Source organism: Periplaneta americana, chromosome 2, assembly GCF_040183065.1.
Source record: "Periplaneta americana isolate PAMFEO1 chromosome 2, P.americana_PAMFEO1_priV1, whole genome shotgun sequence".
In the NCBI taxonomy this organism is placed as follows: Eukaryota; Metazoa; Arthropoda; class Insecta; order Blattodea; family Blattidae; genus Periplaneta; species Periplaneta americana.
Genome location: NC_091118.1, coordinates 88,504,660 through 88,617,983, shown reverse-complemented (window position 1 = coordinate 88,617,983; position 113,324 = coordinate 88,504,660). Strand labels below are relative to the sequence as shown.

Genomic DNA, 113,324 nt, shown 5'->3' with positions numbered 1-113,324 from the left:
ACCTATTATGAAACGATTTGTCATGCTATAATATTTAATACATCATTGCTGTCATAGCAACCTCTTTCTTCGTAGACCACGATATCAAACTACCCATCATTACAAATCTGATGTTATTTTTTTATTAATTGTTTTATAATACTGTCGTACAAAAAAATAACGTTTATAATCAGTGCTGTAGTTTGAAACAAATTTAGGGGGTACTGCTGAAATCTCCTTGGTCAGACTAGATCCTATATGGACTCATACTGCATTCCTTTTCCAAAGTTACTTCTTCATCATGCAATCTCCTCTGCAGACCTCCTTCCAGATCGCAGCCACAATTGCATAAAAGGCAAGAAATTTAACTCTGACACTAGTGGCCCAACACTTTTTAGGAACAAAAGCCTAGAAACTCTTTTACTAAAATAATATTCCTTTTCTTAGTACTGGTACAGATATTGTTTGTTAGAGTACTGGTAATGCTCATTCACATTCTTTAGTTGAAATTGGAATAGAATCTATAATATGTAACTGGACTCTGAGATTCAGGCTGATGTGTAATGTTTTAGACAAAAAAAAAAAAAAAAAAAGACCAGCTGCCATATCCTAAGTCCCCTTCAGAAGACTTCAGTTGATTCCGTAAGAGCTTAGGTTTACACATGAAGGAATTTCTTGTGCACGACTCTGCTCTGTTTTTCCTTTGTTTTGTTTGTTTGTTACTTTTTCTGTCTGTGTATAGGTCAAGTGTTATGAATAATCTATAATGAAGATATATTCAAGGAGTAAATTAGGTGCAAAATAAACATCCTTACCCTAGTCGTGTGAACCAGGCGCCACCTGGTGTGGACTTACACAAATTCATGCTACAGGAGAATGGTCATTTTTTGTGTCTAAGACTAATATATCTATTATCAGACAGTACATCTCACTTGACGATTATGTGTCAGAGGAAGAATAATTATTCTTAGTATTCATATATCTGAAGTCTGATTAGTGTAATATATTACTAGTCAGCAATGTATGCAATGGAGCAGGAAAGGAATTGGCCACTCTACCTCATTATCTCCTGGCTTAGTTGCCTCATGAGTGATGCCTTTTTGGTGTCACTTATGAGGTTTAAACCTGTCTTCGAACAGTTGTCTAACAATAATAACAATGCGTAATAAACTACAAAGCTCTGGTGTTTTCATATTGATGTCAATACATATATTCCCTGAAGGCCTGAAAGTATTTTCTCTTGTTTTCAAGATGGAAATGTCCACACAAGTTTTTGATGCTTGTATCGCTACAGATTATCTGTTTGTATTTACAACAGCCAAATTTTTCAACATTCTCGTTTTTCTGCCTGTCTTCCATTTCTGTATCACTAATCTTAGATTGTAAATGTAGATTGTGTGAGATTGGAAATAAGCCTCTGCTTGAGATTTTCTGCCAGGCGTCTGTGAAATTGAAAGGGTACATTTCAACTGTCTTTGTGCTGCTGTGTAGCTCAATTCTTTGAAAATATTCTGTTTCTCCTCAGCATAAGATCCTGGCGAATGTACCATAGATTCGAAGATCCTAACAGTAAGCTTGATAGCTTCCTCAGCTTCTGGAATTGTTATATCTCTCCTTTGCAGAGGTATAGAAAAATCTCCCACACTGACTTTACTGTCCTGGTACTAAAGGCAGCCCATCTAATAGAAAATATCTTCCCAACTTTACTGAACTTTTCACTCAACTCAGTTGCAGTCTTGAAGTTGTATTTAATTTTTTGAGGACATACTGCATACAAAGTATAATTTATCAAAGAAAATATTAAAATGGTTCACGCCCTGTACTTCATTTCTTGTATCATAGATTACTAGTTCTAATTTATAATTAGCACGTCATACAATGAAATTGTGGAAAAGTTTCTGTAACTCAATGGCAACACCGTTTTTTGTTCTCAAATTAACTGATCCAAATCCAACCATATTTTTAAGAGAAACTTAATCAGAACCATAGAAAATCAGATTCTGTATTATAGCATCCTTGATCGAACTGCTAATTGTGTCCTAAGTTCAACTATGTCCCAAAAGAAAGAATGCACAAGTGTACTTTCTATCATTAAACATGACCAGTACAGAGGTTTATTGCTGATAGTTGTTGATTCGTCTACCATGACACTGAATTTAATATTGTTTGAAATTATATGATTGGTTATTCTAATTCTCATTTCTGTAGATATGAGCCAAGATATTAGTGCAGCTAAATTTTAAGTATAAAACTCTATATATGTCTAATCCATTTAACTGCTGCACTTTAATGTCTGCTGGAAAATCAGTACTTGGTCTACCAAATTTTCTACTTTTATATGCTGATCTAAATTTCAGTTGTTTTTTTCATACTGCACCACATTCATCTTGTCTACTCCAGTTTCTAAAGACTTCTTATTAGATAACTCTTAATCTATTCTGATATTGTATGAGTAGCAGGCCTAGTGCTTTTATGTCCATGTATCTTTATCCGCAGATCATTTTGCTGTTTTTCCTTAGTGTTTCCAAAACCTCTAATGTCACAATCGATCCACTCTTTGGCTAATTTTAAGCATTGCCTTGTGATGGACCTAAGCCAAGCTAACAAACTTGAACACACGTAGAACAGCCAAGTTTTTCCATTTCTTACAACCAACAAGCTGGTTTTCTTTCTTAAAATAAGCTAATCATACTGAGCTTCTGACCAACATTCTGGAAAATCTGTTGGTAGAACTTTCAAATTTTCACTTACTCTGTCAGACTCCAACGCAGCTTCTAAATAGCCAGCTATCCTCCAACTTGAAGTCTCGTTGTGTTCTGGGAAATTTTGTACATCCGACATGTCACTATCACTTTTTCATCGTGAACATCATGTTCTGTTTCTTTTCTTTTTGAAGTTCTCAACCAGTTAAGCAAACTTATGCATAAATGAAGACTTTAATTTCTACTATCAGAGTAGTTCAACATTTCCGACGTTCAACCACTACCTCAAAACTAAAGAGTCACGAACATAGGAAAAGTAATAATATATAGTATTGCTCCTCTACAAAACTCCTAGCATTACGCCTGAGCGAGTTTTAAAATTAGCGAATCACTACTGCAGAATTCTTGAGGCGCTACATCAAAGGCATCTTTGCAAGTTTCGAAATTAGTGAATCAGTGTAGCAGATTTCTTGAAGCGCCGTGCCATAAAATTAGTGTTAATTACTTGTAGAAATACCACGGCAGAATGCAAGCTTGAAATTAACAACGCACAACTACTCCTGAAGTACCAGCAAGGGCGTACGTACGCAAGGAAGGGGTTACCAAGTTTGAACCCCACCCTCTTAACTTAAAAAAATGACATATTTAGAATTGAGTATTTTTTATCCATAATCGTTTTCCCTTACCTTATTTTTCACTGTCAGAGTAACAAAATATACATCGACATAAGGCATAGTTCTCCTACTCCTTCTTCAATATATTCATCATGCCAGTTTCATTCTTCATCCTTGGTGAGTTCATGTTTCATTATTGTGTTTAATTAAATTTATTGTTTCCATGGGTTTTCCTGTTATATAAAGTAAAATATAATAATGACACAAGCATTTTCTTATTACCAGTATACAAAATTAAGCAGAAATTAAAATTTGTTAAAAATTGGATTTGCTGTGAAAAAAATAAGTTTCAAAGATTTTATAAGGATGTTCATGAATATGTTCTATTAGAACATTAGTATAATATTAATAAATATACTATAACATAATAATAATACACGAAATTTAAAATACCGGTAACGATAATGTAAATTGTAAACAATTTTAATAATAATCACCCTCCCTTGACAAAATTCTGCATACCAGTACACCAGTGAGTGCCAGATTTTTTTATAAAATAACTAATAACAAGCGTTTAAGCAAAGGATACGAGATACCAGTCGTTACTTTTATGCTAGATATTAAAATCAAAATGTTTTTCAAATAGCTAATATCTGCTCTCACATAAGCCCGCCATTGGTCCCTATCCTGAGCAAGATTAATCCAGTCTCTACAATCATATACTTACTGGCTTTTAAGGAACCTGGAGGTTCATTGCCGCACTCACATAAACCCGCCATTGGTCCCTATCCTGAGCAAGATGAATCCAGTCTCTACCATCATATCCCACCTCCCTCAAATCCATTTTTATATTATCTTCCCATCTACGTCTCGGCCTCCCCAAAGGTCTTTTCCCCTCTGGCCTCCCAACTAATATTCTATATGCATTTCTGGATTCGCCCATATGTGCTACATGCCCTGCCCATCTCAAACGTCTGGATTTAATGTTCCTAATTATGTCAGGTGAAGGATACAATGCGTGCAGCTCTGCATTGTGTAACTTTCTCCATTCTCCTGTAATGTCATCCCTCTTAGCCCCCACTACAATCATATCCCATCTCCATTTTAATATTATCCTCCCATCTACGTTTTGACCTCCCCAAAGGCCTTTTTCTCTCCGACCTCCCAACTAACACTCAATATGCATTTCTCGATTCACCCATACATACTACATGCCCTGCCCATCTCAAACGTCTGGATTTAATGTTCCTAATTATGTCAGTTGAAGAATACAATGTGTTCAGTTCTGCGTTGTGTAACTTTCTCCATTCTCCTGTAACTTAATCCCTCTTAGCCCCAAATATTTTCCTAAGCACCTTATTCTCAAACACCCTTAACCATTGTTCCTCTCTCAAAGTGAGAGTCCAAGTTTCACAACAAACATAACAACTGGTAACATTATATTTTCGAATCTATATTTTTTACCAGTACGGTAACAGCGAGTGTTTATTTTAGACGGTACAGTACATCAGCCCAACTATAGTATTGTTTATAATATTATACTGTAAAATTATTGTATTCGTCGAAATTAGGAAACCTGCTTAGCTCGTACCCTAAAAATTGACTCATGCCATAAAGTATAACATTATAAACTTGTCTCATAATATTGCTACGTTAATACTACAACTAGGTAACTGCACTTTTGCGTGAAAATGAATTATTTACATTTACAGAATGCTTGAGTTATGCTTTTTCATATGCTACAAGTAGATAAGTGAGATTTTGTTCTTATAATTTAGGTTGAAAAAAAAATATTATCAAAACAAATAACATTTGTAATGCTACAATTAGGTAGCTTCACGTATATACATACGAGCATCACAGCTATACCTGTTATTTTTTTAATGGTACATGACATTAGCGCTGCGAACAGAAAAACAACTGAATCTCACATAGCATGTAGGTCTGTTGCTATGGTAACAACAGTTGAGTTGCCAAAATTTCAGTTCCCATGTGGCGACAATTTATTGTGCACACAATGTTTGCATTGATATGTTTCGTCTTTCATTCTCTGTTGATTTTTATATCGTTTCTTTACTTTTGCGACAATTGTCAATTAATGTTCTAACATCAATTGCTAGCTCTCATCAACTGACAGTGTGGTAGTCCAAATTGGCAACATAGCGCTGTAGTTCCAAGCTAGACCGCTTAACTGTCATGTCCCATCTTAAAAAAAAAAACAGGTATAGGTATCTACAGTTGTCTAGTTGTAGCACATAACAAATGCAGCCTTTAAAGTAATAATATTAACAGTCCTGTGTATTCAAAGCATTATTACAACATTGTAAATTTTGGTGTTCTTTTGAGCATATCATGAGTGCAGATCAGATTTACTAAATGAGGACATTTGAAGAGTCCACTGCAAGAATGATGGATGTTATTTGGAATACATTTTGCAGGAGAAGCAACTGAAAGTTTGAAATGCTTAGCGCTCAAAGCTTAACTGTGATTTTCCGATCATTACTGGACAATGACTATCAGTGTTAATGCCATGTAACTCTGTATGTACACTTAGCGGCAAAAAGAATGGGCCGACTCTTGGTCGATAGAAATGCTAAGTTCTATCGCGCGGTTCACTCGTGTAAACATAACCCACTGCAAGGCATTGCTGTGGTGTCTCTTCATTGAAAGTTGTCCATCTATAATGTAGTAAACGTTACGAGCAGTGTGTGGCCCAGTGGTAAGAAGTCTGACATCCGTACCAGAGGTTGTGAGTTCGCCTCCCGGTATGGTAAAATTATTATTTTTTTTTTATTTTAACTTTTACTTAATTTATTAGTTTACATGTGAAATGGCATTTGTTAACAAACTTCGTTATGCCTGCCTTGTAAAAATATTATTGCCAATCACCTGTGGGCTATTAATAGGTGAGACCTGGCCTGTATAAACAAAAATACTTGTTTCACATCCTAAAAAACCAGACTCATATCAAACACAAATAAATAATTAAATTAAAAAAACAAACAATTTTTCAATATATTAACAAAACAAGGCCTGTGATGGGGACTAGTATCTCTTCCACAAACCACCTGCGTCAACAACTGCCCTCATTCTGCGCGATATGGTGTCCACAAGATTATGGAACAGGTCTAAATTCTTGGCCATCTCCTCCCACGCATCTAGAACTCTGTCTCACAATTCCTCAGGTGTCCAAATGGGTGGTTGTTCTGCCCAATTAGAGCGTAGGATCCTTTTGACTGCAGCCCACAAATTTTGAAACGGATTCACATCTGGTGAATTTGGAGGCCAGTCGACTGGGTCGACATCACGCCTACTTGTAAACTATCTTTGAATCTGGTTGGCGGTGTGTATGGGATGATTATCCTGCTGGAAGAAAAGTGTTCCTTCTGGATATCGTTTTCCGTTGTATTAACAGATAGCAGTATTGCTTGAAAAAGGAGGGAGGTTTATTATTTATTAGAGTTTGGGCATATTCTAAGTGATATCGCCACATAATTATAGCTTTGCGAGACACATATGATGGCAAATTTGTAATTAAAAAAAGAAGATTGGGGGAGATTCGAACCTCGAACTACTACTATCAACTTGTTCAATATACCAATGCCGTAACGACTTACGCTACTGTGACTAGTTAATATCAGTTCGGAATAATACGTGGTTTTCCTGTTCATATTCGCTCCAGTTGATTTTGTATTTATCAATTTTATTATTATTTCACTCTTCAAGGGCCCTGGTTATCTAGAATCAACCCGCCATTCAATTTTATTACATATTTTAGACTCTTAAACAAAATACAGCAAATTTAAATGGTCTAATATGTGTTATCTAGTGAACTACGGCTTTGTCGAGACGAGCATGCGCAATGTATGTCTCTGGAACTTAGAAATTGTCGGCCGGCCCATTCTTTTTGCAGCTAAGTGTACATTCTATATGTCTTAAACTATGCATTGACCGTCTTGGTTCATTTTCGACAAGAAAGTGATATCCATCATTCTTGCAGTGGACTCTTAATTTAAAAGCTGGAAGCAGTTTGAGGACAACTTGAACATTAGGAAGAAAGATGATAATGGAAATTCATTTAGGTGGCAGAACGTGTGTTGGTTACACTTCACAAAGATCAGACCATATTTGCATTCAGATTCAAGAAAACTATGATGAAGAATTTTGGTCCATGCACTCCGGAAGAAATAAGCGATGTCTCAATGATATCTGGACAAAATTAAAACCTCTATATAGAACCAGCATTCCAATTCCAAATGCTAAGTATGACGATTTGCTATCTCTTTTTAAAATGGATCCTGCTCGTGGAAAACGGTACATAAGGCACAGGACTGTGCCAGAAGAAGAAGAAGGAGCGGAATAAGTAGAAGATGATGATGATTTAAGATTATGAAGAGAAATTGGATACCTAAGAAGTAAAGTTAAATTTTTATGTTAGAAATTGTGATGTTTGTGTTAAGATGCATAGTTTGCAAAATTCATTAATAGAAATAATTGATTAAATGGCGACCTTACTCGTGTTAATTATGTAAGCATGTGCGGCTTACAACTGTTTTGGTGCTACTTGACACCATCCTCAGAGCCTTCTGTGTCTCGGTGTCATCTCAACAACAGGCAGTGATGTTGAGATGATGCTGAGACACAGAAGGCTCTGAGGATGGTGTCAAGTAGCACCAAAACAGCTGTAAGCCGCACATGCTTACATAATTAACACGAGTAAGGTCGCCATTCAATCAATTATTTATATTCAAGTGTTAAAAGTAGTGTACGAAAGATTCAAAATGGATTCATTAATAAAGTTATTAATTCATTTTTTTTATTTTCAATTTTTAAATGCATAATTAATTGAAGGGTTGAATGGATAAAGGTGTCTTACTACAAAAAGTAAGTTTTGAGTCATTGAAGAAAACTTCTAGCTTTGCATTAAGCAATAGAGCAATGCAATGTAACTCTATCATGTACACAGTATAACTGGTATTATTGAATAGATCTATGAAATCCGTTTCACAATAAAATTTTATATGTATACGTAACACTTTCAGTCAAGGAAAAATACTGTAACACAACACTTTCATACATTCTACCCATAAATTCCTTAATATGATTGCAGTTATCTACTAGATTACCGTATATAAATACAACTTTGTGCTAGAAGTACAGTAAGTATCTTACTTAGGCCCTAATTTTGACTTTATATTTGAGGAGCTCCGAAACAAAACCCGTTAAGTCCACAAATCATAAATTTTCAGAAAAGACGAAAAACTTCTACCGCTTAAACTTGTGCATAAAAAAATTAAAAGAAACCACTGTTGTAAAAAGGACTCTTTCTTGATAACAAAATGACTAGCATTGAAAATCAGTTGCATCTAAATTAGGAATAATGGCAACTTAAAAAAAAATTCGGATGGACTTAACTTGTTTTGTTCCATACAGGTGGACAAAACGGTTTTAGAAACGGAAGCTAACGAAATACAAGTATATACTTTAGGAAATCAAGTTTACTAAATCAAAATTAACTCGTACCAGTACATGTGACAGTGATTGTTAATGAATTAATGGTCCAAAATTTATTACTATTATGCTGTAGTCATGTTCACAAGCAAATCAAAACACAAACGAAATTGCTATATCATTCCAAAACCTTCTTCCTTATCAAGACAATCACATCTTTCATTTTCCTCTTCATTCCGTTCTTATAATCAACAATGTTTGCTTAAAACTGTAGTTTTGGCATGTTCCTCCATTCATCTCCAGATCCTTGTTTCAACAAACAGTCCACATCAGCCTTCTTTGCAGTTTTCACATAACCTGGGCAAACTGGCATGTTCAAGGGTTGAGTTATATCTTTCACATGACAACCTCTCTTTAACAATGATTTCGAACGTCTATGATGATCAAGTCGATATGACACATTCATTGCTACATTTACATTCGTTTTACCTGCCTTTATTTTCTTCATAAAACATATCGTTTTCATAGTACTGATCCCTTCCTCCTTATGAACTTTGGAGGTAAATGCATTGAAATCTTGAACTTTCTAATCTATCCCCAGAACGGAAACTTTGTCCACATTACGACAGAAATTGTGGTTGTCTTTAGGCATAAATATTTCAGAGTGCCTTCGCAATGCTTTTTCTATTATGTCAAACGCCCTACGTGTTGGGAGGATATGAATGGCCTCGACCAGGAAAATCATACATATGTCTTTCACAGATTAGGGTGATTTTTGTAGAATGCACCACTAAAGAGCATGTACAAGAATGGAATTTCGATTTTGACCTCCACACCTGTCTGGAACTAGCCTTTTAATGAAGACAGTTTCATCAAAATTCTGTCTGCTAAGAAAATTTGTAACAGCTGAAGCTTGCCTGATTTTCAGTTCAGCAATAAAAGTTAGGGGATTTGTTCTCAACATCTGTAATACAGAATACGTAGAATCTAATCTGTCTAATATAAAAGCCTCACTTATTGGTAGTTTCGGCCATGGCTGAACCTGTTGTAAATCGAAACAAAGTGTGTCAGAATTTTTTGGAATTTCTTTCAACATTTTGTAGAATTTCTTTGCTCTGATTTTGTGGACGATTAGTGCAGCACAAGTTTCTTCCTTTTTCTTACCGCTGACAGAGGATTACACTTCATGATGCATTCTTGCACAATATCTACATGTCGGTAGCAGGTGTACCAAACCCCAAGTTGAATTCAGTGGAAAAGATGTTGTAAAAGAACCACCACTTTACTTTCAAAGAGTCTGACACTGGAATTATAAATTTTGTGTAGTTTGCTTATACTGAGATTTGAAAGAAGGTACAATCTCTTACTTTTTCCAAGAGAGTAGTGGCTTTCGCATGCTTTCAAGTTTGATATAAATGTAATAACAGATTGTCTCTTTTTTTGAGACCGTTTTGACCTACGATTGTAACCCCATCTTTCCTTAGTGGACTTTCCAGCCAGTGTGTTGGATGATATTATGTTCAGTCAACATTGACCGATAACGAAGAGAGCTCAAAAGAATGAACAGATTGGTATCTCCTCATTATTGGCACCTCACCTCCTACCTATAATAATAATAATAATAATAATAATAATAATAATAATAGAAAAAATAATAAAATTTTTTAATCTGATTATAGTCGCTCTAACAACTTGGTTATATCTCGACATAACCAAGTGTAACATTGAATTGATTATCTTCAGGGTAATATCTTTGATGTGCTGTGGATTTTAGAAACTTAAAATCCACCACCTGGGCCAGGTTTGACCACGCAACCTTTGAGTTCATTGGCGAGTACGCTACCAACGTACTACCCAGGTCGGAAATAATATTTTTGAGATGCTTACAAATGCATAAATTATTATGTACGCTATCATGAACATGATTACCACATTCAAAAACCCTCTTACTATATATTTTACAACAAGACTGTTCAATTTTCTGAAATCGTGTTTTCGTTGATGTCGCCTCTTCATGGATTAAACAGACATTATGAAGCAAGAAGCCTGGCTTGTTCCACTTTGTGGTAATGTGCATAAACCCTTTTTCTTGGCTTTATAAAACTATATACGGGGATCGAACAGCATTGAAGCGCGCTTCCTTGTGACTACCGGGAGGTTCAAATTCCATGAGACCATGATCTGTATCATTATAATATCTAGAATAAAATGTATTGTGGAGTCTTATATCCATGACATTTTTTACGAACAATTTAACTCAGGACTACATTATTTTCATATGATTTACATTGAGATTTAATATTAAATATTGTACCTGGCTTCATATTCTGTTTTTCACATTGTCTCCATGATTAATTTCCTCTTCCTGGACCCTAGAGATCGCTCCAAGACAGACACTTCCCTCCATGGCACCTACTACTAGAGCACTACTGCGAGACTGACTTATTTTCTACGAATACAGTTTTATTCTCCTGCTTAAATTATTAAAAATGTGTAATTTATACACCAACAATGATGCCATTACAGTAACAATGACATGCCTCCAGCAGCAGATGCAGCTACAACAATGAACTAATAAAATTGATAATATTATGTGGCTGCAAAATAAACAGAAGTCTGAGACTGTTGACTTAACGGGGTTTGTTCCGACTGGAGCGGTGGACTCAATGGATTATGAAACAAACACTCGATTTCGACCGCAGTTTTAACAGGGATGCAACGGAGTGAGAACCGAATAGAGACTGTAGATCGATGTAGGGCATTTCGTAGAGTAAAAATCCGTTTCAAACTCAATTTTGATCGGAGGTGGACTTAACAGGTTTTGTTTCGGAGCTCCTCATTTTTGAAAACGTCAATTTTACAATAAGCACTCCATAAAAGTCCCAAATGTATCTAAACAATCAATCATAGATTTTGTAATTCTAAGGTAAATACTTCTAATTTCAAAATAAACATTCAACTCAGCTTCCTGTAAACTTATTAAATTTGCAGTTACCTAGTTGTAGTATTAAGGTAGCGATATAGTACTATTTAAGTAGCCTAATTACTATAAGTTTAGTATTTTTTACGCCTGTATTGCAAGTTCTGTTGCGAAATTTACCGTACTTTATGCTATATCTGTATCTAATGGGTTTATTTAATTTTATATTAGTCTATTTTCCTAACTGAAAGAAGAAAATCGGGATAATATGAAATATAACTGGTACTGGTACTAGTACCATTTAAGATCACTCAAGATCAATAACCATATTTGTTATTGTTTCCTAGCAACGGATCTGACGAGTGATAACTTGAACATTGATATTTTGTAAAAGTTAAACAAAGCAAGTGTTCTGATCACACACATAGGAGAAATATGAACTGTTTTTTTAAAGAATTAACCACATCATCATTATACTGTTAGTACTTTTTATAATAGCCTAATTTGTAAATGAAGAATAGGAACATGACATCAAACAGACTTCTGTTTGCTCAAAATAAATATCATCCAATCGTTAAAATATCTGATTGGTAAGTGAAATGTTATTCAATTCTTTGTTAAAATGAGTATGTACTGTATGTAAACATAAAGCAGCTGATTCTATTTTTACGATGATTGGGTTAATAATAATTTTGCCTATTCTTATGGAAAAGATAGCTACATACATATAGTCTCAAAAGCTTATGTAGAAATTCTTAAAACATAAAAATACGTATCGAAATTGTTGGTGTTACCTTTACTAAGAACTGTAAGTAAAACCTAGGTAAGTTATTAACATTTCCAAAAGGCTGAAATTTCTGCAACATTTTTTAAGTTATTCTGAAAATATATGTTGTGAAAACTTCGAAAATTCGCAAATTTCTGAGAATATATAGGTACCTACACAAAGAAAAATCTTTATAATTAAAATACTTACTTACAAATGGCTTTTAAGGAACCCAGAGGTTCATCGCTGCCCTCACATAAGCTGTCATCGGTCCTTATCCTGAGCAACATCCAGTCTCTACTCTACCATCATATCCCACCTCCCTCAAATCCATTTTAATATTATCCTCCCATCTTCGTCTCGGCCTCTCCACAGGTCTTCCAACTAACACTCTATAAGGATTTCTAGATTCACTCATACATACTACATGCCCTGCCCATCTCAAATACCTGGATTTAATATTCCTAATTATGTTAGGTGATTTATTTATTTATTTGGTTATTTAACGACGCTGCTAATGTTATAACTAACATTAGCATTAACTCTGTACACTTTCTAGTCTCTTCTTTTCTTCTGCAATGAGTTAATAGGGGCTGCAATAGCTTCTTCTTCCTACTGCTTCTCTAATCTAATAATTTTCCTTTTTTCCTCCAATATCTTTATTTCCTCTTGTACTTTTCGTTTTTCAGCTCTTCTTTTATCTTCTTCAGTCTCATTTCGTCAGAGAATTCCTTACATAGGTCAACCATCTTTTGTGTTATGGGGACCTTCTGTATAGATCCATATTATCTAATTGAATCATATACTTTCCTCTGTGAAACAATACTCCTTCATGTAGGTTTTCAACAAGAAGACTTTTATTAACTGAGAAACCACTCTCAACTGTTGCATTACCACGTGGAAATATTAGACATAATTTCACAATGTGCCATAGCTCTTGATATTTTTGACTGCCAAGAACTGAAGGGAAAAAGTTATCAAGTCGTTGAGATGTGTCTGGAAACTTTTCAAAGAACTCTCTGAACTTTTCTTCCAAAACAGAATATGTTTTGGTGCACATGGAAGAATACTGAACGTTGCTTTCTGTGCAACATCTTCTGTAACTCTGTTTTTATCATAGAGAATACCTAATAAAAGGTTAAATCTTACTTTTCGCTGATCTGGCTGTTTGAAAATAATAATTGTGTTCAAGAAGCACAACCCTTGAACAGGTTTATATTTTAAGCATCATCATTCAAGTATCTTTCCTGTCATTCTTCTTAATGTCTGCTGGCATTCCATTCTGAATTGAAGGATTTCAACTTCAGATGCAACCACCTCTCTAAGAAGTTTCTTAGTTTGAAATCCATTATCAACATTTCTTAATACACACAGATATTCTTCATCATTTAAATCAAGGCAAATAGCTTCTCAACTGTGGTAGGCATTGCATTTCGTTTTACAAATCATTCCATTACATTCTTGATCAGATTTTGTAAGTCTGAGAATAAATAAGAGCAACTGGATTTGAGGTTTGATATTTCCACAAGAAAAGCTCACATTTAGATGATAGTGTTTTAAAGAAGGAAAGTATTGTCCCTCAGTTAACCTTCACGGAATGATCATCCAATATTCATTTTTCACTGACTCTTAGTGAAATTCACAAAAATTCACTGGCTCACATTATAAAAACAAATTCCCTTACTTTCAACCTGACACTTCTATTCTCTCTTTATAATGTCTGAAAAGTCTGGTTCAGTGATAAAGAAATATTAACGGAGGGGGGAAAATTGTGCATAATATGAAAAGAATATGAAGATTTTTTATCAATATGAGGATTTTACCAAAACATTACGAAATATGGAAAACAATTTTGCATTAATTGCATTCTACAAATCGTTGAAGTGAAAATCCTTGTTCCCATACTAGTAGAACACGAAATTTCATATTTTCCCTATCATAATAATCATCATCATCATCATCATCATACTTAATCTTTTTCGTGTTTCTCTTGCAGGGACTTAGTTCGTCAGGCTGAGCCTAAGGACAATGATCCTTATGATCCAGAAGGCAGAAATTATTTTTTGTCCACTTATAATCGTATTGGTACATTGTATGATAAGATCCCCAAAAGTGAAACACATGATATGTTAGAACAGATATGGATGAAGCCGAATTATGAATCAATATATCCAAGAAAACCACTTGTCAATTTTATTTCTTATGACACAACAGAGTAAGTTATATAAACAAATAACAATAACCAAAATAACACAATTTTCTGAATTGTTCACGTTTTGTATATCTTATAGCACAGTTGTCAAAAAGATATGTTTCTCGCAGTTAAGAGATATTGTTTATAGGCCCAAAATACAGTGTTTTACCTCTGATTGAGGTTCTGGCTACATATATTATCAGGCAGTATATCTCACTTGACGATATGTGTCAGAGGAAGAACAATTGTTTGTATACATCTGAAGTCTGACTAGTGTAATATGTTACTGGTCAGTGATGTATGCAATGGAGGGGGAAATGAACTGGCCATACTACCTCATGATCTCCTGGCTTAGTTGCCTCATGAGTGATGCATTATTAGTGTCACGAGGTTCAAATTTGTCTTTGGACGGTTGACTGAACAACAATACAATGTCTTTGTAATGAGTTATATTTTTCTCAAACTATGTGATAATTCTTGTAGGTATGTATACTGCATGCATTTTATGGTGATTAAAAATATCCGAAACAAAATTATTTCATATTATATCAAACAGGAAAACGAATGATACTGAATGCAATTTAATTACAAATTAAATACATTTCTGTTTTTCGTCTAAAATATAAGGATCAACATGTATTCATACCACTGTAATAACTTTAATATATAATGAACAACATATAATTGTCATGGTACATATTAAGAGAAATAAAGGAAGGTTCACTGCACTTTTAGGACTGTGCATTTCACGATGCTCATTTTCGTGTAAAAGGTTATTAATAGATAATACATAAATATTTTTGAAGGTTAAAAAGAAAAGAACTTTCATTATTACCATTACACAGTTCGTGTGATAACACCTTACCAAAAAGCAAGCTCACACTGAAATGCAAGAAAACAAATAAATAAAGTAAATATCTAATACATACGTAAAGAAACAAAACAAACAAGCAAATAAACAAACAAATTGAAAAAAGAGGAGTGGAGGTAGGTACCTACGCTTTTTATGACTTAGATTGTTCACAGTAAAATGCTCAGCAAAGTCAGGCTTCAATTCTTGCCTGGCCCGATTTTAGCTTCTAATGGCTTTGAAAGCTAACAAATATTGTCTTCCATTATCTACCCAGAGAATATAATTGTATGTATATGTGTGTGTATATGTAACTTAAAAAGATTGGTCACAATTTCGTAAATGTGCACAGAATTTCGAGTAAATCACTAGGATTCTTGGAGTACCGTACTAGGTTACAAAGTAGAATATTGTCATGTTCTTCAAATAAATAGGCTACAGTATTTCCAGATCTAAATATCTGATTACATAACATGAATTAGGTATTGTCCATTCCTCAATAGTAAGCCTATAAATCTTCTGTTTAGTACTTACCATACAGTAACTGACTATAATACTGAACACAGGCAGAAAGAGAACAGTTTCCTTGTGGGGGGGGGGGGGGCAAAGCAAAACTGTAGAATCCTGATATAACGAGATTATGGGGAACATCATTTATATCCTCCCCCCATTATAGCTTGACCTTGGTACAATATATCGGAATATAATCATTTAATAAAGTACGGTAAAATTGTAACAAAATATACAGACAATTTTACTTTTTTTTTTTTTCCTCTTGTATGGAGGAGGATCTCTAAGGCTTACACTGCAGCCTGAGGCTTATTGTGCTTACCACTCTTATTCTGTGAATGATTGGGTAGCTGAAGGGCCGCACTCTTGTACAAGTACAGCACATCGCACCGTGAACTTAACACAGACTATTGTATGGATGATGATATGTGAATTAATGACGGCGAAATGAGTCTGAGGTTCAACACCAAAAATTACCCAGCAATTCTGTTTCAATTGGTTGAGGAAAAATCCCAACCAAGTATCTTGTCCCAACGAGGATCTGAACCTGGGCCCGCTTGTTTCATGGCCAGATGTGCTAACCATTACTCCACAGTGGTGGACCAATTTTACATTTACTTTATCTGTTTATTTAAAAAAGCAAGATATCATATGAAGTGTAAATTCTAATTGTTTTATTTAATCTCGTCTTTAAATTTACACATTATACCAGGATCACTTTTCTTTTTTCTGCATTGTTGTGCAGTATGTTATTCATATTTCTCCAAGTGGCTGCTTGAACACCTGCAGAGTTCTAACACAACAGTACAGGCTGTTACAAAAAAACATTACAGTGCTTCTATTCCTCAAATTAGGTATAGAAATTATTAAACATTCAGAAATTTAAAATAAATATTATAGTCCAGGCACATGGTCTGAAGACATTAATTCGTCAATTTAAGCACAGAAACTTAATCATAAACAAAAAGCAAGAAAAATCTTTTGAATTCAATATTTTCTAACGTTACTGGAGAGGAGAAAAAAAAAAAAAAAAAAAAAAGAGTCCGACCAAATTTGGGTGGGCAGTGCCCCCCCCCCCCAATAACTCCGCCTATGATACTGAAAACACACTTTGAATTCAATAATGATTGTACAGTACTGAAAGAATTAAACATTGCTTGTGTTAATAGAGATTCACTGTATACTAGATACCTTTGTAGAGTCAAAAGACTTTTACAGTCTGAAGCAAGATGTTGGCTTCTAGAGACATGTCTGCAAAGCAGGGAACTTCATAGGAAGAGCAACAGCTAATCAGTAATATTGTTAATTCAGATGTTTTACATATACCACAAATCCACTAATGTTCTTCATTTCTCAAGAAGCCATATTAACAAGATAACTGTTACTGATCTCATGTCGAAACTTCCCCTCACACTGAGCATACAGATTTCCACAACATATAGACAAATATAAATAATTAGCAGCCCATATTAGGGTGTGAAAACTTATTTGGAATGTTGTATTAACAACAGCACATACTTGGAGAAAGTAGTTGAAATGTCATCTGATATGAATGTCTATTCTGTCATATGACATGCAAGATGACATCATGAACTCAATGTGCTTCGCCAGCTGAGTGTGCACTATCTACTCACAGTTGGGACTATGCAATTTTTCCATAATAATTATTCAAGTTTTAATTTTAAAGGGAAGTTTCGACATGAGCTCATTAACAGTTCAGTTTTAAGGATTTTTATAGTTTCTTCTCCTTTATAAAAATAGCCTTTTTCATGTAATAAAGAAGTTCAAAATTAAATATAGCTTTATTCAAATTTCTTAAATATATAACCTTTTAATTAACATACACTTATATGTAAATTAAGATAGATGATTCTTAGAATAAACTACAGCACAAGTGCATGTTTGTACGGGTATAAAAATGGTTTAAATGTTCAGAGGAGAGTAGAGAGGCAGACTTCCCACTTTTTCATAGTTCTTCATTATTCTCTAGCTATTTCTTTTCAAAGAAAAACTCCAATATTGTGTGTTCTGAATTGCAGACAAGTAGATGCTCATAATTATGTTCCCGCAAATTTCGATGCTTACAAACCTCTACGCAAATGCACAGAAGTGTTTAGCCTACTAAAGCGATATATTTATTTTTCGAGTTACATTATTCTCAGCAGTTGAATGGATACAATGTTTGTCATTAGATCCGTGATTCATAATAACAATAACGATCCTTAGCATGGTTTCCCTTCAGAAGAGAAGTACAATCAGAGATCAGTGTTGCAGATGTAAAAGAACTTTTTTCTAAATGAGACGACTCAAACACAATTCACTGGCTGGTTTTTTGTCCACGTCGAAATATTGTACTAGTCACCATGTTAGTCTGGGTTAATGAATTTTATTTTAAGAATACCTCCACTTAGAATACATATAATTCTTAATACTGAACATATATGGAGACACTAACAACCAAATACAGCCCAACCAGTTTAATTGGCAATACAATGGATTTGAACATACAGTATTTCAACATAGAGACGTGTAAAAGGAAATCACATTGGTAACTCAAAAATAAAAAGTAAACTTATATTCATTCAATCCTATTATTTCTGTACAAGGGCTCCAGCTAGAGAAATCAATTTCGAAGAAGCAAATCTATCACAGTACCCAAAATTTTATGGCATCACAGACTATCGATCAACAATGCAACGTGATTATCAGCCAATAGACCCACAACCACTTAAACCTGTAAGTATACACAACAGAACTTCAAACAATTATTTTTTTCCAACAATGTATTTTTCGTTCAATCCATTGTACTGAAAAAGAGAGAAAGGAACCAGTATAGATGTACAGCACACTTTTCCTCTCATTCTCTTCTAGCCCCTATTTGCCCATTTTTCTTTGTTCCTCAACCAGGTGGTCTCAATTGGACACATTTTTTTTCCACCAACAAGCCTTACACAGTATGTCCATTAAATATAATGAAGCTACAATTATTGCCAAAAAAAATTAATTTACAAGTTTCATTACAAATTATAATTATAATTTCCCTTCTCCATCAAATTCTACACAATGTTAGCATTATTTAGACCCACAAAAGCACACCAAAGTTTTGCGACGAAACTTCAGTTGTTCAATCACAACAGTTTTCATGTTGCTATGTCACTAAAACATTCTCTTTATACGGGAAATAGCACTTTTGAGAAGATAAAAATTTGTAAGTTCAATTTGTGATCAAAAGACTTGCTAGATCACGCAGATCAATTGGAAACAAGAAGCTATTTCATTTTAAATTTTGGGTTCTTTTCCACGCAAGAGCAACATAATCATGTATCATTTCGAAACTAGTTTCTGACACTATATTCACATGTGCAGACATTCAGTCAGGCAATAATCCAACTCATTAAAAGAATATTCTAAATTTAAAACAAATTCAATCCAATAAGACTGTGCAATCTACATAAAAAAAAATCAATTCCCCAGTCTTTCTACAGAGAATCTCAGCAAAAATTGTCCAATGTAAGAGTACACTCATGGAAAGAAAACAATGACCAGCTTACAAATGTCTTCATGGCAGCCATACAGTACAGTTATACAGAAATTTTGCATCATATTATTTTTATGATTCTACTTACTGTTTTCCCTCCCACACCTTTAGAACGAATCTAACTCTGTTCTCCTGTTTCCAATTTAGGGAATGATATAATACATACAGAATTTTAACACCAATAAATTTTTTAGTTACCTGCGATGTTCACTGCACATACATGTGGAAAGGACATTGACAAGTGTGTGGTAGATTATTTCCGTAACATCCCTGGGTTTTGTTGTGAGGCGAGCAAGCGATCCTAGATAGTGAAGTGATCCTATAAAGGGAGGTGTGATGCGCCGGCCAAGATGTGCAGTGTTCAGTCATCAGTTTACGTCGTGAGACGAAGTCTATCTGTAATCCATTCTGTACCAGTTAAGCGTAAAAGATAGTGCTAAGTGGCACTTTTACTGCACTAAAGGAACCATTGGTGTGTGAAGAATATTAATAAATTAGCTTAGTTGACATATACAGTATTTATTTTTCAGTATTGATATATTAGTATAAATATGGTCGTGTGGAGTATTTTTTAAGAAAAATGGCACAAAATTTTCTAGAGAAGTTATCAAAGGGCAAACTAGGGAAGTTATTGCCAATGTCATAACATTTATAAAGAGAGAAGCTGAGAAAAATAAGTTTACTATAATAATAATAATAATAATATGGAGAAAGAACTAAGGTAGAGACTAGTGAAGTGCTTTGTGTGGAGTGTAGCATTGTATGGTGCAGAAACATGGACATTACAATGATATGAAGAGAAGCAACTAGAAGCATTTGAAATGTGAATATGGAGAAGAACGGAGCGTGTAAAGTGTACAGACAGAATAAGAAAGAAATCTGTGCTGGAAAGAGTGGATGAAGAAAGAATGATGCAGAAACTGATCAGAAAGAGGAAAAAGAATTGGCCGGGTTACTGGTTGAGAAGAAGCTGCCTTCTGAAGGATGGACTGGAAGGGATGGTAAATGGGAGAAGAGTTTGGGGCACAAGAAGATCTCAGATGATAGACGACATTAAGATATATGGATCATATGAGTAGACAAAGAGGAAGGCAGAAAATAGGAAAGACTGGAGAATGCTAGGTTTGTAGTGGAAGATCTGCCCTTGGACAGAACACTATGAACTAATAATAATAATAATAATAATAATAATAATAATAAAAGTTTCTTGCTAGAAAAGTATAAAAGAAAATTGCAAATATACAGAAATTCTAGCACTCCCTGAAAGATAGTAAACTCAGTGGCTTCAGATTAGATTTAGATTAGATTTATTTATTTAACTTGGTAGAGATAAGGCCGTCAGGCCTTCTCTGCCCCTCTACCAGGGGATTATAACTATAACATGAACAATAAGATTACAATTAATATTAAATTTACAATTACAATTACAATAAAAATTAAAGTACGACAAGAATACCTGATTAATGAAAGCTAGACATTTTATCATAGAAGTTAAGAACAAAGAATATTTTTGTATTTACTAAATTACAAATTAAACCTACAATAACAAAATTCTATAGTGATGAAATTACCGGATATTGAGATATTTTGTGGTAGATTAAAAGAACTATTTACAAGAAACCATGTCTGAACGAGTCTCAATTACTGACCAAGTGCCTAGTAAGTTTGCGTTTGAATTGAATTTTATTTCGACAGTCCCTGATGCTAGCAGGTAACGAATTCCAGAGTCTTGGCAGGGCTATTGTGAAAGAGGATGAGTATGAGGAGGTGCGATGGGATGGTATTGTTAGTATTGTTTCATGGCGAGAGCGTGTGTTCAGATTGTGGTGGGAAGAAAGGTAAGTGAAGCGAGACGACAGGTACGAAGGAATAGAAGAGTTCAAGATTTCGAAGAGAAAGAGAAGTGAATGTAAATTTCTTTTCTTATCTAGTTTAAGCCAACCTATTGCTTCCAGGGATGGGGTAATATGATCATATTTACGAACATTGCTTACAAAACGTACACACAAATTATGAGCACGTTGAAGTTTCATTTTGTTGTCGCTGGAAAGGTCAGTCAGTAAAATGTCAGCATAGTCAAAATGGGGAAATACAAGGGTCTGCACAAGGGACTTTTTTAAGCAAGAGGGAAGATGAACATTTATCCTTTTTAGCACATGAATAATAGAATATACTTTTCTGCAGGTTTCTGTGATTTGCATGTCCCAGTTGAGATTATTATCCATGTGAATGCCAAGATTTTTTACCGAAGAACTGAAAGGGATATGCACTGTACTTACTTTAACGGGGGAAATGTCGAGGTGCTTTACAGCGTTGGTTTGCTGTTTGTGTCCTAATATGATTGCTTGTGTCTTTCCAGGATTGATATTAAGATGGAATTTCTTTGTCCATGTCACAATCGAGTCAATGTCTTTGTTCAATTTATCTATAGCGTCATTTATTCGATCTAAGCGGGAAGAGATGTAGCATTGAAGGTCGTCAGCATACAAGTGATAGTTACAATGCCTTACATGAGATGTAATATCACTGACATATATCGTGAACAACAATGGTCCGAGTACCGAACCCTGTGGTATACCTGATGTTATGTTAAACCAGGAAGAGCTTCGATTCCCGGATACAACACATTGTTGTCTTTCCCGTAAGTAGGATTCGAACCAACTCACAGCAGTCTCTGACAAATGCAGATTTCTCAATTTATGGGTGAGCAGGTCGAAATTTACAGAGTTGAAAGCTTTGCTAAGGTCAAGAAGTGTTAGTATTGTTACTTTATTAGAGTCGATTGCTTCACGAATGTCTTCTGTCACTTTAAGTAGAGCAGTGCTTGTGTTGTGTCCAGCTCTGAAACCTGACTGATACTTGTCGAATAGTTTGTGTTCGTTCATGTAGTTAGTAATTTGTCTGTGTACGATTCTTTCCAGTGCTTTTGATATGGCTGGCAGGATACTGATTGGTCTATAGTCGTTCGGGTCGGTGGGAACTTTGACTTTTGGAAGAGGAAGAACGAAAGCTTGCTTCCATATTTTAGGGAAAGTTGAAGTGATTAAGGAACTATTGAATATGTGTGCAATTGTAGGTATTACTATGTCTTGTATTTTCTGTATGAGTAATATGCTAATGTTGTCTGGCCCTTGAGCTTTCGTCTTGATGCGTCGGATGGCTTTCATTACGTCAATAGGAGTGACGTCAGTAAAATAGAATTTGTCTCGAGTTGGGGGAGCTGAGTCAGGCAAAACTGTGTCTTGTTTCACTATTCCTAATAAAAAAAAAAAATACAACAACGTTGTGTCTGCAGAGTTTCTGTGCCCTCAATTAAGACAATAAAATTCGTTTTAATAAATGAAGACCTCGGGAGTAAATAGTGATGACCCTCAAAATTGAGATTGAGTTTTCTGGTTGTTAACAGCCTACAAGCCACATTATCTTTGATTTGGTTAAATAATTATGCAAATATGTTAACAAAAGATTGGATTATGCTGTTTGAAAAATATGGCAATCCTCTTGTGTTTGCAATAAAAATTAAAATATATGCAATTTGTATATGTGGGTTATCATTATTTACTCCCAAAGGTTCAATTATTTGTTACATTCAATAGGTAAAATGTATTTATATCAATTTAAATTTGTAAAGAACTAACATGTAGACAGGTATATAAGGTCACCATTATTATTTTGAAATATTTCAAAGAGCGCGCTGACTCTTCTTTGCGTAGCTACGACAAGGCCAGAATTGCTGGTAGGTTGAGCAGTGACTGATGAGTGTGGATGAGGGTGTGAAGGTGAACCGGGAGATCAGTGCGCCAGACACAAGACTCACACTCAACTTGTCCATAACAGCAGCCAGAGATGTTACGGAAATAATCTTGACTATGAAACAGAAATCACCATGTACGAGTCCTGCCGATTGCTAGATTAATTTTTTTTATTATTATAAGTTTCACGTGATTTGAATTCTATTCCACTATTGCTGTCATAATATTTTGTCTATATTGTGTCTTATTAGTGTAGTGATTTACGTTTCTAACAATTACGTACTTATTAAATATGCTACTCTCAGAACATCTGGTCAACAATGTTGATTGGTTATAAAAAATAAATATGTAACTGATATGATGTTAAAAATTTTATATCTCTGAATAGTAAATGAATTACAAAATATAAAACATATGGCTTTCTGTGGACTTGAATCCTTTCACGGCACAGAGATCGTCCCCAAACTCTCAGCACTCTGTTTAACCAACAGAGCTATTTCAGCATGTTGGGAAGTAGTATGGTATTCACATTTAGTTTTGCTTGATGGTGCACTCTTCGAAAGTCATTTGCTATATTACTCACCTGAAGTATTATTTGAAGTAATAGTTTTCTAATTAGTAATCACACATTATAAAATATTGGCTCTATTGCTTGCTTTGCACCATACATATGTTATAATGCAGAAACTAAAGTTGTAAGAGTACACAAATATGTGTGACATTTACTTTGCAACTGTACGACCTGGTAGCCTAATCGAATAACAATGTCAGTAATTTTTCCACAAGTGTACATGGGCCAACCTACACACAGTGGTCCCAAATGCGAACATAGCAGGGAAAAAATTATTTCCAACTTGAAACTGTAGAATAAAAACAAAAATATTCAAAATAGTGAAGTTCCATATTGATTTTTTTCTTTTAAGCCTATCAGTTATAATGACATAAAAATAAATTGCATGATACAGTTTATATCATACTTTAAATTTACGAACAAATGCAATACATCAAAAGACATTAATAAAATGAAACAAAAATGTTACTGGTTGGTGGTAGGCCTACACCAGAACTGGTATAGATATGGATGATAACAAATATATCATATCATATAATGCTACAGGAGCTAAAGAGCAGTATGTAATTTTGTTATCGTTCTACATTTGTCATTTGAAAATAATACTGTTTTCCCAATTTGGCAAGTGACTTTTGTCAATAGCAGTAAATCTAGTCATCACAAGCTCTTCAAAAGCACTAAGGCAGTCTGAGCAATCACGGAGTTACTTAGGCTCCTGTCCCTCAAGCACATGTAATACCATATTTACCCATGTAATACACGCACTTTATTTTTTAATTTTTATAACAAAAAAACTAGGGTGCATCTTTTATGCAAGGAAAACATTTAGTGGAGGGGGGGAGGGGGAACGCATATTAAAGGTGCACTAGCTCGAATGCTAAAATAATCGATAGAATACGTAATGATATATGGGCCACAACTAATTTATATCTTGACTGCATCGCACTTAAGATGATCAATAGTTAGTAACAGTTGTATAAACATATAACTTGTAATATTGAATACAGTGACAATAAGACAAGACACCTTATTGTTATTATTAACATAAGCCTTACCTCATTCACTGTCAGGTTCACCATCACTGCTATCATTTGTCACAGATTCACATTCCTCATCCTTGCATCTCATCAAATAGCACTTCAACTGTAACTTCAAGAAACTTTTTTTAAACTATTTCTGGAGTAATCATTTTCCACGCTCGTGTTAGCCAGTCACGTATCACTTTGATTGTTGGTCACCGCATCTTTCCTATTGGCATTATCTCATGACCACCGCCTGCCATCCACTCTGTGGATAGTTTCCTCATGTAATGTTTATACACACATCCAAAGGTTGACCACCAGGGATAAGGTTGACCACCAGGGATAAACAGCAATGTCAGTTTTTAACTCCGAATGAATTTTCTTTGTGTTGCCGCCTAAGTGACCTCAGAAACTGTCCCAAACGAGCAAAGCAGGTTGGCGAAGTAAAGCACCGGGATGATGTTGCCAAAGTGTCCACACCAATCTCGCACCAGATCTGGATCCATCCAGCCATCCCTTCATGTGGACTCTGACATGAATAGCCCTACATATTGGTAATTTAATTTTGGTCATAGTTTTTCTTTTGAAAATGACAAATGGTGGTAATTTCCTTTCATCTGCTGTTACTGTTAGCATCACTATGCAACACATTTTCTCATAACAGGTTGTGCAAATCAGCACACTACTTTCTCCCCTCTTAGCGATTGTTGTGTTGGTCAGTGTATCAAAAAGATCAGTGTCTGGTCCGCATTCTCCATTTGCGACAACAAATAATTCTTATTCTTTCTCATTTTTATCACAAATTTATGGAAATCTCAGATTTTCTATTCATAGTCTTGTGGCATCTGTTGACAAATTGAAGTGTGTCTTTTAAGAGAAAAGCCTTTCCTTCTCATTAAACGAAGGGCCCAACTTCTACTTGCTTTAAATTCACTAATGCCCATACTAGCTGCGATTTCACGTGCTTTGTAATACATCATTTCATGTAACACTCCGATTCCAATGTTCCTTAACTCCGTTACATATTCCAATATTTATTTTCAATTTCGGGATACTTCCCACACTTTGGATCACGAAATGATTTTCTTGATTTGTTAGGAGTTTTTAAGAGTGGTTCTGTTTCTTTCCTCCACTTATGCACATTACTCTTTGACAGGTAAATTATCGACCAGCGGCTTTGTTATTGTGTTCTCCTGTGTATTTGATAACTTTCAGCTTAAAACTCTCTGTATAACTTGAATATTTCGGTCGGTTCTTATCCATTGTCGAAACATAATTTTATCAACACAACTGATTACTGCAGATGTCCTAAGAATACTGAGTTATTAATTGGACAGTACCTATATTTTGCGCGTGTAAAAAAAGAACCAATCATGACTGCAGTGGTACCATGCATTATTGTTTAAAAACGTGAATTTAAACATAAGCAGTGCATCCAATCTTACGACTTTCGGTATTATTAAAACGATCTTTGTTTAAAATGAGATGCATCTATTATGCAGAGAATTTTTTTTTTAACGTGAAAAATTGAGGTGTATCCATTATGCGGGTAAATATGGTATATGACATATCTGATATTTATTGTCATCAGCATTACATATTAGTCATGGTGGACCTTCACGTTTCTGTTTTTAAGTCCACCATCACTATATAATTTTTAACTATCCTACTACTACTACTACTGTTTTACCAAAATAGCCCTTCTAATACTACAATCTCTTATAATGCTGTCCCTTCACTCTTCCAATTTCCTTAATCTTCACTCTCTCTACTCTTTTATTATACTACCATACAATTACTATATTACCTATTATTTCTATTACTTTCCTGGTCACATCATTTAAGTTTGTTCAATCCTATTCTAAGCTTCTTTCCAACTCATCATAATCCTGTCAAGTGCTCTGTAATATTTGAGATGACCTACGTGTTTCAAACCCTTCTTGAGGAGGAGTCAGTGCTCTCACTTCCACTTGCACATTTTCCTCTTGGAATGTCTTCCTAAATGGCCCAGACTCTATCTGTTGGTATCTGGTCAATCTAAGTAATCATGATCACAAAATTATGTTACAGGTCACACTTTCTGAGCAAAATCCACTGATGAATCGAATATGTTTATCTGAACTCAATGATGGAGCATCAACAAGAAGATTTGGTAGAAATAAATTCCTGGATGATGGTCTCTCCGATTTCTACAAAAACAGAGACCTAAGGCAATGGAGATATTCATCATATGACCCAATTGTGGGAAGATACACACTTGAAAACTGCTGAAATTTTAGAAATAAATCATTACATACTGAGAAATTCGTATTTAAATACACTAAAGAAAAACAAACCGGTTGTTCTTTATGGTTGTGGAACTTGGACTCTCACTTTGAGAGAGGAACAGAGGCTAAGGGTGCAAATCAAGATTTCAGATATAACTCCCTCGAAATTATTCAGAGGCTAAGGGTGTTTGAGAATAAGGTGCTTAGGAAAATATTTGGGGCTAAGAGGAATGAAGTTACAGGAGAATGGAGAAAATTACACAATGCAAAACAGTACACATTTGTATTCTTCACCTGACATAATTAGGAACATTATATCCAGACGTTTGAGATGAGCAGGGCATGTAGCACGTATGGGCAAATCAAGAAATGCATATAGTTCGGAGGTAGAAGTGAAAAAGACCTTTCGAGAGGCCGAGACGTAGATGGTAGGATAATATTAAAATAGATTTGAGGGAGATGGGATACGATTGTAGAGACTGGATTAATCTTGCTCAGAACAGGAACCAATGGCGGGCTTATGTAAGGGTGGCAATGAATCAGCGGGTTCCTTAAAAGCCATTAAGTAAGTAAGTAAAGAAAAATAAACTCAAGTAATGTAAATTGCAAACATCTCTATCAAAAACGTCTTGGAAATTATAGGTATCACACACAATATTTCAAAACTAAATCTTGCACCAAAATATACCACAATTACAATTTATGATTCTTATTTTATGATTAAGCTTTACCTCCCATAACAAAAGGTGTGGTGAACAATTTTTTACTACAAAAGAAATGGAGAACTGGTGAAAATTACACAAATGTAATTACTTACTATATCAGTAACAGACATTGTAGTATGGAGATACGGGGAGAAGAATATGCAAATACAATTACTTCACTAAGAAAAGAAAAACATGTTAATTAATCACTCAAGAGATGGATTGTTATATAAATGCATCAACAGGCCATAAGGCTTATACCAAAGAAGAATCAATCAATCTTCTTAATGTGTCCAGCTGTTTGCTGACAACATAAAGTCCACTATAGTCCACTGCAGTCTATTCAGTTGTTTTTCACGAGAAATGAGGGGTATTTTGATTGGTGTTCATTATAGATGCCTGTTGCTAGTAGCCAGAGTTGGGGTGTACACCAAAGAAGAATAAAAAGAAGTAAAAACAAACCGGTTGTTCTTTATGGTTGTGAAACTTGGACTCTCACTTTGAGAGAAGAACAGAGGCTAAGGGGTTTGAGAATAAGGTGCTTAGGGAAATATTTGGGGCTAAGAGGAATGAAGTTACAGGAGAATGGAGAAAGTTCCACAATGCAAAGAAGAATGAAAAGCAGTAAAGATGAGGAAGCGGAGGAGAAAGATACACTGATGACAAAGAGCTTTAAAATATAACAGTACCAAAATTTATTATATTCTGTGATTAATAACATACATACAAAGTATTCTTCATTGCAAATAGTTACGAAAAAACTGTCATACATGATGTCACATGATTATTACATTATTTACAAGAGACATTACAATCACAGCAGAATTGCATTGATAAACTCTAACAGTAACCATCCCATGTAGTATGTCCTTGTCAATAACCACCCTCAAACCAACTGCAGAATAGAAATGAAGTGAATATTTTGCCTAACCCCTGAGCATAAGTTAAATTTTTGTCTCAGCATTAGAAAAGTCATGAAAAAAGGAATATGTAAGACAAAAAATTTAATTTTGCGATAATACTGTTGCTTCTGCTCTCACTCAATGTGTTAATAAACAAAAGCATACAATTCACACTTTAGATCAATACACACAAATCAAAATGGGGCACAGGCAAAAATAATCCATACAGCACTTCAATGTAACATTTTGTTCCTAACAGCACCAAATACAATGTCCCACAAACTGTTATCATGGGTTTGATATTGCATCTAGCTTTGATTAACTCTGCATATACTCAACATATCCAAGAAAATCACATTCAACGACTATGGAACTTCTTTTCTGGTTGCTTAGCATGATCTAAAAGAAGATCACATGGTTTAAATGGTTCGCCATAATCCTTCTCAAATTCCAGCATCTTATTTGTCAAGGCACCTGCTCCATATACATCAACCCATCGGAAAGGGCCCCCTGTGAAAGGTGGGAAGCCCAAACCAAACACTGCGCCAACATCACCTTCAAGCTAGAAGAAGAAAACATTATTATAATGAAGATCAGTTTTTAGGTTAGGCCTATTAGAAATATTCTTGTAATTTTGAAATTAAAGAATTCTGAACAAAACAAAATTATTTCGATTCTAAAATTAAATCTCAGCCAAAAATTTGAAGGATACTTATAAGGATAAGCCAGAAAGTACAGATGTTTTATTACTTCATGACAGTGTGCCTGATGACGTGCAGTGGTACGGATGGGATATTACAAAGGATATCAGATTAGATGTAATAGCATTGTGGCCAAGTAGAGACCTCACATGCAGTGCATACAATAGTACAGTCGTGTTACTATTAAACACATTCCATGCTGATTCCTTTTCCTACGTGCATAACTGGTTTGTTTTGGAGCACTATCGAGTATTGCATATATAGGGTGAAAGTGAAATAAAGATTTTTCAGAGCGAATAGCTCATGTTGTACGTAACAAAAAAGTGTAATACCATATTGGTGAAAAGGTCATAGTTTTCTTAGAACAAAAAATGTTTTTTTCCCAAATGTTTAATACTATCTTATTTGGTAACTAATGCGAGTAGAATCGTGATTTTTGTCCATATTGATAGAAAATGTAATAAAGAATCATTTATCCCTCTGGAGTATTTATTTAGCATGCATGATTTTTGTGTAAATTTAATTTGAAACCACTAATTTCAAGCCACTGAATGATGCGAACAGCATGCAACATTGTAGCTAGAGAGGGAGGTGGGAGGTAGTTCACCTAGAGAGAAACCTGAGTTCATTGACCTCTTACATCAGTATTACGAGAAGAAATGAAGGGTGCAGAGCCATAGTGGGCCAAGTGCCATTTATTAAAAATGAAGAAAGCAAGGGCTAAAGTTAAGTGAATACCATAGTTTAATGAGGATTGACATGTCATTTAGTTTTAAAGAGTGTATACTTTATATTACTTGCCATATGTTTCCATTGAATTATGGTAATAACTTCATTTTAACCCTTGTTTTCTACAGTCTTAGTAAATCGCGCTTGGCCCACTATGGCTATGAAACCTTCAAATACGATGTTGCCAGACTGCTGAAACTTCCAACTTAATTTTCTAATTAACCTTGCATTAATTTAAACTAATTAACCATGCATTTAATCACAAAACGTAATATAGGTTTTCTATCCATTTAACTGTACCCTATCGGCCCTTTCGATGTGCACATTTATTTCACTTCCACCCTGTATTATGTGTGTAGTTTTTGTTTCTATAAATTATCTTATAATTCATTTTAGTAGTAGTCTTCCGATAAGTCTAAAGTAATAATTAAATTAATTTAATATATGTATTTCCGTTTAATGACTTATCTAATTGATTAGATAAGTAATTAGACGGAAATACATAAATCAAATTAACTGAATTCTTCAGTATACTTTATTTAGAAAGTTTTATTTCAGTATAATGTTTAATATTATATACACATACATTCCACTAATATAGAGTAAAGTCAGAGGTAAAATATTGCAATACTCACAATCCCATGAGATAGTGAATAATAAATAGGCCTCTATATATAATAGGAATCTATCAATTAATTGTCCCGCTCAAACCACCGAATGTTACTTATAAAATCGATAATCTTCTTGAACAATCCCACCATTCCATTTTACAACTTCCTTCCTATCATCCTGAGCTCAATTCTCTTGAAATTATTTAATGATTTGTGCAACTGTAAAAAATTTGGATGCAGCAAACAATGTCACATTCAAAATGGAAGACGTCATTTGGTTAACAAACCAAAAATTTGCATCTGTAACATCTAAAGACTGGCAGGAAGTTTGCAAAAATGTGAGAGAAATCTAATTAAATATGAGAAACAAAGGGGGTTTGTTAGATGTTGACCAAGAAAATATTGTGATCCATGTGAGTGATAATAGTTAGTGACAGTAGTGAAAGTGAGGATGAAGATTATGGAGGTGAAAGAAGAGCCAGTAGAGAGAGAAAAATAACATGCAGGTGAAATATACATGGATATTGTCGGAGTCTCCACTTTAGATTAATTTTCGTGCCAGTTAACCAGTGGACTCCATACAGCGTTATGCAGAATCCACAACAGCACGGCCCGAAAGTAACATTTTTATTATAATGCGAGTGTATTCCCTTCCCTCTTCGATGCATGGCTTAGTTGTGCATCTCCCCTCCAACAGCTGCCACTTCCCTCTTTCATCCATGCTGACTGTCATGACATAATAAAACAACTGTAATGTTCTGCCCTTTTTATCTGCCATCTATCCACAGTATGCGGAACCCGAATCATGCCAAGTGAAGGGGGTAGGCATTAGACACACACACATTCAATTACACACATAATGGACAAATACTTCAGGCTTATTATGGTATTTTTTAAGGACTTAAATGACATGTCACTGAGTAGATAACCATTCTGAGAGTGTATAGAAGAGAAGAGAGACATCAAGAAGAAATGCTTGATTCTGATGTAATGGATATGACATCAGATTACAACTTTTATGTATTTATTCACACTGCAAATGGGCAAACACCCAATGACCTATACGTGACTAAGGAAAAATTTTATTACTGGCATGTCACATAGTAACATTATTTACAGAGTCAGGTATTTATGTTTTTAACAATAACTACGTTTACCAAACCCACAACTTCAACAAAACAGATGATAATTATGATCAACTGGACAAGTCATTTTGGATTACATAATTTTATGCTAATGCTCTCTCCTTTTGCTTATACTCTCAAAAACCATACAATTTATATTTGAATTTCTTGCTCTCATTGATGTCTCTTGAAATTGCAGTTAAGCACGTCGTCCTCAGTGTACTTACCTACAGTTGGTTCAAATCTTTCTAAGGGATGTGTTTTTCAATAAAATAAATAATGGATCACTTTATTTGGAAAGGAAACATAGTTGAAGTTTATACGTCACACTAAAAAAGGAGTATCACAACATATGACTGGTTAATAAAAGGTAAAGTCATCCACATGACATGCCATGGAGGCACAAAGGGTGGCGCGAAGGTTAAAGCTCCCACCTGTACAGATACTCGGCATTAATATCAGTAGGAATGTCAGTCATATGTGCCAGAAATACTCATTTCTGTTACAGGCTCAGTAAACCCGAAAGGATTAGGTCAATGGAGAAAATCCATGACTTCAATGGGAATCAAACTCATGACCTTCCAGTCTGCAGTATTATACCTTAACTGTGATGCTGTAGTGCATCCCTATTATTAATTCCAAAGCAAAATTCTCAAGAACAGCCTGTGTGAGACATATCTCAGTTCCTACTCTGCCAATTAACTCTTGATAGTATCTCTTGGTATCGAAACATAGAATCAAAACTTAAATTTCTCTGCTAGTAATTATGTCGCCTATCATTCTACTGGTAAAGGTAAGAAATGTGTATTACAAGTGTTTCCATCTCAAATTTTCAAACTGTGTTATAGGAAATTTCACCTTACACTACAAACAAACTATTACGAGCTCTATCTGCAAGATATGACAACAATGACTTCTTTCATCAAAAATAAACTCTGGCTGGCCCCAGTTTAAATATCATGTTTCATAAACGCTGTATCAGTGAGAGTCAAATTCTTTCATGAAAGTGGGCAAACGGAACACAATTAAAGTGTTTTCCATATTTTTGTTGTTTTTGTCTAATGGCAACGAAACTGTTGATTTATATCATATTCCATTAGGGAACAATGTTGCTCGCATCTGTGGCACTCCAAAAGCTACAAGTGTATCTTGAGTGTTGCTAAATGAGCTGGTATGCCTCCTGAAGGCAATAAAACCAAACAGCATTTTACAGTGCTCTTCTGGAATGAAGGTGAAATGTCACAAAAGAAAAAAGTTATGTTTCAAAATCCACTGTTTTCTTATTATGCAAAAAAGCAAATCAATTTCCTATTCTTGTTGTTGCCACCTACTGATGGGAACATAATAAGCAATAACATTCATTCTTAACAATTTTCTATGTTACTGTGAAGTAACAGAACATTACTCTCTGGTTTTCTCCACAATACTGTATATCAGTACTTACTGGGTTGGCTAGAATGCCCTCCTGAAGACAGAGAATGGCCTCATTTACAAATCTTGTCACCATGCGAAGCTGTAGATCTTCCACAGCTTTTGAACCCTTAGGTTCCAGTCTATATTTAGAAAATATATCCAATGCTCCTGTATTCACATCACGGTTTTTACTAGAACCTTCATACAAAAAGCATCCTTTGGAAGATTTACGACCTGAAACAAAAAAACTTAAGACATTCTAATAATTTTGTATTTCTATGAAGAACCAAAAGTGCAGCACACAATAGCTTAATACAATTTCACTAATGTTTTCATATATCATGAACTTACTGGAGAAGTTGGTTTGTACATTAAACAGCACCAAAACACTGCACGATTCTTTTTACACATAATGCAAGAAGCAGATGTACAGAAAAGACTTACATATGCAATTGGATCACACAGTGTTTGCACAATGACTGAACATTCTCTAAGCATGCTCTGTTCAGTAAAATAAGCATTAGTATACATTCTAAATGGGCATGTTCATACCATAAATTATGCATGGTGCTTCTTCAATGACAACTCAAAATGAATACATAAATGCAACAATTCTGATGCTTCTAAAGTTATCTGGTTTTAATCTGCTAGACCAATGTTTCTCAACCACCGAGCTCTGGCATCAATTATACCGGGCCATAAGATATTCCTCTGGAATTTGTCAATTTACTGGTCTAAGCATTTTTAACGAATAAATATTTTAAAATGGAAATATTCTTAGGAGAACAATTTTTGTGAATGTGTCGAAAAGTACAGATCCTAAACTCTAAATTCTAAAATCTAACTGAAACATTTCTGTAGCATTTTTTAATGATCGGGATTTTTTAAGCTTAGAAATCTATTGGGTAAGAGAGTACCACTGTTTATGACCAGCCATAAAAATTTCCTGCAGGCCATTTACAACAATGGGCGGCAAATCCTCTTTTTTTTTTCAAAACTGAATGATAACTGGTCATAAAAATTGCCTGTAAGCTGATTACAATGGGCAGTGAATCCTCTGTTCTCGAAATTAAACGAAATAATTTGTGTTACAGATGTCAGTGATCAATTAATTAGCTTGGAAGCATAAACAATTTTTTTTTTTTTACTTAAATTGAAAATTAAGGTGGTCTATATCAGGTTCTCGGTACTGAATAGTCATCACGAATACTGTCTCTTTGCAAATTCTCATTGCAGTGTGTAAGTGCTTGTTTTAAAATCCGAGTATCATGATATTTTAGAAGTAAATAAATAAATGACAATAGCGTTCGTCCGTTCGTCGAATACTGCATAACCATCTGCACTTTCATCCCTACAAAATTCAACAAACACATGAAATTACGGAGCAAGGCTAGGTGAACCGACTTTGCTTTTATAGGGAATTCTTTAACCTGGTGAATGATAATCCAAATGTAGTGAACACATTAATCATGTCTGATGAAGCACACTTCTACTTCTGTGGATATGTCAACAAGTACAATTACCGATACTGGGCTCTCAATAATCCTCAAGAACTGCATGAACGAAAGGTGACATTCTGGTGCGGAATTTGTTTGGATGGCATCATTGGGCATTATTTTTTCGAGGATGAGGGAGGAGCAACAGTTATTTTCAACTCTGAGCATTACATGAATATGCTGAAAACACTTCTTCCGAATTTCGTTCGTGGTCATCATGAGTGGTGGTTCCAGCAAAATGGAGCAACAGCTCACATAGTTAGACTCTGTGGTCATTCTTAGAAGATTGTCACGCAAACGAAGAGTGACAGCGTGTCGCCAAGTTGACCGCCTTGGACTACGATGCACTGCTTCCAGAACCTGTCCCACATTTGCAGGTGTGCGAGCCAAACGAGGACGTTCTGGTGGCTTGGTATCCTTTATTGATGCCTCTGCTACACACAATATCAAGATATTGCGACTAGGTGCATGACGTGTATCAAACTGCAGTTGAAACCCACGCTGCATAGAAGTAACAGACTCTGTTTTGATGAACAACTCTATCGCAGCAATGCAGTGTTCCAATGTTCCATCTCAACTGAACTCCAAAATGTACACAACACAAGGACACCCATTACAGCAGCGACATTCAGCAGGTATGATTTGTATTGTTTTGCATAAACCATCAGGTGTTTTTGACGCACCCTATACAATGATCAATGTTATCAATTTTATAAGTTTTTGGTGGTCAGAAAGGGATAGTATGTCAATGAAAATTAGCTAGCATAAATTAATTATGTTTACTTGAGGAAACTACAACATGCTACAAAATTAAATTAATCCAGTAACTGATAATTAATTAGTTTGTCAACATGTCACACTGTTTTCGTACTAAAACTCTTTAAGTCTTAAGATCACATCACTCTTAATTATTAATGCTTATGTTAGTTAAATGTATGAACTTTAAACAAATTGGAAAGGTGTTTACGAGTAAATTTGTTGGGACTGGGCCCTCGCCTTGTAGAAGAGAATTTACAGAGCCGCAGTCCCTCAAAGGTTGAGGACCACTGTGCTAAACGACATGACTGGAGAATTGCTGGACAGCGCTGTAATGAGTTTCATTATAATTTACCACTCAATAAACTACTAAGAATGTGATTTCACCCAGATGGAGCCACTTCACATTAAACTGTGAGTTTGTCAGAAATTAAATGATGATGTTTTGGTATGTACTGGACTGGACAGTGTGGAGCTTGCTTAAAACCACAGACTTCTTTCAATGCAGACATGTATAACATCAGACAGAATCTTATTTTATAATTGAAAAGAAGAATCATACATGTTATACAGCAAATTCACCAACAATATCTTACAGCATGGCAGTGGAATGTCAGGATCAAATGAGATACTTCAGGTAAATGGGGTGCAAATTGAATACTTTTGGTAGAATATACAGACATTTTGGTTACATAGGGAACACTAAGTGTTTAAGACATAAAACAAGTCAAGTTTTGCTGAGAATAATGTAAAAATGTGTGTTACATTTAATCGAAAATGTAATTATTACTATTGTCATACTACACAAAATAATTTATTATACAGTAAAATTTCATGTATACGTTTTTATGGGGGTCTGAAGAAAAAAAACGTTTAACTGAAATAGCATTTAAATGCATCTGAAATTGCATTACTAATAATTAATAACATGTGATTATATAAAAAAAACAATTACAAACACACTTCCTCTTTCTTAAACTCATTGGAACTCAAAAACCAATCAGTAACCTTCTCATCATATCAGGTTGAGTCTACTGTCAAAATATTTTTAGTTTGGAGGGGTGTTAGGATAGTTGCATTCAATGCGGTCACAGCTTTGATCCTGGATTCTCATTGTTTAAAATGTTCCATTTCTTCACTCTGAACAAACTTCTCTCCTCTCTCTGTATTGATTCTCCCACTGGTGCACAACTGATTTACTGAAGCTAGTATGTATGGAGACAAGAATGGGCAGCTTCGAATTTCCAGGAATTTCAAAGCTGGCCACATCCTAACAATAAACACATATTGTACCATTTACTTGACTATAATATGCACTTTTTTTTTTTCTGGGGTGCATATTATATTCAAACTCAAACACTCAGACTCAAATAAATTAATATTAACATTCTATTTATGTTACAAGACATGGTGGGAAACAATTGAAGAAATGGCCACTGAGAGTTCGTGTTTTCTCGTCTTTTGCGCACTTTTCATTCGTAATTTCTCATCCATTTTTGACGATCAGTAATAAGAATATTTTTAATTACTAGAATAACTTAACATTTTTTCTTTTACTGTGAGACTTTATAAATACAATTCTCAACAATTGTGCGTCTTTATTTAAAGCAAAAGATTTACCAATAATTACTGACGAAAGAGTAGCATGATGTTAGTCATTGTCAATCAATGTTCTGACATCAACTCAGACCTGTTGACTGGAAGTTCCAATTTTAATACTGCATATGATGAATGTGTATAAGGGAGTGCCTTTATAACCTTCTTGATAATATAATTTTAATCTTGAGTGGTTTTTAGTACAGGTGCATATTATATTCGCCTGTTTTTCTTTTCTGGATTTTAGGATAAAATGGTGTACATATTATATTCGATGGCATAAATATAGTATTTTCATGGCAAACCTAATTTCGAGCAAAATTTAATTAGAACATATAAATGAAGTTTAGTACCCCTGGGGATTTAAAATACAATAATATAAGTGTGTAGGTGAGCTGCAAAGCAGTCATGTCCTGTTATAATACGAAACATCGCCACTGCTCCTTGTCTGCTACTTTTATCATAAATTGTCAGCAACTTTTGCGTCATACTGTATTACTTATACACACATACACACATGTACACACAGAGATGATGTTCAGACAACAAAATGTATTCCTACTGAAATTTCTATACAGAGGAGGTGTTGAACAAAATTAGAAGTTTCTTTTGTTTCATTTCACTATATGAACTGTGAATATACCCAGTGCATGGTTTGCCATTCTAAAATTGCAATGCTTTTACTAAACATTCTGGTATTCCATAATTGCGCCCTTCCATAACTAAGAAGCACAAGGGAGGACATAAGTGTGATTGACTTTCATTCTTGTATGTTATATTACATAACAATGTATACGACCTTCTGAATTTCATGTAGGAACAACAAAGAGGTCAAATGAGATTACGGTATCCTTGCCTAACAGAAGTTTGATGACGTTAAAACATACAGCAAGAGTCATGAACTGGGTGAATGGATAAAGAAGTGGATTGATGAATGGATGAACGCAAAACTAGGGACAAAGGTCAGTTATGACGACGGTGCTTTGACGAATGAGGTAGATAAGTTAAGGAGCGCATTGCTGAAAGATTGCATACTAACACTAGAGGGGGGGGGGGAATAAAAAAACATATAACTTTAGAAACTGGTGTACGGAAGGAATGAATTAATGATGTGGGATGACCAGAGCAGTGTAGGAAATAACAGTAATAGTGTTATGTTGTGGATAATGTACAATACGTAGGAATAATTTTTCATTCATTCACAGTTTTCTGCCCAATGGCAGGTGTTTCACTGCAAATCCTATTTTCTGTCTTCCTAGAATAAATATGTGGATAATGTGCAATATGTAGCAATAATTATTATATGAAGACGTAATAGTTAAAAAAAGTAGTTAATTAGGGTTATATGAATAAAAAATTAATAATGAAATATAAAGTTATGTTATAGTAACAAATGAAAAGAATGAAGTAAAGAAAAAAAGTGATAATAAGAGGAAACGAATGAGAACTTATTAGAATAAGAGTGAAATTGAAATGATAGGATAAAGAACTTGTATTGTATTCGAAAGAGTAGCAACTGAGAGAATGGAAGAATGAAAAGACAGGATAGAGGAATTAGATAAAATAAATGTTTAATTATTCTACTGGAGTGATTTATACGAAGAACTTTAGCAGTGAGACAGTAGAATAGTTAACAAATAAGGTTAGACAGAAAAAAATGTAGGCCAGTTGCTGCTAATGTAATGTACATAGTAATATTATTTCTAACTTAGGAATTTAAGTAAAATTAAATGATTAGGTATATAGAGTTATAATGTGTGACCAGAATACAGGGATATGATGGTCCACCATAATGTAATTGGACTGAAAACAAATATCAAATATTACATGACTATATCACATCCTAATAAAATGTAGGCTCAAAATTTGCAATTTTAAGACGAGAATTAGTACCATGATACAATGGAATGTATATAAATTATTAAATGCGAAGATTCTGCAACCCACAAGATACGAAGCTACTTCTTTTACAGTGAATAAGACTGCACTAACAAGAATTTGCTTCCAAAAATGAACATATTTTGACTTTTTTTTTAATATGCTGCTATGAAATATCCTTACCAAGATATCCTGCCTCAACCATTTCTTTCAGTATATTTGGATCACCTCCAGCAAATCGAGATCCAAATGCTTTGCCTAAGTCTGCAGCAATATGAGAGGCCACGTCAATACCAACTTCATCTGCCAGTGTGGCTGCACCAACTGGAAAGCCGAATGATTTTGTCATCTTGTCCAGTTCTTTGGGGTCAACACCCTCCTGCAAAAACAGTATTAAAATTTGGAAATTCATTCATTACTATTGAGACCCATTCCATTTAATATAATTATCATGCACCAAACAATACACAAAATAATGAAGAATCCCTTCTCATATTATATCTACCCTAGGATGTTCCAGGAAGAAAGGACAATATCCTAGGAGATCATGTATCATCATCATCATCATCATCATCATCATCATCATCATCATCATCATCATCATCATCATCATCATCATTATTTTCCTTCTAGCTTCCCAATACAGATACACCACATCTCCCTTTTGTTGTTTTGTGGGGTTCAGTTTGTTGCAAATTAGTAGATGTTTCTTGGTTATGACACTGTTTAGTTCGCCACACAGAAGATATGCTGGAGGTTGAAAAATCTTGCTTGATCTGGTGAAAATGATAAGCAAGGCCAGACATAAGGAGGAACAGACCAACTGATTCCTGACAATCTTTCCCTTTTCCATAGACTTCCTGGATGTTTTCCAATTTCTTTCTCTTCGTTGCATTCTCATCAAGTTGTAGCTACTGGTTTTTAAGGCTATTTTTATTCCTTGAGTCTTTCTTCTGGTTGTGCTATTTACAAAATATGGTTTCTGTGATCCTTTTTTGGCCAGTTCATCTAAAGAAACGTACCATTCATAATCTAATTACTTGTACACATTGTAATTAAATCTTTGAATATTTAATTTTAAGCAGAATTAAATTTTGCGCATATATGAAGAGATATATTGTGTGTCTAAAAGGTCACATACCAAGGAGGTTTGCTTTTATTTTCTAGGTGAAATAGTGCAACAGAAGACTAATCCTGACATCTGAACAACGTGTAGAGCTGGTATTTCTTTGTGGAGATCACCATATAACATCGCGAGATGCTACTGACGAATTTCATCACCAGCATCCTGATATTCCAAAGCCTTCTCATCAAACTGTGGACAGATTGTTGCATAAATTTAAGACAATGTACACGGTACTCAATGCCAAATGCAGTGGTCGACCGAAAACAGCCACCAATGAAGACTGTCAAGCTGATGTGACTGCCAAACTTACAGTAAGCCCTAACAGATCACTCCGCTAGATGGCTAGGCGAGCAGCATCAATCAGTAAAGATTCTGTACACTGAATTTTGAAGTCGGCACATATCTGCCCATACAAAATGCAGCATAGACACACAATGCGTGATAATGATCCTTCGAAGAGACTTCAGATCAGTCAACGAACACATAGAAATCCAAATTTTCTTCTACACGTCATATTCAACAATGAATATTTGCTCTTAGATGGTCATGCCCAGACACAGAATACAAGATACTGGGCCCCACAGAATCCACACTGGATGCATCCTTGCAATGATCCAGGTGCTCCAGGGATTATGGTATGGTGTGGTACCCTAACCAACACTATCGTTGGCCCGTATTTCTTTGATGCCCATGTAAACCAATACACCTTTGGCAAACTGTTTGATACTGTTGTAATAGAATTTTTACATGACCTGCCACTTAATTACCAACAAAGGATATGGTTTCAGCTTGATGGAACAACAACACATTATGTCCTGACGACTTGCCAAAAATTAAACAACATGTTTGGAGTATGTTGGATTGGACAAGATGGTCCTATCAGTTGGTCTCCACATTCCCCGGAATATTATACATTTGGATTTTTTATCTGGAGTTGCATGAAATAGAAGGTGTTTCAGAAAAAGCCCAAAACTCTGTATGTCTTAAAGGAAAGAATCACCAATACTATACATTCCACCAGCTACACTTTTAAGCGTGACACATGAAACTTTAGATCATGTAAGACATTGTCCTCGAGTGAATGGTGCACATTTTGAACATGAAAGATAATTCACTTGGCATGCAACTTTTGAGACACACGATATAAAACTTAAAAATATGCTCTTCAAAAAATCCTAACTGTATTTTTTCTTTATTGCTAGTATTTTGTGTACCACTCTTCGTGCTTGGTGTCTTGATTCACTTTCCTCTATCATCAATGTAGGATTTGCGTAATTTTATTTCATTACTATTACTATTCTTATTATTATTATTATTATTATTATTATTATTATTATTATTATTATTTCATAAATGTTGCAGCATTTGTACCAAAAAATCTCTGTTGTCAAGAAGGTCAATTTTTCTTCATGCACTTTAGTCGTGAAATTTCATTTGATCTGAAAATGAATAAAAGCATACTGAAAACAGTAAAAACATAAACATTAAATTTATCATGTTAAAAAATAAATCACTGTCAAAAATCTTAGCTTACAATTTTATTAGTTTACTTCTAATGTTTCATCATTGCCAATGTCTAAAATACTTAATAAAGTGCCAAACATTTTATTTAAATTTGTCTTCATTGTTCACTTGAACACTTGTACAAAAACTATAACACTTTCTTAAATTAAAACCTTAGAAGTGTTATAAAATGTTAAAAAATTGATATACTTTATATCTTTTGTCATTAAGATATATTACTTTTTTAACATTTTATAACACTTTTAAGGTTTTAATTTAAGAACGTTTTATAGTTTTACTAGTGGCTTGTGCGGCAAATGCTGCAGACTAAGTTCATTAGAAGTTTAAATAAAAATTTTCAGGTTTATTTTCCAGGCAGAATACCAGATATTTTCCATAATAATGAAATATACTCCACGAAAGATGTAACACTGAAAGTAACGTTATAACTCAATGAAGTGTAACCTCATTAAATTTTTTTTCTTTTTAAAAAACTTCCCTCTGAATTGATTTTATGCCAAATGCTTTTTCTTGAACATATCTATCTTCATTTCTTTGAGTTTCAATGCTAAAATGAAAGTAACAATGTCAAGACGATCTGCGGTTTTTTTTCATATGGGAGTAAAGTAGTAGCTATTTCAGGTCATTGCGGATTGTCGGAAAGAATACGACATTTTGGATAACAATAATGCTGGACATCATTTTGGCCATGTTAAAATGTTAGCATAATATGTTAAATCAATGACGTATTTATTGAAGCTTTTAGTAAAATATATCTGCAGTGCTTGGGAAAAGTGACATAAGTCAGTTTTTACAAACCTTTTTTGATAATTTATTGACAACTTACACTGGTTTATGTGGATTTGATTTTTTTCTGTATGAATTATTGTAATGGGAGGAATACCTATGTATTTTTTTCCAAGTGAACAGATGTTCCATAAGTTGTCAATAAATTATCAAAAAAGGTTTGTGGAAACTGACTTGTGTCACTTTTCCCGAGCACTACAGGTATGTAAAGCAGTTTCTCAGAAAATTATAGAAATGAAGATTTAATGTAAGATATCCTTACATTTACTTACATAACCGCAAAAAGTTTCACTTTCATATCAATAATAGTATTAATGTGTATGATTAATGACAAATACACTATGGAATTATATATAGTAATCTCAGACTTCGAGTGACATTTATTAGGACCATTTCGTAAATAAAATAAAAAATGTAAATAAAATATCCCTAAAATTAGCTCACAAAATGTTAAAAATTGTTAACCTATTCAGACACTGTGAAGTTGAAATAGATGAATATCGATTACTGCAATAAAGAAATTGGATTGATTTATTTATTTATTTATCAAAGCTTCCTCAAATTAGAGGCTGCCATTAGACAAAGCATACAAAACAATACAAGAACAAATAGAAGAAGAGAGCTAAAAGAGTAAGAAAAAAGGCAAACAAATACACAAACAAACAATGGCAGTTTACAGAAGAAAGAAAAAAAAATTCAAGTAAAGAATCAATGAAAGCTAAGAAGGAAAAAGAAAAATGATAATGGTGCGTCAATTTTTTCCATACTCTGAATTAGAGTCCATATACGTGGTTCCGTAAAAGTTGACTAATGCCAATTGCGAAAAGCAAAATACAGTTTAACAATGTTAATTACATATACTGCGCTTTCTTCTTCTTCATTATTATTATTATTATTATTATTATTATTATTATTATTATTATTATTATTAATTATAACAGAAATACATTTTCATTATCTGCTGAAATCATAATTTAATTTAAACATTTTATAATATAATTACAAGTAACGTGATTTAATACATTAATTAAATAAAGAATTGTTGAAAACGCAGTTATCAAATCTGAATGGCTACAATGGACATGGAATTAGAAAATGAAGATGTAGATGTGGAAGTAGGATTTCGCAATTTATTTAGTACCGGTATTTTGTTATATTATACACTACACCAAGAACTATGAACTATGTAATGTGTGTGTGTGGAGACAGATAGCAATGCTTATGTATTCACACTACAGCGAGAAATATGTTACTACCACGGTCGACTTTAGTAGAAGGTCGGAACGCTGAAATTTGGCAACATTTACATCAGGCATCGACCAACTCACATGGCATATGCGGTTTAATCTTTGTTTACACTTATTTAAGAGTATTTGCAATTTATGGTGAGTTTTTACGCGTGTTTCGCCTTTAAACCAATGAACCTGCAGAAGAAATAGTAACAATATATATATGATAGGTAAAAACATAATTTTAAAACAAATAAAACATGCAAAAAGCAATAACAAACATTCTTTAAGTCAAATCCTATGTATTATGCATATGTTTTCTGTTTTATTAATATAACATTATCTATTGGCTCGTTTTGCTTTACTATTCAATTTTTTTTCAGGAATGCATTAATTACAATGCCAGATAAATGTTGTGTTCCTAACTGCACTTCAAATTATCCGAGCAAAGGGGATTATGTTCCAGTATTCAGATTCCCAAATGAAGAGAAACTTCTCCAAGCATGGATAAGAAAAATACCACGCAAGCACTGGCAACCTTCAAAGTGGGCTGTAGTTTGCATACACCATTTTCATGAACAAGATGTAATAAAAGTGGAAAAATACAAGGATTCGTCAGGAGAGTGGAAAGAACGTCCTATAGATAGGTTGAAGTTAGTAACAGGAGCACTCCCTACAATTTTTCCTGATTTGCCAGCTTATTTGTCAACCCCAGAAACAAAGAAGCGGAGGGACCCTGAAGAACGAAGAGCCAGACAGACTGAAGCACGTGCTGAAAAAAGAAAGATTTTCTTGAAAAAGACATTATTAAGGACTTCTCTACGTTTACTGACAATGTTAGTGAAAAGTCACAGTTGCTAAAGGGTTGGTTTATTTATTATAATATTTATTACGTAATACTTTATCAATGCACTTTCGAAATCATGCCACAAATAATAGTTAGTGTTAAAATAAATAATGATATGAATTGTGAGCTATGTGTCAATCAGAACATAGTAGCTAGAAGTGAACTGTTTAACATATTAACAGGAAATATGAAACTCACCCGCTGGTCTCAGAACAAATTTTGAAGACATATGAGTCAGTTGAGAAAGACTGTGTAACTGCTCAAAGTGTCCAATCTGTGCTATCAGTTATTACGAACAAATTAAATTCACTTCTTTTGTTATTGGGAGAGTCCAGTGATATACAACCGAACATTGAAAGGCAAATTAAATTTGCAATTGAACATTTAAATTTAATTTGTAGCAAAGCTAAACATTATTCAACTGATTATATTTTATGGGCTTTTATGTTGTATATGCACTCTCCAAATTGTTATGCGGCAATCTGAGAAACATCTTGGATTGTTTTACCACATATGAAATATTTGCAACATTTGACTTCTTTGTTTTCAGTGTCGCCAAATTCAATGACTAACAATGAACATTTTCTCAAAAATGCCATAAAAAACTTGACAGAGAACGTTTAGTTAGTTTAACAAATTGATGAAATGCATATCAAACCACAGATTGATTATAAATCAGGGCAACTGTTTGATAACCAGCAAAATACTGAACCTAAAACTGTCCAGGCATTTTTTGTTTGTTCTCTATTTGGTAACTTCAGGGAAATTGTTGCTCTTTACCCAGTAAAGAATTTGACAGGCAAAGATTTATATGATATGATAAATGTTGTAATTGATTTATTAAGAAAGTGTGGGTGCCATATACTTTCTGTTGTTTCAGACAATCACAGAGTAAACAGAAATATGATGGCACTACTTCAGGGTTCAAATGAAGGGTATGTTTCAAATGATATTGATCCACCATATAAGACATTTTTTACATACGACTTTGTTCATATTTTTAAGACCATTCAAAACTGCTGGATCAATCAGAAAGATGCTTCTCAAACATTGATTTTTCCAGATTTTGAAGACACAGACACACTTTTGATTGCAAAATTTTCAGACCTTAAGCAACTGTATCACTACGGTAATAATGCCAGTCCTCTCTTGAAACCTGCTCATAAATTAAATCATAAATCTCTGTACCTAAGCAACTTAGAAAGACAGAAAGTTTCATTAGTTTGCAATATTTTCCAGGAGTGTACTTACAGTGCTTTAAACGCTGAATTTCAAAGTCAGTCTGGTATTGTGTCAAGTCCAGGTACTTGTCAGTTTGTATTGATAATACTGCAGTGGTGGACAATTGTAAACGTGAAATCCAAGCTGTTGGGTACTATGAAAGGAAATGAATTGGCGAATCCCTTTTATAGTGTTGGAGATGCCCGCCTTAAATTTTTAAGACAATTTTTGCAATGGTTGCAAAAATGGGAGTTCATTAGAGAAGGTGGCTTAACTCCTGATACTTTCAGGGCTTTGTTTCAGAGTACCTCTGTGTTAATTGAATTTATACAATACAGTTTGCAAACTCTTAATGTGGAATTTGTACTGCCAGAAAAGTTACAAACTGACAATCTCGAGCAACGCTTCAGTTGCTATAGGCAGTTATCAAGTGGTAACTACAATGTTTCCTTTGTACAGGTCTTAGAGGCAGAAAAAAAACTCAGAATGAATCTCTTTCAGGTATAAAATCAGCCAAGTATGGAATTCTAAAATGGTCCTCACAAACATTTGAAGCAGCAGAAAATATAGACCTGTGGATGTAGCTCCATTTTTTAGTGTCATCCAAGATCCCGATACTTTTACCTTTGAAGCTGATACCTCCAGCCTTTTGTACATATCCGGTTATGCCTCTTTCAAGGTATCTTCAAGGTTACAGTATCCACTTTGTATTGATTACTTGGTACGGAAAGAAACCAGCAATCAAGATATTTATTTTGACACTTTGAACCAAGGAGGACTTACTCTTCCTTCAGATTTTGTAATTTACATTGCAAAAATTGCATACTGTATTGTAAATGCATTGATTTCAAGGGATACAAATGAAGAACAATTTGTAAAATGTGTGTGGTAATGCTGGTTTTGTAAATGATGTATGCCCATGTGGTATGGAATATATTGAACTTGCTGACAAAATACTTTCAGTCATTACGAACATACTGTTAAATAATTATTCAAAGGCCAGGAATGATAACATATCTGCCAGTAAACCAATGTATGGTAAGAGAAAGTTACAGACATTTTAGAAAAGGATGTAAAAAGTGTGTGTGTGTCTAATGCTCAATATTTAACGGTGAAGTCATTCTCCTTCTTTCTTCCCAATATTTAGATGTAAGTTCCATAAAATTTTCCACAGATTCACAGATTTTTTTAGATATTCCATGTCCATGGCATCTTCTTTATTGCACAATAAACATTTAGCAGAGTCCAATAAGCTGATTCGATGTAGATGTTTTATAAGACAGTCGTGACCAGTAATCAGTCTGAACATAGCCACAGTAGATTTTCGTGGTATATCAGGAATGGATTTTAAATCTTGTAGTAAATTATTCCATCTTGAATTTTGATGTTCACTTGGAGAATTAGTGTGGTAATTGCTGGTAATTTTCCTTTTGATAACTCGTTTTATTGACTCATATGAAAAACTGTAGTTCTTTACGTTTTTTCTAGTTCCTTTCTTGGCCAACATATCAGATTTCTCATTACCATATATTCCACAATGCGTTGGGATTCAATGGAGAACTAAGATATTATTTAAATTTTGAATGTACCTTAACATACAATGGATTTCCTTAATTTTTCTTGATATAGCAAAAGTAGTTGTACTAACTGCCTGGATTGAAGCTTTCTTTGGAATCAGATAAGAGAACTATATTTTTGCATTTCTGTAACCAAGGAAAAAAAATTTTGGAGAGAGGCATAGATAACTTCAAGTTCATCATCAAAATTTTAAGTTACATTTGCAACATTTTTATAAAATGAAAAATATGGACAAGTAGCACCTGCTCCTTCATCTGGATTCATGAGTGAGTCATCTGTGTAAATATGTAACCAATCTTGTGTTAATAATGTAAAAAATGTAGGCCTAAATAAGGTAAAATGTAGGTATTACAGTCCTAGGAATTGTAGGCCTACAGTATCTGTTTGAGTTTTGCACATGATGTAATCGGATAATGTATGATGTAATTGGATATAGAAATTGGAAATAAGATTTTAAAAATGCTAATAATAAAGACATGACTTCTTGTAAGTTATTTATTGCAACTTTTCATAAATTTATATTAGCCTACTAAAGTCTGAAGAAGGTGGCCTAGTCTAACTGGATAAACCCATTAACTCTGGCTGGAAAGCAACATAGGCCTAGAATCTACATAAGGTAAAATGTATTTAATATACACGCTTATGACCTGAGTATGAGTTTAGTAAATAATATGAGATTTTTTTATAAACAATGCAAAACTGTAACCTGCGAAATGAGAAGAAAAAATTACACAGCATAACAGTTACGAACACTCGTATTAATATACAGCACATTTATTACGAGTTGACATTATTCTAAATTAAAAAAAAAAGATAAAAGGAAAACTTTAATTTGTTGAAAAAAAAAATATACATCTATAATTCGTAACATATTATATTTTAAGTGTTTGGTTTTAATGGTGAGTATGACAGCAGTATGACTGACAACAGCAGGTGACACATTGTTGCCAAGTTGAACCTTCCGACCTTCTACTATAGTCGACCGTGGTTACTACATATGTTGGAACAATCTGAGAATATTGAAAGAATCCAGTTTAAAATGTACGTTCAATTAAGATGCATGAAGATTTTATGTCTATATGATGTGCCGTTTTGAACATCGTCTTCACTGCATAAATATATTAATTAATATTAAATATCAATCTTGTATTCATTGCTTGAATGCGTAAAGTTGAACCATGTAGATGCACCTTAATGAATTCATGCTCATCGATTTTGATTGAGCAAAAGAACGACCATGTGATAAATCTAGCTGCAAAAATTATCGCGATGTATGACTGTGATCGGTTGGAATTCAAAATTTCATTACACTTCATTGCTCGAAAATGAAATGACGTCATATGAACGAAATAGCCTGTAATATTTCATTTTTGATGGTGATAATGTGAACAAACCTTGAGTTTTGTAGTTTTTAATAACGTATACACAGCTCTACTAAGAAAGTTACACAACAAACAATCAGATAATACAACCTTCGTAATAAGTTTTGAAGTTCTCAATAACCTATGTAAATGAAGATTGACGTACTGGCATAATGATGTCAAAGAATTTGTTGGAAATCCTGAAGGCATGGCCTCCTTGATAATATTTATTTTATTGTTTCGTTTTATTCTGAGAAGTTGTTAGTTCTCAAAACTGACGACAGATGGATTTTGGAAAATAGGAAAATTGACATTTCACTAAAAACTACTATTTTTCCGCAAATCTTTGGATGCCAAGCTTCAAAATGAGGGGTCACTGGTTAAAATCCGTTCAGCTGTTTTCCCGTAATTTTCATTACTTACTTGCTTACAAATGGCTTTTAAGGAACCCAGAGGTTCATTGCCACCCTTAAATAAGCCCGCCATTGATTCCTATCCTGAGCAAGATTAATCCAGTCCCTACCATCATATCCCACCTCCCTCAAATCCATTTTAATATTACCCTCCCATCTACGTCTCGGCCTCCCCAAAGGTCTTTTTCCCTCCGGCCTCCCAACTAACACTCTATATGCATTTCTGGATTTGCCCATACGTGCTACATGCCCTGACTATCTCAAATGTCTGGACTTAATGTTCCTAATTATGTCAGGTGCAGTTATGCGTTGAGTAACTTTCTCCATTCTCCTGTAACTTCATCCTTCTTAGCCCCAAATATTTTCCTGAGCACCTTATTCTCAAAGACCCTTAATCTCTGTTCCTCTCTCAATATGTGAGTCCAAGTTTCACAACCATACAGAACAACTGGTAATATAACTGTTTTATAAATTCTAACTTTCAGAGTTTTTGACAGCATACTAGATGATAAAAGCTTCTCAACCGAATAATAACAGGCATTTCCCATATTTATTCTGCACTTAATTTTCTCCCGAGTGTCATTTATATTTGCTACTGTTGCTCCAAGATATTTGAATTTTTCCACCTCTTCGAAGGACAAATCTCCAATTTTTTTATTTTCATTTCATACAATATTCTGGTCACGAGACATAACCGTCTTTCTGGGATTTATTTCCAAACCTACCGCTTTACTTGCTTCAAGTAGAATGTCCGTGTTTTCCCTGATCGTTTGTGGATTTTCTCTTAAAATGTTCACGTCATTCGCATAGACAAGAAGCTGATGTAACCCATTCAATTCCAATTTTCATTACCAGTTCAAATTATATATATAGATTTAAATGTTACATAACAGCAGATTATATTAGTTACACTAATTTAATGAATGTTCAAATAAAATGTAACGTTTATGCTGATATCAATTTAACCATATCTGTAATTAGATTTTTTAAATATGACATTTTAAGTATTTTTGGAAGTTTCAGTTAATATGTCCCTATAAGAGTAGCCCTTCAATCTGATCCTGATTCATCAAGATATATACAGACCTAAACAGTGTTGGTTAGTTTGTTGGGTGAATTCCAATACTATAAATTTGACAAAGTCACTGACTCTTCTCAACTGTTCGTAGGTTGATATCCATTTTTAATTTATGCACCTCGTACATTTACATCTGCAAGGGAAGTTATTAAGAGTTACATACCAAGATGGTGATGAAGAACTACAATGAACAGAGTCCTATTCATTATTGTTACATATATTTCAGAGAAATTTAACATAGAAGACTGCAGTAAGACTTTGCATCCACATTCCCATTCTTTCTTATCAGAGATCTTCACGATCATTATTGTGGGTGTCAGATGCTATCAACAGAGTTGAGAACACAGAATCCAATTAACCTAAAAAATTAATGTTGGTTGAGAGGAGGTAACCACTATGCCAGCAAAAGACATTTGAAATTCTGTTGTTAGGGTATATTCATAATTTGGTTCTATAAATGGACGGCTCAGAAGTCAATTAATGTAAGTCAGTAGTCATCAGCACAGTGCACCCCCAGGCTAGAGTCTCTTGCCCGTGAATGACATTGCACTAGGGTGCATCCATGGCTGCTGGCGGGTATGCTTCCTCTCTCTCCCTTCTGCACGACGGTGCATATTCAGATACACTTCTTACCCGTTACCCATTTCAGCGAGTGCTGACGATCACTGGTGTAGGTCATCAAACAGAGGAAAGGAAAAAATGAGGGTTATATTACATTGTTTATTTCAAAATCCCATTAAGATATAATAATTAACTAATCAGTTACCGTCGAGCAGGGTGACTGTGCCATTTGCGCATTTCATAAAAAAACGTGAGGAAGTAGACTTTAAAACCTTGTCACGGTCTTAAAGAATCCTTCCATACGTTTTTCGTGAATAGCACGGTCACCCCTCGCGACGGTATATATGTGTGATAATAACTGAAGTAACTTAATACATACTTACAAACATATCGGTTAATAAATATAACTATTAGAGGCAAAAACATACAAAATTACCTCTTATTGTTTTGTCCACTGAAATTTTTTCAAACATATTTCTGGCAAGCCTAATTTCAGGTTTTCTGATCACAACAGCAATCGGTATCATCACAGTGATCACTAACACTTCTCTGTTGGAACTCTGCGGAAGAATTGGTAGCCTCACTTCTGAGTGTATTGCAGTTCAAACTCGGTATAGAACAGTAAGAATGATACATAGGTGGTATGTATGGCAACAAGTCTTTTTCCTGTATTTCACAGGCCTAACAGCAATGTATAGTAGTTCCTCAGATATTGAATAGAGTTTTGCAAGTTTTCCTTTTTGCTTGCTTTGTGATGTTGATCACATGAAACTTGCTTTCCTTCTGCAATGTAATTTTAAAGGATATCTTTAGGTATAAGGTTCACCTCTGCAATGTATTAACCATTGAATTTTCGTCAAATTTACCGAATGTCCCTCAGTAGTGACCTTCATAAATTTGAAAGCCTTTCACTACAATACTTATAGAGCCTAGAATCACTAATTTGAATACTTCTTTGATGACTCATTTGTATGTAGGATATACTATTTGACTTAGAATCCTTAGAAGAATCTCTAATTTGGTGCTGTTTAATTTGATGTACATTGTACTAGACCACGAATGTATATATTTTGTTTTATATGATCTGCAAGGGCATGGAAAATTTTAGAAATTTTCCTCGTGCTTGGGAAAGTACATTCTGCGTGTACATTTACAATGTGTATACTGAACTCTTGTCCTGAACTTGTCTGCCCCTTGTATTATTATAACTTTCATCTACGAATCTCTTTGTAACCGTTCACATTTCTTTTCCAATTTTTGGAGTTCTAAACCTTTCTCTATCACGAGCCTTGTTTTCAGTGTTATCTATGTTTTCCACATTATTTTGAGTATCAATATACCCATAGGCCATTTGTTACCTTGTGAAACCTACCTGCACGTGAGGGGAAGCAGAAAGTGGACCGAGAAGCTTTCTTCCCTCACTAGGCTTCACTTTGTACCAAGCTAGCCAGTTCACTTATCCCCACCATAAGATTCTAACTATAAACTACGATGACTACGATGCACGTATGCATTTGGTTTCACGAGATAACAAATGACCTATACCTGAATTCTCATTATCACGGGTACCTCTGCCACATACTTCTGAATTGTCATTTACAGAATTATCTGAATTAAAAACAATGAAACTTAATGTTGTGATATTCCATTTGCTATTTTACTTTTTTTATTTATCAATTTATTGTCTTTCTTGTTGTTCTTCGTTTTGTTAATTTATTCTATATTTCCTATGTATTTGACATTCATATATGTCGTATCTTAGTTATTTTAAAAGTTGGGTGAATGAAATAAATACCAATAAAGCCTTCAAAACTAATTTGACTGTGTGTTAGTTCACTTGAAAGTTGGTTGAAGTTATAGATTACGATGGCTGCAGAAATATCTGAATCAAATACATGAGTCTCAGCATCAGAGTATAAAACTTTCTTGACGTACTATGAATGACAACTGAAATGTTATGTGATTTTTTTCAGAAGCATTAATATGTGCTGCTCTCTTACGGTTAAAAATCTTACAACTGACTTATTTAGATATTCTTCCGAAGAAATGTATCTTAAGGAATCCCTCAAGTCCAATATCTCAGAATTGAATATTTAGCAACTTACACTGATTGGCTTCTGAGCCATCCCAATGTTAGCCTACGTGACTTAAAGCATGAAAAACCTTTAACTTTAATACAATAAAAGCACTGTACCTGAAGAAGACGGATTGCCTCAGCAAGCATAGCAGAAAGAATTCGTGTCGTATAGAAACCAGGACCATCCTTCACTGTGATGACTACTTTTCCCTGCTTTAATCCCACATCAACTGCAGAAGCAGCTGTATCCTGTGTAGTCTTATCTGTCGTGATCACCTCGAGCAGCTGCATCTTATCCACAGGGGAAAAGTAGTGCATTCCTATCACCTACAAATACATATCAAAACTATAATAAGCACCAACTCTCAGTTAGCAACAATAACTGTAACAAGCACAAATAAAAGCTGGCATATTCGGTTGTAGCATCTCTTAATCTTGGTCAATATATCGCAGTTTCTCTGTTTCAAAGTTTTGCCATTGTAACAAGTATAGATCAGAATTTTAAGAAGAGTTATAAAAGTAAGAACATTATAATGCTCATAGTCGAGCAACTTTGAAAGTTCTTGTATTTCCTATTATAAGATCTAAACATCTAAATACCTAACTAAAGTGGATGCTGGGCTTCTAGCTGGACTCTGTGGAATGAAAGATCATCTATAAAATATTGAAGTGGTTCCCTTTTATTTTTATTATTGTAAGAAGTTAATGAATATTGTACAATTATAGTTAATCATATGACCCAATACAAAATATCATCTAATGTTCAGTTATCCTTACTGAAAAAGAGAAGCATTAATGAAAAATATATTGGTTTCAGTTATTAATACTCAGAACTAAGCAAATTAAAATTACAAAAACTAAAACACATATACAGCATAACTCCTCTTTTACATTTTTCAAGAAACCCAGGGAAAAGTGCTGTACAGTGAAGTAAAGTGTCAATTGGAGACGGCTAAATAGTATAAAATTATAGTAATCTACAGATTTAATAAAAGAAATTATCCACAGAATACTACTATGAATTATTCGAAATCATCCCTAAATTGAGGTTGACCATTGTGAACCAGAATTACAAACATGCAAATATAATGGCAATTGATAGGAGCAAAATAAGTTTTCGATTTGGACATTTAAAAAATGCGTGTTTACATATAAACGAGAATGTAGGATTTGAAGGGAGGGTTTCAGAATTTCCATCACAGTCTTCTGTATCTCATAAAAGGTAATATTAAGTGATTTAAGAACATTACATGTGAATACATCTCCTCACTCCAAACTCGTAGTAAGTCTGTAATACTCATATAACAAAGCAGGATGCCATTTTTTACACTGAGGGGCAGAAGGCAAGGTACATATTAACTCACTTGTCATTATTTATTTGTTGTGCCTGATTTACGTCTCGCTCAAAGCATACCATGGGGTCTAAGACCATCACTTTCTGAGTTCTTCTATTGATGGCAAATATACCCACCCTTATGAGAGTCATCTTCAGATACACACTGAATCTCCTCATGTACTTCCCATCCTCTGTTTCTTAGCTGTTTGGAAATTGCTGTATGGGCTTGATGGTGTCTGTTCTTATACAATAACTTCCCCTTCTTACAGAACCCCAGCACGTGGCCAAGTGTTTCAGTCTCACTGCAGTCAGGATAGCAATGATAATGGGTAGTACTGAAGGTTCTGCCAGGAACAGATCTCACTGCAGTGATGTTGTAAGACATCATGATGGCACTGATGTATTCCGAGAATGAAAGATACTTTTTAGAGATGACCCAAGATTTGATTTTATGTGGAAGCTGGCACTATGATTTGAAAGACCATTTTCTAAAAACTTCCCTGAGATGTTTTCTGGTAGTTTGAGGAGTGATGTTTGGAGCAATCTTCAAGCATTTAAGTGATGTTTTCTTCTCCTGTTCTAGATTTCTCATGTGATGTAGATATGTATCATTCACCTGTGCAAGTTGTCTACAGATGTGTGTATGTGTATCTAATGCTCTGGATTTAACAATGAAGTCATCATCCTTCTTGCTTCCCAATATTTAGGAATTGAGATTTATAGTTGAAATCCATGTCTACAGATGTAATAGTATTCACCACTGTCTACAGATGTAATAGTGTTGAATACTGGCTTCCCATTCAGTTTTCAGAATTACAAGATCTCTTATGTTCTTCGATGCTACAGTATGGCATTCAAAGTATCATTAGGAAGGGACATTATTTCCTTGATTCCAGTTCTGATGGTTTTATCAATATTAAAAAAAAAAAAAAAATTATCAGGAATTTGGCAGAGTGCAGCACATTGCAAAGGACTTTTTGGTCTTGATTCAAAAATATGCAACAGACGAGATTATTAAGATCACGTGACAAATTAGTTTATATCTAACCTTATTTCTTCAGAGTCAACAATCTGGTATTTGATGCTTTCTGATTTGTACTTCAAACTCTGAACAACAAATCTATGTAACGATGAAATTTTCCTGACAAGTTTCCTTCTTTAATTAGAATGCATTTACTTTTGTTGGGATTTATTTCTAGGCCTACTTATGCTAGCTTAGTCTCTGCCAGACTGATATGTTGAAATGATCTTTCATCCCTTGCAATTAAAGCCAAATCATCTGCAAAAGTAAATGCACTTATACAAGGCAGGTCAATGCTAACAGGATAACTGTACTGTTTACTGATATTATGATCTGTCAGATTTTGAAGTCATAATCTAATGCCAAACTGGACAATATATGTGAGAATGAAGAATCTTCGGGAACAACGTGCTTTACTTTGAATTTTTCAATTTAGCTGGCTAAAGAGCATTCTTTAACTAGAGATGCATTAATGTGTGTTCCTGACATGTTTACAAATCCTCTTTGTTTGAGTGTTTCTCAAACATAGTGTCATCATCACCATCAGCAGTAGAAAGCTATTCACAATGTTCCTAATGATGCAACTACCCTGCACTTGTGGGAACAGCATTACAATAATCATCTTCGCCATTACTGTCATCATCACCAAAATTGGCATTGTCATCCTGAAAATGGTTTTCAATTATTTCTGCAATGATTGTTCTTCCATATCTACAGATAAGGATTCTGGAAATGATGTCTCTGACTGAAGGTTTCTCTAGCATGTATATGTCAATGGAAAACTTGAAATTACACTAATGTAAATGTGGGGTATATAAACGTTAAGAAAATGTGAAAAATGAAGGCACCAAAAATAACTGTTAAATGGTAGGAAAGTGTAAATTGCAGGAACATAAAAGCAGGGTTTTACTGTATAATGAAAACAAATTTGGAGAGCTCATTTTACAAATCAGACTTGTTAAATGAAAGCATGGAACAAATTTGCTAATATAGTGTAAACATTTCACACTTTCATTCTCTTGGATATGATGGACAATATAGCCACAGAAAGCCTCATCCTTCAATAACTTATCCAAACTGACATAACATAAAATATATTGTTGAAAATTAAATTATCGATAATGTACTTTGACTTTTAAATTGCGAAGGTGTCTTTACATTTATATCGCAGAATTGTACAAGATTTTTAATTTCCAGTTCATCTCGCATTTATAGTGCACTTAAAAAAGTAACAAATAGTTAAATAAAAATAGCATTATTAAAAAATAAAATACATTAATTAACATACACAAAATACTATGCAGTACCGTCATTTCCCATAACTATGGTCCTGGAACACAACTATGGTCCACAATACAACTATTCAAAGAACATTGTAAAAGTAACATAGACCATTCATAGATAGCTGCAGTGACTTGACTTCAAACTACAGTACTGTAAAAATATAGATAAACAAGGCTACAGGATTATTTCTAGCAATACATTACTGCCCAAATATTGAAATAGCATTTTCAAGAACTGCTCACGATATGTAAATATTTTTGGATTTTTTTTGTTTTATTTTTCTACGGGTTTAACTGTTTGTTATTCTTTTCGTTTATTTTATTATACTTTATATCTCATTTTAATAATAAAAAAAAAAAAAAAAAAGAGATCTGTAGTTATACTGTTACTATTAAAGAGAAGAGATAATTTTATTATATTTGATGGCTAATGCTTGTTTTTTTTTCTTGTCCCGTAATTTTTAATGTTTATTTTAAGAGTTGAAAGTTGATGAATAGAGTTGTGTACAAAATTTGAATGGACCTTAGTTGTGTTCCAGTACCATAGTTATGGGAAATGATGGTACTGAAATTACATCATCAAGAACAGCTTTATAAGACTGCTGTTGCAGCAGCTTCAATAAACAGTGTACTCTGAAGGTATTTGAGACATTTCCATCTCTATTAATACCGTATTTATCCGCATAATAGATGCACTTTTTTTTTCTTCAATTTTTACAACAGAAAACCAGGGTACATCTTTTATGCGAGAAAAAAAAATGTATTAAAGGTGCGCCAGCTCGAATGCTTAAATAATCTATAGACTAATGATAAATGGGTCGAAACTAATTTACGTAACAATTGCGTCACACTTAAGACGATAGATAGTTAGCAGCAGTTGCATAAACAGATGATAACTCGTAACAATGAATACAGCGACAATAAGACAAAACACTTTATTGTTATTATGAACACTACCTCATTCACTGCCACTCTTCAAGAAACTTTTTTGAACTATTTCTGGAGTTATCATGTTCCATGCCCATGTTATCCACACACATATCACTTTGCTTCCTGTCGGCATTATATCATGACCACCATCTGCCATCCACTCTGTGTAGTTTCCTCATGTAATCCTTGAATGGTTTGTTTATACATACATCAAAAGGTTAAGGCACTGATGTGAGACCACCAGGGATAACAGTGATGTCAGTTTTTGACTCCGAAAGAATTTTCTTTGTGTTGTCACCTAAGTGACCTCGGAAACTGTCTCAAACGAGTAGAGCAAGTTGGTGGAATGAAGCACTAGGACGATGTTGCCATACTGTCTGCACCCAATCTTGCACCAGACCTGCATCCATCCATCCATCTATCCCTTCATGTAGACTCTGACATGAATAAGCCTAAATATTGGTAATTTAATTTTTTGCAGTTTTTCTTTTGAAAATTTATTTATTTATTTATGTCTATAACAGGGCAAAGCCCCAATTACAATAGACAGTACAGATATTCGTTTAAAAACATAGCATTGCATATAACATGAAAAAAGAGATGAAACAGATACAAAAGCAAGATACAAGTGTAAATACAAATTAAAATGGAAAATGAGAAAGAAAAAAAAGAACAGACAAATAGATACTACCTAAATAAAATACACAGATATAGATATAAATGAAAAATACAAAATAAAATAAATGAAAAATAGTTAAGTATAGATATCATAGCCAAAAACTTAAAATGTGGCTATAGTTGGCAAATTACAGAGTAACAAATAGCAATATTACAAACAGTGGTAATTTACTTCCACCTGCTGTTACTGTTAGCATCACTGTGCAACACATTTTCTCGTAACCGGTTGTGCATATCAGCACACTACTTTCTCCCCTCTTAGCAATTGTTGTGTTGGTCAGCATATCAAAAAAGATCGGTGTCTGGTCCGCATTCTCTATTTGCGACAACAAATAATTCTTATCCTTTCTCATCTTTATCACAAATTTATGGAAATCTCATATTTTCTGTTCATAATCTTGTGGCATCCATTGGCAAATTGATGTGTGTCTTCAAAGAGAAAGGCCTTTCCTTCTCATGAAACGAAGGGTTCAAACTCTACTTGCTCTAAATTCACCAATGCCAATATTAGCTGTGATTTCATGTGTTTTGTAATATATAATTTCATGTGACACTCCGATTCCATTGTTTCTTAACTCAGTTACATATTCCAGTAGTTTATTTTCAATTTCGGGATACTTTACATACTTTGGACCACAAAATGATTTTCTTGATTTGTTAGGGGTTTTTAATAGTAGTTCTTTTTGTTTCCGCCACTTACATTACACTCTGACACGGTAAATTCTCGACCAGCGGCTCTGTTACCGTGTTCTTCCGCGAATTTGGTAACCTTCAGCTTAAAACTTGCTGTATAACTTGAATATTTCGGTCGGTTCTTATCCATTGTCGAAACACAATTTTATCAACACAACTGATTACTGCAGATGTTCTAAGAATATTGTGTTACTAATTGGAGAGTACCTATATTTTGCAAGCGTAAAAAAAAGAACCAATTACGGTAGGATTGCAGTGGTACCATGCATTATTGTTTCAAAACTTGAATTTAAACATAAGCAGTGCATTCAATCTTACGACTTTCGAAATTATTAAAACGATCTTTATTTAAAATGAGATGCGTCTATTACATGGGGATTTTTTTTTTTTTTTAATTTTAACACGAAAAATTGGGGTGCGTTCATTACACGGGTAAATACGGTATATTAGTTGACTACACACTGCCTGCTCTATCTTGATTGTATAAATTGCTGAAATTTTGGGTTTCTGAGACTTTCTTCTACTTCTGGTTGCCAAACCTGTTTATATAATAGTTCTAGCAAATGAACATAGCTGTCATTTCATCTAATAAATTTAAATGAACATGAATAACGGTCTTCTTCAAAACACAAAAACAAAAGACGCATAAAAGAAAGAGAAGAACAAAGGAATAAAAAAGGAAGAATAACAGAAAGATAGGAAAGGAGTAACAGAGAGTGAGTAAAGGAGGAATAAAACAGCAGAAAGAAAAACAAATAAAGATGACAGAAAGGACAAAAAAAACGCGAAAGAGGAATAAAAGTTTAAGAGAAAGATAAAAAAAAAAAAAAAGGAGCAGGAGGTACATCAGAGAGAAGATACATGAAAAGATGGTTGAAAGGTTGGGTGAAAGGAGAAATTTAGTCTACATTTAAATAACGTAGAAATTTGTAATTAATATAACCATTACTTACTTTTTCAGGGTTTCTGCTACCTTTTGCAATCTCTGTTATGGGAAGTGCACTTGTATTCGTTGCAATAATACAGTGTGGAGGAGTACACTTCTCTATTTCAGCAATTACTTGATGCTTCACTTTCAGATCTTCAAAAACAGCTTCAATCACCAAATCAGCATTTTTAAAATTCTGGTAAGACAGAGATGTGTTCAAACTTGCAAGAAACCGATCCCTTTCACCTCTGTAACACAAGAGTAATGCGCTCACTTTTAAATGCTGACAATTTCGAGCAGCTTTATGTACAAATACATCTACTCGAAATATACTCTTTCTTCTTGTACTATTTTAGTTTTCATCTCGTCATAAATTCGAGAAACTGCTCAGAGGATCCATTTAGTCTATTACACAACTGAGTACCTGAACACTCTAGGGGTAAATGGCAGCAGCCAGAGCATGGTACTCACTACATAAAATCCTCCTAGTACCAGTACTGTAGTCAAGAAAGCATGGAAGCTCTATCTCCACCTCCCTGCCCTCAGGATGTCTCAATAGCATGTATACAGATGTCCTACCATATACTAGCTACATTAGTTACCATATTTACCTAAATATGAAACAGGTTTTTTTCTCTAATTTTTGCATCTAAAAAATAGGAAGGTCATCTTAAATTCACATAGTACGAAAAATAAGTTGCATCAATTTTTTTATGTTGTACAGTAAGTTACTGTACACTAAATAATGTCACAGGTGTACTCGTTTCTCTCGTGGTCCACTTCTTCTCAATGGTATCGAATTGCATGGTAATATGATATAGTTTTCTGTAAATAGAGTATTTCGATTGTTAGGCTCTACAGGTAATACAAATTTCATTTCATCAAAAGAATCTGTCTATTTTGCAGAACTATGTAAATTTGAAATTTTATACGTTCCAGAACCGTAGTTAACTGTCTGTGACTTCATCAACAAAAATACGTTACAGAAGCTATTACAAAATTAGGGATCATCTTATATTCAGGTAAATACGGTAGCTCTATAAATTTTGGTTTTATAATTCACTAATCAGGATCAGGCAAAGTCACTCAATCTGCACAAGTGCAAAGAGATTTAAGCACGTGTGTGCCTAATGTGCAAATATGCAGGTTGCCTAGCACAGCAAAAGGAGTGATATGATCATACCTGATCAGAAATACTGAGCATATGCACCTATTAGTGTAATGCTCCTATTCAGGATAGCTGCATGTAATAGAACAAAGTGAAGACAAGGTTCTCAATTTAATCCTACCTGGGAAATAAAGTTTCTATTTACTAGTAATGGGAATTATGCTATGTGTTTGGGGCTTACTACAGTACCATGATTTTATTTGGAACGTCATTATAAGGCATATCACATGAATGAGTACAGTCATGTAGGAAGAGAAGAGCATAACTCTCTTGTTAAGAGATTACTTACTTAATTACAAATGGCGAAGGTTCATTGCCTCCCTCACATAAGCCCACCGTCAGTCCCTATCCTGAGCAAGATTAACCCAGTCCCTCCCATCATATATCCCACCTCCCTCAAATCCATTTTAATATTATCCTTCCATCTACATCTCAGCCTCCCCAAAGGTCTTTTTCCCTCCAGCCTCGCAACTAACACTCTATATGCATTTTTGGATTCGCCCATACCTGCTACGTGTTGAGATTACATGAAGAAAAAGAACTGACAAACGTAAGTAATTATACAGTACATATTCTGTTATTGTGACAATGATCTTTGAATAACAATGAATATATGACTATTTAAACTAACTTTCTATTATATTTTACGATGCAAAAATATTTCCATCGGGCTCTGGGACATCATAAAGGCGGCAACCTTGTAGTCAATATTGTAAGACTCATTTTGTGATCCTAGTTGGTTCCATCCCTTCTATATGTTGAAACCATTGCCACTTCATAATTTTACCTTTTTCTTCTAATTTATATACAGTACCCTTCACGTATTTTGTCAGGGAGAGGGATGCTGGGGGAGGACACAATTATGAAGCAACCCAACAAAAAAAAAGAAAAGTAGATTGAGGATTGGAATATGGAATGTGAGGACTCTTTTGCAAGCTAAGTTGGAAAACTTAAAGGAAGAAATGAGAAGAAATAGAGTGATGTGATGGAAATATCAGAAATGAGGTGGAAAAATAGTGGTGAATTGATGGGTGATGAATTTAGGTTGTTTTATTCAAATGGTTAGTGCAAAGGAAGTCATGGTGTTGGTGTATTATTATGACCTCGTGTGAAAGATAAAGTGATACCAGTGCGTTATGTAGATGACCGGATGATAATGGTGAGACTACTAGGGAAGAAAATAGACTTAGTGCAAATTTACATGCCTCATAGTGTATTATCAGATGAGGACATGGAAGAAAACTATGACAAGACAAAATAAATAGTTGAAAAGGATAAATAGTTGAAAAGGAGAAGAAGGGAACATGTGTAATCCTAATGGGCGACTGGAATGCAGTAGTAGGAGAACAAGATGGAAGAACAATGGAAAATATGGATTGGGAAAAAGAAATGACAGAGGAGAATCTTTGGCGAATTTCTATAAAAGAAATGCAATGACTGTTGGAAATACATTATTCCATTAACATAAACGAAGAAGATACACATGGATATGCCCAAGGGACAAAAGCAGATATCAGACTATACACTGATTTAGGAAAGATTTCGAAATTGTTTAAAAATGCAAAAGCTTTAACAGGAGTGGATATTGAATCAGATCATGTTCTGCTGATAGGCGAAGTAGATATTCATCTGAAGAAAATAAGAGGAAGACAGGTGACGAAGAAATTCAACATGGAAAAACTGAAGAACGAAGAGGAAAGAAGAAAATTTGAAGTAAATTTTCAAGAAAAAGCCGCTACATTAGAATCCACATCTCACAATAGTAATGAGTACTGGACTGATCTAAAAAGCTGTATACAAATAACAGCAGAAGAAACAATAGGATACAGAGAAGGTGTGAGTAATTAAGAAACCTTGGGTTACAGGAAAAATGTTGGAGAGGATGGAGGAAAGGAGAAAATGGGAAAACATCAACACATAAGAAGATAGAGGAAACTACAGGAAACTAAGTAACGAACTAAGAAGAGAAACTGGTAAGGCGAAGGAAGACTGAATGAAAGACAAATGTAAAGAAATAGAGGATCTAGAGAGAAAAGCATGATATGATTTAATGTATCGCAAAGTAAAATCTTTGGACTTCACAAATAAGAACAGAAAATCCATGTGGTTGATAGAAGACAAAATCGGAAATGAAATAACAAACCAGGAATACTGAACATATGGACGAAATATGTAGGAGAATTATATAAGACAGAGAATCGTCCAGGTGAGTTAGCTATAGAAGATGAAGCAGCAGTATGAGAAGATGAAAAAGGATTTTCTATTTTAAGGGAAGAAGTTGATGAAATCGCCATTGAATTAGTGAAATGCTTGGTTGAAGACAAGATGGAAATTCCGTCATTATGCAACGAAATAGATATATTTTACGGAGACAGTGTTGCTGTCAGCACCAAAGAAAAATAATACCAAGATATGTAATGAGTTCAGGACTATCAGCCTAACAACGCACTCGGCCAAGATTCTCCTGCGAATACTAAATTGTCGTTTATATTCTAAGATGGAAGGCCAATAGGAAGAAGAGCAGTTTTGCTTCAGGAAGGGAAAAGATATGATGGATGCAACTGAACTACTACAAACAATCAGCAAAAGATACCTCGAGAAGAATAAAGAAGTGTATATAGTATTTGTGCGCTTAGAGAAGGCGTTTAACAGAATGGATTGGAATAAACTGATGGAAATCCTGAAGAAAACAGACGTGGATTGGAAAGAGAGGAGGCTGTTCAGTAAGCTTTATATGAAAGAATGAGTCAAAGTCAGGCTAGGGATTGGAGTGTGACAAGTATGCCCTATATCACCTACCCTGTTCAATATCTACTTGAAGGATTTAGTGGAGAACTGTTTCAGAACATGGTAGGGGTGATAGTAGGAGGAAGAAGAACATGCTTAAGATTTGCTTATGATATGGCATTATTAGCAGAAAAGGAGACAATACTAAGGGAAGTGGTAGTGGAGGTAATTGAAAGTTGTCAGCAGTATGGGATGAAGATAAATGCAAACAAGACGAAGAGACAGAACAAGAAATGAAGTTGTGTTGGAAAGAGTGGGTGAAAAAAGAAAGATGCTGAAACTGATCAGGAAGAGAAAATGGAATTGGTCGAGTCAGTGGCTGAGAAGAAACTGCTTAATGAAGGATGCACTGGAAGGAATGGTGAACAGGACAAGAGTTCGGGGCAGAAGAAGATATCAGATGACAGACGACATTAAGATACATATATGAATCATATGCGGAGACTAAAAGGAAGGCAGAAAATATGAAAGATTGGAGAATGCTGGGTTTGCAGTGAAAGACCTGCCATTTGGCAGAACACTATGAACGTATATGTATGTATTTTGTCGTTTGGTGCGTGGTCTCTCAGAGTATAATCTAGATATGCATCTAAGGAATAGTATTTCTGCAGTTTCTATTCTTCTTTTAGCTGCTCTGTTAAGAACCCAGACTTCGCTGTCATTCATTAGAAGTGAACTTGCTAACAGCTTAAAAAATATGGCCAGGGTATCCTTTCTTGTTTTATTTTTTAAGGTTCTTTGGTTAATCACAAAGTGTCAAGTTTTTCAAATTTAATTTTATTTAATCTAAAAGAGGTATATCCATATTAGTGTATCATAGAGAAATGGGTTCTGTCACAGTTCAGCTGTAAATAGAGGTGTTTGTTTTTCGCAATCCATGGTAGAACCAAAACAGTTTCTGCAAATCTAATCTTTCAAGTGAAGTTCCCTGTAAAACAGATTTGAATAATTTCAAGGGAAAAATTGTTCCGGGGTCGGGTATCGATCCCGGGACCTCTGGTTGAACGTACCAGCACTCTTAGCAACTGAGCTACCCGGGAACTCCACCCGACACCATCTCAACTTTTCCCTCTATATCCACACAACTCGCGTGGGCTGACGAAACGCCAGAGACCCACATCGAGTGCACACAATCTCTGTGTGACTTGGAATTGTGGTTTTCTGTTAACATACACAGTGACGTATATATTATGCAAATCTAATTTTTCAGGTGAAGCTCCCTGTGAAGTAGATTTGAATAATTTCAAGGGAAAAATTGTTCAGGGGCAGGGTATCGATCCCGGGACCTCTGGTTGAATGTACCAGCGCTCTTACCAACTGAGCTACCCGGGAACTCCACCCGACACCGTCTCAACTTTTCCCTTTATATCCACACAACTCGCGTGGGCTGACGAAATGCCAGAGACCCATATCGAGTGCACACAATCTTTGTGTGACTTGGAATTGTGGTTTTCTGTTAACGTACACAGTGACGTATATATTATGCAAATCTAATCTTTCAGGTGAAGCCCCCTGTAAAGCAGTTTCTATTGTTCTCATCAAAAATCCGTTAATACATTACATTATTGCACATGGTCATTGTAAGACTCATTTTCAAATCGCAAAATAACGTGAATTTCTTAGATAATGCGAATTTTACCTCATTTTACGAAATAACAGCAATTTTGTCTTTTATATATTTATTTTTAAAATAAATCTATTTATGAATTATTGAGCAGGACAAATGAGTAAATAATAAACGGGAAGTTAATTTCATTCATCATGAAATTGAAATTACACCTATTTATGCTGTAACACATTCGACTTAAGATTCAGTGAGAAAATGAGCAATTCTACACGAACAATTTTTACTATTTTAATAATAAATAGAAGCTGCCATGGTGGTCTGTGGCTGGACTTATAATTCTGTGGACCTGGGTTCGATCCCCAGTGTACTCCAGATTTATAACTTGTGTTGGGCAAGCCTGTGGTCAAGGTAACACAGGATTTTTTTCAGGAGCTCCGGTTCCCCTGTGGCATCCTAACAAATCTCCATCATCATCTCATCTCATCATGAGAGTAGCGTAGACCAGGCTCCTATGGTGCACCCTGGGCAACAACTCCGTCGGTAAACTGGTCTTCATATGGGTGAAAGATGGACAGTCAATTACCCGCCATTAGTTAATAAAAATAAAAATAAAATAATAATAATAATAATAATAATAATATAACTGCCTCCGTGGCCTGTTAGTCAGCATGCTAGCTTCCAGGTCTGGAGGTCCTGGGTTCAATTCTTGGGCTTGGCTCTCGGTAGAATTTTTCTTGAAGAAGAAAAATTGCCTGGGTATCTAGATTCTGGAAATTTGTATGAATGTGCGTGTGATTGTGAGTGTACCGCATTAATATTAATTAGCCAATCTTCAAAAATATAATATACAATATATCAGGACTGTTGCTGGACAGTAACTTGAACACAAGTTTCAGCGTCACATTGTTGACAAGTAACTCTGTCAGCACAACTATAAAGCACTAATAGATGCTATAGAGTTAACAACGAAAAAATAAATTCATAAATAAATAATAATAAAAATAATAATAATAATAATAATAATAATAATAATAATAATAATAATAATAATAATTACAGCAATGCTATTGGAGTCAAGTAGAATAGAGAATGTGATGGTAGTCTCGAAGATCCAATAGTAAACATGTGCCATGCTTATAAACTCAAAATTTAATGAGGAAGGAAAAAATTGCTAAACATGATACTAAAGCATAGACTCAAAAAGACAAGAGTATATCACCCAGCCTAACTTTGGCTAGAATAGAATAATTTATTAATCCACTTTCAGAGTGAGATTTTAAAAATAACCTTAAAAATAATAAATTGAGCTGGAACAAGTTTAAATGAACCTAATACTTCAAGAAGAACACAAAGAAGAAAATGACTTAGGTTTTTCGTAACTACAGGTAAATGAAACATTTCTTTTTGAGTCGTGTGATATATTAGTACTGTATATCTTAGAAATTACATTGATATATGTATTTGTAGTAAAACTGTGCAAGTGTGAAATATAGTTCCTCATGGGGGGAAAAAATGGGAAATGATATAAGTATGCCAGTAGAAACGGAAAGGAAGATACTCTTGCATCTCATTAAATGAAAGAATTAGTAACACCATAAAAATAAAAAAAAAAAAAGAAAAGTGGACCAGCTTGAAGGACATAGGATCATGCAGGAAATGTACAAGGGATGATCAAAAAGTGTTTAGACTGATTGCAAAATGAGTTTGTTAATACATAATCTGATCCTATACCGCTATGTTCAAAGTGAAAAGTAAGTATAGTGCTTCTTGCGACTTGTGAGTGAAAAGATGAAAGGGAGTTGAGAAAACGACAAGATGATCAAATCCTGCTTCAAATGCAGAGAAATTGTGTTGAAGATTTACAACTTCCCCTGGTAGAGGGGCAGAGAAGGCCGGACGGCCTTATCTCTACCAGGTTAAACAAATAAATACTAAATACTAATACTAAACTGTTGACAGAAGCATGTAGTGAGAAAAGACATTAGTGTTTTGAAATTAAAAGAAAAATATCTCTTCTGACAATATTCAGCATTCCAGACATCCTTTGTCAAGCAGCTGACGCAAATATGGTTTGTCTTAATGAAATCATTTTGTGATGACAGCTTTTTTGCTATGACATATCTGAAGAAACATCCAGTTAAAAATGCTCCAAATAGTGGAAATCTGGAGTCTGATTGCTTCAATAAACAATGCACCTACTCTGTTAGTGAATTTATATTCTACTCCTGCACCTGGACTTACTACTTCTGTGGCTGCTTTCTATTTGCAAAACTTAAACAATAATGGGAGTGTGGTGGGAATATAATGGTGTAGCAGACGGGTGACTCAAACTCGTTTTCTACTGCGCATGTCGTCACTTGGGAAGTAGCAGCATGCTAGAAACAAAAACAGCTGTTGTGTGTACGTGTATGGTGTTAATTCTTTGTTTATATATATTATATTGAATGTTATTCTTGTATCAGTAATGCTATTAATTTAAATCGATGATGTATTTGGAATAACTCACATCACACAGTGACATTTAGCAAAACTACGTCTATGGGCCGGTTTCACCAACCTTCAGTAAATCAGTTCAAATGAAATATTAACTACTGAATATTAAAATATTTTACGATTCACTAAAATGCGAGCTGCTCAGCAATCAAATTTTCTTAACATTTAATGAACAGTAAGTAATGGCTCATTAAGGATAAATAAATGCGATCTATGAATTTTTCAAAACTATATCAGAACATCTTTATACGAAACCACAGTCTACTATATCGGAAATCGTGTACAGTATTAGAAAACAGTTTTGTTATGTCTCTGGGTAGTGGAAATATTGAAATTTTGGCCACGATTTACACGAGTAAGTTTATATGTGCTGTCTCCCTAGACTTCAAGCTGAGCACCTATTATATGCCTAGTAACACTTATTACGTCTTGGCTCTTTGGTGGAGCAGTCATTAGTATGCTGGCTTGTCAACCGTGGGACCCAAGTTCGACTCTCGGTAAGAACTATTTTTTTATTAACATAACTAATTTTTATACATGTTATCTTTCTTCATTTTCTATTCTTTTTTGTAGTGAAACGAATTATTTCGCAACTCTGGCTCCACTAGGAGAATTAAGAAAACTCTTGGGAGATCAATTTTCTTACCAAAATACAACAAAAATAAACAAATTAAAGAAAAAAATAACACACATGTGGATCTAATACTTTGTCCACATGCCAATGGCGTCTATCACTGCCTGGGATCTTCAGGGCATTGAGTCCATCAGATCGCGGAAATAGTTCTGGTCCTCAGCGAGATCTTCCCAGGTAGCCAGAACTTGATCCCAAAACTGACCTGGATTTTGATATGGATTGTCTCGATATTTGTCAATCCTCCTCTTTTTCATGCATTTCCATGAACCGTCTTTGAACATTTATGGCGGTGTGCGCGGAGTGGTTATCCTGCTGGAAATGAAATTTCCTTTGATGATATATAAATTCTATGAATCCAGTTCTTTCACTTCTGTTTTAAAGCCAGTGCAAGCATACCTTATCGCTAGCTATAATATAATTCTAATAAATGAAAGTTAATCTACCAAATAAGTTTTGTTATGTTTGAATGCACATTATGTATTAATTTACTAATATTTCTTAGATATAGTTATAATAACCACTTTCATGTGTTAAAATAAAAACTCACTTGTATGTTACTTAGTTGACTAGTTTCAGCTTTGTCTCAGCTGTTTTTATGACATTCTAACCTATGATCAATTTCTTCTAAAATTTTGAGTACCACGATCTTCGTGATGTGGTATCTTTCGTGAATTTTTTGTGTCATTCAAAATTTCAAAATGATCGTTTCTTATCTTCATCTGACTCTTAATTTTCGAGCAGTTCCTGATATAGGCCTAACAATTCTGCGTCGAAACATTCCGCCATTTTATATTGCAACTAATGAACCATTAACAATTTAAAGACGGAAATGTCTGTCACTAAATTTAATTATAGTTTTACTGGTTTGTTAGGCTAAAGATGATTGGTGAGATATAAAAATGATTTAATGAACCAGTAAATAAATTAAAGAATCATTAAAACCTTGGTGAAGGTTGGTGAAACCGGCCCATTTGTCATAAACTGAATGTGTAATGTAAAATTAATTTTAGTAGGTAGCTTTATAGTTACTTTTATCTCACAAATTATACTGCTGTGTCAATAATTAAATTATTTACTGTTAAATAATTAAAATATGTAGGTCTATTGTAGACGAACTGAAGAATTGTTACATCTGAATTTTGGTGAACTTGTTTACTATTTTTTAAATTTAGATTCAATTTTTTTTCGATGCGTGTTGTTATTTTAAATTCCGAATGTGGTGACTGTATTCACCTCTTGTGCTTAAAATTGTTTTAAACATACAGGATTAATAAAAATTAGTATATTTAATTAATAACAAGTAATATAAAGTGACATATTTGGTTCCGATTTCTTACGGAGTTGAGCTGAGCTAAGCTAGCAAGCTGCAAGAGAGTTCACAATGCTTCCCGCGTGACGTCATCACGTAGTACAAGAACAGGCGAGACTGCGCACTGCTTCACCATTATTTTCCCATCACGAATGGGAGTAAAGATACAATGTCATATTCCTTCAGTTGCAGAAAAAAAAAAAAAAAAGAGGTAGGATGCACCTGCTGGATTTCAACAAGTGAACTTTCAGAACTACTCCCAGTGGTGATGTAAATACTGGTAATAATGTCTCACTAGGAGACTGCTTTCCAGAGAATTAGCAGGTAAGAGGTAACATTAGAGACAGTTATTTTATGGCTGGTGGAAAAAGTTGCACATTAGCATAATGGACAGTCAGTGAGCCTAAGTCTTTTGCATATGCTCAGATAACCTAACAATGTGGTGTTTACTACCTCATTAGTTGACACAAGAGCTTAGTGAACAACCAAGATCAGTAACATGTTTTTCATAAATCCCTTTTCATGCTCAAATGGTGCAGATCAAAAACGACAAGTGTTTTAGTACAAACATGAGGGGAAAAAAAAAAAAAAAAAAAAAAAAAAAAAAAAAAAAAAAAAAAAAAAAAAACTTCCACCCACATGTACACCAATGCTGTAGGATCCGAGAATATAAAGTAGTACAGTAACTTACGTGGAGTACTTTTTCCTCTTCACTGCTTTCTCCAAGCCATCTTGAATCTGACCTATTCCACGATCCAGTCCAGCTTGATTTGCATCCTTCAAAATAACATTGTATCCTTTATCTATAGAAACTTGAACAATACCAGCTCCCATGAGACCAGCCCCCACTACTGCTACAGTTCTGCAAAGTAAGAGAAACAAGAGTGAATTCCTAACAATGTAATATTTTCATTTTATTTAAATTTAGAAAAATTAAGTTCTATGTTGAGAATCCAAGAGGAAGTATTAGGAAAACCGATTCAATGGGGTGGGTCTGAACAGATCAATTGGTGGTTGATTGGTCAGTCAGTTGATAGGTCTGTCAGTTGGTTTCCAATATTTCCAGACATTGTTCATATACAGCATGATTCATAATTCGTGAAAGAAACAGCACAACTTTATTCCTTGCCTAAAACCAATCAAAATACTCTTGTCAACTTTCGAGAGTAACACTGATTTTTTAGAAATATATTAACGCTGTGGAATAAAACTGCTAGGAAATGTGACTTGAGATGCATAACACTAGTGTAGCAGCCAAGTAACTTTCATCTAGTGGAACTGTGTCCACTTGTTGCATTGAAAATTGAAAATCAAGAGTTCAAAAACAACAAAACTTTTTTTATTTACTTTGGTCATGTATCATTTGTGTCCACACCTGTGGAGTAACGGTTAGCGTGTCTGGCCGCGAAACAGGTGGCCTGGGTTCGATTCCCAGTCAGGGCAAGTTACCTGGTTAGGTTTTTTTCCGGAGTTCTCTCTTAACCCAATATCAGCAAATGCTGGGTAACTATCAGTGCTGGACACCGGGCTCATTTCGCAAGCTCATTCAGATACTAAATAACTTAAGATGTTGATAAAGGCGTCATAAAATAACCTACTAAAATTTAAAAAAAGAAATGTGTCATTTGTTATTAAAATAAAATAGACTTACTATACCGTACTTTACAGCCTACAGTTACTATATACATACCGGTATTTCATATTTAATCTTAGGTATGTCAATTTTTTTTTCCTTTCTATCGAAAACTGTTACCTTCTTCTTTTTCTTCTTCTTCCTATCACGTATTAAGCCTGGTGGCCTGTTACGGTCTCACTCCATCGTTTCAGTGGACAGCCCATAGATCTTGTCCTTAAAGGGCAGTAATTGTTGTTGTTGTTTTCCCTTGCCAGGCGTTTGACAATAAAGTCATTTGACCTCTTGCACTACAATATTTTTCAAAGATATTATCATGACCAGCCAATGAAGCACAGATTTTGAGGTGTTCCGAATCCATTTCTTGGTTTGAGTTGCACAATGGGCAGTTAGGGGATTGATATATTCCAATTCTATGCAGGTGTTTAGCCAAACAATCATGGCCTGTTGCCAATCTAAATGCAGCTACAGGCGATTTTCGTGGTAAATCGGGAATTAACTGTGGATTTTGATGCAGAGAGTTCCATTTTTTCCCTTGGGATTGTGTTATCAAATTTTGTTTGTTGAAGTCTAAGTATGTAGATTTAATAAATCTCTTCACAGAGTAATATGTAGATTTAGTAACAGGTCTGTAAGTAGCAGTGCTGCCCTTCTTTGCTAAAGCATCCGCATTCTCGTTTCCCAGGATTCCACAATGGGAATACAATTCTTTTATTGAGTGATATTAATTGAGAGAGCATGTTAGTTATTTCTGCTGTTTGAGATGAAGGTGTGTGTTTAGAGACGATTGATAGAATAGCTGCTTTGGAGTCTGACAATATAACTGCATTCCTAAATTTATTGATATGGCATAGAAGATTCCTGAGACATTCACTTATTGCAATGATTTCACCATCAATTTAATTTAATGCTTGGCATGGTATCCTTGTTCTAGGCATTCTGAGTATATGAGATTTCTATTTCTGTCTATAATTTTGAATTTTCTCTAAAATTGGGTCAACATTTAATTCTTTCAAAATATTCAAATTTTTCTTTCTGTCTAATCTAGTATAGCCAGTGGTTCTTCTTAAATACTCCATTTCATTGGCAGTGGTTCGATATTGAAAGGAGCTTATCAATGTACAAGAAAGTGCTGGCTAACAATTGACGTTCGTTTTTTCTTTCAATAACCTGTGAATGGTCACCGTCATCCATTGCAATGCGAAATGAGATAAGAATTGAAGCCTATACATCAAATACGTAGATAGATGCACATTTTCCTGCAAATTTCCCATCCAATGTGTTCGACTACCAAATAGTTAAATTCTTCTTTTTCTTTTCAAATATTTTCGACTTAGAGATTGCATAACTTCTAATAATGACGGGATGCAGATATTCAATTATTTTGTTTGTATGAAGTGCAACTGCAAATTGTTTTCACATCACTACATATTTGAGACTAGCCATACCAATGCGTTTCGCTGCAATTGTTAGAAATAAATATATAGTAATTACATAATTAAAATAGGACATTTGGTCCAAGGAACATCTATGTTTGACAGAAGGATAAATCATTTAATATGTTACTTAATTGAAATTGTATTTAAACAATTAAAATAGATCATTTTGGTCCAGAGAGCACTCATTTCCTGCAAGGATAATATCTTTAACATGTTTCTTAATCGTTATTACATGAAAATAATTAAAATAGGATCATTTGGTTCAGGGAACATCCGTTTAACATTTTTCTAGTCTTGACGCCATCCTTTAATAAATCACTCCAAATTAATGTCAATATAAAGTGGATTGTGTACAAAGATAATTTTTTATGTTAACCTCACTGTGCATCCTTTTTCTTTGTTAAGTTTATTTATACATACTTTAACATCTGTGGTCATGTTGCATGTTTAGAATGTGTGGGTATACCAGTAGGCCGTTTTTACTCTTATTGCGTTAATGTTTTTTTAGTGTGTTGTAGATGGCTTGTGTTCACGTAACTGATTACAGATTTTAATTAATGTTTATTGTATTGGTAACTGAGGCAGTGATGAATCATGGCATGTAACTTTCCAATCTGACATTTGCCTTTATGACTAAGGGAAACCATGAAAAACCCCAGACAGATTGGTTGGCCACGGAGTTTGAACCTGTGACCTCCTGAATGTGAGTCTCAAATTCTACTGTCTGAGCCAACTCAGTTGTGCATCATTGTACATATAAATATAAAAACGGAAATGAATGTGGTACGTAAGTATTATTTTAAGAAACAAAGGAAACGAATATGGGTAAATTATGAGTGCAGGAACATCATTTCGTGACCTTTTTAAAATAACTCAGCTCCAGTAAGCTCAATGGTAAAATACTTATTTTTATGTGCTGTATTTTTAGTCCAGTAAAAATACTCATCTTTACAACAAAACTCTTAAAAATATTATTATGTTCTGTGGACGAAAAGAAACTGAAGTGTATAAAATTAGAGTAATTTATGTGGACCAAATAAAGTTTAAATAATTAAAGAGTAATAGAACGGAGAAAAATTCTCTCCGGTGCCGGGATTTGAACCCGGGTTTTCAGCTCTACGTGCTGACGCTTTATCCACTAAGCCACACCGGATTCCACCCCGGCATCGGAAGAATCGTCTCAGTTTTAAGTTCCAACTCTTGAGTTCCCTCCAGTGGCCGCCCTCTGCACTACGTCATAGATATCTATGAACCTAGGACCGAAGTCCACACATGTGCTGAGGTGTACTCGTAATGAGTGACTATTTGGCCGAGATCCGACAGAATAAGCACCGTCTTAAATCACGAAGTGATTTACGCATATCATATATATTATTATAATGTACCGAAGTACATATGATATTTCCATGCAGATATTCTGCGTCATCATACGATGAAAGAGTAATGGAACGGAGAAAAATTCTCTCCGGCGCCGGGATTTGAACCCGGGTTTTCAGCTCTATGTGCTGACGCTTTATCCACTAAGCCACACCGGATTCCACCCCGGCATCGGAAGAATCGTCTCAGTTTTAAGTTCCAACTCTTGGGTTCCCTCTAGTGGCCACCCTCTGCACTACGTCATAGATATCTATGAACCTAGGACCGAAGTCCACACATGTGCTGAGGTGCACTCGTAATGAGTGACTATTTGGCCGGGATCTGACGGAATAAGAGCCGTCTTAAATCACGAAGTGATTTATGCATATCATATATTATATTATTATAATGTACCGAAGTACATATGATATTTCCATGCAGATATTCTGCGTCATCATACGATGAAAGAGTAATGGAAAGTGTGTGGCTGACAACACTGAGAATGTGGACATGTATGATCATACCACTTTCCTGATCTTAACTCTTGTGATTTTGTTAACGTATAACGTCTACATTCGACCTAAACTAATGGAAAAATTAAAGTGTCTTGAATAATTTGAATAATTTTTAAATAATTTCAAGTGAAAAATTGTTCTGGAATCGGGTATCGAACCCAGGATCTTTGGCTGAGCGTACCAATGCTCTACCGACTGAGCTACCCAGAACTACACCAGATACCAGTTCAATTTTTCCTTTTACATCCACATACCTCAAGTAGGCTGACAGGCCGTCAGACACCGAATATTGAGTGCACACAAACTCTGTGTGACCTGAATTGTGGTTTTCTGTTAATGAACAGTGACACATATTATGCAAATCTGAAAGTATCTTGTGGAACAGAAATTCGACTTTGGTTGCCATGGAAATGCTTATAACATATCTGATTAAATGACACAAACGAGTCATTCCTATACACAAGGGGAGTCCACATAATGCATAAACATAACCTAGTTAGAAGAGTTTATTATAATCCATGGAGTTAACAAACTCACTTGATTTTCTGCTTTGGTACTCCAAAACGATTCTTCTTACATTCAGTCTGCCCTCTGAATAAACCAACCAGTCCTTTGCTTTGAGGAGTCATGGCTAACTCACCAAATCCTTTGCTCTCTGCTTCAAAGCCTGCATGCAATCCTTTCTCCAAACCTGTTCTTACCACTTCCAAAATCTGAAAAAGAAGACATTTGTCTTATTTCATTAAATTAGTAACATAATTCAATAAAAAATAAATTATGGTTTATTTAACGACACTGGCAACTGCAGAAGTTATACCAGCGTCACGGGTGTCCTGGAATTTTGTACCGCAGGTCTTTTTACATGCCAGTAAATCTACTGACATGATTCTGTCGCATTTAAACACACTTAAATGTCATCTACCTCAGCCAGAATCGAACCCGCAATCTCGAGCATAGACCATATACCAACTACGCTACCGAGGGCGACTAATTGAATAAATATAATAACTATATTCTATAAATGTACAAGTTGAGGACTGTAGGAACTTATCAACCAAAGCGTAATTCAATATTATTCTTCTCTCCAATCTCTCTGCAAATCACCAATAAATGGAAACATCTATCAAAAGTGATTTTTCTGAGAAGTTTTGGTATAAAGTTTCTCATATCAATAATTGATTTACACATTTATTGAAGAATTTCCTCTTCAAACTATAGTAAAACGCATTTTTAAGGAATCTGGGAGAGACTAATTATTTTTTCCTTAAATGATGGTTTTTATTAAAAGGAGGTTTTCACTTATATAAGGAAGGGCCGAAAATAGAAGTTAAATCACCATTACATTATTTAACTATTTTATATCTACAGTGGAATTTCATTAGCACGTTTCTCATTACCACGTTTTCCTGTTTAGTACATCTATTTTTGGAAGTTCCAGCCCCAATTCCATTAAACATACATTAAAATTACCCATTTACACGTTTGAAATCTCACGCTTACTGCGTTCAAACTTGGCAGTCGGTGACCATATTGATAAACAATCACACATTGCATTCTCTCTTCCACTCTCACATCCTCACCTCCACCAATGCAGGCATGCAGCATGCTACTACTTCGTTTCCGTTAGAAGAAGACAAAGGAGGATGAAGTCCAATAGTATCGTCAGTAACTTGTTTCACTGTTGGTTGAAGTTTATATGTAAGCCACACGTTTGTATGCCATGGATAAGATGAAAGTAAGGCATATTACGAATGAAAAAAAATGGAACATAATTAAAGAAGTGGACCGCAACCCACACATGAAGCACGTTGATATTGCGCAGAAACTCAACATTCCTCCGTCAACACTGAATACGAGTCTGCAAAAAAAAAAAAAAAAAAAAAAAAAAAAAAAAAAAAAAAGTAATCGAAGTAGCGTATTTAGAAGGAAAAAGCGGCAAACGAAAATGTGTACATGAGGATCAGTTTCCAGAGTTAGAAAACAGCAATCGATGGCACCATGGTTTGTGCTAAAAACAGTGCATTTAGCGGGACTTTCGAACTTCAAAGTTTCAAACAGTTGAATTGAAAGGTTCAAGAACCATAACAGCCTAATGTACAGATGTTTCCGAGGCGAGGCTGTAAGTGTGAATACTGACACTGTTAAATCGTGGAAAAATACAATATATTATAGAAAAGTACAGCTCAAATGTTTTTAATGCAGATGAGCAAAAAAATGTTTTTAGTAGTACATTTTCATTACATTAAAATTTTTTTTGTCCTTAGGAAATCGTACTAACGAGATTCTACTGTATATATTCTTAATATTCACAAAATGTACTAAATATTAGCAAGCACACATTAAAATAAATTTAGCAAAGACACAATATGACATTTTCATAAAATCACAATAATTTGAAGTACTTTAATTAAATTTATAATTTCCATGTGTAAACACATTGCCACTACTACAAGCTTATTTCCAATTGAGATATCAATGTATACTATCAATCATCACATGGACTGCTGCTAGTGCCATACTGGTGTGATCATACCTTGTATAGTAATCGATCACAAACATTTGGACGAAATTCGGAATTTCGTTAAAAAGGTTGTGCATTCGCAAATCCATTCAAGTGTATTCCTTAAAGGCAGCATTCCTTAAAGTAGGAATAAATTATAGTGATTTTATGGAAGTTATGTCAGGACTTAATCATTCCTTAAAAACGGGAATTTCTTCAACAATGGGAATGTTGAGGTTTTACTGTAACTCCAAAACAGCAGTACGACTCCAATGAGCAGTCACTTACCCTGAGGGGTGCTGGATATAGGCCACCAGTCAATTTTAAAACCTGCTGCTTTGCTCGACCAAAAATCTGATTTCTGACCCAATTGAAGGTAAGTCCAAAATCCAACAAAGCTCGAGGTAAGGGTTTCTTTTTCCTATCTATTTTGATTTTCCCACTTGCAATCTGTTTTGCAATTCCTACTGACACTTCTTCCAGGTACTGCAAAGTTCTGTAAAAAAAAAAAAATAAAATAATTTACTCAGCAGTGAAGAAACAGTGGTCTATGGCGTCTATTAGACAGCATCAAATCATGGCCTGTCTTCAACAACAATGCCTCAGTTTCAGATTCACCCAGACAGGAAGTGCTGGCTATGTTCTACAGTGACTTATTCAACAATAAAGGTTCCACAATGACAATCTACATAAGTGTACTGCCTTAACGTCACTTCTTCTGGACACATCACAAAAATTCTACAGAGACACAAAAAGAATGGAGTTCATCCAACTATCTGGACCACCACTCTTGTCACCATCACCACTATAGTGCAATAAGACCAAAGGAAAGGAATCTAAATCCAAACTGTTATTTTTTATTTAATATTTTGAAATTTCAGAATGTTGTTCTCATTTGTCAAATTCGATCTGATGTTTGTGGATTCAAACATAGCCAAAGATTACGGATTTTTATGGCAATAAACATCCCTAAAGAAATTCAAATTTTTCAGACAAGTCATTGAATGTGCATTGAAAAATATGACCTCTGGAATAATCATCTCCAAAAGAGTTTTATTATTAATAAATTTTATATATACATGTTACGAATAAGAGAAACTAAAAACCTAACTAAGAAGTAGTTAACAGCAGTGCATGAGACAAACTTTCAAAGGATAATCATTATACATAATCTTTCAGAGAATGAACTGGTACATTATCTGGGAAAAGGGAAACAATCCTGCAACAAAGAATTACAGAAATCTTATATCACGCAAATAAAGCTATATTCTTAGATCAATCGAAACAAGTGATTAAATCAGTGTATAAAAACACAGCAGGTGTCAGGTGATAAACTATATATATAAAACATTATATAGTATCATTTAAAATTTCATACAATATTTATATATTTATAACCATAATGGATATTTTCAAAGATTATTATTACACGCTATATTATATGTTAAGAGAAATAATGTACACACGAAACAGGTTGCATCACTAAACACCAAATAAAAAGAGAATCTCTCTATTCATATACCTGCAGTAAAACCTCGTTTTAACATTTCTGCTTTTAAGAAATTCCCGTTTTTAAGAAATGATTTCAAAAGTCCTGTCAGAACACCACAAAAACAATGTGCTCTTAAGGAACTCTACTTTAAGGAAAATCTCACTTCCAAGGAAAACATTTGAATGGATTTGAGAATAAACAACCCATATTAGCGAAATTCCGAATTTATTCTGAACATTTGTGATCAATTTCTGTACAAGTATATAGTCACAACAATGTGGCACAAACAGCAGCACATTGCAGCCTGGGGCTTATTGTGCTTACTCCTACTCCTACTCCTACTCTATGAATGATTAGGTGGTCGAACAGCCATGCTCTTGTACAAGTACAGCACGCTGCACCATGAACTTAATCTGGGCTATAGTATGGATGATGATGATGATGATGATGATGATACGTGAATTAATGATGGCGAAATGAGTCTGAGGTCCAATGCCGAAAGTTACCCAGCAATTCTGCTTCAATTGGTTGAGGGAAAACACCGGAAAAAAATCCCAACCAGGTAACTTGTTCCAACAAGGATTTCAACCTAGGCTTGCTTGTTTCATGGTCAGACGTGCTAACCTTTACTCCACAGCAATGGACTAAACACTGTGAATGATAGTAAGTATCGGTATCTTGATTGAAACTAAGCTTATAGAAATGTTATTGTGAAAATACTTCAAAATATGTTATTGTGACTTATGAAAATATATCATGTTTGCAAGAGTTTATTAATGGTCTTTGCCAATTTAATGGTTATTAAGAACATATAAATACAACTCAGAGCCTTCAAATACACAGTCATCCGTAAGTGTGCCGTCACATGTTGAGGCTGGAAGCATGCTGTTTGCCAGCAGAGTTGGATATTCATAGCCCCTTAAATCAAGCGCATAGATTGCTCATGCAAATTACAATTACAAAAACCACCTACCTCTGCCATAGAAATATTGGAAATGATGTCCTTGTGTTGCCACGCATCTCTCACACATTTCAAGAAAATTTGCATTAACACACATCAGGTTTTCTTCTGAAATTGCTGCAATTTCCCTTCTTATATTGTCTTCCAGTTCTTCCAATATACTATTTTTTAAATTCCCCCATAAATAGAAATTGCATACAATAAGATCTGGGGACCACTGGCCATATTCCTTTACTGATGACCCTATTTTCAAAACTTTCCGCAATTAATGCTAATGAAAGATCATTGTATTTATTTATTTATTTATTTAACCTGGTAGAGATACGGCCATTAGGCCTTTTCTTCCCCTCTACCAGGGGATTACAACTATAATATTAAGAATATAATTATAATTAATATTAAATTTACAAATACAATAAAAATTAAAGGATTAACTGATTAATAAAGGCTAGACAGTTTATTGTACAAGTTAAGAAGAAAGAAATTTTTTTTTATTAATTAAATATAAATTAAACCTACTCTATGCAGTCTCTGATGTCACTGGGTAGGGTATTCCGTAAGCACAATAGCGAGATTGTGTATGATGATGAATACAATGATGTTTTATGAGTTGGTATGGCTAGTATGCGGCTATTTTGCGTGCGTGTGGTGAAGAGATTATGATATGGTGACAGGTAACTGAAACGGGAGGCAAGTTAGGTAGGTGTAGAGGTGTAAATGACTTGGAAAAGGAGAACAAGGGAATGGAAATTTCTACGTTCTGTATGTGCTGTAGCCAGTCTTGTTCAAAAAATGCTTGTGTACATTCAACGTCAGCTAATTATTCTAGGAATGGTGTGATTAAGTTATCCCTGTACCTCTGCGCATTCACGGTATTTTAAAAAATATAGGCTGCATAATTCCAAAGGCATTCACTGCACACCATACAACAACTTTTCGGTCATGCAATGACATTTCATGTACAAGATTGGGTTTTTGTTGTTCTGTGTTGCTACATGACCATGTAAATAAAACCATGCTTCATCCTTGAAGAAAATTCAATATGGATCAATAGAGCCTTATTAACATTATCCAACACCCAATTGCAGAAATTTACTCTACTCACATTATCATGTGGCTGCAATTTCTGAACAAATAAAATGGTACATGACTATTTTTATTAGACACATTAATTTCGAGTTTGACTGTGGATATTCTTATAACACCAAATGTGATTTCTATTTATGGGGGGGGGGGCTTAAAAAATAAATAAAATAAAGTGTGTGTGTATATATATATATATATATATATATATATATATATATATGTTTCAAGAACTGAAAGTCAACATGAGAGGGGAATTTGAAGCAATTTCAGAAGCAGTGTATCATGTAAATTTTGTTGAAAGATGTGAGAGATTGAGAGATGTGTGGCAGCACAAGGACTTAATTTCTATAACAAAGGTAGGAGGTTATTGTACAGTAAAACTTCATTGATACATTTCTCACGCTTATACATTTTTTTTCCCGGCAAAATTCCTGTATTTTCTAAGTTAATTTCAGTTATACATTTTTCGTTTATATGTTTTTCACACTTATACGATCATATTTTAAACCCCGAGAGATAGAAAACTTCATTTCTATGTTCTAAGTAAATTTTATCGAAATCAGGTTTGCCGTGAAAATAAATACAGTAAAATCCCTCGTATCCGGCACCCAAATAACCAGCAATACAAACACAACTGCATTTTTGGCTAGGGCAAAAAAAAAAATAGTCATTCATGTGAAAGGGAAGAGTCGGACAAAGATATGAATGGTTTTCGTGAATCACACATGCAGCATATTGTGTTTACTCTTCACACTGTTTGCGCGTGGGGTAGATCGGGTGGCATCAGTAAGTTGCCGCTTGGGTCTTACAAACAATGCACAGAGACAATGTCTTTAAATTACCACTTGAATTTGCTCGTTTCAAGGGGGTGTTGGGTGGATGAGTTTAAATAGGAAAGTGTGAAATTCTCTGTTCCTATAGCGTGTACAAGTTTCATTCATGTGATAGATAGCATCATGGTTACTACCGCTAAGCACAAGAAGCACCATTCTCACACTGAAGCAAAAGCTTGAATTAGAATTAGAACAGAGAAATGAGTTAGTAGATCCAAATTAATGGACGAATATAAAGTTGGAAGTTCACCTTTATACGATATAAAGAAACAAGACAGTCAACTTCGGTGATTCATAAGCAACACTGAATGTACGAAAGTTGCGGAAAATCGGAAAACTGAACATCAGTCCCACTGTGAAGAATTAGATCATGTTCTATACAAATAGTTCACAATTAAAAGATCTGAGGGAATGTGCATTTCTGGGCTGATGCTACAAGAAAAAGTCATGAAATTGCACCAGAAAATGAAACTGCTAGGTGAATGTGGATTTTCCGTTGGGTGGCTTAACAGATTCAAAGAGAGACATGGAATTCGAAAACTAGGCGTGTCTGATGAATAAAGGAGTGCTGATGGAAGTATCCACAGACCAGTTTATTAATCAGTTCCAGAAAATTGTGTCAAAGTAATGTTAGTGTGGAACAAATACATAATGCCAATGAGAGAGGTTTATTATGGAGGTGTCTTCTACAACACTGGCATGTGCGATGAAAATCTCGTCCAAGGATTTCAAACAAAACGATGATTGTGTAACTGTTATAGTATGCGGAAATGCTGCAGGTACACACAAAGTAACATTGTGAGTGATGGGAAAATACCGAAATTCAAAGTGCTCCAAAAACGTAAAGAATCTCCTTGTCCATTATCTGGCACAAAAGAATGCATGGATGGACTGCCACAGCCTGGAGCGTCAGTGTTGCCACATTAGGAAGTTCACACGAATTTCATATTCAGTGAATATTCGAACCGAAAATTAGTGTATTTTTGTGTTAAGTGATATGTTTTAACAAAGAAAATCCACACAGTTTTATATTAGTTAGTTATGATCAAGTGAATGAGAAATAAGCTTCATATGACTGCAGTTTCAACAAGTTGGCATCAGGTAATTACGAGCAGGTAATTTTTTTAAATAATTATTCAATTATCCGGCAAAATCTCGTATCTGGAACTTGCCTGGTTCCATTGGTGCCACTTAAGGGGGAGTCTACTGTAATACGCACCTGTGCTAAAAATCCCTAGAGATTAAAATTAATTATCAAGACAGGTCACAAAGGCACTCCCTTACCTCTAGCTACAGGCTGCATCACACTCATCTTCATTTGCAGTATCAGAACTGGAACTTCTGGTCGAGAGGTCTGGCTTGATGCCAGAACACTGACTGACAATGACTAATGTCATGCTACCCTTTCGTCAGTAATTATTGGTAAATTCTTTTGGTTTAATTAAAGATGCGCAATTGTTGAGAGTTGTACTCATAAAATCTCACAATAAAAGAAAAAATGTTATGAAGTCACTCTAGTAGTTATAAATATTGTTCTTATTAGTGATTGTATTAAAAAATGGACAAGAAATTACGAATGAAAAATGCGCAAAGCACAAGATAACACGAACTCGCAGTGACTGTTACTATCAGTTGTTTTCCACCATATCTTGTAACATAGAGCATTACTTTTAATTTGTTCGAGTCTGAGTGAGTGCTAATATAAAATGAATCTGAGCGAGTGCTAATATAATATGCACCCCATTTTTTCCGGAGCATTTTGAAAAAAAAATGCGTATTATAATCACGTAAATATGGTACAACAAATATTCATTGTTAAGATGTAGCTGGTTTTGAAATTCCTAGAAATTCGAAACTGCCCACTCTTGTTTCTGCACATGCTAGCTTCAGTAAATCGGTTATGTGCCAGTGGGAGAATCATTTCAAAGAGAGGAGAGGAGAGAATCCAGGTCCAAAGCTGTGACCACAATGGATACAACTATCCTAATGCCCCTCCAAACTGAAAATATTTTGACAGTAGACTCAACCTGATACAACGAGGAAGTTGCTGATTGGTTTTTGAATTCCAATGAGTGGAAGAAAAAGGGAGTGTGTTTGTTTGTAAGTGACTTTTTTTTTTTGTAAAATAATCACATGTTATTAATTATTAATGCTATTTCAGATGTAATTAAATGCTATTTCAGTTATACGTTTTTCTCACATACATTTTTTCCTTCAGATCCCCATAAAAACAAATAAATGAAGTTTTACTGTAATTTGCACGAGTACTCTACGTGCTTGACTTAAGGGGCTATGAATATTCAACTCCACCAGCAAACAGCATGCTTCCAGCCACCATATGCGGCCACACACTCATGGATGAATGCCTATTTGAAGGTTTTGTATAATTAAATGGCCTAAACGTATTTTAATCTCTTCTCTCAGCCCTTTCTTACTTATAATAAGTGAAAATCCTGTTTTAAGAAAAGTCTGCATTTAAGAAAAAAATAATCAGTCCCCTGGACATTCGTTAAAAAGGGGTTTTACTACACTTTCGAAACAAATCATCTTAATCATAGCAACTTTCCTGATTTACTATTATATTCCTGAACTACAAAGGATAAGAGACAAACTGAAGGAAGAACAAGAACGACAATAAAATTGTTAAAAAGGTTACAACATAAAACACACAGAGGAAAATAAGTGTATTAGAAATGTCAAACTGTCAATACTGCATAAACTGCGCAGATAAAAAATTTAAAGGATAATCTATTGTAAGTACATATAGACTGAAATTCATGAGGGGAAAAAAAAAGTATTAGCTTCATGCTGAAAGAAACAACTATAAACACATGTATAAATTCATAACAATAAAACAGAATACGAACAACTCCCAAATCACATGGTAGAACCCAAAGGCTGTTACTTGAGAATTACTGGACTAACAGAGATTATTCTAACCTGTTCTCTGGAGTGTCTATACCAGGTCCAAGTGGTGAAACAAGCACATCCACAAGACCCATCTTCTTGGCTCGGTCAGCTGGTACAGTGCGACCAGTTAGAGCCATGTCAAGTGCACTAGGAACAGCAATCAAACGTGGTAATCTCTGGGTTCCTCCTGCACCTGGCAGGAGCCCAAGCATTACTTCTGGTAGGCCTAGTCCTGTTTTCTTATCTTTCACAGCAATTCTATAGTGACAGGCTAATGCAACCTAGAAAATACATCATAAAGAATCCTAAATTATCTCCAATGTTTAAAAGTGATAACTACTAATAATGTAATTGAAGGGAAAAACAGATATTTATACACTTCTCTCATCTGAATATGAAGTCCAAGGAATGCAAGAATAATTAATTTTATAAATGCATGCAGCACTGTCAGTGAGCAAGTATGAGATGAAATATGTAAAATTCACAGTAAAAAAAAAACTTACATACAGTGTGTCCAGAAATTAAGTATTGATTTTGTAGAAATAGGACCTTTAAAGGTAAGGTGTTTATGGTAATGACTTGCAGGTACATTGTGAATTTTTTTTAGTTTGTTATTTAACGATGCTGTATCAACTACGAGGTTATTTAGCATCGATGAGATTGGTGATAGCAAGATGGCATTTGGCGAGATGAGGCCGAGGATTCGCCATAGATTACCTGGCATTCACCTTACAGTTGGGGAAAACCTCGGAAAAAAAACCCAACCAGGTAATCAGCCCAAGTGGGGATCGAACCCGCGCCCGAGCGCAACTTCAGACTGGCAGGCAAACACCTTAACCGACTGAGCCACACCGGTGGCCTTACATTGTGTATCTATACTGTGAAGATGCTGCTGGAGTCCATGCATTGCAATGAGTACACTTAACTTGTTCACCAGTGTATGAAGTGTTTTGTCTATGGGTCCAGCTTTATGGAATCAGAGATGAAATTTTGTTCAAATGTTACCATACGACGATCTCTCTAGCCTCCACATCACCATAGCAACCTTCTTTGGTATTCTGAAAATCATGCAGATTCAGTTACTTGTAACAACAGAACACGTGTTAGCTGTTGTCACAAAGCCAATGCATGGACTCTAGCAGCAACTACACAGTATAGTTACACAATGTACCTGGTCAATTCCACGATAGGTTGGACATTGAAGTTAAAATTAAATTTCGTGTTCAGTATATGTTCTTTATATCATTTTCTTCAGGAAAGTTCGTATTTTTAGAAATTAGCAGAAAAGTTCGATTTATTTAATTCATCTTTGTTTTACATACATCCGAAGTGAATATTTTTAGTGTGTACTTTTGATCTGTCAAATTTACTTTGGCAGTTTGTTGCCAAACCGTAACTTAAAATTAATAAACAAGGCTGTTCTCTGTCGTAATTCTATTAACAGAAAGAGAAGACTTTAAAATCAGTATCAATTTACTTTTATGAATGTCTGTGAGTTTAAAAATTTTCTATTTTAAAAATAAGTGTTTTTATGTAACATCCGTCACAGAATATGCTTAAAGTTACTCTCTTGCTCTTAGTTTTTGTCCTGAAGGCACCAATTTTTGATAGCTAAGTCAAAATATGATGCCAAAAGTACAGTATGTTTTAAATTTTTTTTTTAACTAAAAATAACAAGTGTTTTAATGTGACGGGTGTTACAAAATTAGAGCACAGAGAACACAGGAATTCTGTATTTTGATTTATTGCAGGTAGTTCCCACAACATATTATTAAATAGGTTTCAAATGTTGGTAAATCTGAAGTTTAAGTTATCAACAGTCATCAATACCGGTTTCCTCCAAAAGCTTACTTGTCTGAAAGATTTCCCACCAAATTTACATTAAGTTTAATGTTTGGTCGAAAGTTCTGATTTACTTAAAAATTATAGGCTACAAAGGTAAATGTACTTATATTCTATTTTAGTTAATCATAGTAATTTTCTATTCTGTAAATTATTTCTTGCTTACTTAACAAGGAATGAATTACTGAAGATATTAACCACTAGCATAACCTAAAAATAAATGTAGATTAAGCTGCAGCATTTTTAGGATACACGAAGCTGCATGTTAACCATGCAATTATTTATTTTAAGGTTTTGAGATAGCTGGATACCATATATATTTAATTGCAGAATGGGGAAATCAGCAGCTGAGAGGCAACCTGAATGCCGTAGGCGAAGAAAACTAACGATGAAAGAGTAATGGAATGGAGAAAAATTCTCTCCGGTGCCGGGATTTGAACCCGGGTTTTCAGCTCTACGTGCTGATGCTTTATCCACTAAGCCACACTGGATACCACCCCGGCGTCGGACAGAATCGTCTCAGATTAAGCTCCAACTCTTGGGTTCCCTCTAGTGGCCGCCCTCTGCACTACATCATAGATGTCTATGAACGTAGGACCGAAGTCCACACATGTGCTGAGGTGCACTCGTTATGAGTGGCTAGTTGGCCGGGATCTGACGGAATAAGCGCCGTCTTAAATCACGAAAAAAAAAAATAAAATAAAAATAAAACTGACAAACTGCTGCAAATTTTGCAGCGCCTGGAAACTCTGGATTCATGGCAAGGGGCAGCAGTGGGAGGGGGAAAAACTAACGCGCAAAGCATCCGAAACGAGACTGGCAGCTCCAGGGGAGGAAATGGCTTCATCCTATAGTCCTTGACTCTGGTTTTGCTCTGGCAGCACCAGGGGAGGAAGTGACTTCACTAACGATTTCATGCATGTCAATGAGAGCGAAATTTAAAAAAATTCGAGCCGCTAAATAGAGACTGCATAATAAATGTATTTCACAATATAAAACGAGACAAGAGCCACAAATGTCTGGGGGTGCTGCAGCTCCGCAGCCCCCTTCGAAAGCTGCCCCTGAACACCCATCACATAAGATTAATTAAATTGTAAGTGCAAGGCTTAATATTTTAATTACATCCATTATATCACTTGATTCCTTGAACTTTCCTCTCACTGGAAATAGGTAACACAATTAATTCAAACTGTGAACTTTACAGAGTTATCAAACTGTATCATTAATTTATGCATCTCTTTTTCATGTTACACCCGTCACATCGTTTATTTCACTTATATCACCTGACAAATAATGGTTAGAAAAAAAACAATTAGTTGTGTCTCACAAGCAAGAAGTGGAGATTCACTGGAGTACAAAAGAACTAGTAAAAATATTTTATTAATTATTTTATTCCAGTTAAATTTCGAAGAATCTCTTTCTGAAAGTAACACCCATCACAGTGGAATTGACCACCTGCAAATTCATAGCCATACACATCTTACCTCTAAACGCCCTATTTCTACAAAACCGATGCTTAATTTCTGGACACCCTGCATACATATGCATGAAGATGTACAGTATACTCTCGATTATTCAGGCTAATAACCAGGAAGAGGCGCCCATATAATGCGAAAAAACGGATAATACGAAAGTTTATTATTTTGTATGTACGAGGGGGATCCAGGAAATAACGACCGTTTTGTTGTAATAATTAAAAAAATAATATTTATTTGAAAAAACAAAGTCTGTTACATAACTGAAGCTTCCTTTACTTCTCTACATAATCACCACCTACATTTAAACATTTGTCGTATCCATTCACTAGCTTTAGAATTCCCATGTTATACTCCTCTGCCGCCAGTTCATTAAGGCAGGTGTTCATTGTCTTCTTCAACTCATCACTTCCAAAACGCGTACCACCCAGAAAGTCTTTCAGCTTACTGAAAAGGTGAAAATCGCTAGGAGCAAGGTCTGGACTATAGGGCGGATGATCAAAGATTTCCCAACCGAATTGATCCAGCAATTCTCGAGTTGAAGCAGCAGTGTGCGGGTGGGCGTTGTCGTGAAGAAGCACAACTCCTCTCGAAAGCATTCCTCGCCTCTTGTTTTGGATGGCTGGCGGTAGTTTTCGTAAAGTCTCACAATAACGATTTGTATTGATCATAGTGCCTTTTGGCATGAAATCCGGCAAAAGAACACCTTTGCGATCCCAAAAGACAGTAGCCATGGCTTTTTGTGTTGAGAGAGTCTGTTTGAATTTTCTCGGTTTCTTGGGTGATGAGGGATGATGCCACTGACGTGATTGGCGCTTGGTCTCTGGGGTGTTGTGAGACACTCAGGTCTCATCACCAGTCACAATTTGATCAAGAAAGGCGTCTCCATCTGTGTGATATCGCATCAAGAATGTCAATCCTGAGGCCATTCTCTGAGTTTTGTGTTGGTCACTCAGTTGCCGTGGAACCCATCGTGCACAGATTTTGTGGTAGCCAAGATGTTGCGACACAATTTCACCAAGCAAAGAACGAGAAATGTCAGGAAAGGCAAATATGCAATTCGTCGAGTGATGTGCGCCTGTCTTGCAAGATTCTGTCATTCACTTTAGTCTTCAGGTCTTCTGTGATGAGTGATGGGCGTCCGAGTCGAGTTTCATCGTGGACATTTGTTCGCCCATTGTTGAACATTTCGCACCATTTTCTCACATTTCTTTCATTCATTACAGTATCACCATACACTTCTTTCAATTGCCGGTAAATTTCTGCAGGTTTCAAATGTCGGGCATTCAAAAATCAAATCACACTCCTCACCTCACAGTCGGCGGAATTATCAATCACGTCGTTCATTTTGAAGTAACACAAAATGCACAATGGCGACTTGTTGCAACCAGTACTCACAACATTATGAGAACACATGTTAAGGAAGCCAGTTGACCTTCAAACAAGGAAGGGGAGTCAGCTGCGCGGCGGTTATGCGCGAACGGTCGTTATTCCCTGGATCCCCCTTGTATCATGCAGTATAGAGACCTATTTGGTGAACAAATGGTTTCAAATCTATATTTAACTTCATATTTACTGTAATACACGCAGTATATCATTTTACACAAAAGATTAAAATTCACTTACAATTTAAGTTTGTAGAAAACAAAACTAAATCTGTTTTGGCAGCTCCTCAACACAAAACCATTAAGTTAGAAGCAGCAAAGTTTTGTTTAGAACCTACTGTTTTAGTTTGAAGTCCACTATAATTTTTTAATGTTTTCTTGTCACTTTATACATGAGTCATTCAATAATTAGTGGCAACATTTGAATTAACAACAAAGAAAACATTTTTTGAACAGTCACATTGTTGCAGTGCTCAGAAATAATCTCCTCCAACATGAAGAACCCACCTCCAAACTTCAGGGAGATGATGGATGCCATTCACAGTCTTGTTGTGCTAATCTTCGAACAGACTGCTCTACTGCTGCTATAATTGCCTGTCTGGTTCTAAAGTGTACTCCTCTAAGTGATAATTTTATTTTCGCGAAAAGGTCAAAATTACATGGGCTGATATCTGGGGAATATGGAGGATGCTCCAGAATTTCCCAGTTCCATCTGCGAAGTAAATTAAACACAGGGGGCAGCTATGTGAGAGCGAGCACCATCATGTAGCACAACAGGATGAGAATACAGAAGATTTGGACGTTTATGACGCACAGCTGATTGTAAATGGTGTTCCAGAAAGTAACTAATATGCACCATTCACATGATTTCCCGCAGGAACTGAATGAGTGACAAGGACACTACCAAATCATAAGCAACAATGAACATGACTTTAAATAGATCCTGTTCTTGCCGATACTTTTTTGGCCATGGGGAATCATTGTGCCGCCCTCATTTGACTACCTCTTCAATTTTGGTTGGCAGCATCAAACCCAGGTTTCAACTAAAGTTATGGTACGTCGAAGGAAACGTTCGTCTTCACGTTCATAACTTTCTAAGTGCAATCTCGCTGTTTCCATTCTCTGCCACATATTTCCTCTTTAAGATTGTGTGAAACCAACCCAGCACAGATTTTCCTCATCTTTAACGTCTTCTTAAATATATGAAGGATCGTAACAGGAGCAATTTCGACTTTCCTTGCTAGTTCAATACAAGTCCAACAACAATGTTCTTTCAGCAGTGCTCTTACAGCATTCACATGCATATCATCACTTTCCGATTGCAGTCTGCCAGCTCCATGTTTTTTATGAACATCTTCCATCCCGCTGCGAAATGCATGTGCCCACCTAGCCACGGTATGATATCGTGTAGTCTCTCCACCACAAGCTTTCAGTAATGCTGTATGGCATTGTTGAGCATTCTTGCCTCTTGCAATCTGAATTTTAATGAAGCATCTTTGTTCGTATTTGCTAAACATTTCAGAGCACTACAGGTAACAGTTTACAAATTAAACTCACTACGAATATCTTATAAATGAGATTATTGTCTTCAAACTCACAGAATACACACAGCAGAGCATGTCATTGTCATCAGCTTGCATCATTTACTACTGATAGCGCCACACACAAACATTGTTGCTACTAACTATTGAATGACCAATGTATTAAATGAGTAATAAATTATTTTCAAGCATAGATAATCAAGAGTATACTGTACTTCAATGTTTCAACATGCACTGAAATAATCTAATGTTTTGGAACTATTTACTGACTATTTTCAGAGATGTGTCGTTCTTGATCAAAAAGATCCATTTGTCAAATTATTCAGATGCAGCAGACCAAACAAAATAGGCGAATATTCTAGACCACGAATAACATAACCCTGCAGATGGAATAAATAAGGAGTTCTGAAAGAATGGAGAAATTTCAATACACAACTGAAATCCACAAAAACTAAATCACAATATTACCACTGTCAAAGACTTAAATTTTATACCTATATGACTTTCTTGCAGATACAAAAGAACTAAATATATGATGCTGTTCAAGGGATAGTAGTAATTTTTCCCCATATTATAAATATAGCATCATCACAGAAGTCATTGTATCTCTAAAATAGTGCCTCTATTTGATAATTATGCATGAGAATTTTCTCTCTAAAACACGTGTGCTTTACATTACACTGTCCACAAGGATCCTGGCTCTTAGCTGTTTACTACACACGAAATTAACAATATAGCTAAGCAGCAATCTATATCAATGTTTTCTTTGCAGTTAGAAAAAATACTGCACTGAAGCTTACAAAATGTTCGCCCAATCTTACATGTCACACCATACAGAACAATATTTGATGGTGCAGTCTCTTTCATGACTGATGAAAATCGTTTGAGAAATGAAGGTCTGATAATCCTGGTATTGCTGTTATAGAAACAATGAATTTACTTATAATAATATCTGCTGCTGTGCGTGAAAATACTTGGTGTTTCCGTTATGGAAGATCTCGAGGTGTAGGGACTTCAGAGGGAAATACCACAAGAATATGTCAGAACATACAATCAATGAGCTTTGCATGTTTATGCAAGATCAGTGCCTCAGCTACTTACGCCAGAACATAACTACGAACTGAGATGTGCCAAGTACTCAAATCACATGGATGGATGAACTTGTCTGAAGCCCATCTAACTAGCAGTAAGCCATGACTATTTCAACAGTTCTCTGTGGAGAAGTTCACTGTCATTATTAACACCAAAGTCAGTCACAGTTGTGTAATCAGTTAGTAAGGTTATGAAAATCGCATTCTTTAATCATTAGTGAATTCAGAAGTTCTAGAACATAGAAGTCTAACAGTCATAGGATGTTACTGTATGCCTGCTGGAAGACCATATTCGTCATAAGTCTCCCTGCAAATTGGAAATTATATCATCCCCACTCCAATAGTGCATATATATTAGTGGTGACATGTCTGACAGAATGAAGCATGAACATCATCACTCATCCAGACAGACCAGTCATGGTTACATGTAATTTTTTTTTTCCTTCCTGATATGAAAAGTGTCACGAATATGACACTATCTTATTACCGGTACCATATTCACTCACGTAATTAATGCACTTTTTTTACCATACTTTTATGTTCTAAAATGGTGGTGTGTGATTTATATGAGGAAAGTTTCAGAATAATACATTTTACAAGAGAGAATTGTATTCCAATGGATACCATCCCAATGTGGAATCCTGGGAAACGAGAATGCAGATGCTTTAGCAAAGAAGGGCAGCACTGCTACTTTACAGACCTGTTATTAAATCTACGTATTACTCTGTGAAAAGATTTATTAAATCTACATACTTACACTTCAACAAACAAAATTTGATAACACAATCACAAGGGAAAAAAAATGGAACTCTCTGCATCATAATCCACAGTTAATTTCCGATATACCACGAAAATCGTCTGTAGCTGCATTTAGATTGGCAACAGGCCATGACTGTTTGGCCAAACACCTGCATAGAATTGGAATATATCAGTCCCCTAACTGCCCATTGTGCAACTCAAACCAACCAATGGATTCAGAACACCTCAAAATCTGTGCTTCATTGGCTGATAATATCTTTGAAGAAAATTGGAGTGCAAGAGGTCAAATGACTTTACTGTCAAACACCTGGCATTAGAAAACAACAACAAGAGAAAATTGAGATCCTATACTGGATTTTATCATATGTTATTCATTTTGCGAAAGGAATGACAACTTACAGTGAAGTATTATGTGCTGTTTGAGAGAGAGAATACTTTTATATCCTCCAGTAGCGCACACTGAATTCCGAAATTGTGAACTCACGTCCAGCTGCTCTGTTGCCATGCTTTTCAGCATATTCTATGACTTTCAATTTGAAACTCACTGTATGATTTGAATATTTAGTTTTATTCGTGACTATTTTAACTGATATCATAACACACACAGTTTTACTGATATTTCTCGCACTATCATTACAAATGAACATGAACAAAGAATGGTCTTCTATAATCCACAGGTACAGAAAATTCCCCTAAAATTCCTTACAAGGGTCTCATGTACTGTGTCGTGCAGTTGAGGACTATGCTATTAGCGACAAAATGAATTTTTTTCGTAAGAGTATCGTCCATAACTTAGCACAAAAATCGAAAGAGAGGCTGTCGCACGGACACCGGGTTTAAGAATCTCAACTTACGGTATCTTCAAGTGTAGCATAGCAGTGCTAAATTGACTATTAAAAAATGTTAAATTAAATTTCTCTCAGTATTAAACGTTCTTGGGAAAAATTACAAAATATTACCAACAAATGCCTGAAATATTCGATATAAAATATCTGATGGGCAGACAAAAGGGTTTAAGTCACTCTATGCAAAATTTACAGGAGGAATTTTCAAAGATTTAAACAACTGTTGTAAACCCGAAAAGTGACATGTTTCAGCTATTTCATGATTTTCTTTATTGTTGACATCACTGGTTTTAGGATCTCTTTTAGGAAACAGGTTTAATGAAGGAAATCTTATATCACAAAAATAAAGACTTAAGCCCTTTTGCCTGCCTACCGGAGATATAATTTTAAAAATTGTATGGTAAAAATTCAGGTGCGTGAATTATGCGAGAAAATATGGTATATAGTTTATTATTTCATAACAATTCAGCTTCTATCCCATGTTGTGATATAGTTTATTTTCTTGAAATCTCATTTATAACAGACACAAATAATCCCAAATAATATTTGCCCTTGACAGATATACAAGATATACTTAATTTTGCATAGGCCAATGGTAATTTTTCTTTAGTTACGAAAATCGGTATTTAAAACTGATATAGGCCTAAATGCTAAAATACATTAGCAGTGCATAATGAGGGAAAAAAAAAATGGTTTATTTAACAAAGCTCGCAACTGCAGAAGTTATATCAGCGTCGCCGGTGTGCCAGAATTTTGTCCCGTAGGAGTTCTTTTACATGCCACTAAATCTAGTGACATGAGCCTGTCGCATTTAAGCACACTTAAATGCCATCGACCTGAGCCGGGATCAAACCCGCAACCTCAGGCACAGAAGGCCAGCACATACCAACTCTGTTAATCAGGGTGACCACAATGAGGATCACTCGAGAGATTTTTGTATCTTCTTTTAAAATGTGACTGACTGCAAAGGCCAAAGAGATACACAGCGAAAGACAGATTAAGAATGAAATATCTATGTTGGACTAAACTCTTTCAAAGTAACTAATCACGACTGCTAAATCTTGCTATCTTTCCATTCTTTTCCTTTAAGGAATGCATGGACTATTTCACTCACGTGTAACAAACATTTTCGTCTACTTGAAACTATAATCCCTTTAACAATACGGGGGCAAGAGGCCAACCTTTTTATACTTGTTCATTAATATAGACTAATAAATTTGCAACCAAAATATAATAATTATCTTGTCTTACAAAAATATTTCTGAGATGATACTAACTCACCTGTCTCATTTGACAGTTTATTACACATACAATCTATAAAAAGGTAAAGGTAAAGATATCCCCGTAACGTGCCATAAAGGCATTTGGGGGGCATGGAGGTAGAGCCCCATGCTTTCCATGACTTCGGCACTAGAATGAGGTGGTGTGGTCGGTACCATGCTCTGACCGCCTTTTACCCCCGGGAAAGACCTGGTACTCAATTTTATACAAGGCTGAGTGAACCTCGGGGCTGTTCTGAAAGTTTGACAACGATGAAAAAATCCTGTCACCACCTGGGATCGAACTCCGGACCTTCCAGCCCATAGCCAGCTGCTCTACCAACTGAGCTACCCGGCCGCCCCACACATACAATCTATACTAATAATAAATCTGTAACCAAAATTTTTCTGGTAATTTACGCTTTTTCAAAAATAATTCTTATCAATAATTGTATAATTAACCATCCTGAGTTCAAAAATCGCTTTTTTGAAATTTTTGTTTGCATGTCTGTCTGGATGTTTGTTACCTTTCCACACGATAATGGCTGAACCGTTTTATATGAAAATTGGAATATAAATTAAGTTTGTTCTAACTTAGATTTTAGGCTACATGGCATTCAAAATACTTTATTTAAGGAGTATAAGGGGCCCTGAAATAAATGAATCGAAATATCTCGATTATTATTGATTTTTATGAAAAATATTACATAAGAAAAGTTTCTTTAAAAATGATTTCCAGTAAGTTTTATTCTATGCAAACTTTTGATAGGACTGATATTTAACGAGAAACATTAGTTTTAAAATAACAATACGTTTTATCATTGTCATCTCAGACTAATAGACTATAACGAAATGAAAACAAATGACTGCGTCTATAAGGGGCCTTGCACAACAACAAATGGAAGCTACACATTTAACATTATTTTATATGTATATAATTATTGTATGATGGGAATATATAAATGTTTATCAATATTAACATACAGAGAATGTTTTTGTATTTGTATGAAGTAATTCCAGAAACTACTTAACCGATTTGTATAATTATTTCACCATTTGAAAGTGTGGTCTCTAGATGGACACAAGTTACACGATATTACGGTAACTCCTGAATAAACTGATGACAGGTAAGATTAAAATAGTTTCTTATGCAAAGGAAACTTGATATTCTGTCGCAATATATTACTTGATAATTTAAACTTTTTTGGTCCACATAAAATACTTAATTTTATACACTTCAGTTTTTTTTGTCCACAGGACATAACAGTATTTTTAAGAGTTTTGTCGTAAAGATGAGTATTTTCCCAGGACCAAAAATATAGCACAGAGGCCTATGGAATAAAAATTAGTACTTTATCGTTGAGCTCGCTGGAGCTGAGTTATTTTACGAAGTGTCACGAAATAGTATTCTGTGCTCATAATTTGTCCATATTCGTTTCTTGTGTATCTTAAAATAATATTATTTACTGTATGTACCACATTCATTCTGATCTCAGAGCATTAACAAACAACGACAGTGATTCAGTATGCAGTAATAGTATGTTAGCTTAGCATTCTATAATTTTACAATCCAAATATTAACTATGCTCATATGAATTGTGTTAAAATGATAAAATTAATAAACTATGCAATAAATGCAATTAAAAAAACTGGGGTAATGAGCAAAACGGATTATTTGTGCTGCTGTAAAAGTTGTTCCTCCTGAGATTCAAGAGCCCCCAGAACAAATTAAAACCTTACTTATCATAGTACATTCATTATCAACACACTTTTTAAATAATATAAAAAAAGTACAACACCTTATTCCAAGTGGCATCATTTGATGCAAAAGAAATATATAAAGTAAATTCTACGCCATCATTTAAAGTTCAAGCATATGCTTATCATTCAGGCTAATTGGAAATTTCTTCCAGCTGAGAGTAAGAGCCTTCAGTTCTTACAAGTATATTTCATTTCAGATGCTGACCAATTATTTATTAGGTCTAACATAATATCAATCTTAAAAGTAGAATTGAATGAACAACTCCAGAAAGTATTACATGATAACAGTTAAATTCTTAGTTTTAAATACAACTTTCAAAATGATTCAGGATTAAACAACTTACAACATACAAAAAGCTATTATTCACTAAGTAATTACAAAACTGTATTTAGATTTAAGTCAATATTTATTTCTAACAAGTGTAGCGAAGCGCACAGGTATGGCTAGTAATGCAATAAACCACAAAGAATATAGTCTAATTATGCTTGAAGTTGAATGCCACTGGGTGTTCAATCTCAGAAAAAGAATACGACACTGGTAGACAAGCAAAGTTGGGAAGATCTTACTTTACTGTATCTGGAGGAAGCCTTTAAAAGACTTTTGTTTTACTTTAAATACGAAATTACTTCTACTCTACTTCCTAAGCCTGGGTCAACTTTCGTAAATTCCTTTACAGTACCGGTAATAAATAGTACATTACAATACAGGTTAGGAAGTGCTTTCTACAAAATCGAGGAAAAGTTTGAAAAACGAGCAGAGCGAGTTTTTTAATTTTCGAGATTTTGTAATACACTTCACAAACGTGTATTGTACAACATTTTTTTCACGATCAATATTTTTAAGATTGCTAATACATTTTGGATTGAACAGCAAAAAAGAACAGTTTTAATAAATTTATTTAAAATATTAATTACAGAACCAATAGCGCTAAAACATATAAATTTCTGAAGAATATATCCAATACACAGGAAAATACTAGCCAACCTATTATTCATAATAACAAAACGCTAACACATGTAGAGATAAAGCTAAAGCATTTAATAAACACTACTCAAACTCTCACAGATTACATCCCAATATCAAAAAAACTGACAAATTTATCAAAAGAGAATTACATAAAAATAATAAAAACAATATTACTAGTAATATCACAAAACCTAAAATATTTCATCAAAATTTTACTTATAAAGAATTAACTATAGCTATACAAAATTTAAAAACCAAGAAATCTCCTGGCCCCGACAACATTCATTCCGAATTTTTTAAACATCTGGGGGAAAAAGCCAAGTCTGTACTTTTATCCATTTTCAATTTATCATGGAACAGCTCAATTCCTGCAGCTTGGAAAAACGCAATCAATGTACCAATTCACAAAAAAGGGAAACCTGCTCATGATGTTAATAGTTATCAACCAATAGCACTATTAAGCATGATATCAAAAACTATGGAGTCAATGATCTCCAACAGATTAACTTGGTATTTAGAATCCCAAAATCTTTTATCATCAAGACAACTACACTCTACTAATGAACAAGTCACACACCTCGGCCAAGAAATAAAAAACAGTTTTAACAAAAAGAAGATACCTTGGCAATATTTATTGACTTTCAGTTAGCATATGACTCAGTTTGGAGAAATAAATTATTACTAAAACTCCAGAAATTAGATATCTGCAGCAATATGTTCAGATGGATATCAGAATTCCTTAGTCAAAGATTCATTGCCACTAAATTCAATAACTCACTTTCTAGTTACAGACAAACATATCGAGGTCTACCTCAGGATGCTGTCCTCAGCACAACTTTATTCAATATTTATATAAATGACTATTAGAGGAATCAAACATGAAAAAGCATTATTTGCAGATGATATAGTTTTGTGGACTTCCGGATCTTACAGACATAGAGACAAAATTCAAAATTCTGCTCTTAAAGCTCTAAATCAACTACATGAATGGAATACATCAAATTTGATGACACTCAATTTAAGCAAAAGTAACTACCAAATATTTTCACTTGGTAAAAAAGAAAGAAAATTCAATATCCAATACAATGGCCAACACCTTCCTAGGACTCATGAATCCAAATATCTTGGAGTTATTTTCGATAGTAAGTTAACATGGAGCAACCATTTGAAATACATTTCTGAAAAAGCTCGTAAAAGATTCTCCCTTCTAAAAAAGACTAGCAGGAAAGAAATGGGGATGCTTTAGAAATACTTTGAACACTACATACAAAATGTTTATACAGCCAGTGCTGACATACTGCAGAGAAATTTTAATTACTTCACCTTTCATAGACGAAATAGAACATGTTCAAAACCAAACTCTCAGGCTCATTACTGGTGGAAACAAAACAACTCCAATAGATTCTATGAGATTCCTCACTAATATTAACAGCATCAAAATGACAATAGAAGAAAAAGCACTGATTCAATATGAAAAACTTATCAGATTACCAGGAAATAATTGGCATTCATACAGTCCTCTCTGTAGATTAAAAACTCAAAAAAGTTTCATATCCATGGTACAAGAATTAAAATAGAAAATCAATATCCCGAATTTAAAAGAAAACTTACAAATTAAACTAAACCCTTTAATTCTATTAAATATAGAGTATAATCTAAATTTAACAGAAGAAAAACTGAAATCAGAAGTAAAGACTGAAATAATGAAACAATTGTCTTTAGAAACAATTAATATTAGGTACCCTCCACAAAACTGGCTTCATTTATACACCAATAAAAATGATTTATTACCTCTAGTCCACCTCCTAAACATGAGCCCATTATAGCTGCCACAACAGGTTTCTTGCTCTTCTCAATTGCTCCCAAAATATTCTGTCCTTTGCGAGACACATCTGAAACTTCTTCAACTGTCTTTAAAGATTCCAACATCCCAATATCAGCACCAGCAATGAAACAGCCTGGCTTTCCTGAGATCACGACACCAGCATCAATACTGGAGTCAGATTCTATCTTCTTCAGCAGCTGTTCTATTTCACCCATAACTTCTGGCCCTAGTGTGTTCACCTGTTGCAAAACCAAAGACAACACAAGTTAATTTATCCAGAATTGTCTTTAATCTAAAAGACTTAGATTTTTAAAATGTCTGCAACATGCTTACTAAATATTTCTTTGAAAATTTTACATTTGTAATGTTTTCATTCAATAAGTGTAAAGCACATTTCTTTAACTAAATATTTTCAATTTCGAAGACTTTTCAGAGTCGAGACCATTATAAGGTGTATCAGTTGAGAAATGAGAATAGCAAAAGGCAAAAAATGAGTGTCAAGAAGATAATGCATACTTTCTCATTACACATTTCACGCATTTCCTTCATCACAGTGTTAATGATATTACTGTCCAGTTCATTTTTTTGGACTGTAGTTTAAAGGACACACATTACGGAAAACATTTACTATTCATCAAAAGAAGACTTTCGTTATCTGGATTCCACATGAAAGGCACTCTATAATAAAATCTTTATTAATGTTATATTTGACTTAATTTATAAATTGCACGATTTAAGTATATTATGCAAATAACACTGCCTACCATTCAGGTAGATCTTTTGTAACACTCTTCATGTAAGCACAACAAAGGAGATTTACAATTTATCACCACTGACTTTTAAAAGAGGAATATAAGTTATTATTTGCAAAGTCATGTAGTTAGACAGGTTGTAAAAACTATGACTAAAATCGTAATGAAAAGCAGAAATAATTTCGTATACAGTAAATAATTTCTCTTAAAAAGTCATGTCATTTCATATGAACTATAACATTCCATATGTCATATTGTCACATACCACAAAAAATCACCAAGAAATTCGTAAAATTTATTCTGGAGTGGATCAACAATGTGTTAATGATTGATTTCAAATAAAGATGCATTAATTATTTATTAAAAATTACAATATTTCATATGTGTAATTTCCGGATTAATTTACTTTCAGATGCTGAATATGAATAAAATCTGCTAATTATATAGAAAAAATCAGTGTATACAGATACCATGTTTAAAACAATTTTTTTTTTTTTGACAACAGCAATGCTGAAAACTTGTACTTCAGTGGAAATCTCAACAGTACAATATTTTCTCTTTACACTTCGTATAATGAGAAAGTAAAGAGTGACCATTTTTAAATTAATCACAACTCTAAGTAGTAGAATTGAAACAAAAAATTGTGAAAACTTACAAGTTCAAGAGATAGAGAGCGGTCACTTTTTCTTTTGACAGCTGTACAGTACCAGAAAAAAATAATGGCCCACTTGAATATTCTAAGTTCCAGATAGAAGACATATGGTCAGAGGCCTACAGCACAGACATACCACAAACACAGTTATTGAAATTCGTTCTATTTCGAGTGTTGTCGTAACCCATTTCGAAAAAAATGCGAGGAAAATAGATTTGCTATAAATAAAGATGCAGTAAAATAGAATGATGGCAGGTGAAATGAAACCTGAATAAAATGTAAAAAATTTCCTTCCTTGTCAGATTTCAAACTCAAAACTTTGGAGTATGTGACCAAGCATGCTGCCATTGAGCTATTTGAATGATACTTGAGGTTGTTATACTCTCAGGGCTCTTTACACTATGGAAGTAGACGTTAATTTGATATTCATTTCGAATCAATATGATGAGCTTTGTACTGGTCGTGCATATAGATCGTCCTGTTATATCCTTTTATGTATACACGTAATAGTCAGTTGAGAAAATCACTATGAAATCATATTAAACATGACTTCTTTCCTGTTAGCAGCCATTAAGTAGACCACAGTGGTAAGTCTTTTCAAATAGCTAATCGTAGGGATGTATGTCTACAACTCATAGCTCTGATTGAAAATGGCTTTTCAGCTTCTGAGGCAGACCAAAGGCTCGGGGTAACCCTTATCACAGCAAAAAGGTGGGCTCGCTATTTTCGAAATGATGGGGAGGTCGGATAATGCCCTACTTCTGGGTGATCGTGAGTTTCTTCAGGGAGAGAAGACCACACACGGCACATTTAGAAGACCCTTTCAACACTGCTAATCAGTTGATGCCTGTATTTAACTTTAACTTTCCTGGATATTTTCGAACAGTGATTAGCCAGATTTGAATGTCATCAAAAATGTATAGGCAGAATTGAAAAAGAGGAGCAAATTATTTAGACACCAACTACCTTGGAATACAGGTCAAGCCTGATAATTTCTCATCATAGTTGGGTAGTAATTATTCCAATTTTTGTTAAACTTAAACATTGGTCCCAGATCTCTGTAAAACTCCATTTAACATTATTCAGGAAAGAAAAAAAAAAAACTTGCGGGCATAGAGCTTTAACCTGCTCTATTCTGCATGACACACAGATGTCCCAGCCATCTGAGCTACTGAGACAAGACAGAAAGCCTCAACTGCACATGTCAATCTCCTCACCAAAGTCTGGGTCCAAAATACAGACAACGAAAATAATCATGTGAATTACACTAAGACACAACCTCCAAGAGTCAGGCCATTACTTTTGCTGGTACTGTTTGCATGAACACGAAATTTACACAAACTGATATGCACAATGTGATGACCCATGTAGTGTTATGTACTATTTACATGAACACGAAAGTTGCACAAACTGGTTTGCACATGCAATTTGTGCAAAGAAACTCTACTGTGGAAATTTCTGATGAGAAACGTGTTCTATGCTCATGAACACTTACACTTAGCAGCAAAAAGAATGGGCCGGCCGACAATTTCTAAGTTCCAGAGATATAACATTGCGCATGCTCGTCTCGTCAAACCCATAGTTCACCAGGTAACACATAATTAATCCATTTAAATTTGCTGTATTTTGTTTAAGAGTCTAAAATATGTAATAAAATCGAATGGCAGGTTGAATCTAGATACATCAGGGCCCTTGAAGAGTGAAATAATAATAAAATTGATAAACAAAAAATCAACCGGAGCAAATATGAACAGGAAAACCACGTATTATGCCGAACCAATATTAACAGTCACAGTAGCGAAAGTCATTATGGCATTGGTCTACTGAACAAGTTGGTAGTAGTAGCTCAAGGTTCGAATCTCCCCCAATCTTCTTTTTTTTAATTACAAATTTGCCATCATATGTGTCTCGCAAAGCTATAATTATGTGGCGATATCTCTTAGAATATGCCCAAACTCTAATAAATAATAAACCTCCCTCTCTCTTTCAAGCAATACTGCTATCTGTTAATACAACGTTCTGTCTCGTCATTACGCTTGAAGATGGCACAGAAACAATAACTCACTGCCCTGGTACGCATAGGTTATTCTGCGTATGCTACTCTCCGACAGGACTTCGATTGGAGAAACAGGACTTCGATTGGAGAAACAGGACTTCGATTGGAGAAACAGGACTTCGATTGGAGAAATGTAATTTTCTCCGATGAGGTAATTGTCTCCAATAGCAACAATAGTACTGCCCTAGTTTATTGTATGAATGGCCACCGATACGATGAACGCTTCGTGAGACGAATTATTAACAAGTCTGGTTGCGTGAGGGTCGCGTGTTGGGGGTTGATGTCATATGATGGGGCAGGACTTCTGGAACGCATCTACGGTTGGTTTACGGCAGAAGTCTACGAACACATTTTGGCAAATGTAATGATCCCTTCTGCCCGAAAACACTTTTCTTCCAGCAGGATAATCATCCGATACACACCGCCAACCGGATTCAAAGATGGTTTACAAGGAGGCATGATGTCGACCCAGTCGACTGGCCTCCAAATTCACCAGATATGAATCCGATTCAAAATTTGTGGGCTCCAGTCAAAAGGATCCTACGCTCTAATTGGGCAGAACAACCACCCATTCGGACACCTGAGAAATTGTGGGACAGAATTCTAGATGCGTGGGAGGAGATGGCCAAGAATTTAGACCTGTTCCATAATCTTGTGGACTCCATGCCGCACAGAATGAGGGCAGTTGTCGACGCAGGTGGTTTGTGGACGAGATACTAGTCCCCACCACAGGCCTTGTTTTGTTAATATATTACAAAATTGTTTGTTTTTGTTAATTTAATTATTTATTTGTGTTTGATATGTGTCCAGTTTTTTAGGATGTGAAACAAGTATTTTTGTTTATACAGGCCAGGTCTCACCTATTAATAGCACACAGGTGATGGGCAATAATATTTTTACAAGGCACGCATAACAAAGTTTGTTAAATGCCATTTCACATTTAAACTAATAAATTAAGTAAAAGTTAAAATAAAAAAAATAATAATTTTACCGTACCGGGAGGCAAACTCACAACCTCTGGTACGGATGTCAGACTACTTACCACTGGGCCACACACTGCTCGTAAGGTTTACTACATTATAGACAGACGACTTTCAATGAAGAGACACCACAGCAATGCCTTGCAGTGGGTTACGTTTACACGAGTGAACCGCGCAATAGAACTTAGCATTTCTGTCGACCAAGCGTCGGCCCATTCTTTTTGCTGCTAAGTGTACCTCCAAAGACTCTACAATTGATATTTTGCCACTTAACTCAGTAATCCGTCTAGTAGGCTTGGTTTCAATAGTTACATAGTGTCATATAATCAGCTATCTTTTGTAATACACACATGTTAGTTTACAAAAACTTATGTTTTAACAGAAAACTGAATCTGTGCACATAAAAATGGGTGTATAAAATTTATTTTGTGTAAATTTCATATGCAAGTAAACACTAGTTTCGATTTAGGCCGACCAATATGCCAAACACAAATTACGGAAGTTTCACCATGTAGCCTATCTATTTAGTTCCATGTTGAAGAACTCCAGCTATGAACTTCAAATTCACTCTATGTTATAGAGCTCAGAATAAGAATGAAAATGATCAAGTACAGGCAATATGTAATCACGCCTGTATCATGCAGAACATTCTATCCTGCTGACTCTACGGTACTCATAGTGAGCAGGAATAAATTCTTAAACTACGATCTGTATGGAGTCTTACCTTCGATCCAGGTGTATCAACCACCATAACACATACTCTGTCTCTCACTCTACATGTTATATGTTGTGCATGGCTACTTGCAGCAGGAGAGGCAGCTGGAGATGGCTGAGCAGGCTTTGTTGCAGTTGCTGCTGCTGTTCCATATAGTCTTGGAATCTGAAGAGCTGCAAGCACAATTCTTAGTGAACATGCAACATAACTAAGTTTTTTTAAGTTGATTTAAAGATGTATCAATTATTAGTTTATTTAACACTAATGGAATTGATGATAACTAGATGGTATGTGGCAAAATGAGGCCAAAGACTTGCTACATGATAATCTGACATTCACCTTATACTTGGGGAAAACCTCGGAAAAAACTGTACTAAGTAATCAACTCTAAAGTGAATCGAACCTACGCCCAAGCGAACCCCAGATCAGAATGCAAATATATGCAAGCTAGAAACTATTATTTTAAATGTTACTCTACTACACCCTTATCATGTACTACATCTATCAACATACCTGCTTTCAGAAAACAATGTGGTGGTACACACAGATAACTTAGTGCAGTGAGTCTGTAAGGTCGCAACATATGGAGCCTCAGACCACACTTAATAATCTGTTCTCAAACTCATTAATCTTCTCTGTAATTAAATCAAATTTATTCACTACATCTTGTCCTATTCTCTCACCTATTGACCCCTCCTTTTTACTTCTTACATTCTATCACTTTTACCCCTCTCTTTTATTTCTTACATTTTCTCTATCACTTTTATTTAAATACTTTCTTGTTCCTGTGTCACTATGACCTTCACCTTTGTAGTATTCTTCTTCCTGTATGTTGCACTTGTCACATTTCTAGCATAGCTACTAACATTTCCTACTTCCTGCTTTCTTGTTACTTCTTTCGATTCAATGTTTTCTTTCTGCAGCCTTGGCTTGCTTTCTAGACTTTCGAACACATCATTTTCGCTTTGACATCTCCAAGGTTCTGATTCCAATCTCTGCTTCGTTTCATTTCTCGTCCCCAGGCATCTTTGCCATTCTTGTATTCCCCTTGTCCTTGTGTGTTGTATCATTTCTGCTGTCACTTGCATATTTTCACGTTCATTACCCATTCACTGCATTACTTCACTCTTTATCTTCAATTGCCAAATTTCAGGCCAAAACTCAGGCTTGTCTGTCACAATTATTTTCACAGTATTCTAGATTGTAAACTCTTTCGTTAACTTTTAATTTGTCTTTATTCATGATTGCAAGATGCCCTTTCACTTCTCGCTGTTTTTAGAAATGGCAACAATGGTTTTCTTCTTATTATTTCGTAACTGACATCATTTTCAAAATGCCATTTTGATCCTTTAATATTCATATTTTTCAACTTACTCATAATTACTTCTTTTGTTTTTAAATTTTGAAACTTCACTAATATTGGATGTATGTTTCCCTTGCTTAGTTATGTTTCTTATATGTGGCCTTCAACATCTATTTCGAATATTTCCCAGCACACTTTCTTTATACTCTCTTCTATCTTAATTTAGTCCGAAAATTATCAGATTTTTCTTCTGTCTATCTCTCAAATATACTATTTTCTTTTCCAACTCGTTATTTATTTACTACAGCTCCTCGATTCTTTTGTTGTTGTCTTCTATGTTTGCTTTCAAATTTGATATGGTCTCACTGAATTCTTCTAACTGCTGTTTTATTTCCTGGTTGATTTTTGTGAAACCTAACTGCATTTCTTCTCTATTCACTTCCTCATCTTTTCACTAGTCTCTCTCTTTGGCCCTGGATTCATTTCAATTCCTCCAATTATTAATAGCACCACTATAACTTCTTCTATCATCCATTTTTATTTTTATTTCTCACCACACTCCTGTTTTCTCTCTTCTTTAATTCTCATGTTGAACTCTCCAATTCTTGCCCTATATACCTTTAAATCCACACCCATGTTTCCTTTCATATATTGCTGCTCACTACAGACCAGACTCCCCATATTACTTCCATACTCTCTCTATGTTGATTACTACTATTCAGAGCTAACTGCTTTATGTCTGCTTGCTCTGGCTTGCAGTTGTTGAGTTTATCATACTATGCAATGGACAAATTAAACTGACTGACACTGGCATTAAATAAACTTAGCAGCATAGACTGTACATCTTTGTGACCGAAAAACATGTTTAAAGTGACATACATTTCTAAATATTGTATTTTATGTCTGACATGATTGGGCTATTCTGTACAATAATGATGTCACTTGGACGCACAATGAACATACACAGAACTCTGCTTTCCACTACATTCTCTCTTTAGTTCAGCTGAAAAAAAAGTGCTGTGAATATGACGTATTGAAATGTAACTATAATTCATGGTAATTTTTAACATTCACATTCATTTTTAAGAGTCTAAAGATCCTTTCACCTTTACTTCTCATTAGAGAAACACTACTAACACAGAATCAGGACAAAATGTTGTGTTGATAACAGACTTCAAGGACTGGTTTCAAGAACCTTCATTTAATTTTTCATAAGAGCCTATATGGAGCACAAAGAAAAGGTATTCTGATGCTGCAAAAAATCGATTTAAGTAGAGATATTTAAGGCAGTAAACATTTTCAACATACATCTCTGATACCGAAAAAAAGTGGTTTTGGGCACAAACTAGTCTGTCCGCGCACATTGATTTTGCCTTAACTATTGGACAATTTTTTATATCTAAGTCTAAAAGTCAATTTATCGGAAAATGATATACATTACATCAAATATGATTTTAGTAAAAAAATTAAAGTCCCTTTATTTGACATCAACAAAATACACAATAGTAATTTATTTCAACTGAAGCCAATAACTTCATGATTTTTTGGATCATGTAGAGTAAACTGGCAAAAGAGTCTTGCCAATTTATCTCCTCTTGTACATAAAAATCACGTTGGCACCTGTGATAAGCCATTTCACTATCAGTGGTCTATCATGTATATATTGCTCTACAAAATAGTACAGTAGTAATAAAGCTGAGGTAACTAAACACACAAACAAGCTTGTGCAGCAAAAGCTGCAAACTAAGTGCATAAGAAGTTCAAATAAAAATTTTTCAGATTTATTTTCAATGAAGAATACCAGACAATTTGAAAGTTATTTGCTTCCATAATAGTGAAACATACTCCCTCTAAATGTTTATTTAATGCCAAATACTTTTCCTTGAACCCATCCATCTTCAGTTCTTGAGTTTCAATGCGAAAACACAAGTAACAATGTCAGGACGATCAGTGGGTTTTTCATGTGGGAGTAATGCAGTAGCTATTTCAGGTCACTACGAATTATAGGTGAGAGTTAAGAAAATATCAGGTTTGTCATGCTTTCGAACAATAGATATAGCGCCATGGTAAGCTGCTGTATGTTTTGTGAACTACCTTGAAATGTAGATGGCAGAATCACTCTTTTCTGCTAAGATATCTAGCTGAGGTGATCAAGAGACTACAAAATCTTGTAGGCCTCTTCATTTTATCAGTAAGTAATATATTTTGGTATTTCCTCAGGAATTGTAATTTTTGCACTTCCTCCAGACAATACTGATCTATCAAATATTGCTGGATTGACTTGTGTGACTAATGAATGTGTGAGAAATGGTTACGAATAGCAATCCGAACTGGTATAAGCTGAAGTAAAGTCTTTCTAGTGGGCTTGTTTTGTTGGTGTGTGTCATTGTGATTTATCAGGGAAGAGGAGGGGATATATTTAATCAGATCACAGCGAGGGCTTAATTTAGCTCCCCTTGTCTTCCAAGCACAACATAACAGTATTGGTGGCTCACCACCAAACACCTGCAATGTCCTCTTCAGAAAGCTTATTGTATATCGCCATTGATCTAAAGCCTTCAAAGCACATTTAACTGTAATAGGCCTAATTTCAGCTGAAAAAATTTACATATCTTTGTAGAATGAAATCCTCTCCAATGTTGTTGCCGAGTTGTAATATGCTGCTTCTGTATCACTTAGTATCTGTGTAAATTTCAATGAAAATACAATAAATTTTGAGTGCCAATACCACTTTTGCACCGAATAAGTGTGAGAAGTTGCTATGAAAGTGGTGGCCAGCAGAAAGGTGCTGGTAGGTGGGATCGCTCCATTGAGGTGGAAGGGGTAGGACCTAGATACTCCACCAGAGAAGCAATTAAAAAGTGGTCCAAGACTCAACACTACAAAAATTCGATCAAGACACCAGGTATCAATCATGGGAAACAATTTATTATTAGACCATGCAACAAAAGAGCTGAAATATGACTTCAATATAATACATTTCAGCTGAGAGCAATTAGCCTACAGCTTTTCTCAAGGGTCATGCTCCGGTGAAAAAGCATTTTGATATAATGGGTATGCTTCAAGGCAACATAGACTATAGATTCTGCAGGAAGGAGACAAACAGCCCAGCACATCATTTGCATCTGCGACGCACTGGCTCGCATAAGATACTTTATCTTTGGGAAAGAATCTCTAGAACCAAAAGATTTTGAACCAAGTTCTAATATCTGGACTTACACCTTAATTAAGGAAACAGGGCTGATGAATCGCTATTAAATTGACATAATGACACAATAACCCTAAGCTGTGGTGCGTCCGGAGAAATGACGGGCCTAATGTGGAGAAAATAAAAAAGAGGTATGCAGCAGAGAGGGACAGGGCATAGGCTACATCTCATTTTCGTGCATTATTTAACACTTATAAAAGGTGAGTTTTCGTAAGATCGATTCAGTTTGGTTAGTTCAAGCTTTTGATATGTATTGCATATACTCAAAATTTTCTAAAACTGTCACTATCCCACCAAAATTCCTCTTTCCCATGCCATCCCATAGTGTCTTTGGTGGGTGTCTTGCTATCCACCTTCCTTTAGTAACGCTATTTCGAAGATTTACCAAAAGATAAAGAATTACGGACTGGTAATAAAACTCATGCAGGGAAATCGAAAAGGGTATCAAGAGGTGGGATATTGCAGGCGAAATATGAATTGTAGTTTCTGCAGTGGTACCAGTAAGTGAACGTTTTCAAAATTGGGAATAGGAGGGGAGGGAAGAGGTGTATTTCTATGACATATTAGGAGATTTTGTAGGAGACGGGAACATGGCGTTCTAGAAAAAAAAAAACTGTATAAGAGCATGATTTTTGTAGTAGCCTGACGATTAAAAAATGAGGTTTTATAGAGTACCCAGCAACCTACAAAGATATTTTTGTTTTACTTATTAGAATAGGTCGACAAAGAGGAAAAAATGGCCTATAGTGTCACTTTGTTCTCACCTCTACTCCCTCATCTAACCCACTCTAATCTCGTCTCCTATCACTTAGCTATACCCTAATCTAAGTCAATCTAATCTTGTCACAGTCCTAGACATCCTGTCACTCAACTATCCCCATTCTAACCTTTCTGTAAGTCTCCTATTACTTAGTTATCGGCGCATGTGCCCACAACGTCGTGCAGAATACCCAACTCCTAGTAGACTTATATGAAGAGATGGAAAATAGGTCCCTATAATCTGAAAGAACAGTGTAGAGGCCGGTTCCCGTTGTCCACTCCTATAGTATGCGCATTCGACACATCGTCAAGAGCTTACCTGTACCAGTCTTTCAGACTTCTCCAATAGGCCTTTTACTGACGGGAAGTGGAAGTAGACTGGGAATGTATTTCCTTGTCCCTATTTTGCGAACGCCAACATTGAAAAGATAACATAAAAGTAGATTCTTTGAATCTTTAATGTAATAATAGGCTACCGGTACCACCTACTGTTAGGTTATGGTCACATGTTTAGTCCACGATAAGCGACAATGCTTTGATGGTCAGAGTAAGTTTAAGTTAATCTGCTGAAACTTAAACAAATAGACTCTTGCTGAGTTTACGAAAAGGCACTTTTCAGTGCCAATAATTTATTTTGTGTGCACGAGGTTGGAATTTTGAAGTAAGAGGGAAAGGGTGCAATCCATATTCTGGAGTTTATCCTAAATAACTTTTCCCACTTTTACTAATTTCAATCACAACACGGGGTCTCTATTTTACTTTAACGATGCCACAATGATTTACAATTAAACAAAGTAAGGTTCACATAAACTTGTATCTACGTTGAAATACAAATGTCTAAGAAAAACACACTTCAATTTATCTATCAACACTCCTAAATACAAACACTAAAATATGCATCAATCTGAATTAGTTAATTTGAAGTATGAGTTGGCAATTTCGTAATTCAGTGAAATGTAATCGTAAAGTCAAAATTGAATTAATATATTCCACTGAAAGATGATGAGAATTTTAAATTGTCACTTACCTCTATATCGTAACATATTTATGTTTAGTTTCGAAATTAACCTCAGAGCTCCCAGACACCGATACGTCGCCATATTCTATAAATTCACTGTGCGTGCAACAGAAGTTGTGTGTGATCCGTGTACAAGACCAATGGGACGGGGCGGAACTGGAAAGATGTCAAAGTCTAATGTCTGAAATATGGAATTCGGTCCGAGCAAGAATAATTAAAATATTTAAACATAAACTGAAAACACGTTTGTTCTCTTTGTTATGCAAATTCACAACGTTGTCAACGAGTAGTTTCTTTTTAACAGAAATTTAAAGTTATCACATTATTATTTTTTTTGACACCATCATAAAAATATAACTTAAAAATGATCTACTAGGCAGTGTTTCCCACTCCTGTATAACAGTGTTGCCACTTTTGATGCAATTGTAAAGATTTGGTACTGTACCACAGTTTAGTATATACAGTTGCGAAGCTCAATACTTACTAAATATGCAAACATAGACAGTTGAAATATGCATCTATAGATAGTCGCTAGCCACCAGGATCGCTACTATCGCCTCATCACAGACTCTTTCCCTAACAGACGATAAAATGTATTGTACTTTTGATATCGAGTTCTTTTGAAAAATTAACACCTTCCTTCCACTATTGAAATACGAAATATATAAGCTTTATATATTATTTTCATAAAGTATATATTATTTTTATACACTCACCTTCCTGGATCTTTCGGAAGAAGGATAACTCTGACCTCTTTTTCTTAGAATTTATAGTGCTACAAACGTCTCCTTGTCCCATATTATTATTCAAATTATTGTATTTTAGCCAATTATAGTTATTACAACCGATAACGAACATTTCACAGTTTACAAAAATTTTCACAACAATGCGAAACACGGCACAGTCAATAATATATGTTCGGGTTTTCTATTTCAGTATATGGAGCTCAGTGAATTATTATATTATAACTTTATTGCGTATCATAGCTAAGTTTTATTTAGTGTAATGTGTCCATAAGTTCCCTTTACTTCTTGTTACATAATAGCCTATGTTGCTGAAATAATTACAAAACTGTGTTATTTTAATGTGAAGAGAATTTTACATGTTAACATAATCTGTTCGCGTCAACATTTCAAGTTTAGAATGGAAGATATTTTGAGGTTTCATCAAAAAGAATTTATATTGTGATTTAATATAGCACATCTACCTTCCTTAATAAAGACAGAAAATTTATCATACCACTCCTATGAAATTAGTGTACGTACGATTGTTACTTCGTCTCTTAGGTAGTAGATAAATACAATAATTCAATACTCAATTGTAGTATTAAAATACAGACAAATTGAATGTGCGGAGTATCATACATGACATTATGCTTAATTATAATGTATAATTGCGAATTTAGGAATATAAGATATAGTAAACATAACCTATAATATTTCCATATGAATGGCAGGGCATTGGAGACCACTAAAATTAGACAGAAAGGGGCAACTGGGACAGTAAACATAACATAATTTCAACATATTTAAATATCCGTGTGGTGCAAATGAAAATGATTTAATCGTGCATAAATGAATGTACAAGAATTTCGCAAGATCTAATCGAAATAAAGGCAGGTATTACACATACCAACACCAAAAATAATATTTCAGCTTAACTCGCAAGTGATTTATGTCTGAAGTGTCTCCTAATCATTGTTTTAAATTTTATTAATGCAATTACACTACATTTTAGAAAAATATATGTTACTCTTTATGCATTCCGACTAATTTATATGGTTGAAACGCCGCCCTTCGTGATCAGATTAAGCGAGTTACATGGTCTGCCTTACGGCCTGTATTAGATCACGATGGCAGTGGCACAGTCTAGTGTTCCTAGTACTCACAGCGCTCCAAGCGGCTAGCAACTATCGCGAGAAATGCAAAAAAATCATCCCAAGCTTCGCAACTGTATATACTAAACTGTGACTGTACACTGACGTTCAAAGGTAACCGATCTACGATTTTATGATCGTGTAAGCGAATTTTCCAAACCCGGAATAACCAAAAATATGAAAAATTGACAAACTTTGAAAGAATTCCGCTAGTTCTCAATAGGTGGCACAAAGTTTGGACAATGATTATACAGATTAAGAATATTTTATTTATTCAATATGTATACAAATATACCTTACTATAATAATACCGGACAGCTAGCAGTTTTGCGCGCGAACGACGCTCGTGCTGCTATCTAGGCGGCCGGTGTGGAGGTACTCGCGAAACAAGCTGTACTCAACTGCAATGTATATTGTTGCTGGCCTAGTTAATAGTTTTATTAATTATTGCTGTGTTAAAATGTCAGGGTGTATGATTGTGTGCTGTTTATAATTGTGACAATTACAGCATTACAAATTGCTATACATCACAATAACAAAAGTAGACAACAAACACACATTCAAAGTATACAGAAGACAACAACAACAACACATACACAACACATCCAACCACCTCACACAACACAAACAAGCTGCATTCCGAACAATGGTATACAGACAACTCGACATACCAATGAACCAACAGGATTACAACGAAGAACTAAACACAATCAAATACAAGAAAACGGATACAACCCCAACATAATAAACAACATAATACGTAAGACAAAACAAAACCACAAAAAAAACAGAAGAATACAACTCAAACACAAGAACACAAACATACATCCCACTAAAGCCTGGTTCAGACGGTGCG

At 34.8% G+C, this 113,324-nt stretch overlaps 1 protein-coding gene and 1 non-coding gene across 2 annotated transcripts; both read right to left on the bottom strand.

Moving 5' to 3' along the window:
- Positions 1–28,511: 28,511 nt before the first annotated feature.
- On the bottom strand, positions 28,512–110,973 carry Mtpalpha (monolysocardiolipin acyltransferase Mtpalpha). Its single transcript, XM_069818089.1, has 12 exons — positions 110,602–110,973; positions 104,314–104,477; positions 99,116–99,388; positions 84,430–84,680; positions 77,406–77,613; positions 75,155–75,330; positions 70,366–70,536; positions 59,742–59,964; positions 52,965–53,174; positions 39,230–39,425; positions 33,352–33,554; positions 28,512–29,304 (listed from the first exon to the last, which is right to left on the bottom strand). Exons 1-12 carry the CDS (start codon positions 110,672–110,674, stop codon positions 29,101–29,103), a joined length of 2,352 nt encoding a protein of 783 aa, XP_069674190.1. The 5' UTR covers positions 110,675–110,973; the 3' UTR covers positions 28,512–29,100.
- TRNAY-AUA (transfer RNA tyrosine (anticodon AUA)) lies at positions 74,210–74,281 on the bottom strand. The gene has a single exon. It is a non-coding gene; the product is annotated as a tRNA-Tyr (tRNA).
- Positions 110,974–113,324: the final 2,351 nt, after the last annotated feature.

Bases quoted from the DNA above. Each gene is read 5' to 3' on its own strand.
- Mtpalpha (XM_069818089.1), bottom strand. From the start codon at position 110,674: ATGGCGACGTATCGGTGTCTGGGAGCTCTGAGGTTAATTTCGAAACTA. The intron at 84,681-99,115 runs GTAATAAATCAT...TGTATTTTCTAG, and splicing joins GTTTAGGAGGTGGACTAGAG to GTTGCATTAGCCTGTCACTA. The intron at 39,426-52,964 runs GTACAGTGCTTT...CTGTTTTTGCAG, and splicing joins AGGCAATCCGTCTTCTTCAG to GAGGGTGTTGACCCCAAAGA.